The sequence below is a fragment of the Hesperophylax consimilis genome, chromosome 21 (genome assembly GCF_061612785.1).
Source record: "Hesperophylax consimilis isolate HC1 chromosome 21, BYU_Hcon_1.0, whole genome shotgun sequence".
In the NCBI taxonomy this organism is placed as follows: domain Eukaryota; kingdom Metazoa; phylum Arthropoda; class Insecta; order Trichoptera; family Limnephilidae; genus Hesperophylax; species Hesperophylax consimilis.
In genome coordinates this window covers 14,615,705-14,759,883 of record NC_142856.1, presented here as the reverse complement: position 1 = coordinate 14,759,883, position 144,179 = coordinate 14,615,705, and the positions used below count along the sequence as shown (strand labels likewise).

Sequence of the window (144,179 nt, the reverse complement as noted above, 5' to 3'; positions counted from 1 at the left end):
TCTATATGTGGAAACAAAAGTGTGGTGCTGAAAGGGTTAAACGAATGCTTTTCTTTAATAAAATGAGACATATTTATCTCTTCTTATGTGTACTATACTTTTTGTTGATTTGTTTGGCTGTAAGAATTTTGAATTTGAATTTTGATTGTGGAAATCTCACATTTCAACTTTCTTATTCTGAGATACTCTTCTGAATATTATTTATTTCGTACGCCACAAACCTGAAAATAAATAGATATACTTATTTCTTATCTTATTCTGTCAAAAGTATGTGACCTACATAATTTAATAGGAAAACAATTTGAATTAAGTTATGGTTATGAACAATTTACTAAGTTTTCCTTTTCCCAGTTATTTTCGCATTTATATTTCTCAATTTATGTTTGGGCACCTTGAACTCTAATCACAATTTAAAAAAATGAATTTTATATCCTTAAATAAATTAAATTAAACCATATTACATATATTTCATGTCCTGCCCGCTTGATTCCCAACCATACTAGCGCCACCCTCTTCGATTCTAGATTACCTGCCATTAAATCAAATAATTTTGTTGGTAATTGAAGCCTTCTAAAATTAAGCGCCCTTGACGTATTATTTTTCAAAAATGGTTCTACATAATAATCAAATCATTCCTCCTCATGTACCCTTAACAAAAGAATATAACAACCTGCAAATCCTGATACAGGAGAAATATGTTAGGCTGTGCATTGATAAACACCTAACTTTTAAACAGCACATTCAAGATATTAAAGATAAAATCTACCCTTTAATTAGAGTATTTAGCCGGATATCATATCTTTTAAGAAATAAAATTACCAAAGGTCTATATTATAGCTTCGTAAATTCACATTTAAGCTACTTGATTAAAATCTGGAGAAATGCATATGAAACATATATAATTGAACTACAGGTAACACAAAACAAAGTAACCTAACCTAACCTAACTTTTAAACAGCATATTCAAGATATTAAAGTCAAAATTTCCACCTTAATTAGAGTATTTAGCCAGATATCATATTTGTAACCAAATAAAATTAAAAAAGGTCTATATTATAGCTTCGTAAATACACATTTAAGCTACTTGATTAAAATCTGGAGAAATGCATATGAAACATATATAATTGAACTACAGGTAACACAAAACAAAGTAACCTAACCTAACCTAACTTTTAAACAGCATATTCAAGATATTAAAGTCAAAATTTCCACCTTAATTAGAGTATTTAGCCAGATATCATATTTGTAACCAAATAAAATTAAAAAAGGTCTATATTATAGCTTCGTAAATACACATTTAAGCTACTTGATTAAAATCTGGAGAAATGCATATGAAACATATATAAATGAACTACAGGTAACACAAAACAAAGTAACCTAACCTAACCTAACTTTTAAACAGCATATTCAAGATATTAAAGACAAAATCTCCCCCTTAATTAGAGTATTTAGCCGGATATCACATTTGTAACCAAATAAAATTAAAAAAGGTCTATCTTATAGCTTCGTAAAATCACATTAAAACTACTAAATCTGGAGAAATGCATATGAAACATATATGAATGAACTACAGGTAACACAAAACAAAGTAATCAAAATGCTATTTCACTTCAAACCTAGAACATCCACAAAAAAATACATATGGAAAAAAAACTATTAACATTATAAAACTATATGAATATAATACGTGTCTACTTATATACAAAATAAATAATATTATATACAAAATAAATAATAAACTCATACATACAAATAAAGAACTCATTGAATGTCCCAAGTACACTTTACACGGCAACAAGATAACATACTCGTACATTTAAACACCATAAATACTCATTATGGCAAGCAATCCATTGGTTACGAGGGGAGCAACATATATAATTGCCTCCCAGACGAAAATAAAAATGAAAAAAGTGTAGGTACTTTTAAAAAAAATTGTTCACTTTTATGCTCAATCAACAAAACAATGAAAATGAATAATATCGTTATGTAATTTATTTATGTGTAATGTATTGGTTATTTGGAGTTAAATAAGTGAAAACGTAATTTTCTTTTATCTAGAATAAAAATAAAAATAACAATCAATAAAATGACAAAATCGTTGTCGGAATTTTTTGAAATAAACCCATTCATGATAATAATATTTAAATGCTATTTCAGAAAAGAAATTTTCTCTCCGTGTTGTAATACCGTGGTGACTAACGGTAAAAGAAATTCAATTTGCCAGCAGGTAAGTACTAATTAGTGATGTTAGAGAAAGCAGTGCATTACGCATAGGGGTATAGAATCTTGTTGAATGCAGCTCATTGTGATTCCTTCCTTCAACGAAGACAGACGTTTTAAAACTTGCTCTTTCAAATTAGTGATCTAGATTTAATAATTCAATCATGAAACTGGTAAGTTACTATGGGAGATTTTATAATTGTGGGTGCGAAAATCTATTCATTGATGAGAAAACCTGTTCCGCGGATGGAATGAGTTCTTTCGATACTGCTTCGCTTAAACTACGAAATGACAGTTCACTGGATTTATTTAAAAATTTTGAAAAAAATATTGTTATATTTGTAGTACAAACTAAATATGTATTCATGTTAGGGAAAGGTGTTCCAAAGAAACTCTCACTTGAACACTAATCGAATACATTTAACTCTCTATATTTTCGTGAACCTTAATTGGACAAGTAATATCTAAAATTATAACTTCTATCGTAACCTTGTGAAAAAAAACACACTAAAATGTTATTTAACTGTCCTTTTAATGTTACATTCACTATTCCGATTTGTAATAACAGTTATGTTTAAATATTGAATTATTTTTAGATCCTCATCATAGCATCTGCGTTGCTTTTCTCTTCGCTGGAAGCTAGGACAGTCAATGCCAACTACCCGATCAGCAACGAGATAGCAAACATCAGACCCAACTTCAGACCTATCAACAACTATGGACAAGAAGCCAAACAGAACGCACCAATCGCAACAGGTCCACCTACAGTACTGACCCCAGTTTCAACCGGAATCCAGAGTTTTATGGCTTCACCAATAATTCAAGCCATGTTGTCCAATATAACCGTTCAGACTGTGTTGTCGGATCCCATGGTTCAAGGAGTTTTGAGCAATCCGACTGTTCAGGGTGTCTTGTCGAATCCCATTGTCCAAGCTATTCTCACCAATCCCGCTCTTCAAGGTAAATACATAGTTTCATCAGTTTATAAATCGGCATTCAGTGATTACAAAAGTGGTGAACACAATGAAATTGTTTCATTTTTATCGGGGTTCAAAGGAGTCACTGGTTTGTTTAGATAACATACATACATGCATTCGAATTTATATTGTAATATATATGTACTTTGTAATTTTGATAACCAAAATGTTTAATCCCAATACCAACATTTTTAACATATGGTTATTTTTGGACTAATGTGAGAGTCAATGATTGAATGAGTCAATCTCGTGATAGTCTTACTCAGGCCAACAGTTTTCCAGAATGATGATCAGTCACGATCCGATAGTTGGCCGAGCGGTCCAAAGCGTCGGGTTCCCATCACGGGTTAAATACATTATTTGCTCATAAAGCCCAAATAAATATTTTTCAATACATCCCGAAAAGGCTGCGAGTCTGACGACCACACGAGAGGGGAGTTGAAACAAGATTTGATTGCTAATTTCTAACAATTCTCAAAAATTATTTTACTACAGGCTTAGCAATGCAGACGTTCCTATCCGCCTATCCATCTACCATGAATGCTGCTGTAGCCGCTCCGACCCCGCTGGCGGCAGTTCCAACAGTTGAAACGGCTACTGGTGCACCCGTTCCGACAGGAGCAGTGACTACAGCAAGGCCGACCACCACTACGGTCATGAGAGCTATTATAGCAGGACTTGGTAAGAATAGAAAAATACTTAAATTGGGTACCAGAACATATTAGTAACATATTAGACAAAAGGAAACCAATAAACTAACATTATTGTGCCAGTCATTATATTATTTTGATTGAATGCATTCTCGTCAAAAATGAGGGTACTAAAGCACTAATAAATTATCTGCTAGGGGTTGGGGAGTGGGGACGAAATCAGCTATTTTAATGACATTATTTAAACCATTTTTACATCCATGTTTAGAAATGTCTCATTTATTATTAATTACATACATTAATACATTTTTAATAACTTTAGTACTTAGTATTTGTTGTAAAGCATCACGCGTCTTGTGATTATTGCGAGCAAAAAATGTGGGAAATTTTACGACAGACTAGCTACACCCCTCCCATGGATTTGAAAAATTATTGTGGGGAATAATACATTAGATATTTTTGTCGGCAATTCCACTTGTAAGTAAGTACAAGTGCGAAATACTAGGGAACAGGTATTTGGACTAGGTATTTATTCATACTTGTACCAGTTGTTCCAAGTATCGAGACGAGCTAGTACGACTCACCTCTAATTGCATTCCTTTGAATGGTAAATTACTTTGTGTGTTGGTTTTTTTTGTGCCGTGAATGTTCTCGTTGTATATAATTATGTTTGAAAAGTATTTTAGTAATAGGTTGTTTATTATTTTATGTATAGGTAAATATCGTCGCGATCAAGGCCACCATCGTTTTCATCTTTGGCCAATTTAGTTCACTCAGTAAAATTTTAGTTATCATTGGTATCGAAGGCAGTTTCAGCATTGAAAAATTTTTATCACTGGTATCGAAGGCAGTTACAGCATTGAGTAATTTTTATCACTGGTATCGAAGGCAGTTACAGCATTGAGTAATTTTTATCTATGGTATCGAAGGCAGTTACAGCATTGAGTAATTTTTATCTATGGTATCGAAGGCAGTTACAGCATTGAGTAATTTTTATCACTGGTATCGAAGGCAGTTACAGCATTGGGTATTTTTTATCACTGGTATCGAAGACAGTTACAGCATTGAGTAATCGTAACCATTTTGTATTGTTTTCAGATGAAATAATTAACCTTCTTCAAACTCAGAATGCCAGAAGAAACAGACTGAGGCAGAGAAACCGAAATCCAACAAACCGGCTTTAATGAAGCATTAATCAGATTTATATTTAAGTATTTATTATCAATCATTGAAGAGGTAAACTGATGAAGGTGTTTTGGCGTGTCAGTGTGCCCATAAAAAGCTCGAATTTTCCTTGAACAAATGATCAATTTCATTGGCATGTCTGTGGCGTAGAAATTGAATGGTTTTCTCGTGATATCAGTTTTCTGTCAAATCACTACAACTAGTATTGATCGAAACCAGATTTTAAGCTGAAACTGAAACGGGAACATAATTTCTAGTTTCTGGTTTCGCCTGAAACCAAAACCGTTTTATTTGTATGTTTAGTTTTTTAACATTCCGAAATTCACCGTTCTTATTGTAAAACCTTAAAAAATATATTAAATTAGAAAAAAGTATTATAAAAGTTACTGTGATTTTACTTTTATCATTTAAGTAAAAATATTTATTTAAAAAATTGTAAACCTTAAAAAAATGCTAAATGGTATCTCATAGAATTATTTCTATTTTTTTTTGCGAGAGTTTGTGGTAATTTTTTGAATGCAAAAAGAAAGCGCGAAATTCTTTCTTTCTAACACTGTTTAAATCACATTTCTCACTACAGTACAAAATGAGATAGCATAACTTTTATACGACCGTGTCATGTTGGGAGATGTAACTCCCAAAAAAACTGAGATTTTTAATTATTTGTATGTTAAGAATATCTCCCAAAACTGCCCAAAGGGTTAATGAACTTGTAATATTGTATTAGTATGTAATTTATTTTTTTAATGTTTTATTAAAAATTAAAAATTAATGTTATTTTTTTTATGTGAAACCTTCTATACAAGAGAACTGCCCGGAGCCAATATTATATATGGCGTCCTCATTTGGGGAATGGTGTGATTAGTCTCAAGTGCCGGGAGCAAATGGAACTATGCCATCCCCATTAGGGGTGTAATGTGATTCTGAAGTGAGTTAGGAATGTAAGAAGACGAAGGAGGGGAATGTCGGCCCGGTTATTCATATCTGGCCACCAAACAAATGTAAACTTTCTTTTTTCGAAGAATATTTCGATTCTGAATAGTGATCTTTCAACGGGGCGATACTGAGAGTATTTACGACACTGGTGGTTAGTTACCTAGATAATGAATATTGATAGTTATTTTCCTTTGTTCTTCATCTCCGGGTCGACAATATGAAGAAGACAAGTCGCCAGAGAGCAGAGTGGGTCATGACGTATTAATCTTATTATGGAACAACAAACTGTGAACATTATAAAAACTGACTAGCCAGTACCGTCACTTGGATTGGGATTTCAAAAATCAATATTGCTTTTTTTTAACAAGCACTGATTCTGAACATTGAAGAGATAAAATCGACATAAACTTGATGATGTAAAATCGATATGAACTTGTAGATATAAAAGCGATGTAAACTTGTTGATAGATAATTTTTGATATATAAATTTGTTGACATACAATTGATATAAACTTATTCATATAAAATTGATAAGAAGTTGTTGATATAAAATCGGTATGAACTTGTTGATCTGAAACCGACTTGTTGATACAAACATGATACAAAGTATTCGTATAAAATTTATATAAAATTGTTCATATAAAATTGAAAATTGATATAAAATCTGTATGAACTTGTTGATATAAAATCGATAAAACTTGTTGATATAAAATTGACTTAAACTTGCTCATATAAAATTGATATGAACTTGCTTATATAAAATCTATATAAACTACTTGTGGGTGTGTCCGATTGTAGTAAAACTATTTTTTTATTAATCAGATCAGTGTGAATCACACAGTAAGAGTTTATCAGTTCAGTGACATTATTAAAGTTATTTTTTGACGGACTTTGTGGTTCAGTGGTTACGGTCCTCGGCTACAAATCCGGAAGTTGCGGTTCAAATCCCAGCGTAGTTATTTATTTCCAAAATTTATTCATTGTTAATAATGTGTAGTGCATTTGCAGCACATTCAGTGTCACCCAGTGAGAGACCACCATTCAGAATTGAAACTCTGGTTAAAAAAGCTTTATTCGTATCTGAAGATCCTTCCTCACCTTCCTCTTACCCATCTCCTTCCCCTTCTCACTACCTTCAGCCTCACAACATACCCCAATTGGGGATGCCAGAGTCTCACTCGCTCCGGACGGTTGGGAACAAGTAGGACTCTTGTGTGGTACTCACATAGTATCTACCACTCAGAAACGTGCTGCAAACATACCACATATTAGTTAATAAAATTGGTGTGTGGCCGGGTATAGAACCCGTGACCACCGGATTCATAGTCAAGAATCTTAGCCACTCGGCAACGGAGGTCATTAAATTGGGAATACCATAGTCTTACTGGCTTTGGGCAATTGGGAATCTGCAATAGTCACGTAGTTGGTTTTTAGCGGAATACAATATCATTTTAACAATATTATCCCGCATTGGAATCTACCTAATAGTGCAAAACATCCCTGATCCGGTCCTCAACGTGTTTTTATGACATTGACTTACGTTTTTTGCGTTTAAATGAGGAAATTCGCGGTAAATTGTGAGAAAAAATGCCCCATTTGCCAACTTTCTCATTCTAGGATGTTTTTATTTGCCTGCGAAATTTCACCTTTGAACCTATACCACATAAGTCACTTTCCAAGCGCCAACGATTGTCGCATTCAACGTAATATTCAAGGTCAACAGAACTTGAACAATTTATCAAGCTTTGATATTTTTAAATTACTCTCTTAACTTCTCAATGTAGTCGCTAGTAAAAATTTGACCAAAGAAGCGACGATAACAGTCCACAGTGGAGTGCCGATACCAACTCTGATGTGTGGCAGTGAGGCATGGAAGAATGAAAATATTCATAATAACTAATAACCCATACGTTTCAAAGCCAATGGCTTCTGCGTCAGTATGGTAAAAATATTTTTATTTATTTAGAATTAAAGGCACAGGTGCCATTTCATACATGATAATTACTGATAGTTGTAGTACAATATATAAAAAAAGAAATTAAAAAAATCTTAAGTTGAAAATTATAAGATTACATAAGTTAATAAAACAAAATAATATACGTTAGCATAAAGTTAATGAAAGAAATAAAAACAATAAAATCTGTTATTCATATTGAGATATCCTCAATGTTTAGGTTAGGTTAGGTAGACTCTAGGTTCTAGATCATGACGCTGAACAGAAAACCTCCAGTTTCATGACACCGAACAGAAAACCTCGAGTTTCATGACACTGAACAGAAAACCTCGAGTTTCATGACGCTGAACAGAAAACCTCCAGTTTCATGACACCGAACAGAAAACCTCGAGTTTCATGACACTGAACAGAAAACCTCGAGTTTCATGACGCTGAACAGAAAACCTCCAGTTTCATGACACCGAACAGAAAACCTCGAGTATCATGACACTGAACAGAAAACCTCGAGTTTCATGACGCTGAACAGAAAACCTCCAGTTTCATGACACCGAACAGAAAACCTCGAGTTTCATGACACTGAACAGAAAACCTCTAGAAGGTTAAAAATGATATTGCCAATAAGACCTTATGACTCCTTGTCCCCAAACATGCCAATGAAATTATCTGTCCAATAAAAAGAGTCAATATTTGAAGATGCCTCAATTTTTTATTTATTTCTTGTAACAAAGTTTAATTTGTACAACTTCATTTTTATTTTGTCTTCTATATATTAAACATATATTTTTAATGTTAAACCGCACAAGAGACCCAACTGCTCTCAACCATCTGGTAATAAATTTCCTAGTAAATGTAGGACATAAAATAATATAAATATATCATATGTAAGTGGCAGAAGACTCAGTTTGATAATGTCTCCAGAAGGCAAAACAGCTGTCACGCGTTATAATAATTACACAGCAGAACTTGTTTATAAATAAACTTTTTTTTTATAAATTGAATTATAATGTTGCTTATCTCTAAATAGTATAAAATAAAGTATCTATCCGCGTCTGTCTGTTTGCTTAGTTTTCTTCTAAACTACGCAACGGATTTTGATAGGGTTTTGACTATCATTTAGAGCATTTCTTCCGGAGGGTTCATATATACGATACATGCATGTTATATTTAAAGAAAGTAGAGAAAAGTCGAGTAACGCCGGGTAAACATCAGCTAATTATCTATATATTTAAAAATGAATGTGTCTTTGTTTGTCCCCTAGAGACTCAAAAACAAGTGAACCGATTTCACTTAAAATCAAAGTTTATTCTTATTAGTGTCAGGAGTGTTTAGAGATTGGTTTGAATTGTAGAAGAAGTCGGGGACGCCCGAGGAAGACGCATTATCTCTGCACTGTAATGAGATACGGAGTCGAATAAAAATCTAGATAACGTAGTTTTTTAAAAGTAATTTAATGTGGTATACAATCATAGACATATGAATATTAGTAGACCTGCCCTAAGTGATTAAAAGCGTATTATTCCCCACTCCCCATACCGGTTCCATTGGAGCCGGCTGTGCTCGCGTATGGCTTCCCGTGAATCTTGAGAATGTGACGTCATCATTCTTGTTCGAACTAGCGTCGAGCTATGGTCGAGGCATTTTATGAAATAACACGGCAAAATAGTGGCTTGTGATATGAAAACTTGTAAAAATAGATGTGAAAAAGAGATAAACCCAATTGTCGTATTACATTCCATATGTAAGCATCATTTTAAGCTTATTCACGTCATATAGTATGAATCAGTTGTAGAAACATATACTATCACATCGAGCCAACATTGGTCGAATGTAGCGATTCTCAAGTGTGCGCATCGTTGTTACTGGGAAGTAAATTATGAACACTTATAAAAGTGTCTTAACTAAATACGTAAACAAAATATTCGACTCTGAAAATAGAAGAATTTTTTTTTGCCGAATTTGGACTTCGCAAATTTGTTCATAACGTGGCGAGTAATTTGCGCTCCCATGTAAAAATGTCTATTCATTCAAAAGCAGATTTTACTTTTAGAACTAAATGGTGATATTATAATGCGAGATGCCTATATACTGTCAGATTGATTTATTGACGAATCACAGTCAGCTTTACCCCCTTCGTTCTTCAACAGTTGATTTTACCCCTCACCTTTAATTTATAGTCTATTTATTCATATGTCTGTGTATACAGTAGTGAATGGTGGAAGTAGGGAATGCCCGAGAAAGCCATGGCATGATCAAGCGAAAAAAAACTTTTTCAATTCTTTAGAAGAATATTATCTAGACCTTAAAAATACACCAAGCTCTCAGATACGCTAGAATTCACAACCTCAAAACATTACTCCAAACCATTTATAACCCCTAGCAACTCCGGGTATATATCAGCTAGTTGAATATACAAAATAAAAAAAAATAATGCTTCAAACAATTTCACATGAAGAGGCAAAATTTAGCTTAATTGAGAAAAACACGCTTCTTTTTATGTTTATCTGTTAAGAATTGACATGTATTTTAAATAATTATTCTCTGATTCTTAGATAAAAAAAATTGGAATTAGTGCCATCTTACACGTCGCTAAATACCGCAAAAAAACACAGGTGTTTAAAAAAAACTATTGACTTAAACTCGAATCACTTGCAAACCCATATTACTTTGACCGATTTCTAGGTCAAATTTTAAATTTCGAGGCCTACCCGACAGGTCGAGTGTCATGGTTCAGTTCATAATTTGCACCTGACGAGTCGATACATGTTTTATTGATAACAAATTACCAATAATTATTAAACAAATTTCAAAATTAAAATAATTGTGAAAATAATAATTGTTTCTCGTTGAAGATAAAAGTAACATTTTTTTTGTCTCCAAAAAATCTGAGCATTTTAACAAATGATGAAATAGTGGTAATAAAAAATTTGTTTTTAAAATGAAGTGATACTATTTTAAAATAATTTTTATTAATATTTTTAAAATTAAGATATGGAAGAAACAGTGGTTAATTTTAGCAGTTTATAATAATAATGCGATGTGTTTATTATATAAATTAAAATTAATTTATGTTGAAATTCGATGGTGATAGTTTTTAATATTACCAGTGATATTGAAATAAACCAGTTTTTGTCTAACATTAGGTTGTGTTATAGAAGATTAAATAAAATTTAAAGTAAGTACTACTACATTATTATATAAATAGTTAAGAGCGTAGAATGTCTTTTGGTTATTAAATCATCTTTTCGATATTTTCTCTTTGTGAGTATTTTGCAAGGGCTCAAGTGAGAGTTATTATGATGGTTTGATGCCTGAAGGTGTAAGATTTGTTAATTAAATACACTTATAAACCGGTAATTTTGAAATAAATACTCACTCATAATAGTGGCTTGGCCCAAGTTCAAGTGGTCGAGGAATCAAACACTTGGAGTTAGATATGTCAATGAAGACGGATTAGTGTCATTGATTCCTTCGGCATCGGTGTATATTTGAGAGACACGCTAAACGCATGCTCTACATTTGTACACGGTTGACATTAGTCAAATGAGAAAGGTTGTTCCTTTTGAATTTGTTTTTTAAATTTAAAACCACACAAGAGTCTCAACTGCTCCCAATCGTCTGGAATCAGTTAGGTTATGGCATCCCTAATTGGGTATGTTGTGAGGCGGAAAATAGTGGTTAAAGATTAGTTATATTGTGGATTGGGAAGAAGAAGGTTCGGAAGTACCTGGCGATTCAGATCTGGTCACCAAACTCGGCCAAACCCATTTCAAGCAATGTTTGATTTACGCCAGGGCGATACTGAGAGTATCTTCCACTCCAGAGCGTTTTATTTTAAATGAGTAAATTGTGAAATAACACGAATTAATCAGTTATACAAAATAATTGCGCACACCGTGCTTTGAACCCGCGACCTCCAGCTTGCTAGTCGAGAGCCTCACCCTCGACCACAGAGGCTGCCGACTGTTCTTGAGTTCAACATCTCGGCTATGGAACGATTTGATGGCCTCTGTGTTTCCTCCCTCCTACAACGTGTTCCAAACTCTTCAAGTCACGTGTTCACTCCTTCCTCTCCTCCAAAAAACCCTCCACACAGCATCCCCAAAGATGACACAGACCCTGGGGAAAATTATTTTCCTCGCAAATTCCGTAACGTTCCCAGAATTAGCCCTGGCGCCGGGCAGTTGGGATTCTTGTTCTGTGTCAATAAAAAAACAACTGAACGTTAACAGATCAAACCAGGAGTTTCAAAATAACCAACCTTTACGACCCAACGAGGCTTTAGCGGGCAGATTGATTGTAGTAATGATTTAGATAAAGATGCGCTCATGAATTACTTATTTTTATTTATAACGCTTTATAAATAAATTAAAGAAAAAAAAAAGGTAATTCAAAAAATGTTCCATCCGTGTAAGAAAAATTCTACAAACGTCTTATCTAAAACTGCGCTATATAATGTTAGTGCTATTAGGTACCTACATAATACAATATTTTGATTTATTCAATTTATTAGATCGAATGATGACGTGATATATGTAAGCTCTCTAGCACCAATTAGTACCAATATACCTAGGTACCCTTTTAATAAAAGTTATATATTCAGTAAAGGCTGCACAATCAATTTTGAACTTACCCTCTTCTTCATCTTTCCAAATTTCGATGCTTACTCTTTTCCAACTCCTTGCCTTTCTACCTGACTTCACCACACCCCTACAATATTTCCATAATCCTACTAGCTCCGGACAGTTGGAAGCAGTTAGTACTCTTGTACGGTGGTGATATCAAAATTTAAAAAAACTTAAATTATGAATATTTTTTACAGATAATGCGTCTATCTACAGTTTTGTTTGGCTGTATGTTGATACATGATATCCACACCACACCCATCGTGTGGAGATCAACGGAACAAAACCCAAATATCAAAGAAACAAGAACAGAACCACGCAGTAATATAGTTATCCCCCTACAACCATTTCACCAAAGACTTGAAGTATACCCAAAAGTAACCAAAAGCAGAATAAGGTCGACCAGGAATAGGAGGAACGATGATGTAGAAGATTCTAGAAGAAGAATAAGAAGAAGAGACGATGAAAGAGAAGAAAGAAGTGAAGATGGATGTAATTGTACAAGAGAAGTTGCGAAAACAGAAGAAAGACAGTTCGATAATAAGATGCCAGAAAGGACCAAAACAGCACTCAATGTCGCCATCGACATTTTACGTAAGACATCCATATTTTTTTTTAAATATCCAAGGTATAAATATACTATAAACAATAATTGCATGTCAATAACAGTTAAGTGTGGCATTTGATCGTAAAATGACGACAGAAGGTGTGTAGTCAATACAAGCATTAGAAGGTTATTAAAGTAGGAGATACAAGTACATACAAATATTATATACAAGTATAAGTTTACTTAGGTTGAGTTAATATTGAATTAAAAGATACGTTAGTGTATCTTGCTTGTACCTACCTTCCGTGCAGTTAAATAGGTCCGCCACATTTGCTTATCTATGACCAACTTCATGTAGTATACAGGGTTTTCTAATAAGAGGTGTTATTTTGAATAGCCCGCTTTTTCGGTAGATGTTACTTTTGAAGCTGTCATTTTTTGACATTTGACAAGTATAAACTACGCCATTAATAAAAATGGAACAATACACGCTTCAACAACGCATTAAAATTATTAAAATTCACTTGAGTGAATCAAATGCAAATCATCTTGAGTGATGAGGCCCATTTGCACCTCGGTGGCTTCGTCAACAAGCAAAATTGTTGCATCTGGGGCTCGGAAAACCCAAGAGTTAGTGTTGAAAAGCCTCTCTATCCTCAACGTGTGACTGTTTGGTGCGGTTTATGGACAGCGGAGTCATTGGACCCTACTTTTTCGAAAATGAGGCTGGAGCAACAGTTTCGGTGAATGGATCGCTATCGAGAGATGATTAATGACTTTTTATGGCCGGAATTGGATGGTATTGATTTGAACAACATTTATTTTCAACAAAACGGCGCTACGTGCCACACAAGCAACGAAACCATTGATCTTTTACGATTGAATATCAAAATAACACCTCTTATTGGAAAACCCTGTAGATACAAGCAGGGCCAGCCCTGAGCCAAACAGCGCCTGGCGCCAGTAAAAATCTCAAGGACGCTGTAATATGTGTTAGATATTATCAGCGCCTGGGCTCCTTAGCTCCTTGGCGCATTGGCTAGTCGGCGCCCGGAGCGGACTACTCCGATTGCGCCTGCTCGGGTCTGGCCCTGGGTACAGGCGAGTGTTTAATATGCTCAAAGGCTATTGTTACATATAACTAAGATTTTGGAACGAGTATCTTTCATTCGTATATGAAATTCAATGAGAATAATTAAATCAGGGCTGTCTGTAATACTGTTTACAATTTTGTACATAAATATTAAGTCTGATATCATTCCTCTCTGCTTGCTAAGTCTTCCATAATTGAACACGCGACATTTTCCAAAATAATGTTTTATAAATTATGTAAGGACGAATTAAAAAATTGTGTTGTTTATTTTTCCATCTGATATTACCCTTAATATCGCGGAATAAATCAGTTTTTTCAAGTTGTATTGAAAACGATATCTGCATTTTCAATAGCTCGGTGGTCGAAGTATTGTCCTGTTAAGACACGGGTACTGGGTTCGATCTCCAGTTGCAACCGTTACCTTTTTATTTTCTGCGTCTTATTTTGTTTAAAGTTTAGTTTTTTTTTTGTTAATATTATCTTCTTTTTAAATGATAAAATATGTGTTGTGGCAAACCCTTCGGTATTATTTTATGATTATTGAATTTTCTCCTTTCAGTCGCTATAATTCCGCCTTACTTCGGTACGCCGGGAGCCGTGGTGGGGAAATTGGTTCGTCCATTCCTATTCTACCTGGCCACAAGGATGTTTACCGGAGGCACTGACTTCTTCAAAAACATGCTTGGAGATGAGTGAGTCCTTTAAATTAAAGCTGCAAATTACAGTTACAAGAGATTTTAATAAAACTTCTATGACTAAATTCCTAAATGAGTAAAAAAATTTATAAGTATATATATATTGCTTGCGGGACAGTTGTACCATAGGGACAATCATTGTACCACGTTGTACTAATACAAAACAAAACACTTTATATCTCTTTTTCTCGAGATTGAATTGTGTATTATGTTAAATATGATTTTGTTTTTAGTAATTGTAGAAACTAATTAAATAACTGTATTTTATCACCGAAATTGTTAAAACTAGACAACTTTATATGTAAATTCTGTGTTTTAAACTGTTTACTACTAACCCCGAACTCGGAGTATTTTTTCACCTAAGACGTAGAGAAAGTCAAAATTGGTACAACTGTCTCCGGTCTACTCTGGGACAAAAAAATGACGCCTTGTCACATTACGTTAGTATTTTAAAGACAAATGTTAGTTCAAAACTTCATAGCGATGCACATGAATTTGCAATGACGTTTTAATTTCAGAAAAAGATCTAAAAAGTTCATGACCCTAGAGGTAACCTTCGTACAAGAGTTTTTTGCTGCGTAAAAACAGAATAGATTTTCTGCCACAGAAGGGATTTTAGTGGGAAAAGTATTCCATACTAACTATCTTCTTCAAACTGTTTTCAGGAGTCCCGGAGGGTTTCGTGACGAACCATACGCAGCTTATCCAGTCTACATTCCTGGATATGGATCTTACATACTTCTCTCCGATGTTGGTCCCTCTGAACTTATCAACACAACTTCGATAATGCAGGATGATGATGTAAGTGAAAGTGTCAACGAAAAGGATAAGCCGGGACCTGATGACAAAGATTCTGTATCAGAAGAAAAAGATAATAGAAGCAGTGATGCAAGATCTAGAAGCAATACAAGATCGAAAGAAAGAAACAGGCACAGAAATCACGATAGAGATAAATATAAACATCGCAATGACAAATATAGTACGAGAAGTGAAGAGAAATATAGAGATAGCCGAGAGACATATGAAGATCGAGATGATGATAGTGGAGAAAGATATGACGACAGCAGAGAGAGAGATAAAGACAGAAGAGATAGATATAAAGACAAGAGTCATAAACACAGAGATAAAGATACGAAAGACAAACATAAAGATTCGAGAGACAAACATAAAGATAGCAAAGAAACTGATGTAAACGAAAGAGAAAAGTTTAAGGATAGCAGAGAAAAGGAGAGTACTGAAACTACAGAAAAGTATAGTTCGGAAAAAGATAGCGGAGAAACCAAAGATCCAGGAAACGACAAAGATTTACCGGACCTAAATGTTTCTAGCGGATCAATGAAGATAGTCAATATCCAATCAAAATTCAACCCATTGTTTTTGGGTCAGACACATTTGATCCCGATATTTAAAAAACCGAGGGTCTTTGAAAGTGAAAAGGATTTAGAAGAAGCTAACTGGAGCAGTGAAACGGATGACAGTATAAGAGAAAGCATCAAACAAATCGTAGGATCTGGGGAAAGAATAAAATCCCTGAAAAAACGAATAATGTTAAAGATTTTGGAGAAGTTGCACAGTGCTGTTCTTCAATTTTGAAAGTGTAAAAAAATATTGAATTTTTTAGAGTACACAATTAGAATTTTCCACAATTACCGAATTGCAGGCGTCTAGCGAGATGAAAGGGATGATTGAACGAGAGACTACAGAGGAGGTATAGTCAATGAAAATCTGGACGTACCTCAATAGCCCCAAATGGATACCTAAGGAAGCCCATCCATGATCCTACTTAAAAGGAAAAAAAACTAGTCTTAAATATAATAGCAGCATCATCCAATTTCTGGGTTTCCAACAAGAAAATCTTTCAAAACACGGTTTTGTTACAAAAACATTTCTAACCGTTTTAGCTTATTCTATATTTTACATTTTTGTGTTCGCACAAACAGTTCTCCAACTCGTCGTGGAAGGAATTTTATAAATAACTGGTTCTTTATATTAATCAGGGATTTATTAATATTCCGCGTATTATATTGGTGACTCGATAGTCGAACGAGCTAGAAGCTGGCTAATTGTAATCTGGGCCAGTGAGATTCTCTGAGAACCTTCGCACTGGCCCTGGCGACTACTGGCTACTGGCTCCATCTTGCGGACTTCCCCGCAAGCTCTATGCACTGCCATCTGTGCGTGCATCTAAAAAGCTTCCTAACATACATGTACCATGAGGAGCAATGTGCTTGGACGCAACTGCGTGTTGTTGCAGAAAAAACTTATAATTGTGAAAAAATATATGTTTTATTTCTATAATGTGTTTTTTTTTTATTATTTTATAATTTTCTATAACTTTTTTTCTGTGATTTGCCTAATGCAAATACATTACGCAATTTTCGACACTTGACAATTGGTTTTGTTAACCAGCAAGTGATAATATTTCATCTAAGCTTTCTATTTAAGAAAACAAAACAATTAATTAAGCATGTATTTATGACTCTTCTTAAAAATTATTAGCTATTGTTATTGCTTACTATTTTAATTTCATGATTATCATGGAAAATTGATTTTTAAGAAAAATTAAAAATTAAAGTGATGTTTCAAATTATTTTTATTTTAAATATCTTAATGTCATCTAAGCAATATTTTTTTAAATTATAAAATCATGCATTTAAGGGATAAGTTGTTTAAAATCGAAAGCTTTATGTTACTTGTGGAAAAAAATGCGTATCAAAATGTGAACTTTATTATTTATTCCTGTTCATATGCGTACATTTACAAGTATGAAGATTATCATAGACAACAGGGAGAAATCTGTCCGATTAAAAATAAACAAGTTGAAAGAACATATTGTGTTTGTGTTGAATAAGCTACCACCTCCTAAAACAGTAAAATTAAAAAAACAGAAATACAAAATATATTTTCTCAAATTTACATGTCTAAAAAATGGCATTCTGAGATAATTGGATTTAAAGTTCCAACTCTGAGAAAGAAATTAAGTAGATGTGTGGTATTTGTGTCTTCAAATTTTGTACACTTAACATAATAAGTATTTTAAGTGGACTCATATTATCAAAAAATTGTTAAAAATATAAAAACATAGCTGTCACTGACAGGACTCAATGGTCATTTGAGTTTAAACATCTTTAATACTAGTAATAATTTAAAAAATACATTGAAAACATGACGTAATAAGTATTTTAAGAAGATCTCAAAAAACATGAGACTTAGTGTCCTGCCATACATACGTGAGCGGATATTTTGTGCACCAACCATTTCAATTCAAAGTTTCAATTCTAAATGGTGGTCTTATTCTAGGGCGGTACTGAGAGTATCTTCTACTATTGAACGTGCCGCAAATATACAACATATTATGTTTAATGAGTCAATTGTGAAATAACACAAATTAATCAAATCAAATTTACTTGCATCCGCATTTGAACCCGCGTCCTCCGGCTTGCTTAGTCGAGAGCCTTAACCCCAGACCACGGAGGCAGTCATCAAATCTCAAAGATTTGCGAAATCAAACATTGCCAATACCCAAGCGCGCTTACTTTATGCCTTTGGTAGATTCTAACAGGTACTTCTACAGGTACAGGTAGTCTTGGTATGTATAATGGCATTGAATAATAGTTTATCATCTCTACATACTATTAATTTGTTTACGAAACTCAGGTTTTTAGGTATTATCTACTGTATTGGTATTACTGTAAATAATAAAAATACGTTCTTTTCAGTCTCTTTCATTAATCTTTATTAATTTATTGATGTGGTAGTTTTGTTAAATTCACAGAGTAAGAATGACGTATTACATTTCCAATTGTATACCAACTATACTAGCAATAATAGAGCTTGCCTTTTAAAGATAGCTTCATTGATTCTAAAGATTTCGATATCCGAATTTATTCTGTTCAACAGCAAGATTGCTCTACCCACTGGTACGACCATTAGCAAGTTAGTCCTGCAGGCTGGGAGACATAAATAAACCACTCTCTGGGAGATATAAGAGTCTATGATGTAGGTGATAGAGATAACCATCAGGAACATAGAAATGAATACTCTCCATGATATATTCTTTTTTTTTAATTAATTTTTTTACTTTTTTCGAAATTAACTTTCAAGTTAAATATCGAAGAAAGCAAACACTTTGTGGCTTGACGTTATACAAAATGAAAAAGTTTTTTGTTTTAATCCACTTTATTTTATTATATATGTCGACCGGTTTCGGTTGTTCCCAACCTTCTTCAGGACAATAGATATATAAACTAAATATAGTACAGAGAAATCTTATGAGGTAAATAAAAGGTTGGGAACAACCGAAACCGGTCGACATATATAATAAAATTAAGTGGTTTAAAACAAAAAACTTTTTCATTTTGAAAGTTAATTGATAGCTAGCTGCAGATATTAATAATTATTATAATTACTGATATTATTGATAAAACTCTTATCACTGTGCTTATGGCAGTAAGCTGGAACGATTTTTCAATTAATTCTCGCAGACTGGTCATTGTAGGGTGAAAATGGATAAAGTTTAAAATTACGATAAAATAATTAAAAATGTCAGTACATTTATTGGTTAGTTCTTAAAATAAGGTAGATAAAACAAAACGTCAAATTATTTGTGGTATTTTCTGTAGAGGATAAGAGATATCACGTGACGTATTAAGGAATGTGGCTACAATATCTTCACTTAAGGAAAATCTTTAATTCTTCTTTCTTAGAGAATAATTACGATGGGTAAAACCCATATTTCAATCGTTAAATGAGAAAAGAATTTATAACAATAACAAAATGATAAAAATGTTAAAACTAATGATAAAAGGAAAGGAAAAAAAGTTACGAGAATTTATTTTTAAAAGAAAGTAAATAATTTGAAACTTTACGAAAAACTCGTTTTCCCTTTCCGAAATACTAGTTTTAAAGCATTTCAAAAATTGAATATTTATTGGAAGAGAATTCAGGCCAAAAGAATGGAGATGGTCAATGAGCCATTTTACGAAATTTTTAATTTTTGAATTTTGACATTATACGAGGCTGATACTGAAACAAGTAGTAATCATCGCACAGGCATTTCTCAATTATCATCGGCGTTGAGGATTCTTCACTTCATTTCAGGTCTTCGGCCCATTTCATACATTCTATTTCCCAACGAACGATACCATCGGGTAATTTTAAAGGTCATCAGTTAGTCGTGTCTCTTGCTCAGCATTATCCGGAGATAATGTCATCAACTATGACTTGCTCCGTATTCACTCATTTTTCTTTCTTTCCTGGAAGAAGATGCACAGGTTGGCTCTTCCCGTGGCTATCTGTAAGTTTACATGGTGGCCATTTTTGTAACAACGTTCTTGGTTATCGTCTTATTTTTGCAGTTTTGACTTCGTTTGCTAAAAGCTTTCTATCTAACTCTTCTTTATCTCTCAATTTCGCTGGTCTACTTTTCTTTACCAATGTTTTAAATTTGACCTAATTACAAACTGTGTAAAAAAAATCGGAATTTATGTAAAGTCGATTTTTTTTAAAGACAGCAAGATTTCTACCTCTTCTTCTTTTGTGGATGATAAATTGGATTGAGTGAGATATATTACTCTTTTCTTTTTTGATACAGAACTTTGTAATTGAACATCGTAATTTAACAAAATATTTACAATTATAAATGCATAAAATTAACACGTTTCATAGCATTTGTTACTGTACAGATCGAACTTTCTCGGCGTGAAGTCAGACTGCATCTCAATGTTTAAAATGAATGGGCTAAATTTCAAATCGTTCAGAGGATCGTCAATGTTGTTAATAATTCTAAATTTGACAATAACTTTGACTGCAGCCCCGCATAAAGATTCTAAGTTGAAAAATACTGCAGAGTTGAGAATTGAAAATATATCGAGTTTACACAATGCCAAGAAAATTCCATCGGATTCAGAAAAAAATACAATGACTAAAAAATTCTTTCTCGGGAGTGAACCGTATTATTATCATGTAAGTTGAGTTCAAATACTTTTTTTTCTTGCAGAAAATATCTTTTAATTATTCACTCAAAAGTTCAAAAATATGTCGTGTGTTGGGTTGCATGTTTCAAATTCTATAAAAATAGTGAGAATCCTTGACAAAGCCAAGGGACCAAATATATTTTAAGATCTCAATGGACAATGCCATGTAGAAACACAAATATCTAATATATTTTTTAACATTAAAGAACATGGAATGTCAAATTAAGTTTTTTTGCTCTTTTTCAGATATTTTTCTCTTGTGAAAATTCGTGTAGATTCCTATTTTTATTACTGTTTTTTGTTTATATAAAATTATCCAACTACTTCTTACTTTAACTTTGTAGTTCTTAAGTTTAAAAGAAAAATTCTTTAAAATTTCTTTTAACCCACTATATATTTATTTTAGAAACTTTATAAAACATTGTACATACAAAATATTGTGAATTTAATTATAGGAATGGTATTTTCTGGTCCTTCTTATTATGGTGTTCTGTGCCGAGGCAGACTAAAGTTATTTTATTCTATTTTATTTGTTTACTATGTCGTCTTCATTGTTTTTTGTTTTTTCATTGGCCTCCTTCACCAACATTTTTATTCTTGATTTGTACTCATTATACTTTTCTACTAGTTTTATATCTGGGGGAAAAAAATTTGGAGTTTATTTTGCAAAACAAATGTAGTTTTATTACTAGGAATGTTTTCATGCAATTTTGATTCGATCTAGTATGATTGATACGCGGTCTAGGTAGCAGTGGATTCCGTATTTTTTTAAGTCTCAAGTATTTTTTTTATTTATTTATCACTTTTGATGTGTAGGTCCCATCTAAGATTTTCATCAATTACTACTCCAAGATATTTTATACTTTGTGATTTTTCTATGAATGGGCAGTGACATTGAACATTATTTCTGTGGCTTTCATGTAATTTTAGTTCTAGTGGTTTTACTGGTTGGCTCCTTGACTTCTATTAAGAATGTTAATACGGTATAATACATTAAAATATATTTCCCTTTTCAGGAAGAAGTGCCTATAGAGAAAAACATTTTCCCGAGAATGGAGTACCTTTCTCCAGATGAAAATAATATTTTACGCAGATTTAAACGCGCGTACTATTCAAATATAATAAAATGTAAACCTTTTTGGTGGTATGTTCACCCATTTACCGGAGAATGTCAAAAAAACGTAAGAATTCGAACGAATGGTGATGTGAATGCTTATGAGGAAGCTAACAGACCTGTTCCCATCGAAATAAAGAAATAACGTAATGTACTGCCATGTGATTAATAGGCCCTAATCACCACCCGTTTTGCAGAACAACCTACAGGACAGCATTTTGAGCCGTCAACGGAATTATTATTATTCCGACGGCCCGACAAACGGAATAATAATATTTAATCATTGGTATAATTTATTTTTATTTAATACAATCAAAATACATACAACCTTTTCTTACTCAAAAACTCGCTACAATAAAAAATATTATACACTTAACAGTAAGCAGTTTTTCTTTATTTTATTTACCTTACTCTATTTTCAATCAATATAATTAAAATACATACTTTTATTTCTTGCTCCAAAACTAGACATAATATGAAATATTAGAGACTTAACATTTTTCTTTACTCTATTTTTTATCAGCACAATAAAAATGATTAGATACAAGTATTTATTGCTCTAAAACTCACTACAATTTGAAATATCAAAAACTTGAAATTTTTCTTAAGGATGTTTTAGGAAATGATCATTGAATAAAAATATCATATCTCCAATTATCGTCAAATTCTATTATTGAATTATTTTACGCCACATATATAGAATGCATATTATATATTATATAATATAGCTTGAAGTAATTATTTAGAGAAAGACACTGAAGTTGAATTTATAAGGACAAACGAACTTGATCAGTGACTAATAATTAAAAAACCATACTGGGAATTTAATATGTATTCATGTAAATATTAGATCATTAAGAAATAATTGGGATGTATTAAATGTGTACCTAAATACTCGTTGGGAGCGTATAATATGGATTTCAAAAGATAAAAGGCACAGAAAAATTATTACAGGACTCTTCGAATTATACAAAAAATTAATTAAACCATAAAAGACATGTATTCGTACTATTTATCAATAATTCCAAAGCATTTGATACCATTGATCCACAAAAATTATTAAAAATCTTAAAGGCAATTTGAATTAGAGGAAACCTAAGTAATTTTTTTTATTATTTATTTAATAGACATATCTGTGTAAAAATAATTAGAAAAACTGAGTGGGACGAAAAAAATGAGCGCTGGCGTACCTCAGGGTTCAATTTTGGATCCCACGCTTTATATAATATTTGTATCAATAATGAAAAAACTTTTTTATATGTAAAACATTTTGTATATGCAGACGACACTGCTCTTGTTATATCTGATGATCAATTATCCAATGCTATTAATTATATGCAGCATGACTTTACGTCCCTGATAAAATGGTCACACCACGCAGGCCTAATCACAAATACCGAAAAAAAAACAAATTTATGCACATACGATCTCCACATGATTCAGTTCCGAATAAGCATGAAAGAATATCTCACAACTTTACATGTATTCATCAAAACATTTTGCAGCGCTGCATATGCGATAGTATTGAACCAGTTAATGAATATGTTTATTTGGGAGTGATTGTTGATTGCAACTTTAAATGGGACTTGCAAATAAACAAAATTTGTAAAAGGCTGAGGGCGATAGTGTGTAAACTGTACAAACTGAAATGTTTCGTTCCTGTGAATATTTTAAAAATTATTTACTTATCATTCGCAGAATCTACTTTACGATATGACATAACCACATGGGAACACTATTGCGAAACTAATTTAAATTACCTAGAATTAGTACAAAATTCTATGATTAAATTACTAGTTCCAAAACAAATATTTTCACAGAGGCAAAACATACTCGTATCATTGTTATATCGGAACTTGACTGTCTTGCCGGTACAGGGCTTATTATGACACAAAACATTGATTCAGGATATATCTGACTCCGAATATAAGAGGAAAGTGGAACATGAGCATGTAATGATCCTATTTTACCTAGTAAATAAATTCTAACTGATTTGAAAGTATAGTAACCTCCTGGTCACGCCACTCATTTGTGACTATCTCCCTCTTAACCTTTTTTTTCTTTCGAAGTTTCAAGACCTCCTGGTTTTGTCCGTCGATTTTTCCTAAGCTAGTGTTGGCGCCCTTCGGGTGGCTTACCTTAAAAAAAACCCTTACTAAGTCTCTCGATCCCTGTATACAGTAACAAGATCTTAAGAGTTATTTTCGCAATAATGCTCCTTTTTCAGCGTTGTGTAATTTTTTGGTTTTGAAATTCATATGAAGAGGAATTCCCCTATATGAACCAGACATTAATGCATATGTTTGTGGTAATCCAGTTCCGATTGATTAGAGTGGGTGATCTCTTTGCCATTGAAATTTTTTAAACTTTTTCTCATAAAACCGTCCGTCTAACCTACTCTCGTTCCCTACAGAACGTCTAACTCTAATACAGTAGTCGTTACTTATATGTTTTAATCTTTCCGACTTTAAATAAATCCGAGAACATGAAATAGTTTCGTTTTTGAATAAATTAGTGTAATATTGAACCGACATGCATAGGGTATGGGGTTTCGGGAATTCCCTGCCATCTCAACTCCGGTGTTGCCTCCACCAGTTCTAATGTATGTTAGTTTTGTTATTGAACACTTAGTCTTATTATAGGGAAAGAATGAGTAGTGGAGGGGAGGGGAAAGAGAAGGGGTAAACTATACGAATGAAATCTTTTTCAAACTACGCTGGCTCCTCCACTAACCAACACAATAGCGGTGAATGGTGATTAGAACTCAAACATTGACCCCAGCGTGTCCAGGTTATCCCCTATAGCTGGCGACCCATTTCATAAAAGTACCCTGGCCTACACGGACCTTTCACGCCCGAAGGAAAAGGAACTAAGCCTTCTCACCACTTCCAGAAATTGATCCAGCGTCCTCACCTCCGGAATTCTACTTTACTAGCTCTAGATGGGGAAAGCAATTGCATTACATATCATGATGCTAACGCGAAAATATGTCATGTAGGTTTGGTCTGATGTAGCTCATATCCCACACGCTGTCAGACCTACACTTCACCTCTTAGAAGCTGCTCTAATTCCGCCAACAGTGCGTACTAGTTGGCTTACATCAGCTTCCAGGTCGATACCCCCTCCGCATGGATTTCACAGACATCCCGAGGTACCTCCAACCTAGACGCCCCAACAGCGAACCATGCTCCCGTTCATTCCAAGGCGGCGTCTCACATTTCATTCGTCTCTCATGCCCATCACTCCACATGGCTGGAGGGAATAGCTTTCAATACCCCGTTAATCCGCTCCGCCCATGTTGGTCCCCTATCAGAGATATCTACAATCTAATTCTCCTAATGTGGCTGGATGCCCATATTCTACCTTCCGTGATGTAGGTATGTACTTCGAATTTTCCACTTTCTACTAATCTATATTTGAATTGCCTAAGGAGTTAACCACATAATTGTGAAATAAACATCCCTCCCTAAATTAGCAATTATTGAAATCCAACAGTTGTGTTTATATAATGTTTCAAGAAGACTTCAGGGATGTTATTTTTTATTACAATTCATTTATAATGCGCAGCTCTGGTAAAAATTAACACTTGCGTTTCTATTTTGTTCAAGAAGACTTTAAGGTATATTATTTTTAATTATAAATTTATTTATAATCCTTGACTTTATCAATGTCTTAACACTAAACTTGGTTTTCTATTTTTTTGTTTGCAGGAGCAGAGTCTGCAGATGTTAAATTATTCTTTAATACTCGAACACCTCATTACATGACCAATTCGTGTGAAAGAAGTTATTTGATTATTATTTATTAAATCCGTTCTCTTCAAAACTGATGCTAAGCTATTCAGAGTGATGGTACTGAATATTGTTGAAATCCGAGCTGACTTGACCCGAGAGTTCGAAATTCTCCGAAAGTCCGCGAAAACTGTCTTCTTCTTCCCCAATTCCGGACTATTTATAACTGTATTTTTCCATTAATCAGGTTTAAAATATGCTTTTCTAACCTTTATCGACTCATATGTCCTTTTCTGCTTCTGCTCTTGCTATTTCTTTTAAGATAATCCAGGTGCGGACTGGAAAAACGAGTTCCAATCCCAATAGGGCGCTTTCAATATAATGTTTTAGTCGACGCTATTTTTGAAGTAATTGAAGTATAAATTCTGGACTTTTTATTTTACAATGTTATTGTATCCGCAAAATTGCTTTAATGATTGTCGTTAGCCACCCTGATAGACGAATGTATCCTTGTACTAGCCAATCCAAACCGATAAATGCCCCCCTGCAATCACCCTTGACAGATGTCACAATTTAACGTAGACCTGGGTCCTTGCAAGCATTATCGCCAATGTCGATTATTTTTTTCAGTTTCGTCGCCACTTACGTTTTATCGTCTGAATTCGCCAAAACATCCCCTTTCATATATTGCACTGCAATAACAAGAGGCGTAGATAGGTTTAGGCCTATACACTCTATACAGTAGTCTTCCCTACCGTCTACAGTTGTTTACGATGTGGTGCGTTTTGTTTTTTAACGCTCACTTGCGACCCTAACTTTGATTACCTTCAATTCGCCTCCGATGACACCCCCCCCCCCCCTTTTTACGTGAATTAACCACTATTCCGCGATTTTAGTCTCCAACTTTTAATTTTATTTCCATTTTTTTCTATTACGGCCCTTCTTTCGGGTGTGTTATTAACATTTATAAGGGAGCTGGTCTTTGGTTTTGTCCCTGTCATGTATGAAAGGACATAAATTTGCTACAATGAGTCGAATATCACTTGAAAAATGTTAACAAAAAAACTATACTTTTTTTTCATCTCTGGCCGTTAAATTTTATGGATTTCGTATAATTGCTTTCTTCCTACACCCACTACGATAAGTCCTGTGGGTACAAAACTAAAATTCGGTTAAACCTTTTCCACTTGGATTTTAAAGAAATCGGAAACCTTTTTCTCTATTAACAACCCTATCTCGCATTGTACACTCCTGCACTTGGCGTTTAAAGGGTTGTGAACCCCTCAAAATGTCAGGTTGATCAACCTTGATTTTTGAGTGGCTCTAGACAGGTTGTTCACCCTAAATTCGATGGGAATATTTTCAAAGTCGACATCGTATAAATCAAAGCATAACTCCACCCATTTTCTGGCATCTTTTTTGTGCTGTCAGCGGTCGCTCCGCCTTCCCTCTTCCTGTTCTCCGATTGGGCAATCCAATTCCTCTGATCATCCCTGATAGAAAATCCTTAACCAAATATGCAGTTCCCTTCAATTCATACGCGCCTTTTACGATATATGTTCTTGTCATGCCGGTTTGCGCCACCTTCTTTGGATAAGACCTTGGTCCATCACAAACACAATACTAGGTTCACAAAAAATTAAGGTATGCTTGTACCAAAATATAATAATAAATACGGACAGCGAACCCTGGAATACAACGTGCCCAAAATACTCAACATGTTACAAAGCAATATAAAAAAATGGCGAATTACCTAAGAGATTCAGATATATGCTGAAAACATGGCTACTAAGCAGACATACTCTGTATTAGTAATACTATTGATTATGGCAGTGGATAGTAAAAAATATTATGTATAAGTTGTACGGTAATTAGTAATGATATTATGTAGATATGTTATATTGTAATTGAACATGAACATCCTGTTGACATCCAGGACTGCAGAAACTAAAAATATTATTGGATGATTATTAATCAAATACAGTCTTCCGGGTAGTAAAATCCAGTTATGCTTGCAATTAACACGAGCCTTTGTACCCAACCAATTTAGACATCATCATATCACAATATTAAAAGAAATTAAACATCAACCTAGCTAAGAGTTAACTATATACTGCCCTAACAATGAAATAGACATTTTAAATGACCAATTGAAACACTTAAAAAAACGTTTTACCATTAATCTTATCAAGCTGATATTGTGAAGAAGACCTCAATTATCTTTGTTATTATTGTCATTACTATGTATTAAACATCCATGAACAAATTTTTGGATATCATGCCTGTTTTATGCACTTAAATAAAATAGTAAAAAATAAATAAAACGATACTGGTGTACGATAAAAAGAGAAGAGGACCGAGCACAGAGCCTTCCGGCACACCACAGCAATTAAAAATTGTAAGAATGCAGCTCTCACGTCCAGAACTGTAATTATAACAAGCTTGTTTATTAAACAAGAATATATATAATAACAATAACAATAAATTAATAATACGTTGTCTTTTTGATGAAAATATTTTAGTGTTACAAATGAAATATATTAGGCGAAAGGGCAAAAAGTATCAAAACATAATTTGTAAAAATAAGTGTTTTTAAAAGTGACAAACACAAATTAATATATTATATATTTTTTTAAGGAAAGACAAATATTCTCGACTGTTGCGTTCACACTTTAAATCGAATGTATCAAAAAAGAGTGTTCGACAAAATAATGATTCCCATAGGGGACATATTTAGAATTTGTGGACCCTTAGACTGAATTCGTAATTAGTCAGTATGAGGTATTCAAATATTAAATGCAGGTATTGAGGAAAACAAATATTTATAATATCTTCACAACAATACATTATGTTTATGAAGATATTATAAATACATGGCTGCAGCTTTGATAGCCTGTGCGACCCCTTGCTTGTGATAAAGCTAACAAAAATTTAAACATCTGATCGTTTTCCTCATATGAATAATGATAACGATTTATTGAAAAACATAATATTTTTATTTATATTATAATAATGATATTAAATACACATTCTGTAAAATTGGTGAAGTCACGAATGATTATTTGAATTTCCTCATTTTTAATCACAATACGCCCCTTCAGCCCTGTACCGAGGCAAGTTATTGGAATAAAAGTAATAATATTATAATCTACGAAAAATGTAGGTATGAATCAAAAATAACAAATAAAATTTAAAAGTAGGTATCTGAGACCGTATAACTACAAAAGGATTGCCTTCGTATCTTATGTACGTATATTTTATAAATTAAAATCCGAAATAAAGACAAATTCGCTGTTTCGTTTTCAAATAGCCGTAACCATCTTAAGTTATTTCACTTTTGAATTCCATAGAAAAAGTATTTTCGTTTTGTTGACATATTTCGTGTTTTATGTTTCATACATGAACACACTGCTAATGAAAATGGCTACCTTGCAGGTGTAGAAGAAATGTCGGCAAATGTCAGTGATTGACGTAAATCTAATTTCTTGTGATATGTGAGTTACAGTCTGTAAACGAGGATAATTTAGAAGTAAGTATCAGTTTATTAAAGAATAAACACAACCAATTGACGTTTTGTTTATGTTTAGCACGTCAATGTCGACGTCACCTTTGGTTATGTCAATTATTCATTTCGGCTGAAATATGCTGGTGTTCTAATTGCTTTCTGTTATTATTTCAGATCATTGAAGATGTCGTCTTCCGCTATTTATATTTTGGACGTGAAGGGGAAAGTGTTGATTTCCCGAACGTACCGAGGTGACATTGAGCTCGGCGTAATCGACAAGTTTATGCCCTTACTAATGGAAAAAGAGGAGGAAGGGATGTTGACGCCTCTCCTGCAAACCAGCGACTGCACATTCGCCTACATCAAAACCAACAACCTGTACATAGTGTCCACCACGAAGAAAAACGCCAACATCGCTTTAATATTTGTGTTTCTGTATAAAATAGTTGAGGTTATGACTGAGTATTTTAAAGAGTTGGAGGAAGAGAGCATACGAGATAACTTTGTGGTTATCTACGAGTTGCTAGACGAACTTATCGATTTTGGTTATCCCCAGACAACCGACAGTAAGATCCTCCAGGAGTATATCACGCAAGAAGGACACAAACTCGAAATGCAACCAAGAATCCCGATGGCGGTGACCAACGCAGTATCGTGGCGCTCAGAAGGCATCAAGTACAGAAAGAATGAAGTGTTCCTGGACGTTATTGAATCTGTCAATCTGCTCGCTAATTCAAACGGCAATGTCCTGAGGAGTGAAATCGTTGGAGCCATCAAGATGAGAGTCTATCTGTCCGGCATGCCTGAATTACGTCTCGGTCTCAACGATAAAGTTCTTTTTGAGAGTACGGGGAGGGGCAAATCAAAATCTGTCGAACTCGAGGACGTGAAATTCCACCAGTGCGTGCGGCTGTCCCGCTTTGAAAACGACCGCACAATCTCCTTCATTCCGCCTGACGGAGAGTTTGAGCTGATGTCGTATCGGCTGAACACACATGTCAAGCCTCTCATCTGGATTGAATCCGTTATTGAGAGACACGCCCACTCACGCGTGGAATACATGATTAAGGCGAAATCTCAGTTTAAACGACGCTCTACGGCTAATAATGTAGAGATTGTTATTCCCGTTCCGCAAGATGCCGATTCTCCCAAGTTTAAAACGACGATAGGAAGCGTTAAATACACTCCGGAACAAAATGCGATAACCTGGTCTATAAAATCGTTCCCAGGTGGAAAAGAGTACTTGATGCGAGCACATTTCGGTTTACCATCTGTAGAGTGCGAAGACACAGATGGTAAGCCGCCGATTCAGGTAAAATTTGAGATTCCCTACTTTACCACGTCCGGGATTCAAGTGAGGTACCTGAAGATCATTGAGAAGAGCGGCTACCAGGCGCTGCCGTGGGTGAGGTACATCACACAAAACGGCGATTACCAACTGCGTACCAACTGATGGCCACACATTCCATTTTGAACTATTTTATACGCAAAGTTTTATAAATACAAATAATTATTCACTATGTATTATTTAAATTTCATTTTTATGACATCATTTATATTTTATTCATTAGTGATACGGCTTGCCCTATGTCAAGTGCTCATTTTGCTTTTACAAGAGTGAACTTTGAAGCATATTTTGTTACAATTTTCCTGCAAAATTGATATTTCAACTTATATTATTATTATTTAATGAGCAGTCAACATTCTGCTGATGCGCTCATATCTGATTTATATTTAATATTGTCATGCAAATATCTTATTTGCAGCTTACTTAGATTGGCCAATGCCCCCAAAATGTTGCAGTGAGGCGGGCCTCTTGCAACAAAATAACATTTGATTTTATTTCAAGTCAACCATGAAAGCCCACTCTTCTTGGATTAGGCAATAATTCTATTATGTAATGTTAATACTACAAAAAGAACTTCGAAATTGGCTCATATAATTGTATAATACAATATTTTAAAATGGAAGACTTCACATAGGGCACATTAAATAGTTAATAATAAATGATAATTGCTGTGAAAAGTCATTATAAACGAAATTTTCCAAAACTTTATAAAATTCCGACTGATGAATTTTCCTGACTTTGCAGCACTCCATTAAAATACAGTTTCTTCATGAATTAAAATCGCCTAGTTGTAAATTTTCTTGCTTCTTTATTATTATGAACTAATTATTATTACATACCTACTTTTAAGTGCCACACAATTCTGTTAGATTAGGCGTCATCCATTAACTTACTTTGTGGATTTTTCAAATAACAGTTTACGTAAGATTGCAACAGTATTTTAAAATCAGATTAATAACGTTTTATGTTGATAATTGTATTATAAAATAAAAATAAAAAATTGACGTTGAAAGCTTATTGATGTATTTTATATAGAATACTTAATATTGGCCTTTGGAAATGAATTAGAAATGATATATTTGTTAAAACGGCATATAAAAAGGATACAGAGGAAAAATGTGCACAGGACGTGTGAACCTTCAAATTAACGCCGAAACCAAAAATATTGGTTTAAAAATATTTACCAAATTCATCATTTTACACACTTAAATTTATGTTAAATTGTTAATTGCATTACCAAGTTGTAAAACCATGTTTTTTTTCAAACTCTATATCAATGCCATACCGATCATCGATTTAAAAATAACTTGGTGGATAAAAAGTGCAATACATTCATTCACAGGGAAAAACATGCATTGGCCAACAGTTACAGAAAAGAAACATGCATTTTCTCACAAGTTATTAGATACTTTCAGTATCACTCAGTGACCACTATTCAGAATTAATTATTTATTAAAAATGGCTTTAGCCATATTATGTGTAACCACATTTGAATAGCCAGGTACTTCCCAGCCTTCCTTTCCCTCCCCACTTCTTTACAACATACCGCAAATGTAGTATTTCAATTTTAAAATCCCAGTTATACGAGGCAGTTAGATGTATTGTGCGGTATTCACCTAAAAAATAGACAAGAAGCAAATTGGTAAAAATAATTGATTTCTGATGATATACATTTTTCCTCTGTATCCCTGTGCATTGTATTCTATATTGTCAATGATTGTACCTATTGCATTATGTTTAACTTTGGATTAGGGTGCTAATGTTAAACTTATAATAACAAAGTCACTTGTATAGTTTACTTATTATTATTAAAAATATATTTTAAATGAAATTATTTTTATCATTTTCTGGAACGCATGATTAACTTCGTCCAAACTCTCCGCACAATACTTGTGGGCCGTTCCCAACTAGCAAGTAAATTATCACACTTCGGACGGGGAAGGTATTTCTACCCGTTCGGTCGATTGTTGCTTAAGGACTCGAAGGGTATTTTTACCTTTTGCGCCAGCTTCATTTCAATGGCAGAAAATAATAAATTATCCAATGTTTTTATATGAATATTATTTGCCAATCTCTTTCTAAAGGTCCCAACTGTCTGTACATAATTATCAAATCGCAATACAATTCTTCTTTTATTATTGAATACGTTTGAATATTAACGAAATAAGTAATTTTTCGGTTAGTATTTTATAGCTTGGGTATACTGAGTTAGTATGTATGTAGAATTTTTTATTAAAATATTTTCATTATTTTCGAAGATATAATGAATAATGATTAAACAAATTAAAATAATTCGCACGGGACCTTTATTTTCGCCCGTCACCACCAGTCCGCCGGCGCAAAAGATGCCCGCCTGAAGTGTGTTAATAAATCATTGAGGAAAAAGATAATACTAATAAACGAAATTGAACAAAACACAGAAAATAAAAAGTTAACGGTCGCAACCGGGAATCGAACCCAGGACCTCTGTCTTTCAAGGACAAAGTCTTTAACCACACGATACACCCGGCTTTGCATGGTTCATCCACGGGCTCCAATGGGACCATCACAGCGCCCTGGCCCCAGCATTCTTGGCCAGCGCTACATCGGGTCATCACAGCGCCCTGGTTCCAGCACATCTGACCGGCGCTACATCCACGGACCTAGACCCCGCGGCATCTCCTGCACAACCGCCGACCAGGTCCGCTGCACCTTCGGCTTCCCTGTTCAGCTCTGGAGCACCCGGAAGACCCATGGTCTTCACCAGTACCTGACACGTCCACGAGTCCGGTCACCAGCAAGCGGTGTCGACTAAAAGGCCCGCACATTGACCAACACTTCACCGAATGCATTTGGAGTCTTCATCATCGGTCCTGAAGTCATCTCATATAGCGCATCCTGACCCAATAAAAACCCTGTGACCTTCAAAACCTCTTTCCTATTTATTTATTTTAAAAAAAGTACCTGTATTATTTCTTACTATCTACCGATTTCGAGAAATATAAAAACTAGCCCCTACAAATATTTGATGACCCACAGATTTTCATTTTTGCGGCATAGCATCACTGGACATAGATCAAAACTGGCTCGGCTCGTACCCCTAATGGTTCGGGGACAAATGGCTAAACCGTGTGTGTCTAGCTTAAATCTAACAATGGATCAATAAATTACAAAGTGTAATAAATCTGAGTCATAATTGATACGCTTAATGATTCGGTACTCAGTACAGTAGAATTGTAATAATTTAATGACAGCGTAATCATAAAAGAAAACCATTAACATTTTATCAGCAATTTTCTAAGTATTTATTCCAATCAGCAATACATAGTAATTGCCTATTGAAAACAATGCTCCTCGAAGCTTGTTAACTGAGCGTAGAACGAAGACGGCAGATAACTCAACCATTCGGCACTCCATCTGTCTGTAAATTTGTTTGTTACGTTCTGGTTCAAGATGGTGGCATTTTAAAGGTTCAGTAAAGATTATTTCTTAAATGCGAAATGATTATTAAGTAGGTATTTAATTACCTATTTACAAATTTTATCATTTCAGAGGAAAAGGTTATACTTCAAAATCAACTCCAATTGTGAGATTTTTATTAGATTCACCAGTTTCCCGTTTATATTACGAGTTTCCGGACACCGTGTAATTGCTCTTGTAGAAAATGTTGTTTATTCTTTTCGATCCCTTGCAAAGTAAGTTGCAATCTAGCTATACCCGTTATACACAGTATATCAAGTGAATTAAATCATGACGCAGTCCAACCTCCGATAATAAGGCTGGAGATATACTATTATTTCATGGTAAGCCAATTAACTAGACTGGAGGTATACTATTATTTCGTAGTAAGGAAATTTATAAGACTGGAGATGTACTATTATTTCAAGATAAGCCAATGAACTAGACTGGAGATATACTGTTATTTCGTGGTAAGCCAATTACATAGGTTGGAGATATACTATTATTTTATGGTAAGGAAATTTTTGCATTTATAAAATCCATGGGTACTATTATCGAAGCAATCAGAAACACTTTTTAAGAAGCAATTCTTTGTCTTGAGATGTGTGTATTTTTTCAATTTTAATACAAGCCAAATTCAAAGAGAAAAAAAAGTTTTAAATTATTTAAAACAATATATTATTTTCCCTAGTGTTTGTTACAAGACATTTTTATTTTATTAATATATATATATATTAAAACTAAGCAACGTAAACTATGTCATTTGTTATTAGCATGAAAGCGTCTTAATCTCTTCAATAACACAATTTATATCAGCAATACAAATAATTAAATAAACAACAATTTATGAGAAAAATTTAAACAAAGTTATATAATGCAAATATCATTAACAAACATTATTTTGCAAAGGAGTTTCAACAGGTTTGCTTTAACATCCACTACAGAGCAGTTTAACCTCTAACCAGCCAAGATGGAAAATTAATAATGTGTTCCCGTGAGGGGTCAATGAGTTACCCCATGCATTTATCCAGCATTATAATTAACATTTTACTATTTATATCTGTGAGTGCAATCAAGAAGGGGGTGAGTCAAAAAACCATCTCAGTCTCAGAATCCTGATCTATTCGGCGTACCTAGTCTGTTAAAAGCTTCACTTTGTTGTCAGAATATAACCGCTCAAGCAATTATTTCTTTATAAAACTTTAAATTTTTGGATTAACAGAGGTAAATAAATAAATTAAAGACGTTTAATTAAGTGGATTAATTGTCTTCAAACCCCAGTAAGCAGTTTGTATGTTTCTGTATTAATATTTCGAGGTATGATATTAATTAAATCGAAAACTGAACACCTGGAACTATCCATCGCTCGAGTAGATAAAGGACAGTAAAATAAGAAACATTGTATAAAAAAGTCTAAGAGAGTACATTTTTATACAAAAAATCCATTTGTGAAACATCTTTCTTAAATAATTAGATTTTTTACTGGAAAATAGCTGAGGTCAAAATGGTTTAATGGTTTAGTATACAAAATTGCCCCTTAGTTAATATATCGGGCAAAGAAAAATTAGACAAACTATACAAAATAATGTGAAATTTCATTGAAGCAAAGAACATTCAGCAGGTATTTGAAAGACGTAGCAAGGAAAGATCGATGTTGGCTCAACTCCTTATATTTCACAAGAGGTAACTGAGTAACCCCGCATGGTTCTGGGAGGGTTAAACCAAGTAATATTGCTCTTACAAACAAATAAAGCCTTACAAATTGTGCATTTAGCATTAAAGATTGTTACAATAGAAAATTTTTAAAAATTCAAGTCTGATTTAAAAAAGCCATATCCGATGGATACCTTTACGTAACTCCCATGGGGTTAATGTTGTATAAAACATCAACAAATATCTTTGTTGTAAAATTAATATCTGTTAAGTGACACTTTCTTAGTTGAATATCATTCTGCAGAATGAAGTTATGCAACAAAATAAAAAGGTTTCTTGAATGAAACTATCCCACACAAAATGTAAAGATAAAAACAAAGAACATCATTTTAGAAAGTTCGGTTGATTTCACTATAAAAATTTTTCAAAAGTGAAAGCCACGTAACAGAAATTAACTACAATTTTCACAAAACAAAGAATGATTTGTAAATCAAGTCCACTTTACAGACAAAAATAAACCATTACAACACATTTTTAACCACAAAACAAACCCATTTCGTGTTGAATAATGGGCTAAAAGTTGCAAAAGTTTATTAGATAAATTGAAAAAAAAAATTCAGGTTTAAAATTACAGGAAATCAATAAAACTCATTAAGATGAAAAATTTTTCTCAATATAATTCTAGAAGATGTATGCAGTTTTTTGTATTTCCGAAAACAAGATTATGTTCATTTGAACAATTTTGTTCCACGACAAAGTAAAAAATAAACCTTATCATAATCGTATTTATTAAATTCTTTCTGCGACAATTGACTTTTCTTAACTGCTAGGAAGGCAGTCTCCCAATACAAACAATGTTTTCTCTTTTAATTGTTTGCATGTAACATATTTACAATAGACAGTGATTTAAACCAACCAAATGAACGCCTCTACAGAGGAAGTTATTATGAAATTATCGCACAACAAAAAATAAATTCTTTATATCTTTAGAATTTACACAAATGACTTTTGAGTCGGAGAGTTAAGGGTTGCAAAAACACAAATATCAAGTTAAATGGATTTTGAGTTTCAAGACTTTTTTCATTATCTCAGTTCTCTTATCAGAGGTTAAAAATCATCAAGACGGTCCATTACATATTATTACACCAATTTAATAGGCGTTGGAGAGAGGTTGACTTTCATAATAATATATTCTTCCGCATAATGTGAAATGATCTCATTTAACCTTCCCGTTGCCAAAAAGGGTAATTAAAATCTCTGAAATTACTATTCTCCTTGTTTCAGCTTAAATAGTGAAATATTGAACAGTTTACTTTGTATTCCTACAAAACATAAACTTATATTGATGCAATGTTAAAATGCGTGGGGTATCTCAGTGACCCCACATGGTAAGAAAAGTTTTATTAAAGAAAAAAAAAGAAATCATTGTTTGTATGGCAAGAAAGCTCCCCTAACACGTCCCTGTACCCTAAATATGATTACCTAGATAAACATTTATAATTAAATCTAATTCTAAGGATATTGATACATTAATTATTTGTATTTCATTGGTGCAGAGATCATGGTTGCGTTAATTAATTAATAATATAAATTTGAATGTGTGCTGGTAAGCAAAGCGTCAGGACGCAAATTAAACTGTAAATTAATCGCAATTGCAGCCATAAAAATACTATTTAACTTTTCGTAAAAACAATCATCCCACCGCATTTTTCATCGCCTTTGCAACACCCACACTACAAAAGCTCATGTGAGTATTTTGGGATAGTGTTGAGTGTTAGACAGCTTCAGACGATTTAAGCACTCAATGGTTTATTAATGTTGTTTTGACCGTGGATTACAGGGTCATTTATGGGCAAATTTATAGACCATCTTGTAATCTGTTGTAAAGGGAAAATATTTTCATTTGTAATATTAGCAATTCTGTTTAGTAATAAAAAACAAAAATATGTAATTGAACTCATAGAAATATATAACATTTTAAATAATTTATTATATACAAATACAGTGGCGGCTCTAGCACTTCTTCGATGGTGGGGACAGACATTTTTTACATGTAGTGTAATCAAATCTTAGTACCCGGAGAATCTTTAATACATATATACAAATTCAGCCTGAATATGTAAAACTCGAAAAGCAGTCGACTGATATCGCTGAAAATTTCAAAGTGTCTTCTTATTAATGCCAGGAGTGTTTAAAGATATGGTTTGAAGAAGTCAAGGAAGCCCGAGGAATACAATATCCCTGCACCGGAATGAGATAAGAATTAAATTCGAGGAAATGTAGTTTTTAAACAGTAACATTATGGTATACAATACGTCGCTCTAGTTCGCTTTTGTCCAACAGACCATTTTTGGCAAAATCGAGTATGCAGTTTTTTTCAGAAAGCATTTATTTATACGATACAAGTGAAAAAAACAAATTTAAAAAATATTTTTAGTGTGTTTTCAAGACAAAGTTTGTCTTAAGTCCACCAAAATTAAACAACATTCCGAGCGTGTTTATCCAACACTTTTCCTACATCCAAATTAAAAACATATTTTCTGCGTAATTTTGAACGAATTTTACTTAAAAATAATAATTTATATCACTTTAAATCATTTTAGTTAGCTTAGAATTGAGCTAATTTCATTGTATACGGGTTTTTCGTAAAAAAACTTTGAAGCGCTATTTCTCCCGATTTACGTTTTGGTCTGTTGGATACAAACGAACTAGAGCGACGAATAGTGAATGGTGGAAAAAGTCGGAGACGCCCGATAAAGACATTAGCAATAACGAACCATTGCGGGGTCCACTAGCATAATATAAAAATTAAAATGTTCACGGACAAGTCATTCATGCCTGAACACAAAATAAATTGTAATTAATAAGGCAAGATTATCATCGAACCTAATTTGTATGAGCGCGATTCCCGTCCGAAACTACATAACTTTCTTGAAATAAACAAAGAGTTCAGTATTACTTGACACGAGGGAATTTCATCAACTGTTCCCATGGTATTTGAAATTCAAATAGAAGTAAGCATGCGCAGTTTCGAGGATTGCTTTACGATCGAGAAAGAAACCAAATAATGTACCCAAATGTCTGAAGGGATATCTCGGTTTGTCTCAAATCTGCGAACTGAGAAATGCATCAAAGAACTCGATTTGTGCGGCTGGTCACTAGTTCTAGCTTCTAGCTCATTAGTTAGCTTAAAGACGTGGAGCGGAGAGGACGCCTGTCGCTTGAAAATGCTCCGGAGCAAATTTATTTATCATATTTCTGCAAATGATTCATTTTTATAGAATTCATTCATTTTGGTGTAGACAAGAAACATGTTTTTTTTTAGTAAGTTTCGGGAATATCTAGAGGTACCTGACCCCATCTTCCCCCTATGGAGAGCTGCCACTGCACAAATGGATAGTGTAATTGCATTGTATTTGTTACAAATTACGCTAAAAAATTATAGCTACAGAATTAATTATTATGACAAATAAAGATAATACATAATATTTTTAGTCTAACAATAATAGCTGAGGCTAAAACATTAAATGAGTGATGATTAAACTATGTACAAGTATTATAAATAAATCACATGAAAATATACAATTAAATGCAAGGTACATATATTAAAATATCACTGGATTAGTTGATATTAGTGACGGACTCCAACAATGTATCCTCTTTTTATATTGCAGCGTGAATGCATCAGTTGTTCAAAATTCTAATATGAATCCATAGTCAAAATTTTCGAAATTCAATATAATGAATTAGTAATTGAAACATACAAAACTCATTCAATTGAATTAGCAACTAAAATTACCTAAATTCGTTAATGAATTAGCAATTGAGATATTTAAGTATTTAAATTTGCTGGTAATCAAAATGTTACAAAATCTAATGAATGAATAGTGGAAAAATTCTAACAAAAGAACAGGTAATGGAGATGTTCGAAATTTATTAGTAATTGAAGTGATTTTATCACAAAATAGTGAAATGTAAAGTTAGCCATTTATCAAAATACCACTATTCAAATGTGTTAAATGTGAATGTTGATAATTTAATCGAAGGCATGGGTAATCGGAACATTCAAAATTTAAAAGTAGGTAAGTAATCGAAATGTTAAAAAGTCAAAAACAATAGTAATTCGAATATTCAAAATTCATTAAATAAATTAGTTACTGAAATATTGAGAATAATGAGAATAAATATGTTGCTATCAAGGACTAAATAATTATTTTTAAATACACCTTTCTGGTGAGTGGCGCGGCACCCAAATTAAGTGGGCCTTCGACTACAAATTATGCCGTTACATAAGGGGCCGAAGACCGACAGGTCTCTCGGCCAAGGAGAATCACTAAATACAGGGAACAATTAAAAATATTGTCCCTGAATATTGAGGAAATATCTCACTTAAAAGTGGAATGCATCTATTTGAATTTCACTTTTGTCTTGGAAGTGGAAATGAACCCACTTTCTGACATCCGATCGAGCTGAAATTCGACAGATAGACTCGTCGAAGACAATGTATTCTATCAATGGCGGAAATCACGCATACGCACGTACGATCTATACGAATTTCTCAGAAATTAGGTGATATTACAGCAATCAATATACGAAATAGATGTCGGTCCTACCCAATTGGGATTTGGTTCAGTTGTTAGCGCAATTGACTCCAGCCCCTATGGAGGAAGGTTCAATCGTCAGTCAAACCAAAAAATCAATATTACATGTGTTTATATATATCTTCATAATAAAAATAGAAGTATTACAGTTTGAAAAAACTTTGTTTTTAATGGGTTGATATTTTTAGTCCTCAATAGCAATATGTTTTGAATATCAAAATATTTGAATTATCAGCATGATTTCATGTCAACATGTTTTCTGTGTCCATCACTAGTTAAAACACAATATTAGATAGGTACACATTTAATTATGGAATTAATATAAAATAAATATTGACAGCGATTGATTTTTGACAGTTTTCAATAATAAGAATTCTATAAACATAAAAATAATATCAGTTTTGGGATTGCCATCTTTAAAAAAAATGCTGCCAAAAATGTTTATATAATAGGATAGTTTCAACTTAACTTTAGTAAACTTAAAAATATATTATTTATGCAAGCTAAAATAAAATATCTGACAATAATACCATGAAATCATAACTACCAAAAAGCAATATGAAAATATTTTCATCATAGAATATTATTTTATCAAACAAATTAAAATAATTTGCTGTAGGAAAAGAAATCTTTTACAATAATTAAAAAAATAAAAATAATTCTTATTAATTATTTTTCCCGTAATAAAATAAATTGGTAAAATTAAGTATCTATAAAAATAGTCCTTTTTGGTAAAGGTAATGTGATGTCTATTTCCAAGTTGACGACTTCAAAAAATGGATTCACTGCTTTCATAAATCATTGATTAAAGAAACTGTAGAAGAAAAAAATAATTCAAAATAGAAAAAAAAATTGCTAATTTCTGTAAGAAAAACACATAACTTTTTCTGGGTTGAATTTTTAGGTCAGCGTAACTATTTTCAGTTCCCAATTTTTTTCCATCATAAATTATCGATCTTTGAAATATGTATCTATTTAATCTATAGCAGCCAACAAGAAACTTCTATAAATAAAAATATATTTTGTTAAAGCCAACACGTAGACAATACCATTCTTGATATAGGGACATTCTTTTCTCTTTAACTAAATTAGTATAGGTAATATCTGAAGGCAAAATGAACGGACAAGTTTGACACTGAAATTGCAATGCTTCGTACAGTGTGTGAGCACGATTCTTCATCTCTGTCTTCAAGGGTCCGACCCATAGGGGGTTAACCGTCTAAAAGTAATACTGTAATGTTATATTGTTTGTTCAATATTTTGCAATTGTTCAAAAATAGAAAGAAAATACTCTTGAAGTCTTGGGAAAAGCGGCAGGTAGTAAATCAATTCCATTTATAATATGAAATAATATATGCCTTTATATTGCAAACTTATCTCGAATATATTAAGAATTTAACAATATAATTCTTATCAGAATAATATTCCTTGCAGCATTGCGAGCCGTTCAATTTGGAATGCTTCAGCGAGTGACCAATAGAAATATAAACAAATAATAGTTTCGTCAACAGAAGCCTTGACTTGTTAAAAGTATTAAAAAATAATAGCAAGTTCTTAATCTAGATTAAACAATGATTGTAGGTATTTCGAGCTACTAATGGATAATGCGTATAAATTCGTTGACGCCTAATGTATCATTAACATGAATTCACTTTAAAAAATTGTTACTATCTAAAACAATTATTAGAGATGCAAAGATTCTCACTTTGACAATAATTACGATTATTTATTTTTTATAATTTTACCAACCAATTCCAGCGGGCCACCCCAGACAAAGTTGGAAGAATCAACTCCTGAGGCTATGCGAGGAGATGTTGGGTCTGCTGTGGACAGAGACCGCTGAAGCAGCACAGGACAGGGATGCCAGGAGGCGCCTTGTCGAGGCGATGGTTCTCCGATTCGAATACGGACACGGGGAAGAAGATGATGAAGACTTTTAATCACTCGCATGTCCAGTCTAAAATTCATGTGTTGAGAACTTTCCTCAACAATTTCATAAAATAATGAAGTCTCGTTCATTAACAAATATGTAGTCTGATTGACACCATTTATTTTGTTTTTAAAAATGTATTTTTAAGCAAGCCCTCAGTTTAATATAGAAATAGTTTGCATCATAGAGTACGTCAATTATAACAGATTACCGTGCCCCTTAAAAAATACACTAGTCACATTATTACTCAGTTTATTGCGATGTCTTATTGTTGATACCGAGACTGTTCGCAGTTTAGCGTTTGAATAAAGAATGTAACAAAAACCGTCTTTCATTGTGTCTTCAACTATTATTACGTCGCTATAAAACATAATGCGAGGTACAGTAGAGCGCTAAATATCCCGATTCAATATTCGGATGTTCGATTTAACGGATATCATTAATTTTAAAAACAGTTTGATAAAAAGCATTCTATTGATATTTAAAATAAAGCTAAGATGTGATGAAATTGAAGTGATGTCATTGATAGAATAAGAAAATATAAACTTAGGGGGTATTTCACTATGTCGGGCTAAATATCTGACTAGCTATCCGTTGGCTGGATTTAAAGATCAGAATAACTTCGTTATTCAACGGCGACCGTTTCACCATTGTTTCGAACTTCCGGATAGATAACACTCGAAATAGTCTGGCAACATCGCAAAATGTTTGCAGTTTCTCCATCTACTGCCACGGCTGTCATGCGTCACAGTCCGCACACCGCGAAGTGTGCATTTTTTTGGTTATGTTATGTTGATTATCAGGTCATTTTAGATAGATTCGTGTCGAATTAATACATTGTTTCTTATTTTGAACACAATCAAATAATTCAGGATGGATCATACAAGCATTCAAATTCATTCAACAAAATTCGACTCACTTCTCAGCTGTCACACTCGGAATGTTTTGACGCCATCTTTGATTCGAGGAATAGCGCCTAACGTGAAGTTCGAGCACTGATTAGTCAAATCGAACTTTAACCCGAGCGTTAGCGTTATTCAGATATAGTGAAAACGAAAAAATGACTAATCCGCGGATTAGTGCTTGGTCAGAACATAATCAGAGATAGTGAAATACCCCCTTAATCTATTATACAATCAAGGGAAAATAATAAATAATAGACAATAAAAATATGTGAATTCGAATTAAGGTAATAAAAATGATGTATTTCATTGAACTTATAAAAGGTAGAATGAAACCACGGACCTTTAACCACTCGAGAGATAGCTTCCTAAAGTTTAGGTAGGTGGGCATTTTTGCCAAAGTTTGTACATTATGTTTTGGTCATGTCCCACGATTTCGATTGGTTTTTTCATAGTTATGTGTATTGAAAAATTATATATTTTGAACATGTAAATTTATTAATTCACTTAGTTAAATATAATTGTGGAACCTGTATATATTTTTAATTAATTATTTAGATCAAAAGGTTGTGTGTTTTTATCATGTCTCATTTCTACATACAATGACAAAAGTCTGATTTCGTAATTAATTTTAGGAGTGTAAGATTAATTTGGTGGTTTCTTAAATAGTTTACATAATATATTTCTGGAAAATATACAGTTTTTACGTAAAATTTTACCAACATTGAAAAAATAATGCTTTCTGGAATAGAATTCTTTAGTTCCATTCCGTGACCATGTTTATATATTTTTACTGAGAAATTTATAATAGAACCCTCCATTAGTATTCTGGGCAACGAGAATTACATATTACGGTAGTTAGTCCCAGACTTCTAGTATTCTTATATTGGTGGAAAGTTATAAATAAAAGATAAAATTAACGGAGTGGAAAGCATAAAAAATTGTACAAACTTTGCTGAAATTACCTGGTGACCTTATGAATTATAAATTTAATGATTTATTTTTATTTTTATAAAACCTAAAACTATAAATAAACGGGATAAGCGGTGAAATCTGGGTGGATGCGTTGTCTTTAAACCGCAGTAAGAGGTTCATATGTTTCCATATTAATATTTGGAGGTATGATATTAATTAAATCCAATGACTGAATCAAAAACCGAACACCTGGAAATCTCCATCGCTCGAGTGGTTAATTATCAACTAACAAGACAAAAGAGGCCTATCAATTTGACTTAAGTGAAAATGTGGAGTAAAATGACTGCAGTCAGTCTTAGAATGTTTAGTTCGAAAAAGAATGTAAAGGAGAAAAATAAGCTGCTTTCTAGAACATAGCATTATAAAAACATAAACTATATTAAAAATAAATGTCTAATTATTTACAGCATGTGATTATTTCTAAACTGTACAAAATTAATATTATATTTTATTGTTTCAATAAGAAGCTCTGAGTTTTTAATACATAAAATGAATACCTCAGCAAACTTCAAACAATATTTATAAAGTGTTATTTCCACTCAAGCTATAAGGCATAATAACAAGAAGCAAAGTATGTAGCGTAAAAAAATGTAGAATTACAATATTAACTTCAAATTGTAGATAAAAATCTATTTTCACACCAATAATTTCACGAAAAATCTGCTAATATAACACCAGAAATTTAAACAACTAGAAAGTAGATTATTCAAGCTTTTATAATGAATTTTTGAGATGTGTGTAATTCGGTGCTTTTTCACATTATTTTCACTAATAAATAATACCCAAAAACTGCAAAGGAAACAGCATCACATTATTCCAAAACAACATGAAGAGGTGATCTTAAAATGTGAGAGAGATTATATAATTTTATGAAATATTTTGGCAGTACAGTTAAGGTTTTATTTTATTCTAGAAGATATAAAAAGGCAAGGTGAAATTTACGCCTGAATTTGACAAAAATGTACTTATTAGAAAAGTAGGAAATGGGTTAATTTTACGACAGAATCAATACAAATTTATCAAAATGACAACAACAAAAAAATACCAAAATTAATATGCTTTTTTGAAAATTGTTAATTTGTATTGAAATTCTTGGCCATAAGAATCTTAAATCAAATCATAAAATGTTGACGGCTCATTGAACAACAAATAAGAAAAATAATTAAAGCACTTTTGAGTTATGACAAAATACAAAAGAATTCAATGAATGAACGACGATGTCGACCGAATTTGAATACAGACATACTCCAACTTCTGAATAAGCTGAACGTTGGGGAAGAACTTAGAACTGCTTTCACCAATCAAAACTGAGCGAATGCCAAGTTAAGTAAAAATTTACCTTTAGTGGAAGACTTACCCAATTCCATTTCTCCATTTATAATTTTTTGATCAATCCCAATTCAATCCTCAATTGCGCAATCCCAATTAGCGACAATCGCTTAGTTAAATTAAAACTTTTATTGAGTTAAATAATATATATTAAAAACTGTACTTCAAGAAGGCATTGATTATAGTTTAATGAAGTTATTATTTTGATCTGCAAAACACTAAAATGACTTTGACAGTTCAACATGTAATATTGTTTAATCTGTACAAACAAAATTTGTGCTCAGTCACATTGGTGAACCCAAGTGAACTTTAACTTAGTGATAGCTCAGTTTGAATGGAAAATTCGGTCGTTAAACAACAAAATGTCTTTTCAATTCAATCGGCTAGCAATATAATAGGCCTTGGAACCCACAGTCTTGGAAACCAAATGATCTTGGAAACCCAATGATCTGGAATTTTGTACCGGTATAGAATAACGATTATTATTAATAAATATTATCAATAACGCCGTAAACTGTATTAAAATTTTGACAAAGTACCGATTTAAATAAAATCATATTACCAGGAGTACAGAATGACTTAAGAGAAATTAGTATTATTTCTTTTTACTTTGTATTATTTGTTATTTTATTTTCACCTCGGTATTGTTAGCACAGCGCGGTGATAAGCGACGTTCGTATCAAATCCGCTGCCAGAAAACAGGATATTTTGGTGTATGATGCGTGTGGAAAGTTACGCTACTTTTCCACAGCAGGCACCGTCTCCGATCGATGTTGTCTTCCCGTTTATCGGAGTGGAGCTGGTGTCATATCGAGGGAGCTCCTTGCATTTCGCTTGCTGGAAATAATATAACAATCAAATTGATTATTTAACATTCGGAAAATAAGATAAATAATTACATACTGAAATGTGAGAAAATGGTTAAGAATCGGAAAATAATATTTGAGTTATAATGATCATTCCTTTATTTTGTAAATACAGCAGAGTTCCAAATTCTCCCAACTAACCGGAGCCGATGGGACTATGGCATCCTTAATAATGAACTCCAGGTAATTAAAAAAATAATAATTTTGACCTTCTAATTTCAATACCAGATGTTTTTTTATAACTAAATATTATTTTCACAGTTAAAATAATGTTTTTTTTATCGATTCCCCGCTCTGCAAATCGTGTCTGAATTGTATTTCAACGAATAATTTAATTGGATTAATTTCTATCCATTATTTACTTGGGCCAAAAAATGTTATTTTCACAGTTAAAATAATTTTCAATGTTCGAATTTTTCAAAGCCCGTCAAAATGATTGAAATCTGGCGAGGTTAGCGTGACTTCGTATGTAAGACCATTCCCACATGGATTGGTATGAAGTCAACAAATACCAAAATAAATAATTACATTATTTTTTTCACCGCAGTGTGCAGTATACAAATTATATCTAAAATAAGAGATAGTTCATTTTGGAGATCATTTTAACACAATCACGAACCACCAACGATTGATTCGATTACATTTTCAGCGAAGATTCAATCATTTGATCAATTAGCAGTCAGCACCCATACGCGGCGAGCGACCCTAGATGTATAAATTTAGTAGACTGGGCGACTCGAATTTCATTCTGATGGCAGATAAATAGAGATGGTTAGTTAGTACTTAGCATCCAAACCGAAACATATTAGCAATTATCATAAAGATAAACCTTCCTGCTACTGCGGGGACCGGTTTAAAAAATAACTGTATTAACCTCTCAGACAAAGACTTTTATTTATTATGTGTTCCTTTGAGAACTGTCAAAACGTGATAATTTTTGTGTTATTTACGAGTTTTACTAAATGCTTCATACTCACGTTTTGGGAAACGTAGCCTCATTCTAAAAAATGTTTTGGAAAGATTATGAAATCCACTATCGCATTGTGTTGTTATACGTAAATACAAAAATACAAAATTACAAACTAAAATAATTTTAATAAATTATTTAGAAACGCAATAAATTATGAACGAACAAGATGACAGATTCAATCGGCTTAGATAATGCACCTCTACGTTCCATAGATATTCTTGAATACAGACGCGTAGCGTTATTCATTATCGATACTCTGTTTTTTAAATCATGGCAATCTGTATACTAGTGATGGAAATAAATCAATTTTTGTAAAATCTCGCGCGTTTACGTGAAAAGACGTTCTAATGTCTTGACCGCTATTATCATATTTACGTCTTTTGACGTTCTAATGTTCTGAGTGGTTAAGAATAAGTTCCATATCAGTCTCCGGTAACTGGAATCTGGAATCGCAGTGACAGTCCATTACAGATTAACCATCTATATTTCTGTATTGCGAGAACGAGATTTGAGACGCCGAATCTACACAATTTATCTATCTATGATTTGCCTACTACCTATGCCAAAGGTCGACATGGCACAGGCGGCTGCATGGAGCGCATCGACCTAAGATCGGGTACTTTCGACCATTCGCGTACGTTTGATCCATGTCATGTAAAATTATTGATCTACCCAGGACTAGATTGAGGTGTTCTATCCTATCCGTCTACTACTTCAGTAAAACAATTTATGTGTTTTTTTTTTTTTTTTTTATATTAACTCCACACAGGAGGCCCTGAAGAAAATAATTTCCCTCAGGGCCTATGTCATCTTTGGGGATGCTGTGTGGAGGGTCTTTTTGTGGAGAGGAAGGAGTGAACATGGGTCTTGAAGAGTCCCATGTTGTAGGAGGGAGGAAACACAGAGGCCGGCAGGAAAAAGTACTTTATCATTTCATCAGACTGATTCGTTAATGGTTTGAACTCGGTTATCGTGAAGAGCATTCATTTCTATGTTCCCGATGGTTATCTCCGTCACCGACAACATAGACTGTTCTATCTCCGACCTGCAGGATAACTTGCCGATGGTCATGCCGGTGGGGAGAGCAATCTTGCTGTTGAACAGAATCAATTCAGATGTCGAAATTTTTAGCATCAATGAAACTGTCTTCAAAAGGCAAGAACTTTTATACTAGTTTAGTTTACTCACTGTCCAAATTTATGTAAGAATTTTTCTTAGAAATGTGTTTAAAAATGCATTAAAATTAAAAAAACAAATTGAATTGAATTGAAATTGAATCGACAAAAGAAAATAATGTAAAAGGTTTTAATAAGTTATGCAGTGGAGTTGTACATAGATTATCTCATTAAATATTTATTTAAAATATTTCCAATCCTGATCCCTAAACTTACTGGCCTTGTCAATCAACAATAATCACGATTTATTGTTTAATCATATTATTATGTATGTAGATTAAATATATACATATTACATTAATATTATCTTACAAAGATACAGACAATACAGAAAAATATTTATCTTTTGTGGTCACCGAGAAGAAAGAAATTTTTTAAAACAAACAATGAATTTCAACAAAGAAACCGTGAATGAAACATTATTTGTACACAGGATTAAAATTTATTTGAAAGCGTCTTGTACTTAGTGCGATTCATTTAGCCATCCATCCACTTGTATATAAAGTTGGTTAATTTCACATATCTGTATGTGAAATACACTCAACGCTTAATTCTAAACCTGCAACATTGAATGTTTGACCATGTGATTTAAAAATACAGTTTTACAGAACAAAAATGTACATCCACCCATAGGTGAGTTTTTGCTGCGCAAATCGCGCCTTGTTCTATCTAATGCTTCCACAGAAGTCGCGCATCTTTTTTACAGTATTGCGTTGTTTGGAAATACTACAAACACTACCATCAGTAGCAATATTTGGCAGGAGTTCAAATGTTGCGTGTGCTGTATGACCTCCTTTAAATGTGTAGTTGCAATGCTGGATGATGCGACGGCTAATGCAATTTTACCAGTAGATCTGACTTTGGATAAGAGAAAATTGATAAAATGTTTTCCCCTTCACCTGGAGCATCAAGGAAAAATATTTTTTTTTCCTTCGTTCCTCCTATCAATCAATGTTAATAATGGATCATAAACTTTTTTTATATGTCTTCAGGTTCTACAATGTGTCTTCCCAGGTATCTGAGCCTTGTTCCCAACAGAGCGGGACATTGGCACCAAAGGTGAATTGGAGTCTCTTCATCTTCTTCACATTTCCTGCATCTGTTGGTGTTCTCCACTCCCAACAACTGCACGTGCCTCCTGAGATGGCAGTGTCCCATTCGTAGTCCTACCAGTACCCTCAATGAGCTTCTGTCCAGATTGAGTAGTTGTCTGGTTTGCCTTGGGTTTGGTCCGTTTATGAGTATTTTGGATTGCCTCATTCCGGGTGCCCTTTCCCATTCCTCCCAGTGCCAGGGATTTAACCCACCTTTCAATATGTATGGCAAGCTGCTACTCCTACGGCCGGCTTGAATCCCGCAAGTGGTGCTTTCGCCCCTTTCCTTGCCAGTCCATCATCAGCCCGCTCATTGCCCTCAATTCCTTTATATCCTGGTACCCTGATCAGAGTTATTTTATTGATGGTAGCAAGTTCTTCAAGAATGGTTTTGCATTCCATCACCAGTCTGGAGTCGCATCGGTTACTTTCCAGTGCCATTAAGGCTATCTGGCTATCAGAGCATATGCCTATGTTCTTATTCCTGTACCCGATACGTATGTTCTCCTGTGCACAAGCTAAGATGGCCTCCATCTCAGCATGAAATACAGTGCAATGTGTTCCTAGAGGTGTACTAAGTTCCCTCTTGGAACCCTGTAAACAGACCCCGGCCCCTGTTCCCTCCTCCATCTGGATACATCTGTGAACCAGATTAGTTTCTATTCGTGGGTAGGGCCTGGAACCGTGTCGGGATACGTCACTCTAAACTGCTGTCTGAAGAAGTATTCAGCTTGTTTGCCGTCCTGCCTCATTCCAGCTGTTGAACTAATCGTCCTCAGTCTTGTTCCGATCTCCGTGTGACTGTTTTTGGGCAACTCGCCTCTCCATTGACCTTTCCATTGTAACTTGTAGGCTGCTGCCATCGCCGCCCCCTCTATTTCTAAGTTTAGTGGGGGTAGATTCAGCAGCACTCCCATGTAATGGTTCGGTATTGGAGTGGTTCGCATGGCTCCTGTGATTCCTCTGCATGAAAGTCCCTGTATGTGGTTGCGTGTGACCATCACTGTTTTCAGTGTTGTCCTCCTCCACCAGACCAAGGCTGTTTTACAACAGCTGTATGAAGCCATTGCATCATTTTAGGATTTGAGTCTCCACATTCTGCCGCAGATTCGCTTAGTTGCCCACATTAGAGCACCATGCCTTTCTGCCTAGAGTTTCCACCTGGTTTTTCCAGCTCAGTTTGGCATCTATGATGACTCCGAGGTACTTAACCGTGTCTGAGGATTTTAACTCCTTTCCATAATAAGTTGGATTGCTCCATCCCTCCAATTTTCTTTTGCGAGTAAAGATTACCAGTTCTGTGTTGTCTGGGTTGACTGACAGCCCTGTTTCTTAACACCGTTCTTCCACTGTTGCCAGTGTTGACTGTATAAGGCCTCTGGTTGTGTCTACATCCCAGCACCTTATAATGGTCGCAATGTCATCCGCATACCTTTGTGTATATAGGCCCCTGTTGTTGAGTTTTAGGATGAGGTTATCCACCACTAGGCTCCACAGCAAGGGTGATAAAACCCCTCCCTGTGGACACCCTCGTGTCACCAATACTCTGATGTTTACTTCACCCCTTGTCACCGTGAGTATCCGGCTTGAGAGCATGTTTTTCAGCCACCTTCTGGTGGTTTTATCGAGTCCATGTCTTTCTGCCACTTCTTCAATGTATTTAATAGTGGTGCAGTTGAATGCTCCCTCTATATCCAGAAAGAGTCCTACTGCCAGTTCTTGTGCCTGTTCCAGTTTGTACACCAATCTGTGCAGTGCCGCGTCGACCGACTTACCTGGTTGATACGCAAATTGCTACTCGTGGAGGGGCTTTTCTCTCAGTGCCCCTTCCCTTATGTACCTATCCATTAGCCTCTCCATCATCTTTAGAAGAAATGAGGTGAGACTAATTGGGCAAAATGCGCCTGGTTGGTCATAGTCGATTCTCCCCGGTTTAGGTATGAACACTACCCTTGTTTTCTTCCATGATATGGGAATGTATCCGAGGGCACAGCATGCCCTCAGGATCTTCACTCTGCAGAAGTGCTGGAAAGATTCCATCCTCTCCTGCGCTTTTAAATGGGTCGAACCCGTTGATTACCCATTTAACTCTGGAGGGAGTAACTTTTTTTTGCCAAAAGTGTCCCAATTCTTACTTTCCCGTGTAACTAGGGTGGTGGACCAGTTTCATTTGCTTCTAATTTTTTGTAACAGGGAAAGTGTTTCCCCAGCAGTTCCTCCAACTCCTCCTCCCAATTGTTGGTGAAGCCTCTTCCTACTTTCCGGAATGCGCCTTTAGCTGCCCCTGGGTCTTTAGTAAGAATTTTTTAAATTCTTGCTGCCTGCGGGATGGTTTCCACCTCCCCACACTACTTCTCCCAGGAGCCTGTTTTGGCTTTCCGGATTGCCTCCTTGTATTCTTTCTGGTATTGCTTATAAGCATCGCAGTTTCCAGACTTTTTGGCCCGGTTGAAGGCTTGTCTTAGTTATCTTACTAGTTTCAACGACCATTAATATTTCTCCACTTCATTTGGTGATTGTATGCTGAACGTAGCATGATCGGTACCTTTATTTATATATTTAGTAACATGATGGGTTGATTCTACTGAACTGCACAACTCAACATTGATATGAGCGTTATTTATAATATCGATATTTATCTGTCGATAGTTTTTTAGAGCATTTTCCTTAGAGAATTAGGATTTAAGGCTACCATGTGTTTTTTTACAATTACATTCGTACAGAATTGCATCTTCTTTTTTATTGGGTAATTCCGCTGAAATAACGCTGTTAATTTGATCAGGTCTAATTCTATTCACTAACTTAAATGGAATACTCTACACGTTACATTGTATCTGTCTTGTGGAGTTAAATTGGTGTTGATATTTTCCTCGATTTCTCTCCAGTTCGGGTTTCATGTTGCAGTTATAAAGACAACGGGTTTATCATGTCTGACATAAGTCATTGCGTCCTGCGATTTTTCATGCAAATATCGAGTTGTATACATATTTCATTCAGTGGCGGCTCGTGACTTTTGGGTGTACTAGATTGCTAATATTATTAAAAATGGTATTTCTGATTTTGTTGTAGCTGAAAACGATTTTTTTTTTTTTTTCTAAAAATTGATTTTTTGTATGAAGATTTTCAGGATATTTCAATTTAGCCATGCACGGATTTCCTGAAAATCTTTGTACAAAAAATCAATTTTTCGAAAAAAAAAAAAAAACCTTTTCAGCTACAACAACATCAATAACACCATTTTTGCAATATTAGCACTCTAGTAACCCAAAATTCACGAGCCGCCACTGATTGCATTATATTTAATATATATATATTACATTTGGGCGTGCGGCGGACTGTTTATTGAGTGTTTTTTTAAAATGCGATATCTCCAAAGCTATTAAAACAATTTTTATCTACATTTTAAGCCAAATGTAACTAAAATGAGTAATTGGATAAGGATTAAAACTATATCGGTCAAAGACGCTTCATAAGTCTTTTTTTTGTTGTGGGTGATTTAAATGCCTAACGTAACTAACATATTTAATTAGATAAGGATAAGGTCAAAATAGCTTCGCAAATTACGCATTATTTATATAACAGATAAAAATAATTACTGTGGGTTATCCTTAGGAGATACATATATATCGTTGTGGACTTTTCTGTAGGACTTTTTGATATATACAATTCTGTTCTACATTATTTTGATGTATCTTATAAGGTTTAGCCAGCGTCAGCAATGTAAGCAAACGAAAATATATTTTTTACGACTTTATTACAAAACATTGACTTTTCATTACTTTCTTTAAATATAATATGCATGTATTATGTACATAAACCTTCCGGAAGGTAAGATAAGGAATTCTCTAAATGGTTGTGAAAACCATATCAAAATTCGTAGTTTAGAAGAACTAAGAGCACAAACAGACAGACACGAATAGTCACTTTATTTTATACTATTTAAGGATTTACACAAGAAAAAAATTAGGAGACAATGTCGTTGATATTTTATGCATCCAAGAGCTAAACATCCCCTTATCAAAAATACGTCCATATACGGTGGTAATTTCTTGTGAATTAAAAATAATGTCTCACTTTTAACCAATACCGTCAATTCATTTAATATTACAGTAAAAAACCTGGCTTACCTCCATTAGTTCGACTGCAATCTCCATGAAAAGCCTTTCTACATTGTCTGATTCCTTGGCAGAAGTTTCTAGAAAGTACATTCCGTGCCTCTGGGCAAAGTCTTCACCAACATGTCGAGGTATTTCACAATCCTCTCTGTCAATCTTGTTGCCTGAAACAAGCAAACAAACAAAACACCATCAGTTCTGTTGAACGTAAAAGCTATACTGTAGCTGTATCTTTTATCGGTCTTTCGTTACCAATATTTATTATTTATACAGGGTGTAACAGCACTTTCCCGAAGGACTTTAATCAGCAATTTCTTAGCGTATTTCGAGTTAAAAATGTAGATGTCATTTTACAGCCTGTTGACATTTCTTTTCAACTAAAATTAAACAAAAAAATTCACTGGGCACAACCTAGCGCATCGCGTTATGCATACTCTAGCAGCACCGTACAGATGAGACAAAGTGTATATTACATGATCAGTGGCAACGTGTGGTAGAAAAATATTTGTTAAGGCTTGTCATAGCGAAGTTAAAAATTTTAATGTAAAAAAGGAAAATGTAAAGAAACAATAAATAAAAAAATATTTAAAACATGTACACTGCCAACTCCACCATTTGGAGGAGTCAAAATGTTTCGAGAAACTCAGCACCTGCCAATAGGCGTGTGCATCAATATAACTTTCAATGCTCAGAGAAAATGGGGCAACCGTCGCTATGTGTTTTTGCAGTGGCCCTTTGCTTGAACGAATCAAAAATTGATGTTCGCCAGCAGTATTTGACTACCTTTCAAGTTATAGCGTGTTGAATATGGGTGACAGAGCCCTCCCAATTTACATAAAAGATTTTTCCAAGCCTACAATGTCCAAAGCTTGGAGTGAACCAAGTGTTAATTGAAAAAAATATCATCAGGCAGCAAAATGAAATCTATATTTTTTACTCGAAATGTGTTCAGAAATCGCTGGTTAAAATCTTTCGGAAACATGCTGATACATCCTGCATACAAAATTTGAGGAAGGCCTATGTCCAACTCTGGATGCCAAAATATTCCCTTACTGTCCAATGTGGTAACAGGACAGTGCATACCAAGTGATACAAGCTTACCGGTATTAAAAATAATGTCACCGGAGATCGAAATGACTTCCAAATAGGCTCCAGGTTAAAGTCTGTCAAGTACATCCTAATGCACGCTGTATATTGGTACCTCTATATTTGAATGTGTTCAATTTTTAAAGTACACAAGATAAAAAGCAAATAGATTTTGACATAATATGAATTATTGGCAGTAATTACATGTTATTGGGTGGAAAACAGTTGATATTGGTTGCAGATTAGAAAACATATAATATTGTGTTCCAATGAATATAATAATAATAATTACAAGGTAATAAACAGGAGAGATATAAATGCAACTACTTTACTGTGGGTTATCAGATAAAGCTATGTTTAAAGGAAAAATATTGTGTATCACCCAAAGGGGGTCACAAGGGTACCCAATATATCGCAGAGCGTTCGTGTCTCCTTCTAAAATTCCTTTTGCCTTTTCCAGTAACTCAGATATTAGTTACTATTTACCATTTTCACCGGACATAACCCATCTCCGCCCAGCAGTCAATCATTACGAATTGCCAAACAGTAAAAGAGATAGTAAGAAATCGAGTGTAACTAAAATAATATTATTATTGTAGCCCTTTCTAGTAAAATTCACGTTTTACGACCGCATTCGCGGCTCGTTGTGGCGAAGAATTATTTCGAAATTCAACAGAAATTTTATAATTATCTTAAAAAATAGCAACGGGATAATTTTTTTGAAATGCGGATCGTTTACCGAATACTTTTTCAGGGATTATCTAAATTATGGAGTAGGTATGTTATTATTTAAATTGACAAAAACATGACCATTACGCTTTAAAGTTGATCACAATTTGATGAAAAGCTGTAAACAAGTAGAGAATCGCATTTAGCGGGTGTACTGAACACCTACGCCAGTGACATCGACTGTAAAATGCCGGTTTCCTCTCGGGGGTACCTTGGGTAAGGATTTGCAATGAAACACAACTTCGCGAATGTCGTCGGACAACTGACTGGTAGGGCCAGTTGCTTGCGTATTTATTGGCTTAAAATACAGTTTCTACACGTGTTAATGTGTAGCAATTATTCTTATATCTAAACAGAAATATTACAATGCGTCATAGTGCCGAGAATTAATTACCAAGGTCCCACAGTTTTGTCAGTAATTCATCCTTGAACTGGCGATATGACACGTGTAAGGTGTTTAAAGTCTTATCAATATGATTCATCGTGCGAGATAAGCCTCGAAGGATTCAGCATCGTAAAATGTGTGATATCAGAATATTCATTTTCTTAATTATTTAATAATTATTAGGTACATCCATCTGCTGTCCGGTACAGCGGGGATCGTTCAAATGTCATAAATTCAAAAATGCGCTGATCATCGATTTGATGGTCAACAAATGTGGAGGAACTTCGGAACAACAACAAAGATACAGGACTTACTGAGGTCTGCAAAGACTAAGTTTCCTCTGGAAACAGATGGAGTGTATAAACTCAGCTGTTCCGGATGTGACAAGGTCTATGTAGGCCAGACAGAGCGGACTATCTCCAAAAGGATTTCAGAACACTTCAGAGCTTGTAAACTCGGCCACCCTGACAAATCGGCAATTGCCGAGCATTTGATTGACACCGTGCATTATTTTGGATTTGTTCCTGAAATCCTGGGGAGACCCAAAACTTATAGAGCACGGCTGATTACGGAAGCCATTGAAATTCATAAAAATCCCGTAAACATTAATAGAGACGATGGAGCTAAGCTCAATAGTTCTTGGTATCCGGTAATTGACGGCTACACCAGAGCTAAACGAAGAAAACCACTTTAAATATAAAATGATACGTTAATGTTAGCTCAGAGGGTTGGAGCTGGCAACACGGTATCACAACCTCATACATAAGCTCACATTTTAACACAACCTCAAATAACACATCTGCCCTGACGATGGACACTGCAATGCTGTTCGAAACGTTGGCTAAAGAAGGAGTTAGCGCAACACGGCATAACCCCCCAAAAACAAATCACAAAAATACTTTTGGCCTTGAAAATCTTAAATCATAAATGTGATGGAGTTTGAAATAGCACTGGACATTGATGACAATTTGTAAAAACGCAAACGCCGCTACTGTTGGCAATGGTCAACTGTTAAATATAACCATTAGGAATAATGCAAAGTTACTAATATTATCAATTATACCAAACTCATAGCGTTGACGGCATCCAGCGGTTATTTCCAACAGCTAGTTATTTTTTGATACAGTCCAATTTGAAACGGCCTAAGCTAATATTCGCCAGAGGCGCCATTTGTATAGTTGTAAAAACCGATGAACCCAAAGCAAGTTTAAGATGACTCACCAACTAGGATTCTCAACACCTTGCTGCTGGCATACTCTTCGATTTCCCGGAGCCAGTCCGGAAGGCAGTCGAAAGTCGGCTGGCAGGAGATGTCATACACGAGGATGAGGGCATGAGCCGAGCGGTAGTAACTCTGCGTGATGGAGCGGAAGCGCTCCTGCCCCGCCGTGTCCCATATTTGTAACTGGAAGACAAATGAATGATTAAAAAATGACAGAAATAGGGAACAAGTCAATTATTTTTCAATCACGTTTTTAAAGTACTGTATACAGTGTTGAAAGTGGCTGGTTTCGGTTATCTACCTGCAACACTGCAAATAAAATCCATGCTGTAGACACATTAGTCTAGGAGCATTTATATAAAAGATTGCAAGATATATTTAAACATGTTTTATAAAAGTTCCGTTTTGTGTCTCACAGAAATAAATTAACGATAACTTATTTTGATAAAATTACTACATAAAAAGAAACACAGAACAAGCACGGGGGCTTTAAATTATACTAAACCATTTACAATTCACCTTTGAATATTGCAAGGATGAAGGATGGTCATTGAACTTCACGGGCGTACAGTCCATATCCGTAAAAGATGTAAGGATTTTATTTTGTTTATTATCTTAACCACTCGGAACATTAGAACGTCAAAAGACGTAAATATGATAATAGCGGTCAAGACATTAGTACGTCTTTTCACGTAAGCGCGCGAGATTTTACAAAAATCGATTTATTTCCATCACTAGTATACGGATTGCCATGATTTAAAAAACAGAGTATCGATAATGAATAACGCTACGCGTCTGCATTCAAAAATATCTATGGAATCTTGAGGTGCATTATCTGAGTCGATTGAATCTGTCAGCTTGTTCGTTCGTAATTTATTGCGTTTTTAAATAATTTATTAAAAATATTTTAGTTTGGACGGTTAATATTTTGAGGTGACCAATAGTTTTTAATTATATTTCTTCAATATATAAAGTGTTATTTCTTTATGATACTCAGAAAAAAGTACATTTTTCACAGCTTTGAAATAATGGTCAGCGATTTTTACATATTTTTGACGTTTTCAGAAAATGTATATTTAGAAACGCAAATATTTACGTATAACAAAACAATACGATAGTGAATTTCATAATCTTTCCAAAACATTTTTTAGAATGAGGCTACGTTTCCCAAGACGTGAGTTATGATGCTTTTAGCAAAAGTCGTGAATAACACAAAAATTTCCGCGTTTTGACAGTTCGCAAAGGAACACATAGCATACAAATGCCTTTGTCTGAGAGGTTAAACAAAAGTGTTAATTTACATAATGCAGACAATGAGGTCATGAATTTATATGTTTTTTACAAATTATATTAATTAGAGCAAGCTGAAGGTAGAGCTTTTATAATTTTTGGAAAATACAGAATACGTAGTACCGAAGATAGTAAACCATCAAAATGTTGATATTTGCGGCCGGTCGAAAAGTGTGTGACGTCACGAGAGATGCGCAGCGCAACACTGCACGTGAACTGTTGAACTGAATGTGACTTTATGGGACACTATTTTGCCAATATTCACTTTGAAAGCTCATAACTTTGTCATTTTTGGAGATACCGAAAAAGTTATTGTACTGTCTTTGATAACACTTTTGAAAAAATAAAAAATTAGGAGACAACTTCATTAACGCTTTATTTAATGTAATGCTGGAATTTATTTCCCCTTTTCATTTCTCAAATCGGTAAAATACAGACCAAAATTTAGATCCCACTATAAGTGACAATTTTTTTTTGTATTCATGAATACCGCACAACAGTCCCAACTGTTTAGAGCCAGTGAGACTACGGCATTCCCGATAATTAGGGTATTTTGTGGGGAAAGGACGGAGATGGGGAAGTAACTGGGCATTCTGATTTGGTCACCGAGATCGGCTAATACCATCGCAACATTTCGATTCTGAAATAAGAATATTTTTGGAACTCAAAAGCCAAAATATTATTTAATTTTTAACCTAGCGCAAAAACACCAGTATGGTTGTTTGAAGACTGTAAAGTTTGATAGTTCGAAAAGAATACTGATAAAAAAAAATTGCATGCATGAATTTACAAAGTTTTGTGTTCAAACAACAATTTATTGAATAATGCAGCTGCAAATAAACAAGAGAAAATGAAGTTTTTGAGTTGAACGATTAAAGGCAATTATCATTTTTGTTTCATTAATTTATACTTTGTCACTTTCTCCAGTGTATGACCGAATAATGCATTTTATAAATTTGTGATTGAGTAAAAGAAATTACGATGCAAAAAATAAATTTTAAATATCTTCACAAAACTGTCATTGAATTGCTCAAAATCGTTTTGTGTCCAGAGCCGATGGCATTCCTGATTGGGGAATGCCGTGAGATTATAAATAAATGTTTCTTTGTGATAAATCAGGGATTTATTAATACTTTGCGTATTACAATGGTGACTCGATAGTCGACTTAACTAGAAGCTGGCTAATTGAGATCTGAAACAATAAGTTTTTCTGGGAGCATTCCCACTGGCCCTGGCGACTACTGGCCACTAGCTGCCATCTTGCGGACTTCCACGCAAGCTCTATGCACTGCCCTCTATGAGTACATCTGTGAAGCTCTTACTTCCCAACAGATTGGGAAAGTGATATTGAGAGAGCGGCTATTTTAAGCAATAATATTTCGATCATAAATGGTAGTCTTTCACAAAGGCGATTCTGAAATTATCTTTGTACCACTCTGCTCTGATATTACGTCAGGAATAATGACTGAAGATAATCATTGGTTTTACAGTACAACTAACTGTGGATAATGCATAACTGTTTTTGATGCAGATTGCGGTGCTTAAAAAATTTTGCAATAAAAATAAATTCACAGTTAATTTACTTAATTGAGAAGATGTCACAATTTGTTTATTCATCGATGTTTCTAACACCAGTTGGAGAGTCATAATTACACCTTTTTTTTAATTTGGAATTTTCATTAGCAGTAATGAAATACATTCAAAACGTGTAAAGCTACTAGAAAAGGTGAGGCCAAAGTGTTAGGCCAATGCGATGGCCCAAGGTATACAGAACCACTTGGCGTATATTGGTCGTTTCAACGCGTCGGCCGACCAATCGATTAGTGTTGATTTTTCGTGCACACATCAAAGTATCTTGGCGGCAACTCGTCAACAGCGTTCATAAGTTCGCCTTCATCCGTCATAGTCATCATAGCCAGCATCCACCATCTTCTTTTGCACCATTTTTTAGTCACTCTTCTTCGGTGCACATTAAGGTAAAAATTAAACGTGTTGTACAAAATTTTTTTTCCCAAAATTTTTTTTACATAAAAGTGTAGGCATTTTTAGAGTAAAAATTATCTATGCAAATAAAAATTTAAACATTCATTTGTTAAAAATCTTAAATCTCCTAATACCGTCCCCAAGAGAATCGACACAACACGGAATCACTTCTAAATGCATAAAACACACTTCCACACACAATCTACACATCTGCACTGATGATGGACGTGGCATATATCTGTTGGGCAAATATGCTTTTTAGGAAAAAATGGCACCTGTTAGACATAAAAGCAATATGCAATATTGTTTTTCTATCTGCACAGACAGACTGAGACAGCAACATGTGGCGGGGTAAAGCTAGTTTATTTAAAAAAGCTAAGTTACAGAACCCATAAAGTCAGTGCCTGTGCGTTGGTAAATATAAAAATTAATAATAAAACAAGAATAGAAATAAACTTTTAAAACAAAATAAAATATTACAACACAGCATAAAATAAGTAGTAAAGGAAATTTTAAAGTTACAGGACAGTAATGTAAAATTGTTTTGAAGAAGTGAAACATAAAGTTTCATGGTTTAGTTTTTTTATATTGTATATACAAGTAATGTAAAATTTGAATTTATGGTAATGCTGTAGTGAACAAAGAAACATGAAGGTTTGCAAGAATTTATATGAACAGTATTTCAACGTCTAAATCATTCAGCTATATTTTTAATTCTTTTACGTAGTGTGATATTTTATTAGCCATTTGAGAAGATTAAATGTATGTGGACCAATAAAACTGCAGAAAATGTGTTTGCATTAATTTGATATTGATTTGGGGGGTGTATAAAATGTGTTTGCATTAATTTGCTATTGATTAGGGGTGTATAAAATGTGTTTGCATTAATTTGATATTGATTTGGGGGGTGTATTTATTTATTTATTTATTTGGTACATTATTTTTTACAATTTATGTTTTCCAGTAATGTAGGCCTCACTGGGTGACTTGCCCGTGCTGAGGCCTTCATTTTATAATATGAAAATATAATCTACATATTATTTAAAGAAAAAATAATACATTTAAAAATAAAATAATACATTTAAAAAGAAAATAATACATTTGAAATTAAAAATACGAAATACATAATAATACATTTAAAATTAAAAAATAATATAATGAAAATAATCTTGTGTGTTTGTGAGTGATGTGTGTTTATATTGGTTTTGTGTGTTACGTGTAGGTTTTATTTTAATTTTATGCTATGACATTTTGGTAATATTGTCTTTTTTGTTCTTTAATCCATTTTGTAATTTTGTGTGTGAATTTATTTTTATTTACCTCAATTTTAATTTCAAGTTTTACACTGTTGAAAGCTTTTATAGCATGGTATTGGTAGTGTCTTTGTCCAAAGCTTGAATTTACTGTCGGAGTTTTTATGTTTTCTTTGTACGCTTGTCTAACTGGTCTGTTAGTGTTATTTTGTGTATGTTGAAATTTATTTTTTTGTCAAAAATGTAGTTTAGTAGTGTTTTAACGTATAATTGGCGTATATCTAGTACGTCACAGCTGTTGAATATTTGGTCTGTATCGGTCAGTCTATGTTTTTTTAGTATTATCTTTAAGATCGTTTTCTGTGCGGTTTCTATGTAATTGATAGCCGAGTTTGTTGCTCCTCCCCAAGCAATAATTCCATATTCTATTATTGATTGGCAAAGTGCAAAATATATTGTTTTCAATTGTTTTATTTTATATATGTTTCTTATGTTTAGGAAAATGTATATTGTTTTGAGAAGTTTATTTGTGATTTGTTTGATGTGAGGTATCCATCTAAGGTTATGGTCAATTACGATTCCTAGATACTTTATTTGTTCTGTTTTTTCTAGAGGAGGGCAATCGCAGATGTTGGTGTTTAAACATTCGTGTATTTTTATGGTGTTTGTGTTGTTTTTTGGCTGTCCCGTGCTATTTATACTGTATGTTGTGAATTTTGTCTTTGATATGTTAAGTGTAAGTATGTTTGAGTCTAGCCATGTTTTCACTTGCGAGATTCCTAAATTCGCTATGTTATATACATTATTCTAATCCTTAGATTTGAAAAGTAAAACTGTGTCATCAGCATAGCTAACTATTTCACCGTCTATTTTCATGCTGCAAAGTTCATTTATGTAAATAGTAAAAAGAACGGGCCCTAGTATGCTTCCTTGTGGAACTCCATATGTAATCGGCAGTGGTTTACTAGTATGGTTGTTAATTTTGACTTGTTGAGTTCTGTTACTCATATAACTTTTTAATAGTTGAAGTTCCTTGCCTTTGATACCCAAGTTTTCTAATTTTTTAAAAAGTGAATTTTGGCAGATTGAGTCAAAAGCTTTAGCTAAATCTAGACATATCATATAAAATGTGTTTGCATTAATTTGATATTGATTTGGGGGGTGCATAAAATGTGTTTGGATTAATATGATATTGATTTGGGGTGTGTATAAAATGTGTTTGCATTAACTTGATATTGATTTGGGGGGTGTATAAAATGCGTTTGCATTAATTTGATATTGATTTGGGGGGGGTGTATAAAATGTTTTTGCATTAATTTGATATTGATTTGGGGGGTGTAAAAAACGATTATTAATCCATTTGCTGAATTTATTTCCAATTTTTAAATACATATTTCACGGTTTGCAGGATAAATAAATTGTGAATATTAAATATTTTAGTTTCTTTGTATAATTAGCCAGTTGAGAATATCTATAGTATACTAGTGGGACCGGGCAGATATTGTCCTGACAATACCGCATTCGGTGTATTGAAATCTGTATTACGCATATAGAGAGTATACCACACAAACATTGTTGCATTTTCAGGGAAATGTTTAAATCAGCACTGAAAATGAAACAATAATTGATTGCGGTATTTTCTCTATATGCGTAATACAGGTGTCAATGGATTTGTTCACATCGCCATCTATTGAAAGCTTACAAAACTTACAAAATTATATACGGCCTTTTTTTCTATTAAAAAATCCTTAAAATTGCATTAAAAAATATTGAAGTGGAGGGAGTGTTAAGAAGTTAAAATTTGTGGCTGTATATATTTTTGATTGAGAAATCTGAAAAAAAATTAAATTTGTTGAAAAAATTTTTTTTTTCTAAATTTTGATTTGGGTCCAAAACTTTCCTATATTTCTAGCTGGAACCAACCATACACATTTCATTGAAATCGGTTGGGCGGTTTCGGAGATTAGCGTGTACAAACACACGTTATTTTTATATATTAAGATAATAAAATATATATACATATAAAGAATTAGCGTTTGTTGATCTATAATATTAAAGCGTGTTTTTAAAGCCATAATATTTTTCACTAAAGTTCCTTACTCTAGGCATATAACAAACAAGTACAATTTACTGTTCAATGTATCAGTTCAAATAATGACTAAATATATTTTTCTGATTGAAAAGTGAATGAGACAAACATGGCCTGTTTTTTGTGAATTTTAGCAAATTCACAAAAAACATCTGAGCAAAGAAAACAATGTAAATTTTTTTAAATGTAAATATGTCTAAACAAATAATAAAAACAATCCACTATCTCGAATTTGCTCTGAGAATCAAACAAAAACTGCAGTATTTTACAGGAAAATGTTATTTATGAAACCGTAACGGTGAAAAACAGTTTACCTTAACTTTTTCGTTGTCAACTTCGACTGTTTTTATCATGAAATCTACGCCGATAGTTGCACCTTGACCTGGGGGGAAGATTCCTTGGGTGAACCTTCTCACCAGGCAGGTCTTTCCGACCCCCGCATTGCCCACAAGCACCACTTTAAACAGAAACTTGTAATCTTCCATTACAGGAATCTGAAAACAAAATTAATTATTGTAACACACCATCGCGTAAATGAAAGTGAAATCAATCATACGGCAGGCACTTTCTTCGATTCTATCAATTGCGCAATGCACGACGCGACAACGCCGAAATCTAAAGGTATTTTAAAAGGAATTAACACGCAGAAGGGTGGAGTATTCACCTGGGAATTGAATGACAAGCTCACGCACTTAAATAACAAAAACCTATTAATTTGACATTTCGGTCAATCGCGACATATACCCATATACCATAAATAAACCACTCTCCCATATACAAATTTGGTAAGTTTGACATTTGGTGTTGCCATACGATTTGTTTCGCACGAGAAACAATAAATAAATATATAAATAAACACAAATACTTTTTCTGTTATTTTTAAATTATTTCATTTAATATTAAATTTGAAAATATGCACTGTTTTCAATGAGTTTAGAAACCACATTCCGGGAAGTAGAAGAACAAATTTAATGTACATGATAATGAAAAAAATAAAAATATTATTACGCACGAGTACGAAAATATTAGAATGGACAACAACTTTTTTTAAATATATGAGTAGCAAATTATAACTAAACTGGTATTTTTATTTTATTTATTAATTTGGGAAGCAAACAGTCATAGCGCACATGTATTCACGTTGGCCCAATGCATTGTGCCTGATTGTGCCAGTGCGCTGGCCCAATGTGTACATGGCGACTTGGCCCTTGCATGCGTCAACCTGATTATTATCGGTTTTCTTCTAAAAGGTTCTTAGCGCCAACCCCCTAAGGGCCCGTTCCCACTTCCGTTTTAAAAACGGAGGCGGGTCCCGTTTTAAAAACGGATGCCCTAGTGGCTGTAGTGGATGTATGGAGCTGTTCACACTTGTCCGACACGATTTGAAAACGGATCCGTCATTTTTTGTCGGATGGCTCGCCAGCGCAGCGCGTCCGTTTTCAAATCGTGTCGGAAAACGCTCGCTCATAGTGTTGTATGGAGCTGTTCACACTTGTCGTCTAGTCGTTCCGGCAGAGTCCCCGCCACACCCCAACCCCTCCCCGCCCGCTCCCAGTCGCAAGGAAGCAGGCACGCTGCGTGCTTGTATTTGGTTATTTTGAAATCAAAACTACAATAATGGATAACGAAATAAATCCCGAAAATTTAATACCACTGGTCGAAGAAGGGGTATAGTAATATTTTATTTTTAACTAAATAAAAACAAAACACTTGGTGTACACAACTTTTGTGAATCAAAATTTATATTTTAATGTTTTAAAGTTTACTTTTTTTAAATTTTAATGCTTTAATGAGATTCACGATGCACGGAAGAGCGTATTAGTTTAATAAACACATAATAAAAAATATTTGAGTTGTTATTGTTTTCTTACTTTTAAATATCGATAGCCTTTCTTCAGGACAAATGCACTCTCTCAATTTTGTATTTTGATATGTTAAGCTCTCTGAAACTCATTCCAGTAGATGGTTAAAGGAAGTGATAGACATTCTCTTAAGCCATTAAGCGCCCTTGAGGTGATTTTCTCACGGTGAAAACGGCGCTATATAAATAATCCAATCATTATTATTCTAAAATAATTAAAGAACTTTAGTTCATCACTTCTCAACTCACCAATTAACACTTGGAAAATTCCCACAGAAAATCATTCAGCTATGATTGGGTGTACCCAAAATTTTCTTTTCACTTTTTTCCTTCTTTTTAATAAGTACCAGATGACAACAAGAGCTTCATCGTCGTCCATTGCGCACCATTACTGAAGAATGAGCAAATAACATGTTTTGGTTGAATCGACAATTTTTTTCTTCGTAGAGTAACGAAGTGTGAACAAAGTGTGAACGAAGTGTGAACAAAGCCATTGGCCATCCGTTTTTAAAAACGGGACCCGCCTCCGATTTGAAAACGGAAAGTGGGAACGGGCCCTAACAGCGTTCACACTTCACACAGTAGCCCCGTCACCGTCTCCAGTTCGCAATTTCGCAATAAACGTTCAGCGAAGGCAGTCGTGTTGATTACTGCGTGAGTGATTATTTGCGTTTACTAACGTGCTATACAAATAAATTATCGCGGCTGCGATAATTTCCACATCCATCTAGATGTGACGGCCTCCGTGGTCGAAGGGTAAGACTCTCGACTAGCAATCAAGGTCACGGGTCCAAATCCCGGCGTGTGCAAGTAAATTTTATTTGATGAATTTGTGTCATTTCGCAATCAATTAATTTAAAATTAAGGATTAGTATAGTTGGGGCATGTTCTAGAGTGGAAGATATTCTCAGTATCGCCCTGGTGTAAGACCAGCATGAAACGTTGCTTAAAATGGCCTTAGCCATGTTTTTTTTATCAGATCTAAATAGGCAGGTACTCCCCCACCCTCATCTCCCCCATCTCCTTCTCCTCTCCACTAACTTCAGCTTCCCAACCTACCCCAATTGGGGATGACGTAGTCTCACTCACTTCAGAGGGTTGGGAGCAATTGAAACTCTTGTGCGGTATTCACTTTATAAAAAGAAGATCATATGGCAAACGAAAAATTGGGTATTTTGTAGAGATGTGCCGATTATGACTTTTGCCGACTAGCCGACTAGCCGATTAGTCGGTTGTAATAAGACCGACTAGTCGGCCGACTAGTCGGCTAAGCCGATTACGGTTTCGGGGATAGTTCTAGGTACCCTGAAATGTCGCGCATGGCCAAAGTGTACCTCTGCTGTCCCGCAGTCCCTGCTGTTTACAGTGAGAAGCTGTTCTCAGAGGCCGGAAACATATATGAAACAAAAAGAAATCGATTGCTACCAGAAAGGGCAGAAGCTTTAGTCTTCATACATCATAATTTACCCTTAATTAAAAAAATATAAGTAAGTTATAAAAAATATAAGGAGATTATGATATTTTTGGTTGTCACAATTGTGACTTTGATTTGATTAGATTATGTAGGTATGGTTATAAGAAATATGTTTTTTTCATTTTTTTTTTGTTTTTATCAAACAGTTCATGTTTAGAATTTTTGGATATATAAATATAATATATACATATATTACTGTGCATCTTGTACATACAATCTTGCTTTAATACATATAACTGAGTTTGTTAATTTAAAAAATCTACTTTTTATTTTAATAATAAGAAATACTTATAAATGTTCATTGAAGATAAGAAGATATTATGTTGTTTTTTATGTTAATTAGGATAGGTACTAATTTTGTTCAATAAATGTCATAATTATGTTTTCTTTACAAGCAAGTATTTTTAAAAACTGATTACCAAAGGAAAGATTGCTTTACATTTTTTAATGTATAAGACTGATTATAAAAAAAATATATATATATAATCAAGGTTTTTATTTCATGTAGTTCCCCCGCATTCATATTATTGAGAAATACATACAACGTAAGAAGCCGGATAGTCGGCGCTCTTTGCCGATTAGTCGCCGACTAATCGACGACTACAATAGTGGCCGGATAGTCGGCTTTACCGACTAGTCGCCGACTAGTCGGAACATCTCTAGTATTTTGGTTTTTTTTACTATCCAAAAAAGTTTCGATAGTGAAGGTATATTTGTTTAATTTTTATTTTGACAAATAAATTTTCTGTAATAATTTAAAAGGTACAATTTTCAATTTTCCGCCTAAACAACATTACTGTTTTTAACCAGCCAACGTTGGCGTCGGCGTTCATATGTTGGCGAGTTGACGCCAACGTGTACAGGCGTTATAAAATATAAACAATAAACATTCGTGAATAAAGATAAAATAAGTTAAATGTTGATTTAGTATTTGAACCTACACAATATTTTGTGTCAAAATGTAAGATATATGTTTTTTAATGAGAGGGACTTCATAGTCCCGGTGGAGTTGGAAAACACTTATCCATTTGGGGACTCCCAGGGCTATGCTTCTGGCTTTATTTAGAAATGTTTGGAGTGTTTTGAAATGTGAATTTGAAGCGTGAGCCTAGATGGCGTTTGCATTAGTTTGTTTTGGCCTTATCGTTGATTTGTAAATTAGGAGTTTGATTTTTGTTGATAGTTTATTATTTATAAAGGATGGCATAGAGGTCTGCTAGGGTTTTATTTGCTGAGCAAGGTTTCATTGATATACTATTTTGCCAGATAAGTCTACTGTCGAGGGTTACTACTAGGTATTTGATGTTTTTTTCCAAGGAACATTTTCTCCGAACAAGTGGATGTTAGGTGGCCTTTTATGGAATCTACATGAGAAAACACGCAGCATTTTTGAAAGGATTTATGCTTATTCGCCATTATTTGAAGATATTTTCTAGTTCGAAGCGTGGGCTTGGACGCGACGGGTAGCCGTTTTTACGCTTACCGATGTCGACATAACTTCAGCGTCGTCTGCAAATTGACCTATTTTTGTGCGATGGTTTTGGATACTGAGGCGGGGGATATCACTTAAATAAGTAAGTTTTAAATAGCGCTGGAAAGAGAATAGAGCCTTAAGGGACACCGGCTCTTAGCGATCTCACTAGGGAGAAAATTCCATATGGTTTGATTCTAAATTTACGGTATTTAATATAAAGTAATTCTTGACATAATTTGGAGTAAAAAATACAAACGAAATTAAGGAGGAAAATTTCACATGTCGTCAATGGTTAAATAACTACTGATTTTTTATGTTTTAAATTGAAAAATAAATAAATAAAAAAACATCAAAAATGTCACGGCAGATATTGTATTGCAAATAATGTAAGGAATCACTGATTAAAGTAGGTCAAGTACGTCCCTCAACACCCTGTATATTGGCAATTGAAGGTTTGTGATTATTTTCGATAATCAGTAAGAATTGCAGAAACAGTTTTGCGGTGTTCCAACCTCTTTGTACATCCATGCAAAAAAGTGTAGTTAATTGGTTAAGAACTGATCGAAGAGTATTCCATTATGGTGTAAAGTCTGCTGAAACGGAGACGAGACCGGCGTGAAGTTCGCGCTGGTCATGAAAATGAAACTGCACTTGTCAAATGCCGACGCTGTTTTGACAAATATGGCCGTCACAACAGTGGGCGTTATTTGATTTTGTCTGCGATTTAAATGTAAAATATCGGCAGTTATACGTGTTGCGAATGTAGTTTTTCCTCGAATACCTTTTATACGGATGATAATCTACGCGTGGCGGCAGGAAATTGGCGTGCTTCGAACGTAATAACAGACGTTTCATTGTTATTAAAATATCCAAACTTTAGCACCGTTGCTTTTTTACCTATGTTTGCACGACCGATGTACGAACGAATATCTTATAAATTATTCAACTCTTTACTTGCCAATCTGTTTATTAATTCATTTCAATGTTAAGTTTACGTGGAGGTTTGTTCTTGGTTATAATTCAGCTTTGAACATGAATTCATTTTTACACCCCTCATAATTGAAATAATCAATATTTTATTTTTATCTGTGATCTATTTAAAAATAATTGCATTAGTGCAGTGTCCGAACGGAAGTTAAATAAACCATCATTTTATTGTGAATTTAATATTATAATCTCAACCCTTTTGATAATAATAATTTTTTTTTGAAATTAAAAAAGGTAGATTCTCTAAAATTTTGTTCAATAATCCCTTCATAGCTCCCTTTATCCCCAATATGTCCAACTTTGTAAAATTTAATTAAATTTAAAAAAAAAAGAATGATTCATCTTTCATTCAATATTATCTCTTATCACTCCCATGCTACACTGATAAATAATTATGCATAAAAGTTATCTGTCATTTGTATTCAGGCGAATGATTTTTTTGTTTTAAGTTTTTTTGTTTTGTTTTTGTCTTTGTAATTCTTTTTGATTATTTGGAACGCCGAGCTCACGCGATTTTAAATGTATTAATGTCAAATATCCTTAAGAGTACGACGGCGTTCAACGGGTATAAATTTTTTATTAACTTCGATCCGCGCAAGTTGCACAATTTAATACACTTTAAAAAAAAAGATTTAGCTTTGTTACTATATAATGTATATTTAAAATAAACCGCTCAATCCAATAACCTATTTTGTGCGTGTTTTTCCATCTTCCCGAAGTAAATCGTTCTTTCTTGGACTTAGTTGAAATGGAGTATAATTTCAATAATTTTGTGCGTGTAATCATCATTTTTTGTTGAAGCTAACTTCAGTTCTGTGCGGTTGACAAGAAATAAATTCAAATATTGTTATCTTTTCCTCGAACCAAAAACCAGGCAGATAGATTTGCGGTTACAATAAAATGAAAATTTTAAAACCCAATTTTTTCTAATAAGGGGATCCAATTCGTAAAATTTGAATGCACTCCTTACGCAGATGTCGATAAGGGGGTGAGTCTGTATCTCTTGCATTAGCTTTTTGCTGCGTTTTGCGTGGGGGGTGGAGTCTTAAGATTATTACAGATATTTTTATTTTGCATCCTCCAGACAAGAAGACCTGGTGTTTTTGTTCAATTTAAAAAAAAAAATCATTTTGCACTAAGATTGGTTAGCATAAATGGCTATTTTTAATCAGGGCTGACAAGCATTCCCATTTTCATGGCATCGTACAATTTTCATAAGTTTTTTCTAACCTTGCTTTATTTTTTCACAGACATTCCTTCTGATTGAACGAACTCCATAGACGACTAGGAATAAAAAGCTTCAAAAACGGAGAGAAAAAAGACAACTAGACTAAAGACTGACTTTAACAAGAGTGATACATATCTGACTATCGAAAAAACTAAAGATGGCTTGGCGATTCAAGGCGTCTAAGTATAAAAATGCTGCGCCGATCGTGCCAAAACCGGAGTTGTGCATTCGCGACGTTTGCGTCGGCTCCTACCAGACTTACGGTAACAATATCTGTGCCTCTGCTTCGGTTATGGCGTTCAATTGGGAGCACGTAGGTTCGAGTTTGGCTATCCTTCCCCTGGACGATTGCGGGAGAAAGAGTAAGACCATGCCTTTGCTGCATGCTCATTCCGATACTATCACGGATATGGATTTTTCTCCATTTCATGACGGATTGCTGGCTACGGGATCTCAAGATTGTCTGGTTAGTAAAATTTTTATTGACGGTTCCTACCTATGGAAAATTATTTGTCGAGAAGTTGTTTTAATTTCAATGAATAATAATTTGTAATGTTATTACCACAACTCCCAATAAACAGCAGTGATTAGTTGAGTGTCTGAGTTAGCATCGCGTCTGGGTCCCACCCACGCATTGTGAGTTTAATTTCTCATAGATTTGAAGCTGCAAAAACTCATGTTACGAGATTCCTTAAAGCTGAATATTATAAAGTGGATCGTAGGAAAATCTGATGTGTAAGATCACGGGAATTGGATGGATGATGAATTACCTCCCAATGTAGCTCTTGAAGATATGCTTTTGTAATGTTAACATTATGACGATGATGTACATCCTTCATTTTCTTTCTCAAAGATTATTACAAATTCTTTTTTTTTCAACATTGTAAAAATTGTAAAATAATTCTGATATAAATGTTGTTCTCCAGGTGAAACTGTGGAACGTCCCGGCCACGGGTTTAACGGAGCCCATGACCAACCCCGAGTGCACCCTGTCCCAGCGCCAACGAAGGGTGGAAACTGTCGGGTTCAACCCCTCGGCCGACGGCCTGCTGCATGTCACCTCCGCCAACTACCTGAGCCTCTGGGATCTCATCACCCAGCAGGAGGTGTTTGGTGAGACTATTGATGATTATACTATGTATTCCGGTTCTTCTTAAGGAAAAAGAATTGTACCTAACCTTAAAATTAACGACTATTTCGCTGTCATCCGAAAGAACTGGAATAGAAAAGTCTAAGATAACCTGTCTTTATCTTTACTGCCGTCATAAACAAAAATGCAGCTGGGAATTTACAAAAGTCATATTCTGATATACTTTTTATTATAATAGGTGAAAGGTCTTGTATATCAAAGTGTAACCTTTGCAAATAAGGAAGTTGAGTGAAAAATATTTTGACTTATAAAAAATATGTTCATGTAGATCAAAAAATATCGATTCTAAATATATAAATATATTTCTATATTATTATTCTTAGAATTAGTTAAACGTTCTTGAAAAAGCATTCAATAGCAATAGACTGTATACGCTCCACGATTGGTCGAAAGAATTCTGTCGTCACATGTGTCGTGACTTGTACGTACAACGGAACACCTATGGTGCATCTCTTTCTATTACATGAGAGATGGTCGATTTAGATGAGAGAGGTGTATAGGCCAAAGGTTTATTTGGGTTTGTCAAATATATGTACGTATTTGTTATTATTATTATATGAAATGGATTTCTAAAGATACATATTCGTATAGTGCTTTATAATAATATGTTGTTTATTGCATAACTTAGATGTTTTTATTATTATACATGTCACAAAGCATGTGATACACTTCAGGCCGCCGGCCGCTCAGAAAAGTCTCACAGTGAACTGGGCTGTAAACCGTTATTTTACTTTTGGTCTTTACTTTTCTGCGCGGTGGTCCTGAATTCGCGCGGGGAACGTCAACAAGTAGCGACGGCGATACCGTACAAGTACCGTATCGGGCGTGAAAAGCAAATATTCTAACTTAAAATATTAATTTAACTATGAAATCTTAATCAATTTTTTTTTTTTTTTAATAACATCAATTATAATAGACGGTTAACATTGGTAAAAAAATTACTGGAATTCCTTGTTGAAGAATTAAATTTTTTTCCATACATAATGCTTAAGCGACGTGGTTTTCACAGTTCTAATGACGTCACACTACACCCCGCCTGTTACCGCTCGGATTCCGCTCGTTTTGGCGGGCTTAATAAAATTTAAACTTTGAGAATTAATTTAACTATGAAAACAAACTTTAAAAAAAAAAAAAAAAATACCAGTATTTAAGTTTGAATGCGAACATTGATAAAAAAAAATAAAAAAAATGGACTCAACTTCCTTATTATCAGATGTTTTTTTGCTTATGACTAGCATACTATTTTATCTAAGATGATGAAGTAAAAATTCATAATTACATATAGAGTGAAATCTCAATCGATCGTTCCTCCAATAATCATTAGAAACATCATGAGTCATTAGAAGCGATGAAAAAATTTTTTTTTTTAAACTAACCTAACCTAACCTACTTAACCCAGTTAATAAAGTTTTTGTTTCATCACTTTCCATGACTTTATATAACTTTTAAGATGTGATGAATTATCACTGTGATGATTTATCCGGTCACCATTACAACCATATTTCGTGGCTAAATGCTTGGTTTCGATTAACAGTACTCTTAAACAATGAGGGGAACGTTAGAAGAGAGTTAGACATTCAAACAGAGCTGTTTTTTATTTATTATTTTACTTTCTAGATTTTGAGTGTTTCAACCTAAAAATTAACTGAAGCTTAAACAAATGGCATTGCAACTCTGAAAAAATACTGTTAAAATAGCTAAAAACAAATGACGTTAAAAGATTATGTACAATATAAAGTTTTTTGTTTTGTTTGTTTCTATGCAGCTTTCTAATTTTATTTTTGTTTAAACACATGAATTTATATGTGAAATATATGTCATTTTTTTTTTGAATAATTAAACATTTAGAATAATGTATCTTTTTTCTATATTGCCGCATTCATATTTAATTTCAATAGTACCCTGGAGAAACGGTAGACAGGGGTTTTACTGTTTTGATCTGTGGAGGGCAAAAATCTTCTACTCAAAATCATATAGACCGTAACACTACTGAAGCCGGAACCTAACCTAACCTAAGCTTAATTTATTAATTACTTTATTTTTATCTCTAAATAGCAAGAGAAGGGATGTAGGTAAGGGGTGGGAATAACGAATAACGAAAGTTTACTATTTTAGATGTTGATATGTACGTGTCACAATAACTGTTGAGAATTATTCATGCTTTTTTTCACAACATCTTTTTGGTTTTTTCTTGCAGTTAACGGCGATCACGGTGATGTGATCCAGTCAGCCTCGTGGAGACGCGATGGCAAGCTTCTCGCCACCTCGTGCAAGGACAAGCGTCTGCGCATTGTGGACCCGCGCGCTCCGGAGCCCATGGTGGCCAGCGCCAACAGCCACCAGAGCATCAAGGACTCCAGGGTGGTTTGGCTTGGAGACCAGGAGAGGATTCTGACTACAGGTAAAACAATTGAAGAAATTATTGTATTTTTTTTGTTTTTATGTGAATACAATTGCTCCCTATCTAGAGTGAGAGGGACTATTGCATTCTGAATTGGGGCATGTCATGAGATCAAAGGTAATAAGAGGAAGGTTGGGAAGTACCTGGCTGTTCATATCTGGTTATTAACTATTATATTAACTGTTTCAAGCAACAATTCGATTCTGAATGGTGGTCGTTCACCAGGGCCATACTTACAAGAGTATGTTCCACGCCGTGTCCAATCTCTTCTAAGCCGTGGTTAAGTTGTATAAAATATGATGTCTCAATTGAAGTGTCAGCAATTTGGTTGTAGTCAACCCTTTTCCATTGTCGATTTACTTATAAAATGCTTCTATGTAAATACAGTAGAAACCCGATAATTCAAAAAAATTAATAAATCAAAATTTTTTACAAAAAAAGACTAAATAAAATAAAATTCTTACAAAATATTTTTAAATAATAATTTGTTAGTTTGTAATTTTGACATTTAATTTGGTTCAAGGATGAAAATTTTTCCAAGTGTAATTCGAGAAATAAATAATATAATTTCTTAAATCACAATCTGGCCGGCCGCGATGGTATTCAGCTGCGAAAATTCGATTTACACAAATAAATCGTACTTTTTCAAATTTCCTTAGAATAGCTATCTGCGTTTGAAGGAGCGGGCGCCGAACTATACTTTTTAGCAACAACAAAAAAATATATTCTTAATTTTTTTATTTATGCGGGAATCTGGTTTTGGAAGTCCTGTGGATTTTGAATTAACGGGCAAAATAACAAAATTATTTATTTGTCATCGATTCCTTTCCATTTGCGCTTGCGCTTCAGGCCATTGCAGTTCCAGTCTCTCTCGCAAATCCTCTGCAGTTGCCTTCACAGCTTAGTCTCAGGCTGCCATCTGAATGTCTTCCCTTTGGAATTGCCCCCAGTATTTTGTGCGGAAGTCGCTATTCTAGCATTCTGTAGAGTAGTTATTAAAAATAATATTCGTTTGTCAACAAATAGCCTGCTTTAAAAACATTGTTATCTCTGATTACCTTTGATTATATCCTACTTTTTAAATGTGTGTCGATAATGGAGATAATCGAAATTACAATTTAAAAACAATTGATTGTTGTGTGAATCAACGCGTTTTGATTCATTAAGGCCGGGTTGTTTCGGAGAATTTGAACAATTCATCAAATTTCAATATTCATTTTCGGGTTCTGTGAAAGTCCTATTCAAGTTCTGTTATTATATAATTATAGGGAGTTGCTTGACAGAACTGAAATGAAAACAGAACTTGAAAAAATCTTTCACAGAATTGAAATTTTTAATTTTAATTTTATTATCAATATAAAGTTTTTTTTACAGGTGTTTTTCGATGTCTGTCTCACTAGGATATACCTGTGTGGAGACAGATGTATTGGATACATAAATTAGTGTTTACATATTATTTGATACATATAAGATTTCATTACATTAAATGACAATGTGAAAATGATTAAAAAAAAAAAAAATCTTGTTGGAGTACATACTTATGAAGGGGTTTTTTTTAAATTTTTTGATCTTGGATCTGTCTTGGCTTAGTGTCTGTTTTATATTTCAAATAATTTTTGTTCAGTCTAATGGCTAGTGGGAGAGCATTATATAGTCTTGTTGCAAGATATCTAAAATTTCTCTGGCCAAAAGTTGTTTTAGCGAAAAGGATTTGTAAGAGATTATGTCCTTTAGTTCTAGTATCACGAGCAGTTTGGACATTGTCAAAAGTGGTTTTGTGTTTGAAGAGGTATGCTAGTATGTTTTTGGCATTTTTTAAAAATGAATGTTGAAAGTTGATGAATTGTTCAAATTCTCCGAAACAACCCGTCATTAATCTATTCTTCAGATATCAAAGATCGAATGTCACAAAAATAAAATAATCAATCTTTGTTAGCCATTCATAAAATAATGATGAAGAATTCATACGAAAAATATAATGACTAAAAAATATTCTCATTGCAAGAACACAAATATATTCTTCTGTTATTTGTACGGTTAATAAATAGATATGATTTGAGATTTTCACGACTAAAATATTATTGTGATTTATTTTTGTTATTATGCCGTGTTGCGCTTCCTCCTTTTTTAGCTTACGTTTCGAACAGCATTACATTGTCCATCATTAGGGCAGATGTGACACTTTAACGCCGCTCGAAAGGATGGCTAAAGGAGTAAGCGCAATGTGGCATAATACCCAAAAAATAAATCACAGTAATTAATAAAAACACAATTATAAAGTATATGTATTATAAAACATTAAACGTTGAAACTAATAAATAACTAACGTAGTTAAACGCTCCGGATGGGGTCTGACATAAGAACCGTTCCAACTATTATGTACCCTTGTCACTCACCTCCAGTACTCAGTCCTTCCCGTTCTGCCCCAAAATCCTCTTCCATAATCCAATGGTGCTGTAGTCTCTAAATTAAAATTTAAAAAATTTGTTTTCCCAGGTTTCGACTCGGCTCGTCTCCGTCAGGTCATAATCCGTGATGTGCGCAAGCTCAACACACCCGAGAAGACCCTGGAACTGGACTGCTCCACCGGGGTGTTGATGGCCCTCTGGGACCCCGACACCTGCATGCTGTTCCTGGCGGGCAAGGGGGACACCACCATCGCCTATATGGAGGTGGCGGACAGGGAGCCCTACCTCATCGAGGGCATCAGGCACTCTGGTAAGTTTTCTTATTGTTGTCATATAATCCGAGACTTGCGCAAGCTCAACACACCCGAGAAGACCCTGGAACTGGACTGCTCTACCGGGGTGTTGATGGCCCTCTGGGACCCCGACACCTGCATGCTGTTCCTGGCGGGCAAGGGGGACACCACCATCGCCTATATGGAGGTGGCGGACAGGGAGCCCTACCTCATCGAGGGCATCAGGCACTCTGGTAAGTTTTCTTATTGTTGTCATATAATCCGAGACTTGCGCAAGCTCAACACACCCGAGAAGACCCTGGAACTGGACTGCTCTACCGGGGTGTTGATGGCCCTCTGGGACCCCGACACCTGCATGCTGTTCCTGGCGGGCAAGGGGGACACCACCATCGCCTATATGGAGGTGGCGGACAGGGAGCCCTACCTCATCGAGGGCATCAGGCACTCTGGTAAGTTTTCTTATTGTTGTCATATAATCCGAGACTTGCGCAAGCTCAACACACCCGAGAAGACCCTGGAACTGGACTGCTCTACCGGGGTGTTGATGGCCCTCTGGGACCCCGACACCTGCATGCTGTTCCTGGCGGGCAAGGGGGACACCACCATCGCCTATATGGAGGTGGCGGACAGGGAGCCCTACCTCATCGAGGGCATCAGGCACTCTGGTAAGTTTTCTTATTGTTGTCATATAATCCGAGACTTGCGCAAGCTCAACACACCCGAGAAGACCCTGGAACTGGACTGCTCTACCGGGGTGTTGATGGCCCTCTGGGACCCCGACACCTGCATGCTGTTCCTGGCGGGCAAGGGGGACACCACCATCGCCTATATGGAGGTGGCGGACAGGGAGCCCTACCTCATCGAGGGCATCAGGCACTCTGGTAAGTTTTCTTATTGTTGTCATATAATCCGAGACTTGCGCAAGCTCAACATACCTGATAAGACCTTGGAGCATAGACTACTCCACCTGCATGCTGTCTTGCATTCTATCCCTCTCGTAAACCTTATTATTCTTTCATTCTGATAAGTGTTGCCATTCATCCTCTCGGGTAAATCTTATCATTCGATCCCTTGTGTAAACCTTATTATTCTTTTCCTCTGATAAGTCTTGCCATTCAATCCCTTCTGTAAAAACCTCATTATTCTTTCCTTCTGATAAGTCTTGTTATTCCTTCCCTCATGTAAATGCTCTTATTCTTTTTGGAAAGTTTAAAAGTTGTTTTTTTATCCCTTGGTGAGTCCTATTATTTATTACACCAAGTAAATTAACATTGGTATTTGCTTTCTAGTCTGCATGTTGTTTACTTCCTCACTTTCTAATCTGCGACCATATCTTATTATCTACAGGTGAACAGACCAAGGGAGCTTGCCTCGTACCCAAGAGAGCCCTGAGGGTGATGGAGGGAGAGGTCAACAGGATTCTGCAGCTCACATCCTCAATGGTTGTACCCATCATGTACCAGGTCCCAAGAAAGGTACCATTCATTTATTGTAACGTATCGTTATTGTACGATATCTATTTACGAGTAGAATACTGGGCCCTTTATCTCCAGTATTCTATGAGGAAAGGATCTGGTATAAACACTGAATACACGTACATAAGTACTTAGTAAACGGAAGCTGGTTTATTTGGAATATAATACTATAACAATGCAAGTAAGATGTTGCCCAAAGGCCGTCTAGCGAATGAATCGTACTCTCTTGGCGAACACGACAATATAACGGGTGACGGTAGGTCGCGTTCGGTTATGTTCGGTAAAACCCGAACTTACCCGAACCTTTTAATAACCAAATACTACATGTTAAATTTCTGATTAAATTATTAGAGGGTATGTTGGTGTGACTTCGCACTGCGTGTTTCATTAATTACAGATTGGAGGACTCTACTAGTCTTCTAAAAGTGCTATGTTAGAGCAAATTGTGACCCAGTGAGGCCAACAATTTACTTATATATATAAAAATAAAATTAGAGTAAATATGTTAATGTTTAAAAATAAACATTATCTAAAATTAGTTTTTTGTTCAATTTATTATATAAACCAGGATATTGTTCCAATTGTGTATGGTTGGTCGGCTCCTGAGTGAGAGGCAGGCGCGTTGAAATGTCTTTAATTGCTTCCCGCGGCTTGAAAATTAATGATTGTTTGTTCAGTGAGTTGCAAGCATTTTGCATAATTTGATGAAGAAATTCCCCAGTTTTATCGCAATCAGACTCGCCTTCTACAGAATCTACCGTCTCTTTCCAGACCTACCGGGATTACCACTCGGACCTGTACCCAGACACCCCCGGGTTCGTCACCCACACCAACTCCACCATGTGGATGAAAGGGGTAGATCACCCGGTGCCCAAGATGTCCCTGGACCCCGCCAAGAGGGGACCAGAAAGTTCTGAAAAGGTCAGTTGTTTAAACAACTTAAAAATATATATGTATCCACAGTGAAACTCTTTTAATAGGTTTTCAAAAAAAAATTCTTGTGTGGGAAAACCTTATATGTGGGATTATTTAGGTTATTTTTGCATTCAGGCTTCAAGGAACCAACAAAGCTAAACTTATTTTTTTATTTCTAAAATAACTCGATGAGTAAAACCTCAAATTGTAATATTTAATTATTGTACACAATATTAGCGAGTCCTAAACGAAAATTTGAAACAGAATCATACACAAAGATAGCAGTCAGTAAAAATGTGCAGTGAGAAAATGAAGATAATGTTGGCAGTTCTTATTAGAATTATAATACAGTTAAATATGATCTAAGGAGATAAGGTCCCATTATGTAGCTCAGTTTGTAGAGTGGTGCCGGGTCCTGGGTTCAAGTCCTAGATGTGACCATATCTTTTTCTGATTTTTCAGTTTCAAATATTCGTTTAGCAATCGCTAATATTGTCTTCAATAATTAAAAACTAAACTTTTTAAGCATGAAAACTTCTTATCTGAGAACTTAATAAGTGGGTTTCACTGTATCAATTTCTGTTGCACGTTTGTTGTTTTTTTATATGATAGCAGATTTTATTGTTTTAATTTCTTTTATATATTAATATCTTTTATAAGTTGAGATTTGCACAGCCATGTATTGTGCATTTATGTTGACTGTTTTTTGTTGGGTTGTTGAACAGAGGATAGATAAAACACGACTCAACAACCCAAAAATTGTTTCATCAAAACATACACATCGATAAAAGTTTATTCGACAATATCGGTTAACACTCCTAAGCATGACTGTTTCGAAGCAGATCGCAAATATAAGTTAAATCTGCTTAATTTTGTCAAAGTGAACTCTTGTGTCATTGGTGAACTGCAGTCATTGTTGATATAGTAGAACCCTGTTAATTCGAAAAAATCCAAAAAAATTTTTTTCGTACAAAATGGTTTTGTAACTCCAAATTCGTTATTTCTTAAAGCTACGTTTATTTTTGTCTGCGCACGAAAATTTGTTTGTGTAATTTGAAAAAATACGTTTTTTACATAAATAAATCATAAAATTTCGTAAATCTGAATCAACTGAATGACAGCCATGGCGGTAAAATGTATTTTGACGTGGTTATACATCATCCTAATTAGTATTATTATTTTGTAAATCTGAACCAATACAGTAGAACCTCGTTAATTCGAAATCCACGGGACATCAAAAATCAAATTTCGAATTAACGAATTCCCATGTAATTCGAAATTTTATGAAAAAAAAAAAGACGCCGATAATCGGGTTCCTCAGCCGCCCCTTCAAATGCGGGTAGAATCTTTGGAGTTAATTCATAATAATATGAATTTTCGCAGCCGATTACCGCCTGTCGGCATTCGGCCCTTCAAATTCAGTTATTTAAAGTAAATTCATAAAAATACGATATATTTCCTCGTTAATCGAAAATCGCGCCCGATTTCCATCACGACCGACCCTTTAAATTCAGTTATTTGGTGTAAATTCGTAAAAATACAATGTATTTCCGCGTAAATTGAAATTTCGCCGCCGATATTCGTCGCAGCCGGCCTTTCAAGTTCAGTTACTCAAAGTAAATTCATGAAAATATGATATATTGACGCGTAAATCGATAGTTCGTCGCCGATTTCTATCGCGACCGACCCTTTAAATTCAATTATTTGGTGTAAATTTGTAAAAATACGACATATTTCCACGTAAAATGAATTTTCTCAGTCCTTCAAACTCGAATATTCGAAATAAATTCGAAAAAATACGACATTCCAGTGTAAATCCATTCAGATTTACAAACATTAATATAAAAATAATAATACTAATTAGGACAATGTATAACCACGTCAAAATACATTTTTCGGCATTTTACCGCCATGGCTGTCTTTCAGATTCAGATATATGAAATTTTATGATTTATTTTCGCATAATTTTAATTTTTTCGAATTACATGACCAAGTTTTCGTGCGTGGATAAAAATAAATTTCGAATTACGAATTAACAAATTTTGAACTAAAAAAAAATTTGTATCAAAAATTTTTCCGGGGATATTTTTTCGACTAAAATTTCAAATGACGTGTTTTTTAGAATTATCGGGGTTCAAATGAACAGGGTTCTACTGTATTACACTGGAATGTCATTTTTTCTAATTCATTTAGAATATCCTAGTTTGACGGGCCGAGATAAAGTCATCTATTTTTATGAATTTATACCAAATATCTAAATTTAAAGGGTCAGCCGCGACGGATATCGGTCGTTGTGAAATTTTGACTAACGCATAATTATATTGTATTTTTACGAATTTATTTAGAATATCTCAATTTAAAGTGCCGGCTGCGATAGAAATCGGCTGCAATATTTCAATTTACCCAGAAATATATCGTATTTTTTCGAAAATTACTTTGAATATCTGAGTTTAAATAGCCGACAGAAAACGACCGCAAAATTTTGATTCCCGTGGAAATAAATTGTATTTTTACGAATTTACATCTCTGTATTTAAAGGGTTAGTCGAAATTTCAATTTATGCGGATATATTGTATTTTTACAAATTTACTTTTATATCCGAGTTTGAAGGACCGGCCTCAAATTTTCGATTTACGTGGAAATATATTGAATTTTTATGAATTTACATGGAATATCCAAATTTAAAGGGTCGGCCGCGGCGGTAATCGGATGCGAAAATTTCAGGACAGTGACAATTCAAATCTGAATAGTGAAATTACATCATTAAAAGTATAACTTAACCTAACCTAATGTAATACGGACATGTGTCTAGTGTGGTAGTCTAAAAGCATGTAAAAAAACTGTATACAAATTTTAAGAAAAAAGGAAAAAAAAAAAAAAAAAAAACCTATTCAACCTTGCCTTTTTTTCATTACTTTTCATGATTTTATATCACTTTTCAAGGGTGTGTTGAATTGCCACTGTCCTGAATTGCCCAGTTACCATTATGAATTACGCTCTACTGGGGAGAACCCTATTTGTATGTTTAAAAATATGACATCTCTAACTCACTCCATTCCAATCTTGTGCATATATTAATGAGTCAATCAGCTTTTCCAAGGGATTCAAATTATTTAACTTTATTTATCTTGTAATAATTGTTTATGGAGATATATTATCTTGACTTTAAGCTTTTAATATAAACATAACTATGTAGTATTTTTCTGATGCAACGCTAAAAAAAACACATACTGCTCTTTTACAGCTTTACTCGGAGATAAAACAATGTTTATCACTGATTTAAATCAAAATCAGATTTGGATAAAGTTACAATGTATTTTTAGATAATCAGCTGCAATATCTAATAATATAAAAGATTCTTATATCCTGCGTTTGTGATCGTAATCTTGTATATTTATGTAGGTATTTTAATTGAATGTACACTTTATATTTTAATAAGTAGATTTTCGTTTTCTTAGCTAGTAAATATTTTGTTTGTATGCACCTAATTTTGAGAAAAAAAATGCTGCACATTTATAACCAAAACAACATAATATCAAAGAAATAATATCTGAATACTATCAAGAACCAATTAATTTCACGTAGGAATTGTTTGTTTAATTTTCTGTGCATTTTAAAAATACAATTTAGTTGTGAAGGTATTAATAATAAAAATACATAATATTATGTATAACGGAAAAACAATACTGTGATGTTTTCATGCTTAACCTATAGAACGCTGTGCGCATGCTTGTAACTTGTACGTATCCTTCAGTGCGAAGCGCACGCATGTATGTTTACATTTCCATTGTAAATGTATGAATGCCACAAAAAAAGTTGCGGACGCCATTTAACCTATATTCATCAGTAACCCAGTGAAAAGTTTAATAAGTTTTTTTTTTTTCGGCCCTTTGGTTAACTTTGTAAGAGAGTTTCACTGTACATACAATGGGAAAAAGGACATTGGAGGAAAATTTTAACCTTTTAGCCTTTGGGAGGGTATGGCCGTACCGTGTACGTCTGTAAAAAAATATGCGTAAAGGAGTACACCGTACGGCGGTGTTTGTAGAAATCTTCCTACTAATTATATTAATTATTAACACATTCTTTGCGGGAAATGAGAAAACTCATCATACGCCTTTTTACAGAAAGACGCGGGAGACGAGTTTACTCGTTTCGTTGCGCAAAGCGGTAAGGAGCGGGAAACTTGTAAACAAGGGGTTCTAAATGGGTGCGGGGTCATGTGTTTTCTATTGTCGGCGGTACCCGATCTATCTACCTGTCAATACAATGAGTTTGAAACACAACAAAAAAAAAAATCGTTTTCGCGTATGTTCCGCTCACAAACTACGCAGTGAAACGCGGCACTCGATTGTGAAATACTGTTTTTTCTATGATTCCCAAGAAAGTAGAAAGTTTTTGTTCATAAAAAAAGGAATTACACATACACTGCTAAGTAAATAAATAGAGACATCTTTTTAGTAAAACACTGAAAGTTTCATCGAAAAATATCAAATAGATCATAAGATTTTGCGGAATGTCTAATTTTGGCGCTAAAATTTAAAAAAAACACCCGCGCTTCTCCCCCAATTTGGCGGTAAAATGCCTGACCATATAGTGTTAACTAGTCGAACGATGGCTGCCCATATTTAGGTCTCAGCTATCGCTCAAGGCCTAGAGCGATGGTTTTGTCCCCAAGCTTTATCTCCTTTCTTTCTCTTTGCTATACAGACAAAGGAGGTAAACACTATAATGTCTGACCTATGCTTAGTATCATACAAAATTTATTTTAAAGGGATTTTCGGACATGACCGTGGTGAGATAGAGATATCTACAACCTAAGATTTTTAAGGTATTAGAGGGAGAGGTGAAAAAATGTCAGTCGTAAGTTTTTTGTGTTATAAATGATAGCCGTCTTGAACTTGAAATTATGTTTATCCATTGTTGACGTAATTTGCATGGAATAAATTAAAATGTCAAAATTTGTATCATGAATTGAATCATGACAAACGTATTCAAATAAAGTCAGATTTTTTTTAATAATTTTTACATGTATATGTCATTTTTAAATATTGCCTGATTTGAAATTGTGTTGATAATATTATTTGTACGGTATATCGATTAAGCAACCTCGTTATAAGACCAAACAATTATATATGAAGATAAGCCTAATTAAAATATTTATGACTGGTTGAAGTCCCCGGCGTTGTCCGGGCTTTACACAGTGTTTTTCGAAATCAGACTTAGACAGTGACCTTCCTCTTGTTTTGAAGGTCAAGTGTGCAAAACTTCATCAATTCCGGAATAAAAATGTAAATTTGTATAAAAATCATACAAAAGCCACCAGCCCGATGTCCACCCACTCACCAGCCCCCACAGACAATCTTCTTCATATAAATAGATTATTGTTATAACCTAGTTCGACCATATTACACTTTTCGGAAAATTGCAAACAAATCCAACTAGCGCATGGTAGAATTGTTATTATTATTGGTTTTCTAAACACTTTTTGGTTTTTTGTTTTGATGTTGTAAAAAAATAGCGCACTGTTTATGTGTTTTAGTATTGTTGTCACATTATATCAGTGTTATATTTGGTTTTCTTTGTTTCAAGGTAAGTTTTTTCTTTGTTTATGTTAGTTAATATTTTTATTTATTTAGCTCTTCTTTTTTCTCACTTTGTTAATATTAATTTTAAGCACTCTTTCTGGAATTTTGATTTGCACTAAATACAAAGATAATTTTTTAAGAAAACCCTTCGGTTTTGGTAAAATTATGGGAATGGGTTTATAAACAAATTGAAGGTGATTGATTTTTTTTTAAACTAACTTGGGGAAGGAATTTTTATCAAACGACCCAAATCAACTATTAAAATACATGATTTAAATTTGTGTGATCAATATTCAATCTGTTTTTAAATATTTTTTGTATTAACTATTTTTTTTAGGTTCATCGAGGACCTCTATCTCAATATGTCAAACAACTTGAAACAATGGTCGATCCATCTCCAAAATCGTCTAAGTTAAACTCTCCTCCGACAGCGTTGATAAAACCCCAACCAAAGTTCACGCCCCCGGTCGAACAACCTGACATTGTCAAAATGACCGAAGATTCGAAGATCGACTTTGTTAATGTAAAAGACCTAATCAAGGGAATGGAGAAACCGCCGTCACAAGAAAAGAAAGAAAAACCGACCCAAAAAGTCGAAGCGCTGATCGATGAAAAACCGACGCAGATCGTCGAAGCGTTGATCGATGAAAAGCCAACGCAGAAAGTCGAAGCTATGAACGACGATCAAATAGATTTCAGTGATGTCGTAGAATCTGAACAGCCTGATCTTGATCATCATGAGAACGGTTTCGATAACAAGTCCAATGGTTTCTCTTGTTCCTCCGATCCCAACGAGCCTCTGAACAATGGTAGTTCTCCAGTTATGGTGCCTCCTAAACCAATGCCTCGCGCTTCTATTTCTGAAGGAGGAGCGGGTGAAGAAGCACTGTCCAATGTTAACGTGGTCAATGGAGTACCGCGTCCGGTAGCCAGGCCAAGGACTACTGCACAAACCGTCAGCGCGTACAAGGTATGGAAGAACAACATATTCTCAATAAATTATTACCTATTTTTTGGTTGTTTTTTTGTTTAAATATATTTAATTTGTTGATGTTTTGTTTGCTTTAATAATTTGTTTCATCCTTTTTCGTGTTAACATTTTTTTGCTAATTTATTATATTTTGTTTTTAGGGCTTAATAAAATGCATTTTTTTTCTGTTTCCATGACATGAAAGTGTAGGGTGACATGAAAGCTGTCTATTTTCAATACATTTTAATTAAATTTCTTATAACAACAGCATTTCTTTGTGAAATTTTATTCGCTAAATGTGAGGTAAACACATAATTTGCACCAATTATGTCATTTCTATTGAAACAATAATTTATGGGCAGAGGATACACACAATATTACACGCATTTAAAAAAAAAAGAAATTGATGCATACTACGCGTACACATGTAATATTTTTGATTTTTTAACAAATTTATTATGATCATTCACATAATGCGTAAGAGGACGCGATTGAGTCAAAGAGAAGGAATCGTTCTCCTCTCTGCCTTTGAATAACTGTGATTCCGATGCAAGCTTGAATGCTTCACACCCAAGACAGGAGTACTGCACAAGAGAGCGTACTTACGGCAGAAAATCTTTCATTTTGTTGGTCAGATGGTTGACTTGCACAATAACACAATGGGTAGAAGATCACAAGCACTGTATAACATCGATTATCTCCTGGCGAATGACACTTCAAATAATCATGAACTGCACAACCTAGCAAGGTCGTTACAGAGCAAGAGGTATTTGACAACTGATCACGGTCATGGCCACCAGGAAACATAATATGTGGTGTTTTTTTTTGATTTCCCCGGGAACAGATCTCGAGACCACTCGCTGGCCTCGAGTCAAAATTACCACAGAGGTTTTCTAAATCCAGAATATGTTGTTTTGTAAAATAATCATTGTCGTTAGATTCTTTCTAACAGTTTGTCCACGCACATCACAATCATTTGTAGCCGTGTCATTACACCGAATTAATGTTTCCGTACAAACCTTTGCACTATCCGTTCGGATCCAATTAATTATTAGAACTGATATTTGTTTTTTTGTTGTTTGCACCGACCTTAACAGACTTTAACACTCTCAGCCTCGCAACGGAGAATTCTCGTGATATATGTATGAGAATTGAATATTGCAGGGCTCTTTTAATAATCTATGTTGCCGTCTAACTAACTTGGGTATTCCTTCATTCAGCCGCGTCTCGGTCCCAAGCCATTCTCCTCCTCGCAGGGCAGCCAGGAGTTTTCATTTGACCGGGTATTCAGCGTGCCAAGCGTGCCGGGTGCGTGTGTACCCCCCCCTGCCGACTGCGAGAACAATGGTGGGTCCGTTTCGCCCCCCGAGGATGTGCTCTCGCCTACTGAGAAGACAAGCCCTGTCGCTACGGGTGAGCCAACCAATACAAACCTATATCTTATTTATCTTCCCAACCTTCCTTTTTCCTTTGCGTTGCCTTTCTCCATTCAGGATATCCTTAATGAGACCGGTACAGTAATTTTTAATTTTTTTTATTGTTTTATATACAGTGAAATCTCTCTGTTGTTTGTCTTTGTTCCTTGCACAATCGTTTTCACATATGTTGTTTATTTCTACTACCGAATTAATTTCATACAAAACTCACAAAATAGATTGCGTCGATCGCTTCAATCGTTAAAAGTACACAGGTTTTGTACTATTTAACTTGCTTGATCATTGTCCGTGGCGAATTTCTATAAACTTGAAGTTATTTACTAATAATCATATGCAACAGAGCAAGAAGGAATTATATTTGGCCCAACAATATTGTCATAATATCGATTGCCAAGTGAACTTATCAAGACAGACTAACACGTCTACAAGAATAGGTAATACACAGCAATCTTATGCAATGATGACAGACAATATGAAAATCTTGATGATATCTTTTTCACCTTCTCTGCATGTCCTGCCCAGCAGCCATCTCAGTTTTATAAATCTAGTCATTGACGGCTCTTCAAATATTATTTGATATACTTCATCCAATAGGATTAATTATTTTTTTCTTTGCAGGAAATGTGAGCATCGTTGATGCCACTCTCAAGGATGTTCCCGATTACTCAAGTGGAGATAAGGCTTCACCGACCAGTGATGTTGAAGCTAATCCCGTTAAAGGTTTGTTCCTATACTCTTTATTACAGTGAAACTCTCTTAATTAAATCGATACAGTGTGTAAAGTTTCCTCGAATTCGGTCTTCAAGGAGCCGAAAAAACCAAACTTCCTAAGCATGAAAACTTTTTATGTGGGAATTTATTAAACAAGTTTTACTGTGTTGATAAATGGTCTGTTTGGTCGTGTATTGAATTCTCATTGTGTGGTAAGGTTAGGTGGCACAGATAGGATTCGATAGGGTCCAGAATAATTCTGCATATCGTCGCATTAATTCGTAGAATGCGTAACTCCCAAATGTAAAATTTTACAGGAGGCACAAAAAACCTCGTCGTGAAAAAAAATGAAAGACGGCTTATTCTTTTTATTTATGTTTCGAACATATAATATATTTGGAAATTTATTTTCAATCATTAAACTTTTGTAAATTAAGGCTTTCTATTTCAAATCGGAGTTAGGAAGTTTACGTAAAAACCGAGAATGGATATACGCATTTTACAAAAGATACATACTTTTCTGCGAACAGTTTTATGAACAACCTAGCGGAAAATTTGGGAGATAGGAATTTTACATTTACAAAATAAAACACAACAATGTATGTGTATGTCGAGGCAGTCTATTTAGATGCATTTTAATGATTTTAATGATGCGAAAGGTTATCGTTAAAGGAGTGGTAATCCTTTTCTAATGTCTGTTTTAAGTCTTGTAAATGCTGGTACTTTTCCTTCCTTAAGGGATTAAATCTGACTCTCAAGTGAAATCTTCAAACTCTGGAGATCATTACAGATTCGGCGACGGTTTTGTGCTGGGTGAGATCTACACTGACCGGGAGTAGTCGGGTCAGAGATGCTCGTTAAGTGACGCTTGGGGTTGATGAAGGAGATTTTAGAAGAATTTGATCTGACATTGTCGATCACCCTTGTTGTCCTGTAGAAATAAAACTGATGTACTTACTAGGGTTTGCAAGACCCGGGCAAAGAGTAGCCATGACAGGAAACGTTGTGAAAGATACTCCTCAGAGTGTGAAGATAGGCGGGAGAGACTTGAAAGTGGAACTGGTGAGCAAACATGTGCTTTTAGCGAAGAAACTCTTCATCATTTGGAGTAAAGTGAACGCTTCATCTTGCCCGGCTGGTCGATCCCGAGGCGAGAAGAAAGGACGTCGATAGATGCGTGCGTTCCTGCGTACAATGCAGGACAATTGACCCTCCGCCATCATCCCGTGAAGCGGGTAATCTTAATGTTGTGACAACCTGGAGTTGCTTGGCAGTTGATGTTACTCATTTCGGTAGGAAATGTTTACTCACATTTATCGATTGCGGTCCAAGTAGATTTTCCGTGTGGCGGGAAATCGAGTCAGATAATACAGCTTCGATTATCAGACATTTGGAAGAAGTGTTTCGGGAAAGAGGCCCGTACAGTGTTACAGATAAGTGTAAGAGATGGAATGTTCGTCAAAGATTTCGCGCGGCATACCGACCAGCTGGAAACGGTATAGTTGAACGACATCATCAAACAATAAAGAGAACTGCAGCCAGAAGTGGAAGCGATCCCCTGCAGGCAGTGTTGTTGGCCATATAGACTACAGATACAAAACACTATTCGTGACTTCACAATAAAAATTAAGGTTATAAAATGTTCAAAATTGATTAATCAACTTATCTCAGTTAATTTCACGGTAAAACTATTACACCGTAAATAAATTTCCTCAGTCAAAAACACAACAAGCGTGCACGGCTCACCGGCCAATACTGAATTAAGGAGTTACAAAGTATTCGCGAGTAAAAATGGCACCATAATTTTACGCAGTTTTCTAATTTGTGTTTATCTAAAAGGTTAATTTTTTTTTAAATTTTCGAGTTTTACTAGTCGATGCGGGTCTAATTTTAACACAAGATGGCATTAAAAACGTATTTTCGAAAAATTTGGAGTTACGCAGTCTACGAATTAATGCGACGATATGAACAAATCTTAATCTACCTGGAAGTCCTGAAATATTTAACTTCTGCCCATCGTTTTGTGCCTATTATGGAGTTATTTAATAGATGATTTTACATGCCATTAATCATGATCAGTGATTTTTGCTAAAGGACTAGATTACAGTTTTTTTACCTGTTAAGTTAATTATTATTAGGTTTTCAGTCACATATTCAGTCACATATTCGGGCCCTTCTAAGATGAAAAGTCATCATGGATCTCTGTGTAGAATTTATCCAAATTTTAATAATGTATATTCCAACCAATGTATGGTCACAAATACCCAGTATAAACTGTAATCGTCAATAATATTGTTTCATGGAAGAACCTTCTTAGCTGCTATACATCATTGACTTATGTGGCAACTCTTGCTGACCATCTCCACGAGGTTATTAATAAATACATGTATTTGTTTTAGATGGAGACTACCAGAATGGAAAATCTGACTCCAGCATTGAAGAAGATGTGAATTCTTCAGATTCAGGATACAAACCCAAAACCCCCAGCACCGCAGAGCGCAGGAAGATGTTTGAAGTAAAGTCAGTACTTAACTGTTTTTATCTTTTTTTGAATTTGATAATGAGTGTGAGAATGATGATGATGTGGCACCAGCGATGCATTCAATCATGTAGAGATTGTAGAGGGACATTAGTGTAGTTATAATGTATAACATCTACCTAAAAAAAGCGAATTTTTGTGCATCCCAGTCATTTACCAATTAACACAGGCAATATGATTGATATTAAACTCCTAGGGGCTGGACCCCTGCATTTGCATTGTTAAAGAATCGTGCCCACGCACAGCGTGTGACTGCATATGCTGTGTCGACCTTGTATATTCATTTTGCCTTACAATATTACCTTTACTGGGTTAGTTAAATACAAAAATATCACTTGATGAATTTACTGTTTTTACGTTTACGTTTTACGTTTTGGCTTTTACAAATTTTTATTTTTTATTTATTCTAAAAGGAGACGATCGCACAGGCAATTACCGTTAAAATCCTTAATCAGTCAAACATTTTTCGATCATCGATGAGCGTCATTTTTTACGACCGTGCGCTTGCTCTAAAACCATCCGTGCTGGAATTTTTTATGATGCGATTCTTTATGGTTTGAAAACTGTATAGAGGACAAAATCAGAATCGTTTGTGCTAATAACACTAGTTGCCACTTATTAATTCACGTATGCAGATGTACCTTCTCTGACACTTTATATGTGCAAGTCAAAATCCATTTTCGTTCAACGGCAAAATAATAATATAAAGTCCCAAAAATAAAAATATTAGAATTTTCAAAGGAATATAAAGGTCATTATTTCTTTGAAAACACCTTTTGATTATTGTATTTCGTGTAGGGTATTCAGGTTTATGTAGAAATAATGAAACCAGCTTATATATTAGAATAAATACTTTTTTTGTACAGTTCTGTTGTAATTGTGTGTAATTCTCTTTTATTTTTTAGAAATGTCTTACAACAAAAACATGAAATACAGGGTTTTCCAATAAGAGGTGTTATTTTGATATTCAATTGTAAAAGATCAATGGTTTTGTTGCTTGTGTGGCACGTAGCGCCGTCTTGTTGAAAGTAAACGTTGTCCAGATCAATACCATCCAATTCCGGCCATAAAAAATCATTAATCATCTCTCTATAGCGATCCATTCACCGTAACTGTTGCTCCAGCCTCATTTTCGAAAAAGTAAGGTCCAATGACTCCGCCGGACCATAAACCGCACCAAACAGTCACACATTGAGGATAGAGAGGCTTTTCAACAATAACTCTTGGGTTTTCCGAGCCCCAGATGTGACAATTTTGCTTGTTGACGAAGCCACCGAGGTGGAAATGGGCCTCATCACTCAAGATGATTTGCATTTGATTCACTCAAGTGAATTTTAATAATGCGTTGTTGAAGCGTGTATCGTTCCATTTTTATTAATGGCGTAGTTTCTATTTGTCAAATGTCAAAAAATGACAGCTTCAAAAGTAACATCTACCGAAATAGCGGGCTATTCAAAATAACACCTCTTATTGGAAAACCCTGTATATATACACGGTGTCCGGAAACTCGTAGTACAAGCGGGAAACTGGAGAATCTACACCACATGGGGAACCCAAAAAAACATAAAATTTTTTGATTTTAGCATTTTCAAAAAAAAAAAAAAAAAACCAAAAAAAAATATTTTTCGGCTATTTTAGGGTTAAAGTTTTTTCTGGTGTTTAGGGTTGAATAACAGATGTTTTAACCCTGTAGAGCAGAAATATTTTATGATTACACCGGGTTAAATGAAGGGTGATTTCAAAATAATGCTTCAAATCCGAGTTTCTTCATTTGTTTTACTTTCAAATAGTTTTAATTAGTTGGGTACTTTGATCTTCAGTAATAATTTATAAGAAATTGATTAAAAAAAAAAAATCAACTTCAAACTCGATTTACTCGATAACGAAAGCTCAAATAAAAAAAAAATATACTACAAAATCGACTCCAAATGTGATGTAGATTCACCAGTTTCCCGCTTGTACTACGAGTTTCCGGACACCCTGTATATATGAACAATTCAATGTATTATCTCGTATCAGATATAATTCCAAAAAAAAATCTTAGCTTTTATCCCGAAATTTGAATAAAACTCATCAAGGTAATTTTCATGCAGTTTTTTAAATTCTCAGCCGACAGATCAAGAGGTTAAAAAACAATATGCCAAAAATTTAAAGCTATTTTAAAAGAGAAAAAATTACCTTATCACCGCGCAGACCCTGAGGAAAATAATTTCCCTCGGGGTCTGTGTCACCTTTGAGGATGTTGGGTGACATTGGGACAGTTCAGGCGTTTGGCGGAATGCCAGTTTGCTGGCTTTGGACTGTAGAGTAGTTGTATAGTATTTATTCTCTGTTTGTGATATTTTTACAATGTACAAATGGGCTTAGAGGCCTGACGTAGTTAATTATTGACGTTGAAAATAAATTAATACACCTCAACCGTAATTTTTTGAATGCAGATCCAACTCCAAAGACAACCCCGACACCATAGTGACCGACGACGTGTTTGAAGAGGCGGGTGTAAAGTTTGAGCGCGCGGGCAGTCAGCGCTGCAGCATCGCGGAGAGGCGACGCATGTACGAGGGTCGCAGCGTCAGTGTGCAGGAGAACACCTCAGCTGCCATGGTGGCCATGACCAAGGAGGAGGTCACCGTGGGGTCGCCCACGCCCTTGAGGTTATATTTTAATCAATATATAAAAAAAAAAGTGTCTGTGGCGGGTGGGCAGGCTGCCTGGTTTTGTTTTTTTTTTTTATATAAATCTACAGTTTATTCTGAGATTGATAATGATAAAATAAGAGGAAAATTACTGCCTACATCTGATTTCGAAAAACTCTGCATAAAGTCCAAGCAACGCCGGGGACTTCAGCTATCATAATATTACACTCTTTGCTTCATTCACATTCATATATTGTATCATACATACCAATACTTATCTTATTCTGACTTACTCGGGCATCCCCAACTTCTTTTACCTTTCGCTCTTACATCATATATACTCCTTACACTTTCGTCGTTCATCTGCTCAAGATGCCCAAACTTATAGTTCTTATAACTTCCAAGTTCTATATTTAGTCCATACCTTTTTTTATATTCTTAATACTGTTATTTCTACATAGTAGTTTTTATGTCTAATTCGGATCTGTCCGCCGAGCAAATCTGCTGACGGCAATGTCTAGGGAAATTTCTGTAGATCTAGGGAGAAAACTTTTTAGGGAAAAGTGCAAAAAAAAGGAAAAAGCACAATACCTAGGGAAATTGTCAAATTTTGTTTTTATATTGATAATAAAGAAATAAATCCGATTGAAATAAAGAAATTAAAGGATATTAACATACTTAAACTAAATCTAAAGTTACTCTTTCAGAAATAATTAACTAAATAATTGCCTGTTTTTCCCTTCATTGATATTTATTATCAGTGTATTCTCATCTCCACTGTATTTAGATTTTGTCTCTTTATATATTGTTCATATCATATATATATTTACTTATAGCATAATGGTATTCTATTTTTCTTATAATTAGTGTAACTCTCTCACCAAGCACAAGAACCAGTTTCTTCATTGGTGAGATTGCGAACATAAATATATTTTGTAATGTAAATATATTTTTTATGTACTCATATTATATCCTGTACCCACTTATACAGGGTGTATCGGCACATACCCGACAAACTTTAACCAGCTATTCCTTAGCACATTTGGATAAAAAAAAAAAAATATTATTTATATTTTCACCACATGTCACCAATGTTTTATCCTTTGTCAAAGTTTGAAAACCCGTCTGGCAATATTTTGTTCGAGTTTCGTTGAATAATGTACGTACGTACCTACGTTGGCGCGCTTTTACAATCACAACGAAACGGCACGGCACCATTCGTCTCATTTTTAACTATTATTATTTAGTGTGTACGAAAGAGCGAGGACACTTTTTGACACACTTGCTAATAACAGCTGTTGAACACGAGAAACAATGCAAATGACAGTGACGGAGTGTGGATTTTTTTCATTTATTTTTTGTTTTTGATGGAAAAAAAATGTTACCGGACAGCAAAGCGCCCATAACATTTTTTACTCCAAATGTGCTGAGGAATAGCTGGTTAAAGTTTGTCGGGTACTTGCCGATACACCCTGTATATATTAAATAAAAAAAATATAATTTCTAAAAATTCTCTAGCCAATCTTTGGAATTTTTGAAATATTTTGGGAAATTCTGGAAACTTTGAAATTTACTTCATAAAATCTCATTCCGAAGGGAAGGGAAAAAAATATTTGTGCATATTATTACAAAATGGTGTCATGGTCATCGACTGCGAATGAGGTCATGCTCAGCGAGCCGATCCCTTGTGTACATTCACATATTTACCCGAGCTGTGTGTGAATTCTGCACATTAGAAGTTCCTACATTTGTTTAATCCGCCATTCGTATATATGTAAGTGCTATACAGGGTGTATCGGCACTAACCCGACAAACTTTAACCAGCTATTCCTTAGCACATTTGGAGTAAAAAATGTTATGGGCACTTTGCTGTCCGGTAGCATTTTTTTTTCAATTAAAAACAAAATTTTTTAAAATTTCCGCACTACATCACTGTCATTGGCATTGCGTTTCGTGTTAAACAGCTGTTATAAGCAAGTGTGTCAAAAAGCGTCTTCGCTCTTTCGCACACACTAAATAATAATAGTTAAAAATGAAACGAATGGTGCCGTGCTATTTCGTTGTGAGTGTAAACGTGCGCCAATATAGGTACACACGTGCATTATTCAACGGAATTCGAATAAAATATTTGCCAGATGGGTTTTCAAACTTTATCAAAGGATAAAACAGTGGTGACATGTGGTGAAAATATGAATAATAAATTTTTTATTAAAAAAAAACGTTACCGGACAGCAAAGTGCACATAAGATTTTTTACTCCAAATATGCTAAGGAATAGCTGGTTAAAGTTTGTCGGGTACGTGCCGATACACCCTGTATAATATGTTTATAAATACTTATGTTTTTTTGGTGACCGGATAAATCATCACATCTTTAAAAAGTTATATAAAGTCATGGAAAGTGATGAAACAAAAACTTTACTAACTAGGTTAAGCAGGTTAGGTTACATTTTTTTTTCATCGTTTCTAATGATTTTATATCACTTTTTAAAAGTGTGTTGAATTGTCACTTTGTTGAGTTATCATGGAACCGTTTTTTTATACATGCTTACAGAAATCTTGATTGTTAAACATGCTTACAGAAGGCGTGATTCTCTCAAATCAAGCTCAAGACGCAGTCCTGAGCCTGAAGATAAGCGAGCATCTGTCCCCAATCCTTCTACCAAAAGGACATCCACTGTGTTTGGTAAGACTGTAATCAGATATTATGTATTGTTACTGGAACAGGCTGTCAAATGTTATTGTTGTCGGCTATCAACTGTCTGCCAACAGCGTATCCTTAAATACTTTGACAAAATGACAACACATCTCTTTTGCGGAGAGTCCTTTTATTAACTGTTTTTGTTAGCGGTAGTGTGGGTTTATATAAACCTCCATCGCTCATCACTCATTTATTTTGTAAATATCTCTCGAGTGGCTTCGAACTTGAACCTGCAGATGCTGTAACTGCCAAGAAGAAGCAGATGACAATCATTGATGCTTTGATCTGCTAAAGTATCGCAGGCGTCCGGAAAGACGTGAAGGAGACTATATTATTACTGAATTGCGTTTGTTAATGTGTGGCTTATTCCTAATGTTTTGTTTGTTGTTATATAGGTCGTGTTTCCAAGTTCAGGCACCTGAAGGGTACACCTGGTCACAAGTCCACTCATATTGAGAACATCAAGAATATCAGCCGGCAGATTTCTGGAGAGTGCGATGGTTTCCACGGTTAGTATAGTCTTTCATTATATGACCCAGGTATTCTACTTTCAAACTTAACCAGTAGTTCTTCATTATCATCACGGCGCTATATCCATGAAACCTCTTTGTATCTTTTCTATGAAGAGTATAGAGGTTCGATGTTTAGCTCAGCTCGGATTTATGAATCCCATTTTAATATCATATTATGTTTATTTTGTATTCCAGCAAACCCCCACCGAGTTGCTGTGCCTCTGGGCGGCGGGGGTGGCCGAGTGGCCGTGCTGGAGCTGAAGGCCGGCGGCCGCCTGGCCGACGGCGTCACGCCGGCCCTTCTGCATCCCAACGCCCTGTGCGACTGGCAGTGGGACCCCTTCAATGATGCCCGCCTGCTGGTGGCATGCGACGACGGCATTGTGCGCGAGTGGATCATACCCGATGACGGTGAGTGTTGGAGTGCTCCGTTACTGTTCATTTGCCAGGCAACACATAATATTAACCCTTAGAAAACTGCTAATATTTTGTAAATATCTCAAAGCCAAATATAATATTGAAAATTATATTTGAAATAATTGACAGGCATCCTCAATGTCAACGTTTTACTTAGGAATTTTCATGGACAATATTGAAATGTGTTCGAAAGTTCTAAAACCTAGCTCACTAAACTGCTATTGTAGTTAGTTGTATACTAAGGGTTGAAGATTTGATTTTTGGGGTTTTATGCCCTGTTGCACTTCCTGCTTTAGCCAAACTCTCTCCTCATTTGGCTGAAGGGAATAATACCCCAAAATCAATCACAATAATTCCCTGGCCATGAGAACTCAAATCAAATTGGAATCAAAAATAGTGACACAGTGTAAAATTAAATGTTGAAACTGAGTACAGTCAAATAAGTACTTAGAGGAATGATCCATACATTTGTTTGCTTACCGTAATGCAAATATTGCTTATTTTTTACAATCCAGGTCTTTCCGAACCCACGAACTCGCCCAACCGCCAGTTTGCAGCGCACTCTGACAAGATCTACATCATCCGCTTCCACCCTACGGCGCGCGACGTGCTGGTGACAGCCGCCCACGACCTCACCGTCAAGCTGTGGGACCTGTCGGCCATCACCGATGAGGCGCCCAAGGAGAAGCTGGTGCTGACCGGACACCGGGACCAGATCTTTGCGCTGGCGTGGTCGCCGTGCGGAGTCTACCTGGCCACCGTGAGCAAGGACGGCCAGATTAGAGTGAGTATTGCAAAACTAAATTAGGATAAGACAATTATTGTTTATTCCACTTAAATCCAAATCTTGAGCGAAATTGGGAATTAATGCTATTAAGCAATAATCGTCTGTGAATTTGTTTGAACGTTCCGTTTCAGGTTCAAGATGGTGGCCGTTTTAATGATTCAGTAATGATTCTTTTTTCAAATTGAAATCGTTGTGTTTATTTGGAATTTATTATTCACATTTTTTTCAAAATTATGGTGCCTGAAAAAGCTAAAAAAACGAATTGTCATTGAGATAGTGACGTTTCTTTGGATTAATTTATAATTAAGTAGGTAGGTTAGTATCTACTTACAAGTCTTTTGTTTACCTACTTATAAATCTTATGATTTTAAGTACCTACTTATAAGTCTTGTGATTTTAGGGGAAATTTTGGTTTTGATTTATTAAATAAGAGAAAATTAGAAACATACATATTTTGGATGCGAGGTCTACTATTCACAGAACTACTAGTGATAAGAACTAAATAACTATCTTACTGTTTCTCTGGAGGGGCAGACAGAAAGGATGGACCACAACAAAACTCTGTCATAAGACGCTCCCTGGTTCAATCACATTCATAATATTTGACTGATTTTTAAAGTGCCGGACACTATTCTGTTATTCTGACTTTTGACATGATCTGACTCAAGTATTTGACTCATTTGGCTGTCTTAAAAAAATGTGAAACTGCCGTTTCCACAATATAAAACACAAATCTTATTGTGCCAATATTTGACATTTTCTTCTTCATGTACGGAACTAGGAGTGTCAAAGATAAAAGATATTTATAACTGCTCCCGTTATGTATCTATTTACAGTTTTATGTACTTGTCAATTAACCGTCGTAGTATTGTAAGTACCATTTTTTTTTTGGTGGAGACAATTTTCTATAATTATTTTTTATCAATATGCTTACAGACACTAACAGAAGTTTCATTCAAACTTTATAATTCCTGCTGTACAATAACCGATTTATTTGTCATTTTAATGATTTGTACCATATTTTTCCAGGTCTACAAGCCCCGAGCTTCCGACGCCCCCATCAGAGAAGGAAAAGGCCCCGTGGGAAGCCGCGGCGCTAGGATTGTCTGGACCCTGAATGGTTCTCACATTGTAGTCACTGGATTCGATAAGTAAGTTTTTGTAAAACAATTATGTGGTTAGACTGATCGACGGAAGAACCGTGCATCAAAAATAGGCTATCAATTGTCTGCCTACAACCAGAGGTGGTCCCTGCCTTAGTGCATTTTTGCAATGTATTGCAATGCACATTCATGGTAACATTAGATGTTATATAGAAACAGTATTAGAAAAGATATATAATAGCACTGTAATAATGAGAGAATACTTGCATCAAACATCGATGTATGAACTCGCGCTCCACTCCAGTGATCTCGCGTGCATTCGCGACGAATGCGCAGATCCTAGATTGACAATACATTTCACATGCGTAACACCAAATGTTTGGAATGAATTAGTTAGGATTAACGGATTTGGAACTAATTAACAATGTTGTGAGTGCTAAAATTTGGGTCAATCCGCACCAAATCATCCAATCCATGTCACCCACCATCTCAGATTTTGATGAAACTTTAAATTTTTAATCCTTCCATATAGATAAGAAAATATACCAAATTTTACCTTCCTACCTCAACTCGTTTTTTTTTTATGGGCAGTTGAAGTATGGGCAAAATAAGCGTTTTTACATATTCCGAGCACTCCGGAAGAGCTTGTACCTTCAATGAAAAAAAATTGTATCTTTGTCATTTATAGTGCAAATGCAATGAAAATTTTCAATATTATCAAGAAAACTATGCTGATTGCAGAAAAAAATAAATAAACCCTTTACATTTATCTACTTGACTTTAAAAAATTACCAAAAGTAATTTTTTAAGTAATTTTTGGGACGGAAAAGGTACTTTACCAAAAAGCAATATCTCGGGAAGGTACAGTGTTAATGAAGTAATTTTTTTTTTATTCATATCTACAAATAGCATAGAATCACATACAAAAATAAAATTCATGGCATTTTACTTGCTTCAATAAATAAAATCCATTTTAAACTTTTTGTAATTTTTTTTTTATTCTTATCTACAATAAACATAGTACAACCTAAAAAAATAAAACTCCTGGTATTTTGTGTGCTTCACAGTGTAGAAACGTTTTTAAAATAAGAAATCTTTATCATACAGAATTGTTCTAGGTTTTTTTAAATCTAGATACAAAAATAAATAAAATCCATTTTAAACTTTTTTCAAACTTTTTGTGATTTTTTTTATATCTATTTTTAGTTTGTAATTAGGCAAGTTATAGTTTAGGTATATAGCTAGTAATATATATAAATGAAGCTGTTGTGTTATTAGACTTCAGTGAAAACTTCTCCTATGTTATCCAGAATGAAGTCCAGGGTTACCACTGGACGCAAGACAGTTGTTCACTCCACCCAGTGGTAATTTACACTTGTGAAGAGCCTGGCAAAGATCTCACAGTGTCAAGCTTGTGTGTAATTTCAGATGACTTGGAACATGATGTAAGTTTCGTTTACGAAACTCAAAAAATTGTTGCTCAATTTTTAAATCAAAAATTTCCCCAAATTCAAAGTGTTCATTATTTTACTGATGGTTGCGCAGCGCAATATAAAAACTGCAAAAACTTTTTAAATCTGTGTCACCATCAAAAAGACTTCAACTTGAAAGCATGTTGGTCGTTTTTTGCTACGAGTCATGGGAAATAGCGATGTGTAGGTTCAGCCGGATTGAGTCCTTGAGCCCGAGTCCTTTGCGGGAAGCGGGTCCTACTCCCACTCCTTTTCGTAATCAACCACTCCCAGAGAACTCGGTCTGGGACTCGGACCCGAATGCCTCCAATCAACGACTCCCAGAGAACCCGGACCCGAGAATGCCTCTAAGGACTTGGACTCGGACCCGAATGCCTCTAATCAACAACTCCCAGAAAACTCGGACTCGGGGTCTCGAACCCGAATGCCTCCCTCCACCACCGGCCTCGCGAGTCCTGCAGTGAGTGGTAAGTTCTGGTTGTGAAGACATCTTCTGTTTACCTGCTTTACAGTAAGTGGATGTTTTGTTTATTGTTTAATATCTAGTACTTGTTGGAGTTATTTGGGGTTATGAGTTGCTTTTCTAAACCGATGAGCTAATTAGTTAAATAATAATATCGACTGACATGTACTAATAAATCAATAATAGCAATAAATTATTTGAGTGATGTAAAAAAAAATAAGTTAAGTAATATTTAATTTAATTAGGTGTATAAAAATTAGGCTGTGACTGGGGTTTTCACTTAAAAAAAAATTGATTCTTACCCTCCTAGTATTGTCGATAGTTTTATCAATCAATTCTGCCATTCGATACAATTAACAGCATTCCTCAAAATATTAGTATTGAAACAATAAGAAATGATTAAAAAAAAGAAGAAAGTAAAGAAAGAAGTAAAAGTAAAAAAAATGGACTGGAATAAATAGATATTAAAACATGTTGTTAATTGTTAAAATTTTAATAGTTCAATGCTGTACCTAACTACTTCCTGACTTTGTTTTTAAAACATCTCGCCTTTACTGAGTTTCATTTGATAGAGGCTTCGACCAAGTACCTTTATCTATATCGATGGACAGAGATTATGAAAACGACAAATTCTCAACGACAACCGAAATTTATGTTACTACATTTGATTTATTACTGCTTACGCGTGTGCTAAAATTATCATCTGGAACTTGGAACCTAATACTACATCCGTTACGGCCTCGCATTAGCCGTAGCCCAATCAGCTGGAACACGACAAGACACGAATGGATTTCGTTGAACTTCGCCAAAATGTAAACTGCACAACTCGCGACTCGGGTGCGATGGGTGACGGGATTGACTCCGTGTTCTCGTGTGGGTCCGAGTTCTTGTGCGGGTCCTTGTCCTGCTACGGGTCCGAGTTCTTTCGCGGGTTCTATCCGAGTCCGAGTGCCGAGTCCTTGGCCGGACCCGTGCGTCCCGGTAGTCGCCCAGTACCCAGTCCGCACCCAAGAACTCGGACCCGGGACCCACTCCAAGAACTCGAGTTCTTTTAAAAGGAAGCAGTCCTCGGATGCCTCCGGAAAAATGCAGAACTCACCCACCTCTAGCCATTCTCCCTGTGATGGAATAGGTGGAACAGTAAAACGTCTTCTAACTAGAGAAAGTTTGCAACTTGGCCCTGGCAACACTATCACAACTGTAGACAAAACTTTTAAGTTTTGTCAGTCGAGAGTAGAAAATATATATTTTTACTTGCTGAGAAAAGAAAGCTTATTCACTTGCAGGCAACAATTACAGCAGCGTTTTTCACAAGCTAAAACAATACCAGGCACTCGAGGTTTCCACTGCTTTGTTCCTCTGTCTGAAAATGAAGTTGGCACAAAAAGGATAAGTTCAGATTCAGATTATGCTTTGATTTTTAACTTCAGTGGGGAACGAAATCGCTCTGAGCAACTAAGTATGGTACAAATTTGTACAAACTCTTATGTAGCTTGCGTATATGACAACCATTGGTTTTTTGGACTTGTGGTTTCCAAAGATGAAGACGAGTGTGATGTATCAATCAAGTTTATGCATCCTTTTGGCCCAGCTCCATCCTTTTACTGGCCACATCAAAAAGAAGATATTTGTTTTGTTCCACTACAAAATATTTTTAATATCGTTGACCCTCCCACAACAAAAGGTTCAGGAAGAGCTTACTACTTTCTTGAAAAAGACGTTCATCATGCTGATCAAAAGTTCAACCATCTTATGGGTCAGATCAAGAATAAAAGTAAAAAATGAACTTGAACATTTATTTGTAAACAATATTATTGTAATGTACTTTCATTTAACCTAATCCTACATTGCCTGTTTTATTTTTATTGTATTTGTTTTTTAAAGAGTTAACTTTGTATTGAAAATAGTTAAAAAGTTGATCTTGTTATAAAATATTGCTATGGTGTATGCATTCAGGGTAAGGAACAAGGTACATTATTTTGTTGGTGCCTTAAGCTTACATTGCAAGCTTACCAGCATGTTGTTAAGGACCGAATAAGTTTGACTTTTTTTATTTGCAAATACAGTATCTAGATTTTAAAAAACTTGGAACAATTCTGTATGATTAAGATTTCTCATTTTAAAAACGTTTCTACACTTTGAACCACACAAAATACCAGGAGTTTTATTTTTTTAGGTTGTACTATGTTTATTGTAGATAAGAATAAAAAAAAAATTACAAAAAGTTTGAAAAAAGTTTAAAATGAATTTTATTTATTGAAGCAAGTAAAATGCCATGAATTTTATTTTTGTATGTGATTCTATGCTATTTTTAGATATGAATAAAAAAAAAATTACTTCATTAACACTGTACCTTCCCGAGATATTGCTTTTTTGTAAAGTACCTTTTCCGTCCCAAAAATTACTTAAAAAATTACTTTTGGTAATTTTTTAAAGTCAAGTAGATAAATGTAAAGGGTTTATTTATTTTTTTCTGCAATCAGCATAGTTTTCTTGATAATATTGAAAATTTTCATTGCATTTGCACTATAAATGACAAAGATACAATTTTTTTTCATTGAAGGTACAAGCTCTTCCGGAGTGCTCGGAATATGTAAAAACGCTTATTTTGCCCAAACTTCAACTGCCCATAAAAAAAAAACGAGTTGAGGTAGGAAGGTAAAATTTGGTATATTTTCTTATCTATATAGAAGGATTAAAAATTTAAAGTTTCATCAAAATCTGAGATGGTGGGTGACAAATCCAAAATTTTCTGGATGATTTGGTGCGGATTGACCCATAATCAAGATACATACTTGACAATATGTATTCAGTGTTCGCACTGCAACCGGTTTTCGCGGGTTTTGTTCCATTAAAAATTTCTTTAAAATCTTGCAATAAAATTGTTTTTGAAAATAATGACCCGCCAATACCATGGTTGAATATAATGTAGGTTTGTAAGGTTAAGGCAAAAACTGTGAAAAAATAACTCTATTTGACAGCATCATGGCTTTGTTGATGTGATTGTTAGTTTTCCGTGTACACTTTTCGGAGTCGATGTATCGTGAAGTGACTGATATGGCTCCTTTTACTGAAAAAATTGGAGTTACAGGTATGCAGTTCCCATTATCATTTAATTTACCTGTATTACAAGTTACCATTTTTTAGTGAAATGCACTGCTGTCTAATTTAGTCACGGGCCGTCTCAGCGTACAATGTATCCTGAGAAGTTTGTGACATCAAACTAAGAAATCCTACCTCGAGAAGCTCATGGTCACTGGTTAAGTGGAAGGCAGTTGCAAAGAAAGATCATTGATACGTTAGACTGACCAAGTGTCCGGAACAACGGCGTCCGTGGCTCTCTATGCAGTGCAGGACTGCGAGGAGTGAAGGAGCCTGGTTCATAAGGGCAATTGGAGTGGGGATCACGATCCTCAACTGTTAAAAAAACGACAATAATCCATTTTTATTCTCTACTGCAATTTTGGTTTTCTCTTCCCAGGGTTTCTGAACGTCAGATCATGGTGTTCACCGCCACTGACCTCAACACTCCCCTGAACACTATTGGCCTGGACGTCTCTCCAGCTATTCTGATACCATTCTATGATGAAGACAGCTCCACTCTGTTCCTCACAGGAAGGGTAGGATAAATTCATTATTGTTTTATTTTTCCCTTCGCCATATCAATTTGTATATTGTGACTCCCTATTAGTCCTGCTGTCACATGTGTCAACTATTGTTACTCCTTTATTGACTTCTATTAGTTTGGTTGCCACATGTGTCAACTCTTGTCATTTTTGTTGGCTCTTTTAAGACCTTGTGTCATTATTTCTTGCCCTTGTATCAACTCCTGCCATTATTGTTGGCACTTTTGTCATTCGGTTTATTGATTCCTGTTTTTCTTTTTGCTTTCCTTTGTATTTTCCTCTCTTTCTTATTACCTCTTTAATCACTACAACATTTTGCATGTTCAGGGTGACTCAACCATCTACTGCCTGGAGGTGACCAGCGAGGCGCCGCATCTGTGCGCGCTGTCGCATCACCGCTGCCCCTCCCTGCACCAGGGGCTGGCGCTGCTGCCCAAGAACCAGTGCTGCGTCCAGCGTGTTGAGTTCGCCAAGGGACTGCGCCTAACCAACACCACCATCGAACCGCTGAGCTTCACGGTCCCGAGAATCAAGGTAAAAACTAGACTCAATGCAACTGACCTTCTGTCAGGGCTCTTTTGTTAATTCCTGTCGTTGTCTCCTTTGACAATTCATATCATCCTTGTTGTCTCTTTTGTCTATTCATGTCATTCTTGTTGCCTCTTTTATCAATTTTTGTTGTTTCTGTTATCAATTCTTGTCATTCTTGCTGCCTCTTTTGTCGATTCCAATCATTCTCTCTCTCTCTCTCTCTCTCTCTCAGATATCAGATATGGGTGTGTCCATGTGCTGAATTATGTCCAACTTTATTATTCCTTTCTTCTGCTGAAATTGAACTGGAGTTTTCAAATATAGAAAATATGTACTTTCTTGAGCAGATAAACAATTTCATAGGGCCTAGGAGTCCCAGCGGTCTTATTGTAATTTAGTGACATCTTAGTGACTTAAATTACATATCTTGGGAGTGTTCAGTGGGCTAAAAGTAAATGGGAGAGGATGGAGATGGGGTTGAGGATGGTTGGGAAGTTGAAGAAGAGAGGGGAAGGAGAAGGGAAGAATTATCTGTTAAGTGCTAATAACTGTGTGTTCCCAGAGCGAGCTGTTCCAAGACGACCTGTTCCCGCCCACCCGGGTGAGCTGGTTGCCCACACAGTCAGCGGCCGAGTGGTTCAGCGGGGTGGACAAGGCGGCCAAGAGGATCTCTCTGAAGCCAGAGGGGATGGAATCACGTGAGTTCAGAGTTCAGCAATTCCACTTGTTTAGCAATTTCGGTAATTAAGCGACAATTCCAGTAATGTGGAACTGGAAGTTACGTTTATTGCAAAATTACAGAAATTACGGTAAATTAGTATAATTCTGGCAATTACGCTACTCCAGAAATTTTGGTAAACTGGAAATTATGATGATAATTCTGTAAAATTATAGCGATCCGGAAATTATGGTAATCTGAAAATTACGGTAATCCCACAGTTACGGTATGCCCACAATTACAGTAATTTTTATTTTATTTATTTACATTATTAAACAGTCTTTATTAGAGATGTGCCGATTATGACTTTCGCCGACTAGCCGACTAGCCGATTAGTCGGTTGTAATAAGACCGACTAGTCGGCTAAGCCGATTACGGTTTGAAGCAGAAGCTTTAGTCTTCTTACATCATAATTTACCCTTAATTAAAAAATATAAGTAAGTTATAAAAAATATAAGGAGATTTTGATATTTTTGGTTGTCACAATTGTGACTTTGATTTGATTAGATTATGTAGGTATGGTTATAAGAAATATGTTTTTTTCATTTTTTTTTGTTTTTATCAAACAGTTCATGTTTAGAATTTTTGGATATATATATATATATATATAATATATACATATATTACTGTGCATCTTGTACATACAATCTTGCTTTAATACATATAACTGAGTTTGTTAATTAAAAAAATCTACTTTTTATTTTAATAATAAGAAATACTTATAAATGTTCATTGAAGATATTATGTTGTTTTTTATGTTAATTAGGATAGGTACTAATTTTGTTCAATAAATGTCATAATTATGTTTTCTTTACAAGCAAGTAATTTTAAAAACTGATTACCAAAGGAAAGATTGCTTTACATTTTTTAATGTATAAGACTGATTATAAAATAAAAAAAATAATATATAATCAGGGTTTTTATTTCATGTAGTTCCCCGCATTCATATTATTGAGAAATACATACAACGTAAGAAGCCGGATAGTCGGCGCTCTTTGCCGATTAGTCGCCGACTAATCGACGACTACAATAGTGGCCGGATAGTCGGCTTTACCGACTAGTCGCCGACTAGTCGGAACATCTCTAGTCTTTATTCATTCGTATTTACAGTGTTGGGAATTTTTTTATATCATTGTCCAATAAAATAAAATCTGACGATTTCATTGATCTGGCATTTCCAATCATCCGGCAGAACGTTTTAAATATTATTTAGTTTCGGATAAGTATTTTTTTGTTTTTATTAAACTTAATGTAATAAAAATATTTGTTTTAAAAGTCTCAGAATCGGCCAACCCAGCGCAGACCCCAGTGTCAGCTCCCTCTGTTCAACTTCCCAAAGGACCCTTCAACAGGCTCGGCTGGAACCCCGACATGGCGGGCATCACAAAGGCCAAGCAGGATGAGGTAATATTTCTTTTAAATTGTTATTATTAATAATTTAAACATTCCCGGGTTACGAATAACCTGACAATATTTGCAAATCTCTTACTCACCACCACGGTAAGCAGAAAATGTTGCTTTTGACGTGATGGAGGAATTAGCCAGCCGAGGAATTAAACTCTTGATGCTTGGGTACCTTAAATTCCAGAGTTGTTGATTCTCTCCGTATCGCTGGTGTACTGAGATTATCAACGACTCTGAACACCCAATCAACCATTACCAATTGAATCTTTTTAGTAACCAGATCAGAATAGACAGGTGCTTCCCAACCTTCATCTTGCCTATCTCCTTCCCCTCCCATTCTCTTCATCCTCACAACATTCCCTAATCAGCGATGCCACTGGCCCAAGGCAGTTGGTTGTGCAGTATTCACATATTTTTATTGAATTATAATTTTTTTGTTTTTATTACAGATCCAGAAATCATTGGCGTCGCGGGTCGAAGTCAATCTGAAGCTCGAACAGGACAATATGGAAGGGGTTGATGAATCAGAATGGGATCAATAAGTAATCATTTCATCCCTCAACGTTTTGTTATGATAATCTCTAAATAACATAACCTCTCCTAAAATAGATCAATATTTTGGTTTCTTCGTACAATCCCTCTTCCCATTTTCCAAGCTTTATATTGAATACAATGTAGATTGTAAGAACACCAGGGAGTCATTTGCTTTTGTAACGGTACCAAAATGATTACTGAGGTGTTATCTAATCCTTGTGTTACTGATCTGTAAATCTAATGGTATGAAAATGATTACTAACCGTGAAAGTATCAACATGATTACTGAGGTGTTATCTAATCCTTGTGATACTGATCTGTAAATCTAATGGTATGAAAATGACTACTAATAGAAAAAGTTTCAACATGATTACTGAGATGTTATCTGATTCTTGTGGTACTGATCTATACATCTAATCGTATGAAAATGATTACTAATTGTAAAAGTATCAACATGATTACTGAGATTTTTTAGAGAGACCTTTGCGGTGCCTAATTGAATAATTCTTCTAATAGTATGGTAATGATTACTGTGATGCTAATCGTAATTATACGACATTATTCATGTTATTTTGAAACCAACTATGGAAGTAATTATTTTAACGGTAATCATATTGGTATCAAGAAAGCGCCAAAACATTGTAATAATTGACATAATAGTAACAAAATGATAACTGAGGTATTAATCCTTACGGTACCAAAATGATTATTGACTTATATTGGTATCAAAATGATTACTAATGTTCTTTTTATACATATTTGTATGCTAAACTTAATAATCCTACCAAGTGGAATGCTATTTTTGGTAGACAAGTCATCAATATATATCATATTTAATAATATAAAAAAATAAGTTAGGTTATGTCCTTTTTGATTGGATGTGATTTACGAATAAAACTAGAGTTTTGTAAGAAAAAGTAGCGACGTTAGCGTTACAGACAAAAAGCTCAATTTTTCAAATATGATTTATTTTCTCATAATTATCGCTTGTCAGTAATCGAGTCGCTACTAAGAATACGAATTTTAGGATTTAACACCACGTCTGGAAATTGGTGGTGTAAATGAAAAACTTAGTGAATCACGATTTTCCGGATACATTTTATTCTGAACGTATTTGGGGATCTCCAAAAGGTTCATGTAATTCATATTAGAATAGGACAGATATATTTTTTAGATTAATATTTTTTGCGTACAGTAACAAACTTTGCAAATACTCATTTTTTTAATTCAGTATTTTTACTTTTCCCTGTGTAATTGTTTCATGACAAAAATTGTGATAATCGAATGCCAAAATCGTAGATTTTGTGTAGTGTTGTATTACGCATTAATTGTTTGTTTTTGATTTCCAAAATTTTTTTATACTATTTATTTTATTCAAATAATTTACATTTAAGTAATAAATTTTGTGTCAAATTTTATGTAGACGTAAAATTAACGAAGACATTGTTGGTCTTTTGAAATGTTCTTGTTTGAACATTGAATTCTAAATCAATATGGCATGTTTGTATTAATGTCCTAATTGTTTGTGTATTTTGTCCAAGAAAACATCACAGAGGTTCTGAATACAATAATTTTATGTAAAAAAATGTGCGTACAAACACACTTGAAAGATCAATGCATTTTTTCTCTTAATTCTTTTTAATTTGTCAACCATTCCAAAAAGTTTTTATAATACCATAATCATTCAGTTCCATCCAGTTTGAGAATCTGTCCACTTATTTTCCTTTAGTTCGTCAAGCATCATTCCAATTTTATAATCATTTAATTCATTTTCCTTTTATCCAAGCACCAATTACAATCAAATTTAATAATCATTCCATTCGGTTTTCTTTGATTGCATTAATCCATCCAATTATATATTTTCACATTCATTCCATTCGGTTTGCTTTGATTAAAAATTAATCCATCCAATTTCATAATCATTGCATTCAGTTTTCTTTGATTGCAATAATCCATCCAATTATACATTTTCACATTCATTCCATTCGGTTTGCTTTAATTCACCAATAATCCATCCAATTTTATAATCATTCCATTCGGTTTTCTTTGATTGCAATAATCCATCCAATTATATATTTTCACATTCATTCCATTCGGTTTGCTTTGATTCAAAATTAATCCATCCAATTTCATAATCATTGCATTCAGTTTTCTTTGATTGCATTAATCCATCCAATTATATATTTTCACATTCATTCCATTCGGTTTTCTTTAATTCAACATTAATCCATCCAATTTCATAATGATTACATTCGGTTTTCTTTGATTGCATTAATCCATCCAATATTTTCACATTCATTCCATTCATTTGGTTTTCTTTAATTCAACATTAATCCATCCAATTTCATAATGATTACATTCGGTTTTCTTTGATTGCATTAATCCATCCAATATTTTCACATTCATTCCATTCATTTGGTTTTCTTTAATTCAACATTAATCTATCTAATTTCATAATCATTGCATTCAAGCATCAATCAATCTACATATGTATTTCCATAATCAATCAATTCGGTTTTCTTTAATTCAAGCATCAATCCATCTGATTTTATAATCATTCCATTCAACTTTGATTTTAACATCAATCACAATCCAGTTTCATAATCATTCCATTCTTTTTGATTTAATTCAAGCAACAATCCACCCACTTTCATAATTATTCCATTAAATTTCCTTTGATTTAAGCGTCAATCGATCCAATTTTACAATCACTCTTTTTAGTTACCTTTTATTTGAGCATTAATCCATCAATTTTACAATCTATTTCAATTTATGTTGTTTAAACATCAATCCAACCAGTTTCAGAATCAATTCACTCCGGAATCCATTCCACCCCCCTTCCTCCAATTATGTATTCCAGAACATGGAATGTGCAACATGACAATACGCCACACCTTTCCGTTTGTTTGTGAATGCACCTTGTTTGTAAGTTAGACAACAAACTATTATTAATTGTTAATGGTATTAAATAGTAATCTGGCACAAATAATTCTCTAATGCTGCGCACAGTGCTGACTTTTACTATGAAATAATATGTATGGTGAACCTATGTTGTTCCTAACATCCTGAAATTCAATGTGTTCATTGAATTAAATTTTAAAGCTAAGTTTTAAGAAAACTGTCATATTATTAAAAGCCTATATTGCTATTTTTGCCCATTGCTTTGATCACTTAGATTGTGATATTATCAGCTTAAATTCGACACATTTAAAAGCAATTGGAAGAAAAATGTGTTTTTTTTAAATGCCATTTTTAATGACGATTTTGAAATTCATTCCTACAGATAATGATTAATTTTAATATGGAAGGATATATTACAATAATTGTAAAGTAACGTTTAGCAAAAACACATTTTTTTTTACAGATTTAGCTCAAATTACTTCAGGTACTTTTGCTTTAGATTTTAGCTACACTTTTTTTGTTTTTTTGTTTTATTTATTTTACTGTGTAGGTAAATAGGTTTTTATAAAACTTTTGTAAAACAAAATAAAATTACCATATTGAAGTCATCTCTGTGTGCAGATAGAAATGATACTGTGTTTTAACTTGTGTAAAATTTGTGAAGAACCCGCTCATACGAAAATCACAAATGAAATTGATGATATTTTTGTGTGTTATTAATTTCTAGTCCAAAAGTATTGTAATGCCTTTATTTTGGCTATTTTTATAGATTTTAAATATAAATTAGAGAATAGATAGCGTTAAGTTTTTTACGGTCGTAATAATAATAAAAGAAAAATTGGTCCAGCTATAAAAGGAAAGACGTAATAATGCTCGCAGAAAATATCACAATTTTATTTTGAATGGGTTTTTTTACCTCCTGATTCTACGAACAATCATAATGTTAATACGTATTATGTAATTTGCTACATAGAGTCCAGTAACTGAGATGATAACGACTTGTACCGTATGAACATTATTTGTTTGCACCTCCCCATACTCGAAAGCTAATGTTTTAATATTAATATCTTACTAATGTAGCATAGCGGAGGGTAGGTTTTGTCTGGTGAGTTAACTCTCCCCAAAACTGGATTATGGGTGTTATTGAAAAATGTAATATGTAATAAAATGTATCCTAATAGAAAATGATCTCATTGTTTCAGAATATCTGAGAATTTTGTACCTCAATTTAAGAATGACTTAAAGTCTTACGATTAACTCAAATATGTGATTAATGTGTAATTAATCAAAATTACATAATTTCTTTTTAAAATCAATATTTTAAGACTCAATTTACTGTAACATTGAACAATAATTTTCACCACTGCTTGCTCGAGAAGTCAAATCCAAATGTGACAAATTTGCAATTGATTTGGAGATAAATTGTGTGCCAAATAAAACCCTGGATCTTTTGCTATAAGGGTGACTGCTCTAAGGAGTTTGTGAATTGTCACCTGAATGACAACTCACAAAATTCTTTAAATCACCTTTCCGCAAAAACTTGAATTTATAAAACGTGTTCCTAGGTATTGGAAAAAAACTGGTTTAATATCTCATAACAATTAAAAATTGTGTACTTGCTAATTTTTCTTTGTAGAGGAAACTACACATCATCACTTTGTTACAAGAAAAAAAACATGTATTTTGTTAAAGTCACAGGGAAGACTCGAGCATTTTCTGAATTTCGCAGTGAAGAGAGACACATTCTTTGAAAGATGCAGGGAAAAACATGTACATACATGTTTTTAAATTCATTGGGGTAAAACATACATTTTTCCATAGCCATGGGGAAGAAACTTGTATTTTTCTCAAAACCAGGAGAAAGAACCATGATTCTTTACCAAAACCAGAGGGAAGAAACATGTATTTCGTCAAAGTCATGTATTTTTGTCAAAGTCACAGGGGGAAAAAAAAAATATTGTCGAAGCTACGGGGGGAGAAACATGTATGTATATATTTTGTCAAGCCATGGGTAAGAAACATGACAAATTTTCCAAAGCTTGGGAAAAGAAACAAGTATTTTTTTTAACAAAGCCAGGGAGAAGAAACATGTATTTCATCAAATTTTCATTGAAAACCAAAAATGCTCGAATTTTCCCCATTTCATCCACAAACACAAGCAAACTTTTGATTTTCAGAATGACTTCAACTTTTTGCCAATATATTTAATCTATTTGATTTCTTTTATACCTGGACTAATATTTGTGTAATTAAGGAATCATATTAAGAGGCCATTCTTCATAATATTTATAGTAAAATAATTATCATAAATCGTATATTATTTTTATTACATTTGCTAATACACAATCGCATTTAGACAAACGCCATTTTCTAGGTTTATTTTCTTAATCCATCATTGATTTAAATTTCAATGATTATTTTACATTTATAAGTAAAATTTCGCTTAATACCTACATAATTATTGTAATAAGTAATAATTATTTATTAGAATTTTTTTCTAAATTGTGCAATATGTTATTATAATGTAAACATTTTATACATGATATTATAAAAATTTTACATTCAATAATTTTTTAAATATTTTACGAAATAATAATCAGCTTTTATTATTTACTGAAATGAACATTTCAATTTAGCATTTTTTTGCTATTTTTGAAAAGTAATTTTCATTCTACTTTTCTTGCACATGTAAACTTATGACATATTTTATAAGGCTCTGTATACAAACGTATTATGGTATCATTATCCAAATAAAGTAATCATACATACAAATACACTTTCTTTTTAATGAAACACCAACAAAAAGTACTTTTCTGCTTGTGGCACCGGTATAAATATATGTAAATTTAAATTGATCCAAACCAAGAATAATATTAATTTTCAGTTTCAAGTCAGTGAATCGATTCATGATGAATGGATTGAATTAATGTATTCAAACTAATGAATCAAATCATATTGAACTTGCATACCACTAATTCACAAGTCTGAAAGATATTTACAAAATTTCTGTTCATTTTCATATTTCTGATAGCTTGAAATTGATAACTTGCATGACGATTTTTTGCTTTGGTTGAGGAAGAATTTACAAGGCATTAAGAACTTTTTACTAGTAGTTCTGTGAATAGTAGACCTCGTGTAATGTTGATTATTCCGATTTGACAGCTTGTAACGCTCATGCGAACTCTGCCAGGGTATAAAGGTACTATCCATCACGGCCATCATCTTGACAGGATAGACCGGACATAGAACGCACAGACAAATTTACAGACAGACTAAATGCAAAGCGCTCGAGTTAAAACAGGACTTCGCTATGCTCAGTCAATAATATTTTCAACCCTCAGAATTTATGACAATATTACATTTTTAACGCCTACAAAATTGAAATGTAGTTGTTATGGATGAAAAAATATAACTCGATTTTTGGAAAACTTGGGAAACTAGAAAAAAACACTTTTATGTGTTTAATATGATTGCTTTAGAAATGTTAAATTTCCTGAACTGAAAAAAAAACTTCATGTAAGTAGCCATTAGTGCTGGAGTTTTTGAGGAATATGAATATAACAGGAATTTCATTGTTAAAAAACAGTTTTGATTACTACAAAAAGCCACAGAATTTATACAGAAAAAGTCGATCCAGTGAATTCACAGTAGTGAGTCATGTCTAAAATGGACATACGTTTATCTTCGGTTAGGTTATGTGAAATACCAATCACTTTTTAAATATGTTGAACAAAAAATATATCCTGTTCAATTAAGACTGGTTCGTCGAAAACAATCAGTATGTTGCTCAATAATAAAGTATTTAATAACAAATATTTTTACATTAATACAAGCGATACTCAATATGATTATAGACATTATTATTTTATCAAAAATAATTTGTGTTTTGATCTAAGAAATTTTTTTTTATTTAGTGTGAATTTAATTGAATAATATTCTTCTAATATTTCGTACTTTACTATGAAATATTTCCTAAAGTAGAATTTGATAACTGACTTTATACAAAACTACGCATGTACTTGTCTTTAAAACAATTTACTTTGACATCAATTACATGCAACGGCATAGTATCAATGGGTACAACGGCACGCCTGCTTTTGGCCACCCTTAGAGAAACAGCCCATGTTTCATTAAAACGGTCATTACATTTGGGACTTTTCATAAAACTCAACTTGAATCAAATGAATAATTCACAAATCAAATTTAAACGATTCATTTTTTTATTCATAATAAAATACTAAACAAAAAATTAAGTATAATTTTTCAATTTTAAACACTTTTAATCAGTTCTACTTGAAAGTAAAATTAAATTAATTCATACTGAATGAATTATGTTTAGATATTAAAATAAGTGAATTGATTCATGGTGTTTGTATTATATTTATATGTACTTTGAAACGGGTGAATTGATTCACGGTGAATTGGTTGATTCGTGGGTGAGTTGATTCACCTATGTTCAACTGAATGAATTATATTTAAACTTTCAGATTGGTGAATCGATTCATAGGTAATGTATATTTATACATTCTTCATTTCAATGAATACATTCAAATAAGTGAAATGATTCATAATAAATTAATTAAATTTATGCATTCAAGCAAACAAATCGATTTATTTTTAAGTATTGGATTTGCGTACCACTAATTCACATTCATAAAGTAAAAACTAATTATTCACAGTCATCACTACCGTTATATGTAAATGTTAAGTCGAATTAGCGCAAGCATTTGTACTTGGACTTGGCTAAAAATCTTTGGTTGAGAGAGATACAAAGTAATTATTATTTCTCTATAGTGAGAGCCAATATGTACTTTTCAATATTTGTTTCAGTAACTATTTTATATAAATAAAAATGAATATTCATTGTGGTAATTTAAACAATTTATTAATAATCTATGTAGTCGCCTTTTAATGTATGCAAAACTGGAAATGTATAATAGTCTTTTATACTTTTATAGAGTTGCCTGTCAAGCTTTGATTTTGTAAACTGTTTAGGAATTTAAATAATGATAATATTATGTAAAAAAAATGAATAAAGTGAACTGCAAGGCTATTTTTTGTTTAATTTTATTTAATGTCTACTTTAAAAATCTTCAATATTGATGTAGGAGTCTCATGGTGTACTGTGACTCCATAAAAAGTGTAAGTTGCTGTGTGGAATGCATAGCATGTGCAGCGTTTTAGGTCATTACTTCTGAATTCGGTGGCGTCAGTCATCTAGGCCAGGGGTCTCCAAACTACGGCCCGCGGGCCGTATCCGGCCCGCCAGTGTCTTCCATCCGGCCCGCGACATTCTTATGACCAGTGTCATCAAGGACCCGCGACAGCTAATGGCTAAGACCTTGCTCAGAAGGGGCGAAAACTCCGCGAATTTTTTCATGCGAATAAATAAATATGCTCGTTGGCGAGGTACTTGGCACCAATACATTGCGTCCACAAGTATCGCGCGAATATATCAAGAGCATTTTTTTGAAAAATCTTTATTTGATTCTTTCTTTTTTTGTTTAAATTTAATTTAATGTTGTTATTATTTTAAATTTACATATATGTATTTTTTTAAATGATATTATTGTAAAGCTGCACATCTTGATACAGGAATGCCCTAGTTAGATGTGCAGAGTATGCTTTTTATGTAAAAACTGTTTTTTGAATTAAATAAATAAATAAATAAATAAATGATATCAAGGTCTGAGAAACGAGTATCAAAAATTATCTTCAAAGCTACGTTATCTAAAGCTATATTTTCATCCCTGAAAATTCTATTGTCTACCCCCCCCCTCCCTAGGACAGAAAATATGGGTGTCTAGAAATTAAAACGGTTTTGGCCCTTTGAACTCACTGGAGTAGTCAATGTGGCCCTCGGGCTGAAAAGTTTGGAGACCCCTGATCTAGGCCATTGCTTCTGAAATCAGTGGGGTCACCAGTCTCGGATATTACTTCTGAATTTGGTGAGTCAGTCATCTAGGCCATTGCTTCTGAAATCAGTGGCGTCACCAGTCTCGGATATTACTACTGAATTCGGTGAGTCAGTCATCTAGGCCATTGCTTCTGAAATCAGTGGCGTCACCAGTCTCGGATATTACTTCTGAATTCGGTGGCGTCAGTCATCTAGGCCATTGCTTCTGAAATCAGTGGCGTCACCAGTCTCGGATATTACTTCTGAATTCGGTGGCGTCAGTCATCTAGGCCATTGCTTCTGAAATCAGTGGCGTCACCAGTCTCGGATATTACTTCTGAATTCAGTGAGTCAGTCATCTAGGCCATTGCTTCTGAAATCAGTGGCGTCACCAGTCTCGGATATTACTTCTGAATTCGGTGGCGTCAGTCATCTAGGCCATTGCTTCTGAAATCAGTGGCGTCACCAGTCTCGGATATTACTTCTGAATTCGGTGAGTCAGTCATCTAGGCCATTGCTTCTGAAATCAGTGGCGTCACAAGTCTCGGATATTACTTCTGAATTCGGTGGCGTCAGTCATCTAGGCCATTGCTTCTGAAATCAGTGGCGTCACCAGTCTCGGATATTACTTCTGAATTCGGTGAGTCAGTCATCTAGGCCATTGCTTCTGAAATCAGTGGCGTCACCAGTCTCGGATATTACTTCTGAATTCGCTGGCGTCAGTCATCTAGGCCATTGCTTCTGAAATCAGTGGCGTCACCAGTCTCGGATATTACCTCTGAATTCGGTGGCGTCAGTCATCTAGGCCATTGCTTTTGAAATCAGTGGCGTCACCAGTCTCGGATATTACTTCTGAATTCGGTGAGTCAGTCATCTAGGCCAGTGTTCCGCAAACTTTTTGTGTTTAAGGTACACCTATCAAATCAAGAAATTTTAGAGGTACACCAAAGAAAAAAATCAATATTTATTTATTACTAAAATCAATATACGTAATATGAAAAGATGTTTAGTGAGAAATGTGAGCCTGTTTAACTGAGCACAGGAGATCAACATTTGAAGCAATCGTTGATAAGGCTGCTTTCATCTCTTCATTGATCGTCCTCAGGCGTTCTCTTTTTGAAAATCCCAATTCGCATAAGTAGGTTGTGGCAAATGGTAATATATTTTCAACAGCATGCTTTGAAAGCAGTGGATACTCATTTTTTATATGCAGCCAAAAATGTGCTAGCTCTACTTTGGAAAATTTTAGTTTTAATGTCCGATCAGTTTTTAACTCCATTAATTCTTTCTGCTCGTTTATCGGCAAGTGTCCAAGGGAAATTTTATCCGAGAGTGGATTTCATACCCAGTCCATACGTTGTAGGTCACACTTAGGAAAATAACAGTTCATTTTTTCTGCTAATAGCTCCAAGTGTTTCACTATCAAAGCCTGCACTTTTGTTCTGAATCGACAGCCATGCCATTTGGAAACAATTCATTACTACCATTGACAGCGTGGCTGATCCATAATACCAACTTAGCGCGAAAGCTTTCAATTTTGTCCGAGGACGTTAAAATATAAGAATTCCTACCTTGCATTTTTCTGTTGAGCTCATTTAAATTAGCTAATATGTCCGCCAGATATGCAAGTTTTACTACCCGTTCTTCTTTTTTAAACTCAGAAGCAAAATCTGAACCCTGGGCCTCCGAAAACGTCTGGGACTCATTTTTTAGCTCGTAAATCCGAAATAGCACTTTTCCGCGAGAAAGCCATCCTAATTCTGTATGAACAGAAGTGACTGATGATCTGCTCCCATTTGCTTTCTTATTATCTTCACAATACCTTGATTTTTTTTCGCGGCACACCAACTGATGACCACGGTATACCAGTGTGCCGCGGCACACGCTTTGCGGAACACTGATCTAGGCCATTGCTTCTGAAATCAGTGGCGTCACCAGTCTCGGATATTACTTCTGAATTCGGTGAGTCAGTCATCTAGGTCATTGCTTCTGAAATCAGTGGCGTCACCAGTCTCGGATATTACTTCTGAATTCGGTGGGTCAGTCATCTAGGCCATTGCTTCTGAAATCTGTGGCGTCAACAGTCTAGGACATTACTTCTGAATTCAGTGGGTCAGCAGTCTAGGTCATGGCGTCTGAATTCAGTGGTGCTAGCAATCTAGGTCATAATTTTTGAATTTGATGGAGTCAGCAGTCTAGTTAATTGTTTTTGAATTCGGTGGCATCAGTAGTCTAGGTTATTGCTTCTGAATTCGATGACGTTAGAAGTCTAGGATATTGCTTTTGAATTTGGTGGTATAAGCAATCTAAAATATTGCTTTTGAATTTGGTGGCGTAAGCAATCAAGGATATTGCTTCTGAATTCAGTGGTGTCAGCAATCTGGGATATTGCTTCCGAATTCGGTGGCATCAGCATTGTAGGTCATAGCTTCTGTGGCATGTGCATTGGATGTACCTCATTGATCCCCACAATGTCTTTAGCATAATGTGTCAATGGTGAATTTACAGCACGGCTTAATTTGTCAAAAGCTGTTAAGTACGGTTATATAAATTCTCTGTGGTCCTTCAATTTGTCAAATGAAATAAATAATATATATTAAAAAAAATATATGTACGTACTGTGGTAATTTTAGATTATCTTTAAAAACTAAATTGTTTTACTTTCATAAATTAAATCTTATATTAGGTATATTTTTTATTTCTGAATTGTCTTCAATTCTAAAATCATTTCACTATGTGCCGTTCCATTTTCTGGAACATCTACCGTGTTCTTCTTTGGTAAAAATCTCCTCAGCGGAGGGGATATTAGGTTCGGGTCCAACGTCTTCAAATCATTTCCTCCGGTCAGAAAACTGACAACCAGTGCGACAATTATGTTGAATAGTGTGCCGAATGCTGTGTAGTACATGAAAGACAATTTGTAGACGAAAAACACACCGTCATCTTCTTGGTCTGCATTACTGGAAACAAAAACAAAAAACTTATATTCATATGAGTATTCTTAGCGCAATATTTGAATATTGGCGCAACAAGTATTTGGTTTGCTGATCCACCGCTAGAGGCGCTGCTCTCATCTCTGTCAGCCAAAAAGGGAATCACTCATCACCCATAGAGCGGCAATTCCAACGGATTTACTCAAATCGAACTATTTGGAGTTAAAAATGTAGATTTCATTTTGCTTTCCGATGATATTTTTTTGTCACATGTCACCACTGTGATAAGCGCTCTGTCTCGTACGTACGGTGCTGTTGGAACGAGATGGATTGCGTGTCACGTGACTTGCTAGGCGGTAAGCAGTGGTGGCGTGTGATGGAAATTTTTTGTTATTTTTAATTGAAAAAATATATAATTAGATGGAAAAATTACATCTACATTTTTACTACAAATATGATAAGGAATCGATGTTTGAAATCCTTCTGGTAGGCACTTGCCGATACATTCTGTAAATTTTCATCATAAACAATCTGCGTGTTATTTATCGTTAGTGGTAGGTATACAAACAAACTTAAATTAACGGAATCTTCGCCGACAGTGAAATCTTCTTAGATTTGATCAAAAACTCCCTATCCCTCCTGGGACTACTGTTTGTCCCTAGATTCCTACAAAAAAGCCATTATAATCCCAGTATATAAATCCGGAGATCCAAAAGAAGTAAACGAAAATTACCGCCCAATATCCTTATTATCCAACATTGCAAAAATACACGAAAAAGTAATAAAAAAACAAATTACTGATTATACAGATAACCAAAAAAGTATTAACCCTAGTCAATACGGTTTTAGAGATAAACTTAGCACACAAGACGCAATTGCAGAATTAACTAAGCTTATTTACAAAACATTAGATAGAGGCAAAAAATGCTTAAGTATATTCATTGACCTCAGTAAAGCTTTTGATAGTGTCTCACATTCAAAATTAATTAATAAAGTAAATAATATAGGAATTACTGGCAAAGCTAAAACATGGTTAAAAAGTTATCTCTATCAAAGAACTCAACAGGTTAAAGTAAACAACGAATTAAGTGAAATAGAAAATATAGATTTTGGAATTCCACAAGGAACTGTTTTGGGACCTTTACTTTTTATATTATATGTTAATGAACTTTTTCAACTCCCAATCATTGGAAACATCATATCTTACGCAGATGATACAGTTATAACTATTGAAGGAAATTCATGGAATGAGGTCGTAGTATCAGCTAATAATGCAATAAATATCGTTAAACTATGTTTTGACGAAAATTTATTGACACTGAATGTCGAAAAAACCCATTTTATACCTTATAGCCTAACAGGGAATAACTCAAATGTAAATCTAAACATAAAAATTCACGAAAGAAATTGCCTCCTTAAATTCGCACCCTGTAATTCAAACTGTATAAACATTAGTAGTAAAAAAGAAATAAAATATCTTGGAATAATTATTGATAATAACATTAAATGGAAAAGTCAAATAAATTCCACAGTAGACAGAATGAGAAAACTAATCTATATATTTTTTAGACTAAGAAATATTGTATCATTAAAAATACTAAAAGATATTTATTATGCACTGGCGCACTCTGTCCTACAATATGGAATCGTGGCTTGGGGGGGGTGCATATAAATCATCCCTACTCCCACTGGAAACTATTAAAAAATACTAATAAAAATCATCTTAAAAAAGCCATATTACTACCCAACTATAAATGTTTTTCAAGATTTCCCGGTTCCCCCACTTACAAAAATTTATGACAAAATTGCACTTCTACAAATACATAAAGATTTCTTTAATAAAAATAATTTACCACAATTGAATATTAGCAAAAGAATAATATCTGTTGGAGGACAAACCGTGCCACTAGCACGAACCACAACAGCACAACATCACTATATATTCAAGGGTGTAAAATTATTTAATAAATTACCCCTTGATATACGATCGGAAGAAAACTACGAAAAATATAAAAAAAAAATTAAATTAAAATACTCTTGTACCACCTCATAACTTTACTTATTGTTTAGAAATATGTTTTTGCCTTTTAAATTATTTGAATCATTTATTAACTAACCTATATTTTTATTACTTTTATTGTTATTTTTTGTGTTATTTTTTGTTTAATTACTAATATTTTTTGTTTAATTTAAACAAATGTAAAAATATTTTTGTTGTCCTCTCCTAAACACAAGCAGCTGCTTTATTAGGAGAGTGATTGATATATTGGTGTTTATATTGTTAAAATAATTGTAACCTTGTTTATATGTTTCAATAAAAAAAAAATATATATATATATATATATATATTTCATAGGTATTGTACTGGACACATACGCCAATGACATCGACTGTAAATGCCAGTTTCCTCTGGGGGGTACCTTGGGTAAGGATTTGCAAAGAAACACAACTTGTGAATGTCGTCGGACAACTAACTGGTTTGGCCAGTTCTTTGCGTATTTATTGGGTTCGACTTCAACAATTTCTACACGTGTTAATGTGGAGCAATTATTCTTATATCTAAACAGAAATTAATTACTAAGGTCCCACGGTTTGTCGTGCGAGTAATTCATCCTTGAACTGGCGATATAACACGTGTGCGGTGATTAAAAATCTTATCATCGTACGAGACAAGCCTCAAAGGAGTCGGCATCGTAAAATGTGTGACATCAGACAAATATTAATTTTCTTGATTATTTAATAATTATTTAGGTATATCCATCTGCTGTCCGGTACAGGGATGTACTTAGATCTAGTACACTTTGCAGATTGATGTCGCCCGAGTCGACGTTAGGCCGATGTGTAAATTCATCGGTGACCACATCAACTAATATTATGCTGAAGTGAATAAATCTATACTCACGTCAAAGGAGTAACTGATTGCTGCGAATCCAGGGTAAAGTTGCATGTATGCGGTACTCCTGGATAAACAGGGTCCGTAGCGAGGTTCACTTCATTATAAGTGGAGCCAATAGCAATCCAGGACAGCATAACCATGCTGCTTATGGCGCCCACCATTGCTCCGCGGGAGTTGCACCGAGGGAACAGCATCCCAAGCACGAAGAAAGACAAACAAGGAGCCGCGGTTATGCTGTCCAACATGTACATGGCCTAGAAATACAAATAATTCAAAAATATATTCAATTTATTAGGATTAATTTATTGAAACATAAAAAAACTTATTGTAATATTAATCATTGAAGAAAATAATAAATATGAATGAGAAAATGAATAGGTGACGTTGGGAACTGAGATCGGAACCCAGATCTTCCGATTTTACCGGGACTGGCGTCTTTATCAATTGAGCAGTTACCACCTAATTACATTCTGACATTTTTATCAACAAATCTAATTCGTACTTCCACGACATATTCTACAATATTTCACTTTTGCATCATAATGCAGTTGAAATATTTGACCTAGGCATCATTTTTGATCAGAAACTCTGCTTTTGTATATCATTTTGTAATTTTTTTTTCATATTTTATTTATTTTATAAAATACAATATAATTATTTAAATTTACATAATAAGAAAATATTTCAAATTATAACTCAACATAATGACCTTTACGAGTCTAAAACTCGTGTGTAAAGGGAAAAAAATAATTAAAACTGAACATACATATTGTTAGGAATGTGGGGAATTACGTAGGATGCCAGTGTTAGGGATGGAGCTCCCAACGTTATAGCACCAGTGTTAGGAATTGGCGAGGGACGCCCCACGATATGAACCATGTAGGCGGCATTGTTAGGAAGGTAGCTCAGTGTAGAATCATGAGAGTCCAATTATTCAGGAAGGGTCGGCAAACGCCTTTACACGGGGGACTTTCAACAATCTAGACTACACTTCTCTCGTCAAATGAAACTCTACTTCGTGACAATATGTATATATTATATAGAATAAAATTAAAAAAAAAACATATAAAGTGAAGAGATTTTTTTTGTTTTTTATAAAATAATATAATGAGATGTCGTCGTGAGTCTAATTAGTCAAATTATTTAGTATGGTAAAGTTTATTTTATTTTACAATTTATTATAATCCGGTTCTAGCCTCAGCTCTGTCGCAAGTTGATTAAACCACACCACTCCAGTGTAAGTGTAGTAGTGTTGTGCAAAACTGGTGTGCATTAATGGAGTGCATAAGCGGCTGATGTAAGCTTTATGAGTAAGATTAAGAAAAGGACGCTTAGATGGTTTGGGCATGTAGAGCGAATGAGCGAAGAAAGGACTGCAAAGGGAATATATGATGCGAATGCGATTGGAAGCAGAAGTTGGGGACGCCCGAGGAAGACATGGCACGATCAAGTGAATCAGATACTTGAGTGGGGCCATGTCGAGAGTCAGAATAATAGAAGAGTATGTATGAATGTGAATGATGCAAGAAGTGTGTGCCAAGACCGAGTTGTTTGGCGTTCCTTCCTCTCTTAGTTAGGGTCCTAGTTAGTTAGTTTATACAACTTCTATCGCTGACAGGGATATGAAAATGTTGGGATTTGTAGTAAGGATTTCCAACGATTTAAAAATTTTTCACACATTAAAAATATTGTTCACGTCTCTCGTAAGAAGCATTCCAGAATATAACTCTACAATATTGTCACCTGTTTTAAATAATCACATTATTAATAAAATTATCAGTTGGATAGCCCTGATATTATATTAAGTTGATTTAATTTCATGTTCCTACCATTAGACAAAGGTTCCATAATTTGAATTGTTGTGGCAATTGTACTAAGGTTTCAGGTTACAATTCTGTTATAGATTACACACCGTTGTTAACTCTTTTGTTAATGTAGCTGATGTTTTTTTTTAATCTTTGGAAGAACATAATGAGTAAAACCTCAAATAGTAATAATTAATCATTGATTAAAATTACCAAAATTAGTAAAAGATCCGGTCGCGTCTACAAATTGAATCTAAGGTCCTGGGTTTAAAATAGCAGGGTCTGCTCTAGCACAAAATAATAATGAATGATTCTTACAGATAAAAGAGTGCCCATATGTTCTACAACTGGTACCATCACCACAGTGTAAATTCCTCCAATGACTATGAGCGCCCTGATTATGAATTTCTCTTTGGCTTCAGATATCGAGTCTCTTTTGATGTAGTCATTGTATATGGAACCAGCCACTGTGTTAAGAATGGCTGCTAAGTAACTGAAAAAAAATTACGAAAAATTATTTCTTTATTGTGAACATCTCACAAGAGTCACAACTGCCCGAAGCGGATGACATCAACAAACGTGGTGTGTTATTAGGCTGAAGGGAGTGGGGAGAGGAAGGTTGGGAAGTACGAAGATATTTTTACATAAAATGCCAAGTGGAGTATGTCTTTCTTGTCCGAGTAGCATATTAAACCGAAATTTAGGAAAATATTTACAATTTAGAATATAAGATACATTTACCCATAATTATTACAAAAAATATAATTCATATCATATTAATTACTGAAAGAAAAATTATAAATTCCCGGAAATGAAAATAATGGATTTAAATGGCAAGCAATCCATTATTAAATATTTTGAGCTTTTCGTTCCAATTTTTTCTATTTAGTAGTAGGTACCTACCGTCAAATATCACACTGCTAAATAATTCTATGGAAATTCAAAATAGCCGTAACCAGACATCAAAATTATCCATATTTTAAATTTGAACGAAATCATCATTTCCATTTGCGTTAATTTTAATTACTTACATAACAAAAAGTGGATATGAACAAGAAGGTCAACTAAAAACAGTAGTAAAATAATCTAATGCTTATAATTAATATTACATTAAAAAGATACAAATAAATGGTATACGAAATCCCTTCATCTGCTACAATAATACAATTTGCGGAAGAAAGGTGGGAAGCCTATAAGAAACTTATGTTTCTAAGTAGTACAGAAATAAAACATTCCGAAAATTCTTAATTTAGGCAAAAACTAATTACCTCTCAAAGTGATTCAAGAAAAATGTGGACTACACTTAAAGAAATTATAAGTGGTACAAAGAGAGAAAACATTAAAGAAGTTTGCTTTCCCGATGGAGTTGAAGATGATACAACGAAAATAGCACACAAATTTTACATTAATTTTGTAATTAGTGTCGAAAACATAAATAAGAGTATTCCATTAGTTACAGATACTTATTCTCAACCAGCGGAAAGAAGAGAGATTAAGTTTAATAAAATGTGAAAAAGAGTGAATATTTAATGAAAACTCTTAACACAATGTAATCAAAATCATTACAGAATTGAATTACAATAGGCATAATGAAAGATGCTCTGCCAGCTATAGGAGACAAATTAGTTTAATCAATAAATGAATTTTTCCACATTCATGGAATACTTTCATAATAACACCCGTGCCCAAAACAGTTCACGCAAAAAGCTTTGCAAACTTTAGACCAATTACCGGATTACCAAAATATAAACAACTAATAGAATCCATACAGGACAGATGACTAAATTTATTGAAAAAACTAACATTGTAGTATAACAACAATTTGGGTTGACAAATAAATATTTCTGTGAAACATCAATACATTACACCAAATTATATCATTACACCAAAAATTTATAATGCACTCTATACCAATACAGATATCAAATGTGAAAATATATCATCCTACAGGAAACATAAAAATGTAATAAAGTCTTGGATAAATACCATAGATATTAATATTTACCTGCTGTAACATCTGATCTTAATCTCTATTAACTTTTAACAAATCCTTATTAACTTTTATTTTTCATATTTAATCCCGTAAATACAGTAAATAATGATTTTACTATAAATATTTTCATTCTTTTCTTTTCAATTTTCTACAAAGATAAAATATGTATATTTAGAGTAATTTTAACTGAACTGCCTTAAAGAAACACAAGTATACCCACGAACTGGCGATGCCTATGTGGGATTTTTTTGCTATCATACATTTATGCATATTATTATTTTTATGTATATGCTGTTTATGAACTCGTGTGTGTGTACGTGTATTGTGTGTGTATGTTATGTATGGTGTGTAATACACTATATATGTATACATATGTGCATGTGTACATATACTTTTCTGTAATTCGCATTGTTTCTTTATTTTTTTAATATGTATGTAAAAAACATAATTTGTATTTTAAAACCATGTATGTAACAAAAAAAAAAAAATAAAAAAAAAAAAAAAAAAAAAATTATGTGATTACTGAATGAAAAACAGGTGTGGATCAGAAGAAAACACAATAGCAGTGTGCTTGGACTTTAGACGTTCTTTTGAAACGATACACAGAGAAAGACTATTAATGAAATTGAAGGACATAGGAATTCATGGCAATGAACTGCAGCGGTTTATTGATAACCTAAAAAATATAAAATAAAGAACCAAAATTGGACATGATTTCTCAGAAGAAACTCGGAGTACCTCAAGGATCTGTTTTGGGACCACCCATTTTTATTATACACATTAATGATATAGTGAAGTGCCTAAAGTACCGTTCCATCAAACTTTTATGCAGATTTGTCAAAAACACAAAGTGAACTTCATGAAATATATAAATGGTTGAATATAAATAATGGGAAAAAATATATCTAAAAAAGTAAATTTATGGTGTTAGATAAATAAAACTAAACGAAGTTATTACCCTAAACATAGACAGTCAGAGTGTTGAAGAAGTAAAATAAATTAAATAGTTGAGAATTATAATCGATCGATAACAAATTAAAACTAAAGAATACCTTTGAAAAGTTAACTAAAAAAATTGCAAAAATAAACTTACATTAATTTAGATGAAACGAAGCGTATCAAAATAGTTAACATTTAGGCACCTTATTTTAATCTTCTAAGGAGTCGAACTGCCGAAAAACACTAAAAAAGAGTTGCTTTTTTTCCTTTCCCGTAATTCGTGGCTCAGCTCGTGCTTTTTTTTCGTTTATATACTGCGATTGTTATGCTGCGTTGGATGCAGCGTAACAATCGCCCTTTGAAAGGTTTGATTGTCTAAAATGAAAAACTATTTTTTTTACTGTAATACATCTATTTTCAATTTTAGAAATAGCTGCGCCATCTTTTGGGCCAGCTAGTAGCCAAATTCAAAGAAAATATTTTTTATTTTTTGGTTCCACTGAGGATTGAACCTTCCTCCCCGGAAACTAGAGTCGACCGCGCTAACAACTGCGCCAAATCCCAATTGGGTAGTACCGACATGTATTTCAGATATTAATTTGCAGGCGTCTTGGCAAGTCGACGCCCGGAGCGGATTGCTCCAATTGCGCGTGCACTTGGACGGCCCTTGATATTACGAAATAACACACTTACCTCAAGCCACCGCTCAGGACACCAGCAACGAACAAGCCGGGAATGGTGGCAATGTGACCAATTTTGTCTATGGTAAAGAATGGGAATATTTGATCTGGTTCATCCACCAACTGCGAAAAAATAACAAATTAATATGAGCATTATTTATTAATGATAAACTAATTTTTATAAGGCAAGGTTTATAGCATAAAGGATAACAAATAATTCACCAATAAATGAAGATATTATATGTCTCGATGCCATCTAGTGACAAATTTAGCACTAACAAAGCCTTTCCTACAAAAATAAAGTTGGTTGTTTACAGGTGGAAAAAAAATAATAAGCGGTAATTGTTGATTGAGGTACAAGTACATATTGAATCATTTGGCGGGTTGGAAATAAGTCGACATAGCTCAGCGGTTTCAGAGCACCTGACCAGACATCAGAAGGCACGGGTTCAATTCCTGTTGGCGGCTTTTATTTTTACTAGGGAGATATTTTCAATTTGTATTGATATTTCAGGCGACTAATTATTTGTTATTATTAGCATGTTTGTCACACAAGTCTGATGGCATTATTATGAGCATGTTTGTTACACAAGTCTGATGGCATTAAAAAATATATGGATAAAAAACAAAACGATTCAAAAAATTGTTTGCTTTTTCCTTAGTTTCTCTTTTTTGATAGACCTGCCACTTTACACTTTTACAAAATTTTCAGTAGACACGAAATTTTTTTTCTTCCTCATCTGGAAAGTTTTTTTTTCTTCCTGAGTTGAATTTAACACAGTACTGACACAGATGTATAGCTTACATAGAGCATGTTTCATTAAGGCCCCGTAGTAAGCGTTTAAAGATGGTTTGAAAGGGAGATAAATGTAAATACGAATGTTAGAGGGAGCGCGCTAATATTAAAAAAAACGATAATAATTAAGCAAAAATTGTGCAAATATTTAATAAAACACGACTCGTTTGAAATAGAGCAAAAATCTATCTACAAATTCTTTAGTTGGATTTAAAGATACGCTGTGAAATTTTCATGTCTATAACATATTAAATAACACAACAAAATGTGTTTTTAATAATTTTCGGAGCTTACTTTGCGATTTTTTTCTATCGAGGGAATTTCATATACTCGAAGTTAACGTTTCGGCATAAAAAATGTATAGATATTATCTTAAAAAACTACATATATTTTTTTGGAACTTAAAAACTTACATAGTTAATAAGAAACTTGTTATAAATCAGTAGAAATTGGGTATACGGGGGCTTCACAAATAAAAAAAATAATTGACGATTCTTTCGCAATTCGAAGCCAAAGCGTTACCCCGTGATCTTGGAGGTATTGGTCACACAGAATGTATTTAGACATGCCAAATATTGTTTTGTTTTATTGTTTTTAAATATAAAGATTATTAACACTATATGGTCGGGCATTTTACCGCCAAATTGGGGGTGAAGCGCGGGTGTTTTTTTAAATTTTAGCGCCAAAATTAGACTTTTCGCAAAATATTCATATCTATTTGATATTTTTCGATGAAACTTTCAGTGTTTTACTTTAAAAAGATACTTTTTTTGTTGTGTTTCAAACTCATTGTATTGACAGGTAGATAGATCGGGTACCGCCGAAAATAGAAAACACATGACCCCGCACCCATTTAGTAACCCTTGTTTACAAGTTTCCTGCTCCTTACCGCTTTGCGCAATAAAATGAGTAAACTCGTCTCCCGCGTCTTACTGTAAAAAGGATTATGACGAGTTTTCTCGTTTCCCGCAAAAATGTGTTAAAATAGTTTATCTGAATTTGATATTTTTCAGGATTGAATTCAAATTCGTAATAAACAATGACAAGGTGCTCTCAGAATATTCTAATACAGTAAACATATAAATTTGCTGTCCCCTTTCCACTAGTCACAATAAGTGGGTGTAAACGAAACAATGGACATCGCGCATAACTAAACAGGGAAATTAATATTTATTTTAATTTGACTTAACCGTTAGGTTAATGGGAAACATGTCTATATTGATAAATATGTGCATGTATTGTCAGCATCAGCCATTGTCTATATCGTATATTTATTAGTAGTATACGTAGTCCAATGAATACATGATCGAACTGAAACTATTCTAAATAGGATACGATGTAAGCTTCTTACTACTTTTTCTAACAATTTTATTTTTAAATCATCATATAATACACTTGCTGTCCCTATTCCGCTAGTGACAATAAGTAGGATTAAAAAAGACAAAGGGCTGTTCCTCGCCGGTGGAAGCTTATACCGATGCACAAATACATTCAATGCTAAGCTTTTTACTGCAATCTACTCTCGTTGCGTTACCTATACATATAATGGTTACGTATACATTTGCGAACTGAAACGCGAACCGAGCTACGAATTACAGGATAGGGACGAAGCAATTGTTGCTTTCCCATAAGTTATAATATGTAGCATTGCATCTTTACGAATAAGCAACGATATATTAGTAAAACTCGTCCGATGTTCTATCAATTTTCTAGTAGAGATGTATCAAATTTACTCAAATTTTTCCACTGTCAACTTTTATCGAACTCGTTTGGTTTGATGATTATGAAAATAGTTTTTCTTACCTGTCTCTCAATGGGATCACAACCATAATAGACTGCATATACCAGAATGCCAGCATAAACGCTCATTATCACCATTCCGGTTATTGCAAACCAGTAGATTACTAGGACGCTGAAAAAGATAATTTTAATTATTTATTTATTTTAAATATTCATTTTATTTTAGCCATTTGCACATCCAAGTATACATTATTAAATCTTTATTGTTTCACATTTTCTTTTGATTAATCTACCTAATAAACTTAACACTTGGGAATTATATTGGGCCCATTCGTGATCTCGGAATAACCCTTGATAGTAAACTACAATATAACCTTCATATACATCAAATCACAAATAAAGCTGCTAAAATATTAGGCTTCATCATAAGAAACACAAAACTTTTTAATAGAATCGATATCATTAAGCAACTCTACTTTGCCTATGTACGAAGTCATTTGGAGTTTGCATCAGTTGTTTGGTCTCCATTTTACAAAATCCATATAAAAAAAATCGAAGCAATTCAAAACAAATTCCTAAAATATCTTTGTTACAAGTCATTTGTAAGATTTAATAATTATGCAGAGGCAGCTTCATACTTTAAAATTGATTTACTGAGTGTACGGAGGCATCATAAGGATGCACTATTCCTGTATAAAGTAGTAAACAATAATATTCAATGCCCAGAGTTGCTAAACAAGATTCCATTCAATGTACCTCTTGTGTCCTGTTTAGGGTTGATCAAAGCAAAACGAACTCTAAACAGAATTCTTGCCTGAACAGACTATGCAATAATTACAATAGCGTATTATCCAAGGTTGATATTTTCAGTTGCGAACTTACCAAATACAAGAGGTCCATAAAAGAATATTTCTCTGATGGTTTGTGAATAATGTTTATGTCTCTATTGTTTATATCTCTATTATGATTTGATTTATATCTACAACCTCTTTCCATGGCTATAAATGTATTGTTTTGTAAATTTTTCGTTTTATATAATCTTTGTTTTGTATAATTTTTTTAATTCATATTCCTTTCTCACAAATTTAAATAACTTATTCCATATTATGATGTCCCAGTTAAAGTGACAAGGAGGAAATCCATAATTGGTTTTATTTTACTATATAATACTCATGTACAAACTGATTAAATGTAAACTGTCGATTTCACGAAAAAAAAGATAGGTGCGTAAAAGTGTTTTAATGAGTAAATAAATATGTCTACTGGGTCCATTGTTTTAGAAATTTCATTCAACAGCCAGACCGTCTTAAGCCCCGCATTCCGAAATTCTACCGATTTACTCGTATAACATGTTTCTCTTGAATACTTTTGGTTTTTAAGTTCTTTAAAAAATACGTTATTTTTAAAGATAATATCCATACATTTGTAAAGCCGAAACGGTAATTATACGAAATTCCCTTGAAAATGATTAAAAAAATATCTTATTCCGTTATTTATCACTTTGTAGGTATGAAAAAATTTACAGTGTATCTTTAAATGCAACTTAGGGATTTTTTGGGAGATTTTTGCTCTATTTTAAACAAGTTGTGTTTTATTAAATATTTTCACAATTTTCGCGTAATTAATTGTTATATCTCTGCTTTTACTTGCAAATTTAGTGTGTTGGGAACTCTTGATAAAATAAAAGGTTCTTTACAATAATTGCGTTTATTTACGTACAATTAATAAGTCTGGATTTAGCTCCACTATTCATTACCCGAGGGTTGGTAATTCTCTGTTTCTAGAAGCTTGTTGTCTGTCAATAATATCCCACAGGCAATTGCTACACTCTAGCGACATCTGTCGGACTCTGGAGTAAGCTTTCTGACTAGTGCCATCTATCGCTTGAATACCCAACTTTTTACCATACATCACATTAATATAGTTTTTTATTCCAACCTTCGTATTTACATATCTCCCTTTCAAACCATTTTCTTCTTCTTTTTTAATACTTTCTACGGAGCTTTAAGCCATGAAGGGGACAGTAGCGGTCCGTGATTTTTGAATGAGCTAGAGTGGTAAGATTGAAAAAATACCACATTAATATCCATAATGTCGTATTTTTCAATATTACAGCTCTGGCTCACTGAAGTCACGGACCGCCACTGGAAGGGACCCATGAGCACACTGAATTGTTGAGTTAGGGGCCCTTTTTGAAAGAAAAAAACATAAAAAAAACAACAAGTGGTTCTATGGGTATGCCCTTAACACCATCCTCTTTTCATTGCTGTGCTAGAACATCTGTTCTGCAGTGTTTTATCTATATGATAAAAACACCTCGGACCTCGCTTTCGGTAGTGTACACCGAACATATGCACCAATAAACACCACCTACGTACGTACTGGTCGCCAAAATTAATTTTCAACGAGTCACAACGAATCAGTATAAAACAAATATATTCAGATAAAACTAATATATATATACATATAATGTGTAAACTTACATTGTGGCATCTTTTAAACTTGGTACAGAAGTAAATCTCTGTATACTGTCTTGTTGGGCGATCATCACACACATAAAGTCAGGGAATGATCCCAAAATCATGATCCAAAAACTGTTCCTCACGAATGGGCTTATGTTCATGCTAAAATCATACAACAAAAACACACTTTTTCAAAAAACTCTCCTTCACAATTTTTTTTTTGTAATGTGAAAACCACACAAGAACTCTTAACTGCCCGGAGCCAGTGGAACTACGAAATAACCATTCGGGGTATGTTGGTGGGGAGGGAAATGAGGTGGGAAAGAGGAAGGTATGAAAGTATTTCATTTCAAGCAACGGTTCGCTTGAATGAATGGTCGCCGTTCACAAGGGCGATTCTTAGAGTATACCACTATATACCACTCCGGAACACGGAGAAAACTTACTGATAATTTATTAAAAATCTGGTCAAATTATTCGTTTTACTGTTAAAAACGGGACTGAAGGCCGTTAACTAATGAATTGACAGAGTTCCTAACGAAGTATCAGTTAAGGCGAAGCTTAATGCTGTAACACTATTTTGATTAATCTTTATAACGAATTGGTGTACATTATGAATACCAAAAAATATGCTTTAGATAAATTAAAGGTTTTCCTATCGTTTAGCTTGAGTAGAATACAAATAAAAAATAAATTATTCAATAAAAATATAAATGAAAACTACTGAAAAAAATGTATGAACGAGTAAAGAAAACAACTTTAAAAAATACAGTATTATAGCTAAGATTGTCTGTGATAGTTTGACTTGATTAACTTTTTTGATTTCTTATAAAATTATTTACACAATAAATAAAAACCAGTTTTGTGCATGAAATCGAACGTTTCTAGACTCCATTTGTCAAGCAATTTTAATTCCCATTACCTACAATATAAGGTATACCAAGAATATACACATTTTTGGCTTGTAGCTTCCTCTTAAAAGTGAATATTTTATTAGAACGGCGGAACACTTGTTCATACAAATATTGATATTGATTTTCTAATATCGCATTCCATCAATTAATAGCATTTCATGGGGTATGGAACTTTGTCGTGAGGAAACATTTTGACATTTATATTTTTTAAATAACATTTTAGGCTAATGAATAGGCCCAATGAAAATAATACTCTCTATGGTCGCGCATTTTTTTGAGATGCCTCTATCCTCGTCGATGGTGTGTGACGTAAACGTTTCACACGCATACTAAATGTTGGCATATCTAGAGTCACGTGGGGTAACCGTACGCGGAGTGTAAGTGTTCGCAGTGATGTTTCCGACAAGATTGTGCCTGTTAAGCGCCCGTGCGTTCCTTAATTCAGCAGCGTTCTGAATCGTGCCGAAGAGGGAAATGTGTACAGTGGATGCTGATTTGTCAATAAAAAATGGTAGGTAAATTACTTTTTTTCGTGCATTTCTTAAATTTTTCATCTCCGTTACCGATATGTGCTATTGTGTAACCAGCTGTGTCAGAGCGACGTGGTCTATGATAATTTTTAGTGAAATATTGCAAGTTAGACGGGTGCAAAGTGATAATTCTAATAAAGATAACCACTAATCTGATTTTTAAAGTTTATTGAATTTTGGTGTGATGAAGTAAGTGTGCTGGGGTAAGCGTTCGCAGTTGGATGAGTGCGAACACTTACCCCGATAGATAAAATTGATTTTATAGCATAATATTTCAACTCTCGTTATATTTTTACAGTGAAATATGCCGCATGTGTACGTGAGAAAGCATCCAGAGAGGTCAGTTTGCACTCAACAGCAGATTGAAACTGCAAAAAGGCTTGTGAAAGAGGGGAAGAGTCAGCGGGCTGCTGCAAATATTGTTGGGATCAGTGAAGCCACTCTGCGTAAACGCCTAAAACTAAAATTAATAGCAACTTCAATGGGGAGATATTGTCCGACTTTTACACCAGATAAAGAGGTAGATTTTTAGATAAATAGGTACTTAATTTATCGTGCAGATGTAATTTTTTTGTGAAACTATTGATCTGATAATTATTCATTTATTTTCTGGTCGAAATCGTTGATCATTGTAAAAAAACTGACGAAATGTTCTACGGCCTGACTATGCAGACAATGAGAAAAATTGTTTACGAGTATGCTGAAATCAACAAGATCGAGAACAGATTTGACAACATTACAAAAACGGCTGGCAAGGATTGGGTGTATGGATTTCTAAAACGTAACCCTGTTTTAGATTCAAGACAGACTACTCCCACAAGTATTGCGAGAGCTATTGGGTTTAACGTTGTTCAAGTTCGGCGGTTTTACGCAAACTGAAAAATCAAGTCCTTATAAAAAGAAACTTCAGCAGAAGCAGAAAGATGCAGATGCAAAAATTGTCCGAAAACCAATAGTTAAAACCATGGAAATCGGACGACCACCTCTTTTCAAGAAAGTCACACCACAAAGAATCACCACAAAGCGTAAGGCGGGAGATTCCAGCGTGCATAACTGTTTAACGAGAGCACAAAAACAGGCTTCTAAGAACTATTTTTGCCCACAATGCAAGGAGAAATATCGAGATCCTCCAACAGAAGATTGGATATAATGTATTGTGTGTAAAGCATTGTGGCATGAGAACTGCACAGACTACGATAAAGGGATAATTTAAGTGTGATAATTGCAATGGGGGGTAACTCTTCGCGGTGCGAACACTTACCCTACGGTATGCGTATACTTACCCCGCACACGGGGTAAGTGTACGTAATCGACATGCATGTAAACTTATTAATATAACTGTTTGATTTATGAACCATATGAGATTTTTATGGTTGTTTGAGATGCCTTAATAATCGATCATATTAATAAAAAAAAATTGAGTAAAATATCTAAAGCTTTTTAATACAAAAATCCCAATGTAAAAATTGCGCACGGTTACCCCACGTGACTCTATGGTTAAATAGTGGACCAACTTGCTCCGTACAAAAAGCAGGGAGTTGTCAATCTAGTGAGTGGTTTATTTATGGCCGTACAGTTAGTCGACTGCTGTTGGAGGAAATATTGTAGTTGTAACTGAGAGAGAGGCAATATAGGGATTTCTAGTAGTCAAATATGAAAAGATTGTCCATTCATATGAATTCAGATGTTGTACTTACTCATAAATATCCAGTCTGTTTCCTTTATTAGCAGTAGTGAAAACTTCAGTAAAGCCCCCAGCACCTATTGTTCCTACCATTATTATAGTTATTGATACAATCAATAGTACAATTATTTGGAAACAGTCACTCCACACAAATGCTTGGAGACCACCCTAGAAAAAAACATTTCATCAAATTAACAACTCAGGTCAACAAAAGACTGTTTCAAATGTTGCAAATGTTGTTTGAAGTGACAATAACCTTAATATTACGTCTGTCCAACTAAACGTGTTTTTTTTAGTTTAGTATAAAGTGTTAAATACAGTTTACACGAAAAAAACGGTGTTTTTTCCAACTTTAACTTTTCAGCTATGTTTTGCGTTTATTTTTTTAATTGTGTATGTCCGTTTGTAATAAAATCTGAAAGAGTCTTTCACCACCTTCCAAAAACAGTTTTTCATTTTGGCAAAAGTTCAAAAACGGCAAAACAATTTGAAATTGATTGTCAAGCGGGAATATTTAATTCCATGATATTTTTTGTCTTGACACCCCCCATGTTGAAACTATCAATGTGGATTAAATAGGCTCATTCTAAAATTAATCTGGACAGATGAGGTCACAAAATTAGAAGTTCTACATCGAATTGCCAACAATTATGTAATTGTATAAGATACGATAATGAAAATAAGAACATCTTCAATATCTTGCTCTCGTTGGACCTGCGTAGGTCAATGGGAAGAAAATGAAGCGATAAAGACTTTACTTACAACTGCCGTGTAGAAGATGCACACACAAGACACCCCTATCGAAATGTAGTAGAGGTTTATTCCAGTCACTGAAAAATAAAAAAAAGGTAATACTATAATATTATATTAAAAACTGAAAAGTGAGTATGTACAAAAAAGAACTGTCGCGACTACACATAATGATTTGATCGTTAAATTTCAATCAATTTTGATTGTAACTTTGAAATAAGTGAAAATTTCATTAGTTTCACAAACAGATATGTCAAAACTGAAAGCTGTTCATCAAAAAATATAGTATTGTAATATATTATTGAAGAGCTCACATTGAATTATCTGGACCATGCGCAGAAAAGTAAAGCTCACTAAAGTAATGCAAAGATTTGCAGCACTGTCCATCGTGGGACTTTTCTATACAGGATTTGAATGTTCTTTCTTAAACGAACCACCTGGCATAGCGACTCTACAATTCATTGAGGTGTCTAACATTTATCGAATTCGTAAAAGTGTCTAGCTAAATGTTGTAGCAAAATATTCAATTTTGGAAACAAACCCGAACTTTTGTCTTTTTGATAGCGATTTGGGATATGTAATTAAGTTTCTTACGCATACAAGAATTTGCGCGCTAGTGTAAAAAAGAACTAGTAATTCTTAAAAAAGATTTTATTTTCGAGGACCGAATATTAATATTATAATGCGAGTTGCCTGTATACTGTCAGATTAATTTATTTACAAATCACCGGAAGTGGGACGGTCACCCCGCCTCCCGCACTCCCCGCAAGTTGGTTTGTACCCCTTTCCCTGATTGGTTTGAGTATTAATTTGGAACATTGTATTATTGGTTTTTTATTGGCTCAGATAATAAACGTGATTCTTGTAAAGCACACATTTGTCTCAACGCTAGACACAGCAAGGCTATCTAGAATATAATATAATCTCAAGAACTGGCCTACTTTCATCATAGTTCACATATGATTAAAGGTCTTGGCCTATTGTATAATCTTCCTTACCTTGACTTATGGCGAGTGCAGGGACGTATATCGTAAACGGTAGATACAGCAAGGAACTCAGCAGATATATCGCTGTTGCAAGGTTTTTGGTTGCTCTGGAGAATCTCAGTTCAACATACTGGAAACACAAAATGTCAATATTTTTTACATTAAATGTTAAACCATATTATATTTTATGCATTATATTTGCAGGTTTCGGCTAGGGGAGACATTGTTTGGCAACACAGAAATACTGATTTCGGCTAGTGGAACCCTTGCATAAAAAACACAGGTTCGGCCAGAGGGAATAGAAAACATTGATTCTGGCAAGTTGGAATCTTGCGTGATATCGAACTCTTATTCGGAACACCGGGTCCGGCTAGTGGTATCCTTGTACAGAGCAAGTGGGAATCATGTGAGGCATAATATAAATATAGCTTATGCCATGGAGAAAATTGCGTAGCAACAGAAAACAATGACTCTATATATTATGTAGTTGGAATCTTGCGTGACATGAGAGAAATACAGCTTTGCCAGGGGGACTCTCATGAGGAACACCGGGTCCAGCTAGCTGTATCCTTGTGAGGCATCAAAGCTAGTGGGAATCTTATGAGGTACAGTAATAATATAAACTAGCAGTTAAAAACCGTTTTTGCTGCTAGGCCCCGCGGGCGGCACTTGGTTGGGCTTCGCCCAGTTTAAGTGATACTAATACATTTAATATAACGCCCAGTTTAAGTGACACTACTTACATTTAATAGGTAGATATTAGGTCATTCACAGATATAGGGTGAGTATATATTGTAAATAGATTATTACAATATAGCGCCCCTGAGGTGATATCTCACAAAAGCGGCGCTTTACAAATTGCCCAATAAATATAATGTTTACATTTTATTGCGTACATATGCATCGATATACAACGGACATAGATAATCGGACATGGATCGTATTAAACTTTATTTCATTAAAACACAAATAACTTTGTTTACATCTCTTTATTATATACAACCACTAAATGTTTAAAGTTCACCTCATCAGGAGTAAATATACACCGAAGTCTAATCGAAAATTAAATATAGTTTACAATTGGAAAGAAGAAGTGAAAGGAGGGGGGAGGGGTAAGAGTGGGCGGGGTTTATCAGAATTAGGAATTACAATAACGTTAGACGGGAAAGACCAGTTAAGTGGGAAAATATATATTTAAAAAAAAATCCTGTTAATTATATCTGCTTTTATATTAACATGATTTCAAATTTCTAAAATTTCAAAATTTTTTAATTGCTATGCTTTATATCTTACGTGAAGCATTTTAAGACCTGAAAAAAACAAAAAGCATATAACCACAAAAAATATATTCATAAAACAAATAGCATTTAATTACGGTTAGTATAATAAATTGAATGTTGAAATACTAAATTAAACATAATCTCTTTACACGGTATATTTACCCTATTTCTAAAGATAGAAATAAACAACGGCGTAGAGTTCTATTTGTAGATAGCATATAGATAGCATGGTGGTCGAAAAATCCTAAATGCATGTAACAAATAATTTAAATGAATAAAGAAACTTTAAAAAAAAGATAACGATACTTACAAAATTATAAATAAAAACATTCCTGGTAGGTACTATTCAACCGGCGTTTCACATTTATAACAAAATAAAGAAATATATATATTCTTAATAATAAAGAAAGTGAATAATTTTGAATACATGTAGGATAACGAAAGATTTTTTAAATATTTATGCTGAGGGATCAGTAGGATTTATAGGCCCTGTTAGAAGTTCTACCGAGCCGAACCCTCTGATATGAAAATATCTGGAGTCGGTGAATTATTTTCCCATTTGATCTCTGGTGAGTTGACGTGTTGTTCTTGTATTGTTTTGTATTTATTTTGCTTATATAATGCACTTGCATAGTGATGATTGATTAGCTGATCATTTGTGGAAAAGTGAGTGGAAGGGTTTAGTTTTTCCTATGGGGAAGATTTACCCCGGACAATAAAGTCGGAAGTATAAAAATCAAACCGAAAAATCGGGAATTTATAAACTCAATTGGGATGATTGTAATTTCTTTTACAAAGGTAGAACCAATAGAAACTTTGAAGTCAGAACTAAAGAACATCTCGGAGCTCTAAATGGAAATAGTGAATCTGAGTTTGATCATCTTTTGAATAATGATTACACTTTTGATAAAAATTCACACAGGATATAAATCATCGCAAATAAATAATTTTGAAATTTTAGAAATAAGAAAACATGTCAATATAAAATCAGATATAATTGATAACAAATTAATAAGCAAAAAAAGTAGTAACTATGTGTATTGTTACTGCATATTTAAATATTTGCGCCAGTCATTTGGTTCGTTTTTATACCGCCAGAGGTGCGCTCTGTCGGCCATCTATAGCCGCCGTGCCTGCAAACCCACTACGTGGAATTCACCCGAAACACACAATTTGAATTTGACCAATCAGAGGGCCTATATCGTCCAGACGCTAGGGTAATAATACTATCAGATATAGATTTTGCCAAGTTGAACATTGTGTGGCAACAGAAAACTATGACTCAGGCTAGTTGGAATCTTGCGTGACATTAGAGAAATACAGCTTTTAAGACTCATGTGGAACACCGGGTCAGGCTAGAGGTATCCTTGTGCGGCATAAGAGCTGGTGAGAATTTTATGAGGCATAATATAAATATAGGTTCAGCCAAGGGGAACATTGTGTGACAACAGAAAATAATGACTCCGGAGGACTGGGGGGACTCTTGAAGACCAAAAATAAAAACTGGTTGTAGGGAGCCTCATGTGCTAAAATAGAAACATAAGCTCGACAGGGGGGAAGATTGTATGCCAAACAAAAATACTGGCTTTGGCTAGTGGAAGAGAGTGGCAAAAAAAAACCCAGTGGTCTGGCTAACATTAGATCGAGGAAAACTCTAGGCGACCATTGTTTAGTAATAAAAAAACATTGGTTTTATCTAGTAGGAGTCTTGAATTGAAACGGAACTATAATGTAAAATGTACCAAAATGTAAAATAGGTTTTTCGCTAGTGAGACTTTTAGGTGTCAAAATTGAAATACATACCGTCTAATTAATTAGATTGTTACACTTCCGTTCAACGAGCCTGGTTTAAAACCGTTTTAACAAACAAACACCATGGTAATAAGTTAAGTTTTTCACTGTTCTGGCGTTATGCGCCGCATTAAGAGTTACATAACGTTTCTTAGTAGGGCTGATTATGTTTTCTTAACGAGAAATTTGTTTAGTTAAATATAAATATGTTCTTGCTAATGGCATTGGTAAGGTAGGTACCTATTCATTACAATTACCTCATAAGAATTTTGCAGTCCAAGGTTGAAGAACACTGGTAAAAATAAGTACCAGGTAGCGATGCAGCCCAATATTAACACAGGACAGGACAATATGTAAAGTGCATTGTGCGTATACACTTCTGCTGGAACGCTGATGAGGATGATACCTGACGTATGGCTGGAAAAAAACAAAGAAATTGCTACATGTTGACATTCGAATATGTGCTTATTAATGTCGAACTTAATACTTATTAATCTGTGAGAAAGAATTAGGATGCGAATTCTCAAATTAATATTTGTTACTGAAATAAAAAAAATTGGGTTTGAACTATAATTTAAGTGACTGTAAATGTTTATTAAAGGAGTTTACCGAATAAATAAAAAAGCATACCAATATTTTAAACCGTGAATCGACAAAAACCAAGTACACAATAATATGACCATAGTGTTACAGATGATGCTGTTATACTAACCCACTGATAGATAATAGACACTAGAAATGTATTCCGTGTAGATTTTTAATGGAAACCGATGTTGCCACTGAACTTCTGGTTCAAATCCATTTAGTACGCGCTCTGTATCTCTTACACTGCCTGACATCGTATATCGCCATTACATTTGAACGAAATCAAAATTTCATGCAACGATTTCTGGATTGGAAAATTTAAGGAAAGAACGTTTTTACTTTTGAATCCCGAAACGTGCCCACATCGCATTTCTTGTGTTCTTCTATGGATTAACCACATATCAGAAAGGCGCCCAGATCGCATTTCTTATGTAACCAACTGTTTTGTTAAATTATCTTTCATATGCAAATAAAAAAATCTTGAACTGTAATAAAATGGATGTATTCATCCATTTTATTACAGTTCAAGATTTTCTGTAAGATCTGTCGTACAATCTACATAAATAAAATTGTCCGTATGTGTGTGCCATATTGACTTCAAAACTACTTACCGATTTACATGAAAATTTATTATTATTTTTTTTTATGCCAGTACAGAGTGGTTTGAATGATATAAAAAGTCAGGGACGCCCGAAGAAGAGAATGAGATACGGAGTCAAATTGTATTGTCTTTAACTATAGTGTGCTAACTCACTTTTTGCAGTTTTTGAGTTAGAACTTGAAATGAAGGTACCACATCATAATCTAGGTTTGCCAGAGAGAACTATGTTGCTCGACCAATCATTGAGAGTTTTTCAGCACCGTGAATCAATCAGAGACAAGCATTCTTCCATTAGTTCTCCAGCCACACTAAACTATCACAGTATTCAAGATGGCTTCCCACGTGACAGCTAGTACAACTGTTAGCAGAAATTACGGCGTTTCAGAGTGTTCCACCTCAAATTTCAGTGAATTGTCAGATGACAATTATAAAACTTATTTTCCAAGTGATTCTTTGAATATTTGCTGGTATTTAGAAATAAATCTAATCTTGAACTGAGATCGTTTTTAGTCAGTCAGAATGAACTACTTTCTTAAAAATAATTTTTATTGGTCTGTGAAATGTGCTGGAAAAATAAATTAATGTTCAAAGCTCAAGCTAAACCTTTATCTTAAATGTAAGCCCCAATTTCGTTCAATGGTGATTGTTGTATTTATACAATAAAAACATAAACAAAAACCATTGTTTTCTCGAATGTAAGCTTTTTTACTTAGTTCTATATTGTCTATGACGATCCAATGATTGTCGGTAAAATGTAGTTTTTTTTAAATAATTCATGAAGACGTGAATCAATTAATTATTTGTCGTAAAATGAGGCGTAAGTTATGAACGAAGAAATATGTGTGTATGGTGTATATGCCCTAGGAAGACATGACATAAACAAGTAAAACAAATAGTTAATAACAATACAGTAATATAATATATTGTTATTACTTACCTTGCAACCAGCGATAAAGCGACCGGTAAAACCTTCATCTGTTTTCCTCCATCCATAAAGTCCTCCGTGGTTTTATTCTTCTTGCTAAAGAATCCAAAATAGATCCCAATCAAAGTGGTGATTGAAAACATGACCCCCATTCCCGTATAGTCCGTCCAATTGAGCACCACATCTTTATGAGTGAATATTTTGGACAGACTGCCAACAACGGATTCATTCATTTTTAAAAAAGCGCTGTTTTAAATTTTCAAATAAGAAGTAATTCAGTTATTGACAGATCCAAATGACTCCTAACCAAAAATATATGCACCACGCTAGAAATGAATACTCGAATACTAATAATTTCATGAACAGAAAACATTACATCACCACGCTTTATCATTATATTAAAAACATGATTGTATTTATCTCTTTCGAAATGAATAGTCAACAAATGTATAAAATCTTTTTCCGCACTTTGAAATTAAGTCAACTATTGATGTTTCCACACATTGTAGTATTTCATTTCGTTGTTTTGATTCAAATTGATTGGATTTACTGTGGGAGCAATTTAGGAATTTAGATTAAATTGGCACTTGGCTTGAATGTAATCCAACTAGTTTCTTAATTTGTTTGTATTCACAACGTGTGATTTTGATTGCTTTGAGACGCGTACTGATGTATTATGTATATCAATACAACCGTTGTGGTTTAATCACTAAGAGTAACAACAGAGGTCATATGTGAAGAGCATGCATTACGTTAATTTGATTATAGTACAAAGGACACAGCATCGTAATGAAAAGGTCGGATACATATGCTCTCAATGTCATTCCGTTTTAGTTCACTTCATCAAATTTTCCGGTTTGTGGCGAGTGGTCTCTGGTGTCGGGTATCAACAATTTCAGCATTTTGTGATAGAGCAAGAGGAAAAAAATAGGTTATCCTTTTTTAATGTGGTCTATTTATTTATCATAATAGAGCAAAAAATAGCACAAGAAGTGCATTGTGGGCGTGTTTCGTGATCCAATATAGACCTCAACGGGCCAAAACATACAAAACTGTGTATAATCGTAATCATGAAGTTCAAATGGGATAGCGATGTATAATTTCAGGCAAGTGTAAGAGAGACAGACCACGTGCAAAATGGTCTAGAAACAAAAGGTAATAAGTCAGTTGCACATTTTTTCCATTCAAATTTATATGGATGGCACTCATTTATTACATATTTTTTTGAATATCTAGTTAGTAAAACCTCAAATTGAAATATTTAATTATTAAGGTGCTGATTGCTAATAGTATGGATGATCTACAGTCTCTCGTGTCTAGGATGAACGAAGTATGCATGAAGAATGAGTTAATGATGAATGTAAGTAAGTCTAAAGGAATGCTGTTTGAAAGAGAGAGTACGAAAACAGTGTGCAATATAGTTGAAAATTAGGAATACTTGCAGCAGGTGGATGAGTTTGTGTATTTAGGAAGTATGTTTACGAGAGATGGGAAGGCTGACAGAGATATTGAAAGAAGGGTAAATGCAGGTAATTCCGTTAATGGAGGACTGAACGCAGTTGGCGCTAGCAAAAAATTGTCCAAATAAGCGAAATTAGCAGTCCACAATGGAGTGCTGGTACCTACCTTGATGTATGGAA

General features: G+C 34.3%; 6 protein-coding genes across 8 annotated transcripts; 4 read left to right on the top strand and 2 right to left on the bottom strand.

Moving 5' to 3' along the window:
- Positions 1-2,325: 2,325 nt before the first annotated feature.
- Positions 2,326-5,248, top strand: LOC149413647 (uncharacterized). Its single transcript, XM_089644556.1, has 4 exons — positions 2,326-2,396; positions 2,820-3,183; positions 3,696-3,881; positions 4,949-5,248. Exons 1-4 carry the CDS (start codon positions 2,388-2,390, stop codon positions 5,032-5,034), a joined length of 645 nt encoding a protein of 214 aa, XP_089500682.1. The 5' UTR covers positions 2,326-2,387; the 3' UTR covers positions 5,035-5,248.
- A 7,844-nt stretch (positions 5,249-13,092) lies between these two features.
- On the top strand, positions 13,093-16,645 carry LOC149413646 (uncharacterized). The gene is made up of 3 exons (XM_089644448.1): positions 13,093-13,141; positions 14,747-14,879; positions 15,548-16,645. The coding sequence occupies exons 1-3, from the start codon at positions 13,093-13,095 to the stop codon at positions 16,473-16,475; spliced, it is 1,110 nt and encodes a 369-aa protein (XP_089500574.1). The 3' UTR covers positions 16,476-16,645.
- Positions 16,646-29,110: 12,465 nt separating this feature from the next.
- Positions 29,111-32,666, top strand: AP-1mu (adaptor protein complex 1, mu subunit). The gene is made up of 2 exons (XM_089644807.1): positions 29,111-29,231; positions 29,382-32,666. The coding sequence occupies exon 2, from the start codon at positions 29,392-29,394 to the stop codon at positions 30,658-30,660; it is 1,269 nt and encodes a 422-aa protein (XP_089500933.1). The 5' UTR covers positions 29,111-29,231; positions 29,382-29,391; the 3' UTR covers positions 30,661-32,666.
- An 8,090-nt stretch (positions 32,667-40,756) lies between these two features.
- Positions 40,757-64,392, bottom strand: Rab30 (RAS oncogene family member Rab30). 3 transcript variants are annotated; one of them, XR_016304215.1, is made up of 6 exons: positions 64,305-64,392; positions 63,955-64,134; positions 57,025-57,208; positions 53,616-53,767; positions 45,412-46,220; positions 40,757-42,204 (listed from the first exon to the last, which is right to left on the bottom strand). XR_016304215.1 is itself a non-coding variant. In XM_089644726.1 (5 exons), exons 2-5 carry the CDS (start codon positions 64,123-64,125, stop codon positions 46,116-46,118), a joined length of 612 nt encoding a protein of 203 aa, XP_089500852.1. In that variant the 5' UTR covers positions 64,126-64,134; positions 64,305-64,392; the 3' UTR covers positions 45,005-46,115. The 3 variants fall into 3 exon arrangements, 1 of the variants encoding a protein (XP_089500852.1); XR_016304216.1 differs by having other exon boundaries at positions 46,021-46,220; XM_089644726.1 differs by lacking the exon at positions 40,757-42,204 and having other exon boundaries at positions 45,005-46,220.
- Positions 64,393-69,117: 4,725 nt separating this feature from the next.
- pod1 (coronin) lies at positions 69,118-109,763 on the top strand. The gene is made up of 22 exons (XM_089644688.1): positions 69,118-69,285; positions 70,687-71,130; positions 71,591-71,777; positions 74,012-74,215; positions 76,712-76,933; positions 78,264-78,391; positions 79,163-79,312; positions 85,232-85,864; positions 87,085-87,277; positions 87,919-88,020; positions 90,411-90,531; positions 92,989-93,204; positions 95,767-95,870; positions 96,281-96,394; positions 96,593-96,808; positions 97,330-97,598; positions 98,631-98,752; positions 104,121-104,259; positions 104,593-104,799; positions 105,359-105,494; positions 106,791-106,918; positions 107,368-109,763. The coding sequence occupies exons 2-22, from the start codon at positions 70,822-70,824 to the stop codon at positions 107,458-107,460; spliced, it is 3,993 nt and encodes a 1,330-aa protein (XP_089500814.1). The 5' UTR covers positions 69,118-69,285; positions 70,687-70,821; the 3' UTR covers positions 107,461-109,763.
- A 7,487-nt stretch (positions 109,764-117,250) lies between these two features.
- Positions 117,251-143,234, bottom strand: LOC149413642 (sodium-coupled monocarboxylate transporter 2-like). Its single transcript, XM_089644687.1, has 11 exons — positions 142,552-143,234; positions 140,686-140,845; positions 137,370-137,487; positions 136,384-136,451; positions 135,635-135,789; positions 132,515-132,655; positions 130,095-130,203; positions 127,509-127,618; positions 124,202-124,376; positions 122,085-122,332; positions 117,251-119,209 (listed from the first exon to the last, which is right to left on the bottom strand). Exons 1-11 carry the CDS (start codon positions 142,770-142,772, stop codon positions 118,945-118,947), a joined length of 1,770 nt encoding a protein of 589 aa, XP_089500813.1. The 5' UTR covers positions 142,773-143,234; the 3' UTR covers positions 117,251-118,944.
- Between the last annotated feature and the right edge of the window lie 945 nt (positions 143,235-144,179).

Excerpts from the sequence above, each read along its gene's own strand:
- LOC149413642 (XM_089644687.1), bottom strand. The coding sequence starts at position 142,772 with ATGAATGAATCCGTTGTTGGCAGTCTGTCCAAAATATTCACTCATAAA. Across the intron at positions 136,452-137,369 it reads TGCACTCGCCATAAGTCAAG|TGACTGGAATAAACCTCTAC; the intron begins GTAAGGAAGATT and ends TTTATTTTTCAG. Across the intron at positions 124,377-127,508 it reads GTCCTGAGCGGTGGCTTGAG|TTACTTAGCAGCCATTCTTA; the intron begins GTAAGTGTGTTA and ends ATTTTTTTTCAG.
- LOC149413647 (XM_089644556.1), top strand. Across the intron at positions 3,184-3,695 it reads CACCAATCCCGCTCTTCAAG|GCTTAGCAATGCAGACGTTC; the intron begins GTAAATACATAG and ends ATTTTACTACAG. Across the intron at positions 3,882-4,948 it reads AGCTATTATAGCAGGACTTG|ATGAAATAATTAACCTTCTT; the intron begins GTAAGAATAGAA and ends TATTGTTTTCAG.
- pod1 (XM_089644688.1), top strand. The coding sequence starts at position 70,822 with ATGGCTTGGCGATTCAAGGCGTCTAAGTATAAAAATGCTGCGCCGATC. Across the intron at positions 79,313-85,231 it reads GACCAGAAAGTTCTGAAAAG|GTTCATCGAGGACCTCTATC; the intron begins GTCAGTTGTTTA and ends TATTTTTTTTAG. Across the intron at positions 104,800-105,358 it reads TCACGGTCCCGAGAATCAAG|AGCGAGCTGTTCCAAGACGA; the intron begins GTAAAAACTAGA and ends GTGTGTTCCCAG.
- AP-1mu (XM_089644807.1), top strand. The coding sequence starts at position 29,392 with ATGTCGTCTTCCGCTATTTATATTTTGGACGTGAAGGGGAAAGTGTTG.
- LOC149413646 (XM_089644448.1), top strand. The coding sequence starts at position 13,093 with ATGCCAGAAAGGACCAAAACAGCACTCAATGTCGCCATCGACATTTTA. Across the intron at positions 13,142-14,746 it reads TGTCGCCATCGACATTTTAC|TCGCTATAATTCCGCCTTAC; the intron begins GTAAGACATCCA and ends TTCTCCTTTCAG. Across the intron at positions 14,880-15,547 it reads AAAAACATGCTTGGAGATGA|GAGTCCCGGAGGGTTTCGTG; the intron begins GTGAGTCCTTTA and ends AACTGTTTTCAG.
- Rab30 (XM_089644726.1), bottom strand. The coding sequence starts at position 64,125 with ATGGAAGATTACAAGTTTCTGTTTAAAGTGGTGCTTGTGGGCAATGCG. Across the intron at positions 57,209-63,954 it reads TTGACAACGAAAAAGTTAAG|TTACAAATATGGGACACGGC; the intron begins GTAAACTGTTTT and ends TTTGTCTTCCAG. Across the intron at positions 53,768-57,024 it reads GGTGTTGAGAATCCTAGTTG|GCAACAAGATTGACAGAGAG; the intron begins GTGAGTCATCTT and ends TGCTTGTTTCAG.